The sequence below is a fragment of the Candoia aspera genome, chromosome 4, assembly GCF_035149785.1.
Source record: "Candoia aspera isolate rCanAsp1 chromosome 4, rCanAsp1.hap2, whole genome shotgun sequence".
NCBI classification, from domain to species: Eukaryota; Metazoa; Chordata; class Lepidosauria; order Squamata; family Boidae; genus Candoia; species Candoia aspera.
In genome coordinates, this window is record NC_086156.1 from 79,085,874 (window position 1) to 79,228,508 (window position 142,635).

General features: G+C 39.7%; 4 protein-coding genes across 5 annotated transcripts; 2 read left to right on the forward strand and 2 right to left on the reverse strand.

Annotated features, from left to right (window-relative positions):
* The first annotated feature begins 7,564 nt into the window (after nucleotides 1-7,564).
* SMARCD2 (SWI/SNF related, matrix associated, actin dependent regulator of chromatin, subfamily d, member 2) lies at nucleotides 7,565-50,931 on the forward strand. Of its 2 annotated transcripts, XM_063300718.1 has the most exons (13): nucleotides 7,568-7,876; nucleotides 28,853-29,040; nucleotides 40,562-40,604; nucleotides 41,367-41,489; nucleotides 41,691-41,810; nucleotides 42,693-42,788; nucleotides 43,570-43,671; nucleotides 44,412-44,573; nucleotides 45,828-45,925; nucleotides 46,733-46,868; nucleotides 48,548-48,670; nucleotides 49,491-49,592; nucleotides 50,022-50,931. In XM_063300718.1, exons 1-13 carry the CDS (start codon nucleotides 7,694-7,696, stop codon nucleotides 50,073-50,075), a joined length of 1,530 nt encoding a protein of 509 aa, XP_063156788.1. In that variant the 5' UTR covers nucleotides 7,568-7,693; the 3' UTR covers nucleotides 50,076-50,931. The 2 variants fall into 2 exon arrangements, with proteins under 2 accessions (XP_063156789.1, XP_063156788.1); XM_063300719.1 differs by lacking the exon at nucleotides 42,693-42,788 and having other exon boundaries at nucleotides 7,565-7,876.
* A 1,785-nt stretch (nucleotides 50,932-52,716) lies between these two features.
* On the reverse strand, nucleotides 52,717-65,881 carry PSMC5 (proteasome 26S subunit, ATPase 5). The gene is made up of 12 exons (XM_063300720.1): nucleotides 65,814-65,881; nucleotides 60,877-60,948; nucleotides 60,170-60,239; nucleotides 59,273-59,370; nucleotides 58,181-58,237; nucleotides 57,802-58,032; nucleotides 56,793-56,919; nucleotides 55,693-55,883; nucleotides 55,085-55,183; nucleotides 54,844-54,954; nucleotides 54,222-54,308; nucleotides 52,717-52,799 (listed from the first exon to the last, which is right to left on the reverse strand). The coding sequence occupies exons 1-12, from the start codon at nucleotides 65,835-65,837 to the stop codon at nucleotides 52,746-52,748; spliced, it is 1,221 nt and encodes a 406-aa protein (XP_063156790.1). The 5' UTR covers nucleotides 65,838-65,881; the 3' UTR covers nucleotides 52,717-52,745.
* A 704-nt stretch (nucleotides 65,882-66,585) lies between these two features.
* Nucleotides 66,586-90,942, forward strand: FTSJ3 (FtsJ RNA 2'-O-methyltransferase 3). Its single transcript, XM_063300721.1, has 21 exons — nucleotides 66,586-66,858; nucleotides 68,240-68,345; nucleotides 70,496-70,542; nucleotides 71,691-71,770; nucleotides 72,208-72,307; nucleotides 76,448-76,642; nucleotides 77,160-77,275; nucleotides 77,518-77,622; nucleotides 77,801-77,901; nucleotides 79,072-79,152; nucleotides 79,502-79,660; nucleotides 80,866-81,001; nucleotides 82,094-82,296; nucleotides 83,119-83,236; nucleotides 83,539-83,632; nucleotides 84,951-85,104; nucleotides 87,005-87,087; nucleotides 87,203-87,305; nucleotides 88,539-88,722; nucleotides 89,074-89,168; nucleotides 90,450-90,942. The coding sequence occupies exons 1-21, from the start codon at nucleotides 66,792-66,794 to the stop codon at nucleotides 90,643-90,645; spliced, it is 2,523 nt and encodes an 840-aa protein (XP_063156791.1). The 5' UTR covers nucleotides 66,586-66,791; the 3' UTR covers nucleotides 90,646-90,942.
* A 4,117-nt stretch (nucleotides 90,943-95,059) lies between these two features.
* Nucleotides 95,060-108,483, reverse strand: LOC134496262 (1-acyl-sn-glycerol-3-phosphate acyltransferase alpha-like). The gene is made up of 6 exons (XM_063301998.1): nucleotides 108,308-108,483; nucleotides 103,709-103,842; nucleotides 102,000-102,175; nucleotides 99,425-99,520; nucleotides 98,047-98,119; nucleotides 95,060-95,389 (listed from the first exon to the last, which is right to left on the reverse strand). The coding sequence occupies exons 1-6, from the start codon at nucleotides 108,481-108,483 to the stop codon at nucleotides 95,226-95,228; spliced, it is 819 nt and encodes a 272-aa protein (XP_063158068.1). The 3' UTR covers nucleotides 95,060-95,225.
* Nucleotides 108,484-142,635: the final 34,152 nt, after the last annotated feature.

Below are 142,635 nucleotides of genomic sequence, written 5' to 3' on the forward strand. Positions count from 1 at the left end.
TGAATCATGACTATCGCTGCAGTGTGGTACGTTTTATCTTAGCATGTCGTAGGAACATGGCCACTGTGATTTGTTAACCATGGTTTATGGGTTAGAGTGTGATAATGCAGCCATTCTTTTTTAGCAGCTAAGTTTTCAGCCATGAAGGTAGTTGCCCTTTCCATCTCAATGTGACTGAAATTATGTCAGTTTAAAGAAGGCAAGGGCCTACAATACTCTGGTGTCCCAGCCAGACAGCTTTCCCAGGAAGGCCAAGGATTAAACCTGATACCTTTTCATAGATGTCTGCAGCAAGATAAGATTATATCAAAATAACATGCACACAGTGACTGATGTCATGATGCAAACCTTATCCTTATGCATTTATGTCCTGACATGTTTGATTTTATCTTTGGGGGGTGGGGGAATTAGTAATTTCTTCTTTCCAATTTCCCTCTGCATAGACCCCTTGCATTTGTATTAAAATGAAACGGTATTGGATGGAATGTTTCCTACATAACATAGCTTTTAATCTGTAAAATTTGAAATGTTAATGCTTTCAGGAAGCTTATTTATTATAATAAAGGGTAGCAAAGAAGGGAAAAGTCACTGTACAAGAAAGTAACTGAAACATAAAATAAATTGTAGGAACTATCTTGTAGGAAAAGAAGTCCACTTCAGGGAGAACAATTAATGAGATATCAGTTATATAACCAAAGCAATGTATAATAAAGATGCTACTAAATCTCTCAAATCTGGTACTGTATGTGGATATATTAAATATGAAGAAAGACAACTGTGTTTCTAAAAATACAGTCTTCTAACTAGGATTTATGTTTCCTTCAGAAATCTCTGCTATGAGAGCCTTCCACTTCTTACTGAATACAGTTGTGTGGTGCTTTGGATTCCCAAAGGGTGCTTTAGAGTATGTGGAGATGCAGATGCAACACCTTCCTGCAACTCCTTAAAGCAGCCCCACTTTTTCCCAAGATCATACTGCTGCTCCTCAATTTCTCAGGAGAGGACACCGCCCTTTTAAAGAGTTGCAAACAGGTGCTACCTTGGCAGTCCTACACCCCTCCCAACACACCTTTGGGGGATTGAATCCAAAGCACTGCACAGCCCTATTACTGAACCACTGCAGATATACTGTACATAAAAGCTTAATACTGTGATGGAATGTATATCCCAGTATCAATCTACTCGTGGTTTAAGAGTACAGCAGGTAACTCTTCTTTAAGCATCTTAAGAACATTATGTGGCAACAAGGGAGAAAGCTTTTTGACTGTAGCATTCCATTTCTGCATGCCTTCTCCTAATTATGATATACTACTGCAAAAGGGATTTTTTCAGCATTTGTTCATCCAGACATTTCAATTGGCTGATATATTTGCCTATACTGGATTAGCTGTTCTTGGTCTTTTTATGATAACCCCTATTGTCTTTTTTTTTACTGTACACTTTAGGACAATTTTTGATCATACAATTGTTTATTTTTTGTTGTTCATTAAGTTAAAGAATAGGTTTAGTCTATTTCAATAAATTTAATAAACTAATTTATTATTTTCAATTGTTACACCACTTCCTGTACAAACCCATTTTGATTTACAAAAAATAAAATACAATTATACAATCAATAAGTTAAAACAATGTAAAAGCATGCTCATTAAAAAGGCGAGGGAAAAGGAAAATAAAAATAAGTTATCCATTCCCCCAACATTCAGGCAGGAAAGGTCTGAGTGAAGAGAAATGGCGAGGGGAAGAGCAATTGCAGAGTTCTGACCTTACCACAGAGCAGGCCTATCTATCAGTAACCGCCAGATGGCACTGTGCTGTCCTTTCCACATGGAGCAAGGCTTCTTCTGCTGATCTCAAGGGATTGACCAGATCTATAATGGCAAAGGCAGTCTCACAGGTAACCTAGCCCCAATTGTTTAGAGCAGGTCCTAAGCGAGAGGCAGTTTGGTGTAGTGGTCGGTGAGTAGTGTAGTGGTTAAGGCATCAGGCTAGAAACCAGGAGACTGTGAGTTCTAGTCCTGCCTTAGGCACAAAGCCAGGTGGGGGACCTTGGGCTGGTCACTCACTCTCAGCCCTAGGGAGCAGGCAATGGCAAATCACTTCTGAAATCTTGCAGAGAAAACTGAAGGAACATGTCCAGGCAGTCGCCAGGAGTCAACACTGACTCAAAGGCACCAAAAAAAAAAAAAATCTTAAGCAGAACCATAAGCCTGGCTTGATAGCTAATTGGGAGGTAGTACAGTTGCGGGCAAGAATCCCTTAGAAGAAATGGAGTAGCCCTCAAAGTCAATAAAAGAGTGGGAAGAGCAGTACTGGGGTACAACCTCAAAAATGACAGAATGATCTGTTTGAATCCAAGGCAAACCATTCAACATCACAGTAATCCAAGTCTATGCCCCAACCACTGATGCCAAAGAAGCTGAAGTTGACCAGTTCTATGAGGATTTACAACACCTTCTAGAACTAACACCAAAAAAAGATATCCTTTTCATCACAGAGGATTGGAATGCTAAAGTAGGAAGTCAAGAAATAACCAGAATAACAGGCAAGTTTGGTCCTGGAGTACAAAATGAAGCAGGGCAAAGGCCAATAGAGTTTTGTCAAGAGAACATGCTGGTCATAGCAAACCCTCTCTTCCAACAACACAAGAGGCAGCTCTACACATGAACATCACCAGATGGTCAATACCGAAATCAGACTGATTATGTACTTTGCAGCCAAAGATGGAGAAGCTCTATACAATCAGTAAAAACAAGACCTGGAGCTGACTGTGGCTCAGATTATGAGCTTCTAATTGAAAAATTTAGGCTTAAATTGAAGAACGTAGGGAAAACCACTAGACCATTCAGGTATGACCTCAATCATATCCCTCATGAATATACAGTGGAGGTGATGAATAGATTTAAGGGATTAGATCTGGTAGACAGAGTGCCTGAAGAACTATGGATGGAGGTTCGTAACATTGTACAGAAGGCAGCAACTAAAACCATCCCAAAGAAAAAGAAATGCAAGAAAGCAAAGTGGCTGTCTGATGTGGCTTTACAAATAGCTGAGGAAAGAAGGAAAGAGAAAAGTAAGGGAGAAAGGGAAAGGTATAACCAACTGAATGCAGATTTCCAGAGAACAGCAAGGAGAGATAAAAAGACCTTCTTAAACGAACAGTGCAAAGAAATCAAAGAAATCAATAGAATGGGGAAGACTAGAGATCTCTTCAAGAAAATTGGAGATATCAAGGGAACATTTTGTGCAATGATGGGCATGATAAAGGACAAAAAAAGGCAGGGACCTAACAAAATCAGAAGATATTAAGGTGGCAAGAATACACAGAAGAACTATACAAGAAAGATTTTAATGTCCCTGATAACCACAACTGTGTGGTCACTGACCTTGAGCTGGACATCCTAGAGAGTGAAGTCAAGTGGGCCTTAGGAAGCATTACTAACAACAAAGCTAGCTGAGATGGCAGTATTCCAGCTGAGCTATTTAAAATCCTAAAAGATGATGCTGTTAAAGTGCTGCACTCAATATGCCGACAAATTTGGAAAACTGAGCAGTGGCCACAGGATTGGAAGAGGTCAGTTTACTTCCCAATTCCAAAGAAGGACAATGCCAAAGACTGTTCAAACTACCATACAATTGCGCTCATTTCACATGCTAGCAAGGTTATGCTCAAAATCCTACAAGCTAGGCTTCAGCAGTATGTGAACCGAGAACTACCAGAACTACAAGCTGGGTTTTGAAGAGGCAGAGGAACTAGAGATCAAATTGCCAACATTCGCTGGATCATGGAGAAAGCAATAGAGTTCCAGAAAAACATCTACTTCTGCTTCATTGACTATGCTAAAGTCTTTGATTGTGTGGATCACAACAAACTGTGGCAAATTCTTAAAGAGATGGGAGTACCAGACCACCTTACCTGTCTCCTGAGAAACTTGTATGCGGGTCAAGAAGCAGCAGTTAGAACCAGACATGGAACAACCGATTGGTTCAAAATTGGGAAAGGAGTACGACAAAGCTGTATATTGTCATCCTGCTTATTTAACTTATATGCAGAGTACATCATGAGAAATGCCAGGCTGGATGAATCACAAGCTGGAATTAAGATTGCCGGGAGAAATATCAACAACCTCAGATATGCAGATGATACCACCCTAATGGCAGAAAGTGAAGAGGAACTAAAGAGCCTCTTGATGAGGGTGAAAGAGGAGAGTGCAAAAGCTGGCTTGAAACTCAACATTAAAAGAACTAAGATCTGGTCCCATCACTTCCTGGCAAATAGAACGGGAAGAAATGGAAGCAGTGACAGATTTTCTTTTCTTGGGCTCCAAGATCACTGCAGATGGTGACTGCAGCCATGAAATTAAAAGGCGCTTGCTCCTTGGGAAGAAAGCTATGGCAAACCTAGACAGCATATTAAAAAGCAGAGACATCACCTTGCCGACAAAGGTCTGTATAATCAAAACTACAGTTTTCCCAGTAGTGATGTATGGCTGTGAGAGTGGGACCATAAGGAAGGCTGAGCGCCAAAGAATTGATGCTTTCGAACTGTGGTGCTGGAGAAGACTCTTAAGAGTCTCTTGGACTGCAAGGAGGTCAAATCAGTCAATCCTAAACGAAATCAACCGTGACTATTCATTGGAAGGACAGATACTGAAGCTGAAGCTGAAATACTTTGGCCACCTAATGTGAAGAGAGGACTCACTGGAAAAGACCCTGATGCTGGGAAAGACTGAAGGCAAAAGGAGAAGGGGACGGCAGAGAATAAGATGGTTAGATAGCATCACCGATGCAACAAACATGAATTTAAGTAAACTCCGGGAGACAGTGGAGGACAGGAAGGCCTGGCGCGCTATGGTCCAGGGGGTCATGAAGAGTAGGACACGACTTAACGACTGAACAACAACAATAGTTGCTTGAACAGAGGCAGAACTTATACAAGTTTAGGTGCTCTGGTCAGTAATCCGGAGTACCTCATGTAGTACCACCTGCAGTTTCCAGATTAAGTAGAAGGGTATCCCTACACAGAGTGCATTAAAGTCAGGTAACCACTGTGTGAACAATAATTAGGCTATCACTGTCTAAGAAAGGCACAGTTTGAATGTCAACCAAAGCTATTAACAGATACTTCTGGGCACAGAGGTCACCGTCACTTGTGCCCCTACTGACTGATAGCTGTAAGAGCACCCCCAGTATGCATCGGAAATAGAGGGTACAGTATTCAGAACCAAAGTGGGACACAGGGGCATTTACAGGAGCAGTCAAATGACATCGAAGTAATGGGCATGATCACACACTTGAAGTCCTGCTGCATATGTGTGTGCAATGTGTGGGATACACATTAAAAAATGACGAGCATTCAATTGTCCAGTTGCACCTACCATTTTGACATAGTTGACTTCTCTGCAGACATCCCTGGTGGGAAAGGTGTTTCAGATCTGGTGTGAGTGTGCTTGCTCTACCTGTCAGCAGTTCCTTAAAGAAGGTGCACCTTTTCTTTGGCTTGCACTAAGGCTGTGCAGTCCCAGGAAAATATGCTTTTGAGTTAAGGAGGTATTAAGAAGGTAGCCATGCAAGCTGTTCTGCCACTTGTCCAGGCAGTGATCAGGTGCCCAGACAATTGGTTCTTTTAGATCCAGAGACAATAAGCACACCAGTGAATAAAGAAATTTAAAGCTTTATTATTAACTTAAGCAAACAGATTTAAACAGAAACATAGTTTAGGCAGATTAAACAGAACCATAAACAGCTTAACATAAAGAAAAATCGTAACATACCAAGCAAGATGATACCCAATCTCCCATAGGCTGTCAGAAGCCCCTCAATAGCGACAGCAGAGATACCCCAGGGTAGCCCAATTTCCACAGCACCCAGAGCTCAGGTCTGTGCAGAAGCTCCCAAACTCAAAAGGCAATGCTAAGGTTTTTATCAAAGTCTGGCCCTAAAATCTCGTGACCCTGTTTCCATGGTACTGAGACTGCAGGATCTAACCTTGACTGGATAGTTCCCAGGGTCTGGCACCTGTTTATGACATGATCCAAGAGCCTGGGAAGCTATACAGATAAGCTAGTGCTAACATAAACAATTTTGGGGTTTTCTCTTCTCCCCCCTTTTCAAGCAAGAGTGAAAAACAAGCAGGTTAAACATAGCTCAGAATGAACTCTAAACTCTTATAATTTTCTTAATATGAAGGAAAAATTAAAAAATGTCACTTAAACTCCACAAAATACAATCATCTTCCACATTGCCACTACACAAGCCCAGGAAAAGGTTGTCGGTTTTTTAAAGATCCACCCATACTGGATCTTTAAATGCCTGATGGGTGACTTCTGAAGCAATTGTCCAGTCTTATATGAGGTTCTTCTATAGTTTTAAACATTAGTTTCATTGTAATTTCCTTGTTTTGATTGTTGTGAGCCACCCAGAGTCATTGGAAGTCAGGAGGCATACAAGTTTAATAAAATAATAATATACTTGGGTTTAGCAATCTTTTGAAGGAGGATGAGGGTAGGGAGAGAAAGAAAGCCAATTTGAACCTGGAAAAAGAGCTGGGTTCTGCCAGCCGTGTGTTACTGATTCTGTCCCCAATGAGACCATCACTGTTTTTTCTGCTGCTGCTGCTGAAAAGGGGTTTTATGTGGCCATATTTTATATGCTGGAAGGTGGTGCCATTCTGCCTACTCCAACTCAATTTTGCTGCTCCCCACAGGGTACTTTGGGGTGCTGCTGGTCACCATCACTTATCATCAGCACTGCTACCCCCAGCAGTATTAGCAGAGTATGAAGCTCCCTCATTATTGATGGCTCCCTCCTGGCCTCCAGCTCCGTGCATCAGAAAAGCTGTCCCTTGCTTCTTTCTCCTCCTGCAAAGACAACAGCGGGTCACAGGAGTGGAGCATCTCTGCCTCTGTGACAGGCTATCTGAACGGTAGAGAAACCCACTGTTCAAAGCACCACCTGCAATCCCTAAGGTGCATCCCACAGATGTTAATGAAAGCGACCGTTGCTGTTTTTTATGACGACAGGTGACACTCAATGGGAGCGGACACCATTCAGGGAATAACGCACCATTTTGCTTAACAAAAGTATGAAAAGCACAGAAGCAACACAGTCGCTGGCCTTGTTCCTGAAGCACAATAGGGCCCCGAGGCGCAAATACGCTGGGAAACTTTTACTAGCTCAAGAACTGGCATCCTGCGGCAGTGTAATACCGCCGCGCATTGATGCCTTATGTCAAAAATTGATTCCATATTTTTTCCAACCAGCCTCATCCAATTCCACGGAAAGAAAATACTTTTCACCCCCGCCCATGGGAGAAGAACAGTGCAGCGCAACCCTCCTGGCAAGGAGCTCACGCGCTCGGTGCGGGGCGAGGCGGCGGCGATCGCGCGTGCAGCCGCCCCTCGTGATCAGATCGCATGTCCGTTCCTGAGGCTGTTCTTCGGCGCTTCGGAGCGGCGGGGCTGGGCCGTCGCACCGCCCCGAGAGGCGCTGGTTTGTCTCCTCCTCCTCCTCCCCCCTTTCCCCGCCGCAGGGCCAGGCTGGGCTCAGGCAGTTGAGCGGGGCGGCCCCAGAGGAGGAGTCCGCGGCTTGTACTGAGCTGCCCTCTCCGTCTATCAGCCAGCGCTGCTTCCTTCTCTCGGACGCGCTTGAGGTACCTCAAGCCGTTGCCTCCAGCCAACAGCCTCCCTCAGCTCCCATGGCCGGACGCGGCGGGTTTCCCCTCACCCCGCCGCCCCCGGAGGGACTATCGCCGGCTGTCTCGGTGGCGGCGGGCGTCCCTTCGCCAGCAGTTCCGGGACCGGGAAGCGGGCTTTTGCGAGGACCCAGTCCGGCCGGGGCCGGATCGTATCGGCCCCTGGGCCACGGAGCTCAGTTCCAAGTAGGTGGGGAGGCGCGCACGTGTGCATGTGTTGTCAGTGCGGGGAAAGTGCGGAAGCAGTGGCACCGGAGACGTACTTGGTTCCTCGACCCCGACCTGGCGTCCTCTGAATTTATAGAGCTACAGTTCCCATCATCCGCGAACTGGGAACGATGAGAATTGTAGTCCAAGCTATGTGCTGGTCGGCAGATTGGGAGAGGTCTCTTTGGAGGCTGGCACAATGGAGAGCTGTCAGGGTTTGGGGGCCCGTGAAGAGATGAGGAGCTGTAGCAGGGGCGTCAATATCTAGTGCGGAGATTTTATGGACATTTTTGCAGAGAAGGGGTAAAGAAATGGAACATATGAGTGAGGGTAAGTGGCAGATGTTAGGTGGGATGAAGGAACAGTGTTTCCTTTTGGGGAAGCAGAGACGTCAGAGACAGCAGCATTAAGGCTTATTAGAAATTGCTGAAGGGTCGAAAAGGTGAAACAACTTACTTTGTGATGGCCAAAATCTGAGCGTACAAACTAACATTTTTAATATATTAGGTATTAAGCATTTTAGTAAGGCTATTATAATTTATACTGGTTTATTTTTAATTTTACCTTGATAAATATTGGTAATTTGTACTAATTTAATTACACATTTAATATTTCCTTACATTTTTCAAAGGAAACCTTAAGACCTGAATAATTAGATGTGTTCTAATAGGGGCATTGAAAGACAGTGAAATATTGGCTTGCATGTGCCATCTGGTCTGTCTTAGGCCTATGTGAAGGTTGTGGCAAGGGAAGGTGGAGTTTGCACTGCAAATTATAGGTCTGTTTGTGCAATACTGTGTATGTGTATTCAGGAGAAATTTCTACTATGTTTAGTAGTTTAGTAGTGTAACGTATTCCATCCTAATAAGTATATTTAGGGTTGCAACCTTACAGTGATTTTGTGGTGATGGAGGTCTGTGAGAGGTGAAAGGCTTTGCAATCTGAAAGCAAATTCTTGGTTTTTGAAGGTAGAACTAATATATACCCAAGGGGACTTTTGAAGATTTCTCCCCTCAGTCTTTTGTTGCCTGAATGTTATGGCTGAATGAGTACTTTGGTTTCCATTTCTCTTGAGCTTCATCTTTTTAATTAATATGCTGTTTAAATGTTTATTTTCAGTTTTGCTTGAATCAATTGTACTTCATTAAATACAATTGTACAGTATTGTACTTAATACTGTGCAAAAGTATTGTTCTGACATAGTGGCATAGATATTATGTAATATATTTTTATATCACTTGCTGTCAGCATGACTGCATCTTTGACTGGAGCCACATGGATGTTTCTTTATATAGTTTCTTAAGATGGATAGAAGAGAATATGAAAGGAAGCAACATTTTACTTAAAGAAGGATCTGAAATATTTTCCATGAAACTTGAATGTATACATTTTGACTTGTGGGTTTGACTGGAAAGGAATTTCTCCATTCTCTGGGACTCTTGATTATACAGATCTTTGTATATTAGAAGAGTTGACTCTTCAGCAGTATTTGAGTAGAGAGATAGTATTACACTTTCAGTTTGAATATAAGGAATGAAAGAAAATATTGCAATGATGTCGAAAGGACTTACAGACTACTGGTGACTTAAAACAATGTTAGTGTACTCCCTAAGGTGCTGCAATAAATATCCACAAAAAGATTGTGACACTTTAAGTGCTCACATTTTTCAGGCTCATAATTTATTGGGGGTATTATACATTCACCCATGAAATAAAAATGATATTGATTTGAAGAATAGCCATGGAATACCTTCTTTAAGCCATTAAAAAAACATCTCAGTAACCCCCCTGTTCTTTTGTCATAGCCATGCCAACTTTGGAAAGAGAGATTTTCTCCATGGTTTAAATATGTGATTTTCAAAAATGGGATTAATGTACATCAAGTGTGTATAGTTTCTGAACCACTAAACTAAATACAGACCAATAGTCATGTTTAGTATTTCCACAGAAACTTGAAAAATATCTGCTACATGACTTCAGCTGCAACACCTGGGTAGATGTGAGGAAGTGAGCTGCTTACCTGACTTAATACATGCCTGGTCTACATATATAGGGCTAATGGGCATGAATTGTGTAGACTCATAGTACAAGTCAGCTAAGAATACCTTGCAAGCAAAATGTAGATTTATTTAATTAATCGGCTTATATATTACAGTTGTGGAGTGATTTGGATTCAAAAGCAGAAGAGTTCTTTGGAGCACATGGAGAATGTAGCATCTGTCTGCCACTCCTTAAAGCAGCCATGTCTTTTCCCAGACTCAAGCTGTTATGGAATCTTAGGAAAAGGCACATCTGGCTTAAGGAGTTGCAGACAGGTGCTACATTTGTGCCTTGTGCACTCTGAAGCAGTGCCCTGCTCTCTTATATAGGACTATTTTCCATCAATTGGTCTCAACTCAAAAACTGTTAAAAATATAGTCAGTAGTGGGCAACCTAGTAAAATGCTGTATGAAATTGCATAATATTCTGCATAAAACTATTTAAGAGAACAGTGTTAATTGCATTAATTTAATCAGAGTTATGATGAAGTCTGTATGGTCCAGAAGGTCAGGAGTTGAGTTTGGTATGGGACATCTGATTGTGGGCTTTGCTGTTACCATGGACGTGCTTCCTGGCCTTGAGCAATGCTAATTTCATTCCCTTTCTCCAAATCAAAGTAAAAGAGAAGGAGATTTCTGGTTGCTGGGAGTAAACACAATAAAATTGCAGAAAATTTAGCAAATTATTTTTTTAAATTTATCAATATATGTATATCTGTAAATATACATTTTGTATGTTTTTTCTTTTTTCAGGTTTTCTTCTTTTATAATCTTGTGTATTTTTGTTTTTTTTGTATTTGGTTAACGATTTTTAAAATTTATTTTTATTTAAATTTAGAAAAATACAGATATAGTCAAACACCAAGATTAAAAAAAATTAAATTGAACAATCCTTAAACTTAGAAAAAAACCAGTGAAAGAAAAAGAAGGGACCCCCCCAAACTAAAAAACAAAAGCAACCTACCTTATATATTAAACTTATCAATAGTTGCTGGTTTACTAGTAAATACATATAGTACTATAATATAATCAAATACAAAACATTATTGTAAGATATCATAAAATCTCTGCCAAAGTAGTTCACTACATATTGCTTCATCCTTTGATTAGTGGAGAATACTGCCTCTTCCAGGGTGGATTACACATTTCCAAAAGCCATTATCTGGAATAATATACTTTTCTAATTTCTCAATATAATTCTTTTAGCCACCTGCCATGTACGATGCAACCTAATTCCTGATAAACAGTCAGATTCCAAAGCTTCAGTGTATAATTCAAAATCACATTAACATTTTTAACATTTTAAAATTTTCCTATTAATCTATTATATACATTAAAATGTCGTTCCAAAAAAAGTACCAAATGATGACAGGACCATATCATATGGATCAATGAATACCTTCAGCAAAGAAAATCTGGTATCTATCCTTTCAGATACATTCTTTGGGGAGTCCAATACATTCTAAATAAAAATTTTTGGTGAATCAACTTTGATATCAGATCCATTGATACCATCTTAACATTTTTAAAAACATAAAGCCATTGATGGGGCATTATTGGAGATTCCAGTTCTTTTGCCAGTGTTTAGAATATCCCAGAAATGTTCACTTTAAAGATATTCTTGAGCTTTCAAAAGAGATATGTTATGAGTTTTACTTCTGTCATAGATTCCATCAAGTTAGAGCATGTCTCAGGTGCCTTTGGAAATAGCCAAAGTGTTGGGCCCATATTGAGCCATTAAAACATGTTGAAGTTGAAAATACTGTTATAAACTAGGAAGACCAAATTCAATTTGAAGTCAGGATTAGCAAATTAAAATTTTAGTATAAATTAATATTTACCCTACCACATATTTGCCCATATTGTGTAAAGAACTTTCATGCATATGTTTGCACAATTTACCTCTCCTACATTTAGATGAATTTAGATTACTGAAAATATTACATCTTTCTAATCATGTGCAAGTGCCATAATTCCTACAATCTTTCTATCATAATTGATAGTGTCTTTGTTTCACTTCACCCAAGACACTGACTAGGCTGTATCTCTTTTAGAAAAGAACAACGGAATGGCGAGACTTTGATTTCCAGGACACTTAAGCCTATTTTTTTTAAGGACTATTGTACCTTATACATTAGTGTTAATTGCATAATGCTCCAAAGTGTGCTAGACACTCTTCCAAAGATGAACAGTTTTTGTTTAAAGCAAGTTTGAATTTAAAGAAAAATAAGGAATGGACAAAAGAAACAAAAATATGTCTGTATCATTGGTTTCAGTCACTCTTTTTTTTTAACTGTAAAAGCAAAATAATGCATCATTAACATAGGCCAAGTCATTCCAATATACCTTTGAGAAAGATCTTTATTTATTTATTTAATTTAATTTAATTTATCAAATTTTATTGCTGCCCATCTCCCCCCAAACTTACAATAAAAGATTATAGTAAATGCCTATAGGGTTCATCTGTCTTGGTAAACTTAGGGAAAGGAAGAGGATTTGAAAATTAGTTTATGGAAAAACGCTTATTTATTTTGGAATAAAGTTATACATTCATATGTATTCTTTGATATGTCAATATATGGATATGTCAATATATGGACACAAAAATGAAAACCACATTTGTAACTGCACAATTACATTAATATCTTTATTCCCTTCCAAATGTAAAAATAATTTTGTTACAGCTGTGCAAAGACCTGGATTCACTCTCTAATGTGGTTCAGAGCACATGTGGGCATTGCACATAGCATCCATTGGGAATGCCTTAAATCAAACATGTCTTTTCCCAAGATTGCATGGCAGCTGTGGAGGCAGTCACTAAGTCCTGGGAAAAGATGCAGCTCTTTAAGGTGTTCCTGACACTAAGTCCATGCCCACATACTCTCCAAAGTACCTTTTGGATTTGAATTTAGATTTCTGCACAACCCTAGATGTTATAAATTGCCAACTGCAATAAAAAGGATCACAATTATTTAAAAAGGAATAAATAATGTACAACTCTTTTCATAAGAAGATAAGAGTAGATAAAAAATTGAAAATTTTTAATGAAGAAGGATGTGAGAGTAAAAAAATATATTTAATAGAACAAGAATTCTTGGATCATATATAAAGGGAGGAGTCATACAATTGAACAAGTTCAAACTAAAACAGAATGAAATAAAATAATATTGGTGCTAAATTATGGAAGACTTGTAAAGCAGAATCATTATCTTAGAGCCCTAAAATTAAGAATTCTAGAAATTCATCTCATAATGACAAGCAAAAATGTAGAGAATACACTTTTTCTAACAGCAGGATTGTCTGTGATCAGTCATGCTAATAATGCTTATCATGCTTGATAATTTATCATGGTTTAAATGAGTGTAGACCCTTGCCAGGTTCGCCATTCCCCTCCCCCTTTTTTCTGTAGCAATTGGAAGAATTCAGAAACATCCCCTTCTGCTTTGACTAATCACAGCTTGCTGGGTTAATTGAAACTATTGAACTACTTTTTGTAAAATATGGTAAGATAAAACATAGGCTTGGTTCACATAATATGCAAACTGTAATGTAGTGGCTTGTTTGGTTTCGCATAGCATGTTGTGTGTACAATGTGATTTTTAATAAACAGTGATTAAACAAATCATAGTTTAATGTGAGATATGAAGCAGGTTAGTTTATGTTGATTGGATAACCTGGCAAGTTGTAGTTAATTAAAAGTAGTGGAAGGATATGTTTTTGAATTAGCAATCCTATTAGAGAGGGAAAGAGAAGTATGTCCAGCCAGTGGAAATTTAATTCACATCTTGATAAACCATGGTTTAAATGATACCCAAACACAGACTTTATAGATTTGATTTTTGAAACAGTGTGTTGTTAGAAGTGAAGTGATCTTTTCAAGGTCTCTTCTGTTTGATTTTGCTCTGTTTCAGTGTTGAAAAATCAGAGCATTGCAACAGGGTATGTACTATCTCAGGGCTTTTTCTGAAGCATCCTGTTGAGCTGAGAATTACATACTAGTGTGTATGCTGGGAATGCAGACAAATAACCAATCATAAATGGTTCTCACCTGCATCCTAGGATACAGATCTTTAAAAAATCTTTATCAGGAAAATGTAACAGTTTTCAGGATGCATAATCATTTAAAGAAGTCTTGCATTTTGGAAAACAGAGCAGGATATTTGAGAATCCAATTCTATTGTTGTTGATATGACTAGAGAAAAGCCTGGTGATAAAATCACCATGTTCTAGCATGTTTTCAGACCTTTTCTTCATGCTAATAGCATTGCAGAATAAATTTTTGTAGTATTGGTTTCATGGTATTTATTCTATGGAATATGCATGCGTTGTGAATGCTACATATCCCACATGTGAGGAGTGTTTGCTTTGTTTTGCAGATGAAGGAAGCTTGAATGTTTAGCAGTAAGAGAGGCTATACCCCTGCCAGTCCCTTCACTTCCCTTGGTTGTTCTGTGGCAAGGAAGCAGGAAACAGAAGCAGCAGAATGCAGCAGGTTTAGCAACGATGAACCTGTTGGGTGGTTTCACGCAAGCCTCTGATGTTAACTCTTAAATGTTTTGCATTTCAGTTAGAAAGCTGAGTTAATGTGGAACATTAAAATTTCTTGTCTTATTTTGTCAGAAATGTAAGATAAAAGATGTTGTGTTTGAACTCAAATAATAGATAAAACACACAGTTTGGTTCAGTGAATCAATGTCTGCTGCTTTAGGGGTATGGAAGCTTTCAGTCTGAAGGGCACTCAGCTAACATCTTCTCAGGCTGCTACCCAAGATTAAAAAAATGTTAGTTGATTGTATGAGTATAATAGATTAATGCATTGGTTGTATTTACTTATGACAAAAACAATACTGTTAGAATAAAAGGCACACTCTTTTTAGATAATACATATGGAGGAATGTCTCCTATTTGTAAAGTAGGAAAAAGTCCTGTTTAAATCCTGTTTAAGGAGATCTTCAGTATTTATAGATATTTGTATTAAAGCCAATTTCTAAGGAATCCTTGTCTAACTAATTGAGGTAACTGTAAAGTACATTACAGTTGTTTCATCATGTTTGGTAAAGGCTTGGTAAAATTTTGACTAACTTTGCCCAATATAAGCAGTTTAATTAACAGTCATATTAAAGTCAGCCATTTTGGCTATAATTTTGCTTTAATGACAGGTATACAGAATATTATGTTAATAGAATTTGGATTTTGCAGGAGAGGATAGCACTGTGTTAGGATGGGAGCCGGAGGTTATACAATATGTGTGGTAGGAGTATGGATTGTTTGAGGGTAGAGAATGGTATACAGAAGTTTCTGGAGCAACTAGCTTTAGTTTAGCAGAAGTTGTATGTCATTATAATGACTGTTAGAAACCTTTTTTTAATTAAAGCAGAAATCCTGCAATTCTAAGACTTGTTTTTATTAACATGTTATTAGAAGATGAACTGGTTCAGATGTATTAAGCTAGTAAGATAATATTGAGAAGTCGTAATCCTGAGCCAGATGTTTTATATCATATACAAATATTTTTGTCAGCGTATCTTCTCATAATCAGGTACTATATAGTACTTTATATCTGTTTGCTCTCCTTGGTTTTCTAGTTGTGATTCTGAATTGTGTAAAACCCTAAAGGGAAAATTGTTACTGGCAGTGGAATGCTGACTCACTTATGTTGTCACCAACCAAATGTTTCTGGTGTCAGTGGCTCAGGGAGATATTTGGCAATTACCAGAGAACTGCTTTGTTTGGTTGTTATTGAACCTGCCTTGCTTACCATACTGGCTCACCACAAAATTGGTATATTGTTGTTCTGAATACAAATTTTCCAAAGGATGCTAAGCATAAGTAGCCTTGTGTGGAGTTAGCATCTAATAACTTGTATGCTCTCCATTGTTTTATAAATAAAAATAGGGGTTGTATAAAATCTCTAACCTTGTATCAAGGGTCATATTCTGTGTGCAAACAGATACTGCTCTTTGCTTTCTCTTGATGTATTTACCAACTTGGTAGTCACTTGGTTGTATGTTTAATCTCTCAAATGCTGCAATTTAAGCATATTGAGTAGTGATTACGATTTTAGTAACTATTATGGGGATCAATAACACATTTCACTTCATGTGCACTAATAAAGATGCATGTACCCAATGTTTCTGAGTAAGCTTTGGCATCTACAGACGGGGCAGAAACTTAAACGATTCCATTTGGAAATCTTTAAAAGGCATCTCCAACAACCAAATTAAAGATAGTGACCTATCAATGTTAAATAATGACTGTCCAACAATAAATAGCAATACGTTATTTTTCTGGCTGCCCAGGTCTATTATCTTCTACTTTCCCTCTGGCCAGTATTTTGCAAATACAATAGCAGTTTCATCTGAAATGCTATATTTGATATGATATGATTGGGTCACACATGAATTTTACACAGGAATGGTGAAATATAGCTAACCTATAGCCCTATGATTCTGTGATGAAGAAGAGGCCAGAGAGGCCAGTAGAGGTAGTTGGAAGTTAGATCAGAGTCTGCTAATAGATTTGATTTGAAACAGATAAGCATTTCAGACTTCTGATAGTTTATCCATGGCAACAACAAAATAACCCTTTCCAAATTATATTGCTGAAAAGAAAAAAGCTAGACGTAGGGGGATAAATAGAAGTGGAATTTTGTGTGAAATTAAGATCAGCTAGTTCACAGACCTTAGGATTTGCAATTCTATGTCTGCATTCACTGGCTTAGTTTGTGGATCTTGACATTTTAGTTCGAAATCATTTAGATACCAAAAATCTGAAATCTGTCCTCCTGTGGCAGTACAATGAGTCAATAAGACTACAGGTGGTTTTGTAATGCCTTGGAGAAAAAATGTGGCAATTTAGATTTCTACTTGTCTGACATGAATATTCCTCTTGGGGCAAGAAATATATGCCGCAGGTGAGTATGTAACTTACACTGCCCTCAAGAGAAATGTGTGGATTTGAACAATAACAAGCAGTTAAACATAACTTTTGTTAGAAGTAGAATCATAGGGATAAGAGAATATTGCCTTCAACTTTCACAGCATAAGGTAAAACCCAATGTCTTGATAACAGCTCTTGCATTCCAAATCACAAGGAGAAAGAAAATGCTTTACAGATTATTCAACCAAATGAATTAAGCCACCCATTACAGGTAGTCCTCGACTTACGATGGCAGTTGGGACTGGAATTTCCATCGCTAAGCGATGCAGTCATAAAATGCGACTGCATCGCTTAGTGACAGCAATCCCTGCAGTCCCAGTTGCTGTTGTTAACTGACTCCCATAGTTCTTAGGCAAGGCAACTTCCTGTCAGCTTCCCACAACCAAAGTCTGTGGGGAAACTGACAGGAAGTTGCAGGACCCAGACCAGCAGGCAGGTAAGTGGCTGCTGCTGGGTGGGGGAGGGAATGAGGGGGTACGCAGAGGTGCGGGGGTGGCATGGGGAGGGTCAGGGAGGGTGCAGCAGGGGTTGGAGAGGGTGCAGCATGGGTCAGCAAGGGTATGCAGGGATGGAAGAGGTGCGCGAGAGGCACAGTACAGGTTAGGGAGAGTCCGTGAGGGTGCAGCGCAAGTTGGTGAGGGTGCAGTGTGAGTTGGGGAGTGTGTGCAGGGGTACAGTTGTTGGAAGTTTTGGCAAATCCAGCATGCCTCATTTGCATGTGAATTAACATGTAAATTAAGTTGCCCCACAATGCAACTCTGAGGAAGCTGTTTGTTGCTACTCCCACTTCTCTCTTCCTTCTCCTCCACCAGAAGCAAGCACACAGATGTGTGCTGCTCTCCTCCATTCTGGGTACCATGTTGTAGGCCTGGAATTCCCCTTCCACACAGCTCTTGGTAGTTGTAGGACTGAGAGTTTAGGCCAAAACTAAGAACTTAGAAAGAAAAGAACAAAGGAACTTCATCTTTTCCACCAAGATGGATGTAACAGAAGCAACAATAAAATCAGTAAGAAATTATTTTACTTCTTAACCTAATCTGACTAAGCATGTGATTCTTTATGCTTGGGAGGGCTGAATGTGTAAGAGCAATAACCTGTGTTTCTCTGGCATGCTCATTGAAGCTATCTAAGATAATTTTCTTTTTCTGTGCCAGCTTCTAAGCTGTGTTAAGCTCTGCTCCATTTTTGTGGTTCTAGCAGGCCACTAAATTGGCTTCAGCAGTGAGGGTGTGGCATGGGTCGGGGAGGGGGTGCAGGAGTGCACAAGTGGCCAGTGTGGTGTGAGCGCAGAGGGGCTGGGGGAGGGTGTGCAGGTGAGGGAGACTTATCCCAGCGACTTGCAACCTTCCCAGCTGACTTCCCCATTGACTTTCTGGGGAAGCTGGCAGGAAAGCTTGTAAATGGTGATCATGTGATTGCGGGGATGCTGGGATGGCCAGAACTCCAAGGACTGGTCATAACCACAATTCATTCAGCACCATCGTAACTTTGAATGGTTATGGTTATAGGTTGAGGACTACCTGTACTGGAGAAGAGGTATATATAGCCACACCCACATTCCCCTCTCTTCTTCTTTATCCTTATTTTACCAGTAGAAGCTTTTCTTCTAATTAAGGCCCATTGGTACTGCTTCTCAAACTTACAATGAAATTGTCTGATGTGGAGATTGAAGATATATGGCTCTTACCCTGGCCCTGTTTAAATGAGCCCTTAAACACTGGCTCTACACCCAGGCCCTGTGGGTAAAATGGGTGAAGGACTCCTTGTGTGGTGCTTTGGTCTTTTAATGGTTGTTGGCATTTTCCAGGACTTTTTGGCAAAGTCATTTCTTTGTTTTCAATTTTCTGTTTTTACTGTTGTATTTTGTAAGCCAGTCATGACAGATTAGGGCAGCCTGTAAATTCCATAAATAAATATATTTTGCAGAAAACACTCTTTGTATAAAAAATGAGAAACAATTCTTAAGTGTGCTACTAGTACAAAGAGTATCTACTCAAGACTGATCACTACAAATATTTCATTTGCATTTAATTATTATTAATGAGACCATTGTCAAGAATGGGTGATGAGTGATGCAAATTGCTTTACCGTTTGAAGAATTCTTAGGACAATTGCAGCTTATCCTTTTCCTCAGCCAAAGTCAACATTGACCCAGAGCATGTATCAGACAATTACAGAGAAAAGAAAGGATTGGGTAATAGAGAAGACTCTCATTAAAGAACACAACCATGGAAGTTCTTCAAGGATGACTATTTATAAATTACCTTGCTAGAGTTAAATAACTTGGTTTTTTTGGTATGATTACAAGAAATCAGTTTTATGACAGATAAGTATGCTAGAGTGGGCATGCTCTGTATCCCTTCTGTGAAGCCATGTCATCTGGTAAGACCCAGTAGATGTGTCTTCTCTGTTGTGGTGCCTGACCAATGGAACAGCATCTCCCCTGAGATTAACATGGCCCTGACCCTATTAATCTTCTGGAAGGCCTTGAAGACCTGGTTTTTCCCTCAGGTGCTGAGCTAGAATGTTAGTGGAGCCCATTATGTATCCTGATGAGATGTGATATGGTTATTAAGAGATTTGGTTGCTTTGTGTTAGTGTTTTATTTATATTGGAGGAAGGTTGTTGAGAAGGTGATCTTGCTGCTGCATCAGAGAGCCATGCAAGAAATGAATTATCTGGACTCTTTTCAGGGCTTGACACTCTCACCACTCTGCATACTGAAGATTGAAGGAAAGGATAGCTGAGATTAAAAGGGAGTAGCTTGTTACAGACTTGAATTCATTGCTAAAGTAGGGTTTGTGGTTCTTCCCCTATGACATCTTTTCAAAACTATTTAGTGTTTTTAATTGTTGCTTCTATACTTGCAGTAGGTGGTAGCACCTAGAAGCTTAGATGGATCTTCAAAAAAGCTAGGCAGGCAGGGCTGGATCTAGATAGTAATTGAATGGAAGACCACCAGGAATCCCTAGGGTTGTAGATTATATTGAGAATTTAGAAGAATCTTGGAATACGTCAGTGGCTAACCACTTTCATATTCCTGTCAAGAGAACTTCATGGACATGTCTATGTAGTCACCAATCAGTAGAATATCTATTACTTATGCTCCAGTATATTCATTTCCTTCAATTTTTTTGTATATGCCAGTTCTTCTGTCTTTTCTCGTGTTCATAACTCCTTTGATTTTTCTCTCCCTTTATAATTAAGTTCTCTGGGAAGTCATTTCTCTGTTGAACTTGTGTAGTGCTGCCTAACCCTTTTGCGTGTGTTCTGTGTGGGAGTGGCATCAGTCTAGAGACAGTGCCTGGGCCTGTTGGGGAAAGCTGAAATGTTGCCCTGCTGGCTTGGTTGCTTTGGCAGCTGTATCAGCTGTATCAACCACTTGGCAGCAAGAAGACCTTTTAGATCATACAGGGCGAGACACTGGAAATGTCTTTCAAAGCAGATTCAAGGAGGTAGGCATGTGTGTGCACATACTCCAACAAGTGGCTCTTAAGGATTTCATAAATCACCACTGTACATAAATGAATTGAACTGGAAGTGGAGTGGAAAATGTCAGCACTACTCAGCCAGTTCTCTATTCAAAATAGCAGTAGCTGGATGATCCAGTTCAGTCATGGATATATCTTCTAACAATTTATACATAGAGAAAAAATGTTGGCAGGGCAATCTCTCTTCATGAAGGATTCTAATAGTGGCAGAAAATTCTCCCTTCTGAGGACTCTGTGTGTGTGTGTGTGCGTGTGCATGTGTATATATATGCCTTGTTTTGTAATCATACTGAGGACACTGCACCTATTTCTTAGAGAATTAACTCCTTGGCTCATAGATATGAAAGAATAGACTGTGGAAGAAAGAAATAGGATATCCTGTATACTGTACAGTATATGCAAAGACCAGCATTTTGTTTCTGATTCTGCTACAAAGCTCAGAAAACGATAACTGCAAACTCAAAATTAGGTATAGCATGTGGATATGGAAGTCATAAATCTTCCCTTCGCACTACCTTTTTGTATATTTGAAGATCCTTCTGAGGCTGTAGAGATGAAAGAAGATGGTGAGTGTACTTTCGAGATTAGCAGCGCTCTGCAGCGAGACTATTATATGCACAAAGGTGGAAAGATTCGGCTTTACCCACAATGGAAGAATGGATGATGAAGATGATGGAACTTGCTGAGATGACCAAATTGACAGCTTTAATTAGAGATAACACATTGTCTAAGTTCGGTGCTGATTGAAAACCCCTTACTGACTTTTTGCATGAAACTGAAAAAAATGAAATTATGATGTATGGATTTGATGATTAGAAAAAAATACATTATAGAAAAAACTGTAAGCAATGTTGTAACCATAAAGTAAGAGGTTTATTTACATTTATACTTATAACTGCTATAACTGCTATAACTGCTATAAAAGAAAATCTGAAGTCATTTCTTTTTTTTCTCTTTGTTTTCTGCACTTTTGTCTTTGTTCTTATTTCCTTCTTTTGACATTTCTCTTTATTCTAAATATTAGTTCTTGTTAGTTTTTAATTTTTGTTTTAAAATTTTAATAAATAAAGTATGTGTGTGAATGTATGTACAGTATATGTATATGCATATGCATATATTTATATGGGGGAGAGAGAGAATTAGGAGCACTTATGAGATCCCTAAATGTTGCCCACAGAACCCAAATAAAATTTAAAAATAACTTTTTTATAGTGGCTGAAATCCTGTGAGATCACAGTATTTTCACATGCAGTCCTTCAAGATCTCAGAAGTGGATCACTAAAATCCTGGGAGATTTGATAAAGTTGCAACATTTTAAAAAATGATGCTCATATATGATGATATCTCCATATGAAAAGGTTACTTAACTTCTGATGTAGTAGGCATGATGTCTAGACTTGTCCAAACTGAGTCCTAGACTGAGTCTCTGAAAACTGTAGATTATTCTAGTAGAAATTGACTGGCCGTGGCTCTAGGACTAATGTTTTTGAGGCTTTCACTCAGAAGTTTAACCCAGCAGAATTCACAATTATGGGATGGGAGTACGTTTCAGCATAAGCAAGTATAATGTTATTTACAGTGGAACAGAATATATCCTGATAAGACGTGAGGTAGCATTGACTGATCAGTAGGGCGAGAATTTCTATGACCTAAAAAAGTTAGAAATATGCAAGCGTTTATGACCTTAAAACCATTTAAATATGACCAATTAAACCAAAAATATGACTTTACAATTTTTCTGATATTAGCACCCAATTTTTAAAAATCTGTGCTTACATACACACACACAGACACGCACACAAATTAAAAGGTTTATTCTTCTTCCCTTCCAGTGCAGAAGTGCTAGTATTGAAGGAATCAAATGAACATTTTGAGAGTAAAATGGTCATCCCTGGATTAGTTTTCATTAACAGCAGAATTGCACTGGATGACCATGTGCATCTTGAGGTTATCAGACTCAAAACTCCTTATGTTGTCCACCAGTATGTTCTTGTATCTGGAGAAACTTCGACATCACAAGAGGTTATAGGAACAAATTTGAAAAAAAACAAACTCATCTGGAGAAAATTCTGGCTCAAAGTCTTCAAATTTTGCTTCAAGTCCATTTAGAACGTTACTTATTTTGCAAAGTGTTGAATAACCCAGATTAGATTGCAGCACTCTTTGCAGTTTATCACTAATTTTTTCAGCCACTTCCCCCTTTGCTTGCTTCAAATCACTCTGTTTGTTTTACAATGTTCAGTGCATCACTAAGTTCCATTCCTACAGTTTCAAGCCGGGTGATTGCTCTTGATAATCCACTGAAGTTAGATCCTATATATATGCTATATATGCTAAGTTTCCAGCCAAGGTTTCAGAAAAGGAATTTTGCACAATCTTGATGGAGGAAGATTCACAACAGTCAAATTCTTTAACTATCTGCTGCAAAGAAGCTTAATTTGTGAAATAATACATAGCCGCATCCAGCCAAGTCCCCCAACGTGTCACGACAGGTTGGGGGGGAGAGCCAAAGTAGGAGCAATTTCTTTGAACTTTTGTACTTGAAGTGGAGCTTTAATGAACATTTTTTCCCCATTTGAAATTATCTTATCTACATCAGGATAGTTGCTTTGAATCTCTTCGGCCACTCTGTGTAAACCATGTGCAAGGCATGTGAAATGGATCATTTTTGGATAAAGAAGCTTAAGTCCCTTGGCTGCTTTAGTCATGTATGGAGCGGCACCTGTTACAAAGAGAAGATATTTCCCCTTTTTACACCATCCGGCCAGAGTAGTTTGATAGAATTATCAAAGAGCATAGCAATAGTGGAATTGTTTACTTTTTGTAGAGCTTGACATGCTAGAAGAAATACTTCACCAGGCTTGCCACATTTCAGAGTGCCAATAATAACATTGGCTACATATCTTCTGTTTGCATCACTTGTTTCGTCTATTGAAAGCCGTATCTTATTCCTGTCAACAGAAGATCTTATCTTTTCTAACACATCTTCATAGCAGGCAGAGATGTAATTTTTCCTTACAGTTGATTCATTTGGAATCAGGTGACTGGTGTACTTCTCCAAAAAATGCCTGAGGCTACCACTACCTAATTTCCTTAAGGGAATATTAGAAGTAACCATCATTGTACAGAGATCCTTACAAAATTCTGTCTATTTGATGAACCTGCAGTTAAAGAAGCTCTCTTGAAAAGGAGATGTTGCCTGTTCTCAGTGAAGGTAAATCTTGCTAAACAACTCTTGTGTTTCACGGTGTCACAATGTTGTTGAATATTAAAATGCTTTTGGGCCGATACCTTAACTTCACACAATTTACAAAACAAAATATCACCATTGCTACTGAAAATCTGCTCCCCAAATTCTTGAACAAGATGCCGTAATTTCACACTTGCTGAACATCTACTTTTAGGCATGTTGAAACCAGATTGCAGCTCTCACGTGACTCCACCACCTCAAACACACACACACACACACACCTGAATTGGGGAGCATATGAGAAAAAGAAAAAAAAAAAGGTAAATTCTCACTCTTTTTTTCAGGCCTGGTCAGGGGAGAAGCCTTTTCCCTTTCCCTCCTTCCCTCACACCACCCCTGAGTTGGGGAGCAAATAAGAAAAAGAAAACAAAACAGGCAAATTCTCACCTTTTTTTTTCAGGCCTGGTCATGGGAGAAGCCTTTGTTCCCACCTCTCTCTCTCTCTCTCTCTCTCTCTCTCTCACACACACACACACACACACACACACACACCCCTCCCTGAGTTGGGGAGTGAATAAGAAAAAGGAAAAAAAAACAGGCAAATTCTCACTTTCTTTGCTGGCTCAAACTTGCTGGCTTATCAGGAGGGTTGCCAGTGACCAAAATATGATCAAAATATGACATTTGTTACAAAATTAAGCAGAAATATGACATACCGCCTTTAAAAAGTCAAAATATGACTTTTCAGGCAAAATAAAAAGCATCTAATCCTCACCAGATTACTCTAAAATATGTTTTAACTTACTTATAAATTCAAATAAAGGTTCCAGAAAAAATATGACATGTCATAGAAATCCTCGCCCTACTGATCAGGAAAGTTATCTTTTCAGTCTGCCTATGACTGCAGCTGTTTGGAAAAAGGCAACTACAGTACCTACCATGAGGAAAGGAATCATAGATACATTTTGCCAATATAATAAAGCTGTTATACAAGTTATCATGTGACCAGACTTGGAATAAGTACACATGAGGAAGGATATTGCAAAACTCACAAGTACTTAGAGAAGCTGAACAAAAATGAACAGAAGCAGAAACAACTCCACTGTGGAGAAAGTTTACAAGATTTAAGGTTTTGATGTGAGAAAAATAGTAAATTGGAGAGTAGGACAAGAATATATGATGAAGAAATGCATTAAATTATATATGATATTAATAAAGTGGCTGGGGAGAAGCTTTTCATTCTCATAATATTACCATCTGTGATCCAATTGAATGGTGGAAGTTTCAAGATAGATCAAAAGAACAACTTCATTCAGCACATACTTAAACTGTGGCATTCATTGTCCTAAGACCTAGTGATGGCTTTAAAGAAGGATTAAATGAATTAATAGAGGAGAAAGTTATCAAGACTACTAGTCAAACTGGTTATATTATTTCCAGTATCAGAGATGATAAGCCTCTCAGTAACAGCTGGTGGAAAACATTAATAGAGAACTATTAGTACTTTTATGTTATGCCTAAACTTCTGGATTAGATCATTACGTTATATTACATTAGATCAGCCTCTCCTTCAATTGATTTAGTAGTGTTATCTATTCATGTTCTTTGTGTCATATTATAAATGGGCAGATTACCTATTGACTTTACAGGTGGTGAGTTTTAATATAGTATAATTTTTTTATTTGATATGTGCTTATATCTAAATGCAGTATAGCATTTGAATTGGAGCTTTTCTGCTTCATAGCTCACACTCTTGGTGACCAGCAGCATGTGTCTTTTTTTTAAGAGCAGCTAGGCAGCTGAAACCTTTAAAGTCTCTGCAGATGGATCTCTATTGTGCAAATACAACTATTTTATTTTAAAATAGGGTGAGGGTGTGCCTGTGGTCTTCTTGCTTTGGTTTCAGTTCCATATTCTTGTCCTCGGGGTAATGGAAAGTGCACACACATGTGTTTGAAGCAGGGAGGAAGGCTGTCTTTGGAACAGTTCAAGAAAATAAAATATGCTCTGTGTTTTCTTGCCATGAAATTGGATGGGGGAACTTTATTTTCATAATTACCTACCCATATCATCCATTGTAAAGCATAACTTTTGCTTTTATTTAATCAAAGCAAGCTAAAGAGTCTTTATAGTGAGTTAGCAACCTCAGATTATGCATTATATTGATGCATTGATAGGTTTTATACCTAATGCCTCTGAGTATAAATACACTTAACTGGAGGGTTAGGCTGGCCCTTCCAGATAGAGCAGCCTTCCCCAAACCTGGTGATCACCTGGTGTACTAGTTGTAATTCTCATTCCTAGATAGCCTGACAATTTACTGTGGTGGCTCAAAATTAAAAGAGCTGTAGTTTAACATGACTGACACGCGGTTGAGGAAAGCAGGGTAATAGGGTCATCTTTGCTTCATTGTCCACATGGACTGTTTAATCATACTGGCAGTCAAGTTAAATAAAAAGTAATCTTTCCTATGCTCAGGAAAAAGATGTAATCAAAAGTAAAACTCCAGACAAGTTATTATTTAGCTCAGAATTGGGTTGTTATGATTCTTCTCCAAAGTTGTAATAAGTATAAGTCTTCTGGCGTAACAGTGATGTCTTATCTCCTAAATATTAACACCTCTGCACTTTTTAATGACATGTAGTACATGTGGCTACCTTTGGCAGCAGTACCTAAGAAGGTACATTATAACACTTTATCACTAGTTGTGGGTCGTCTTCGGCCTAAGGCCCAAGTGACACGTGCCTACAGAATAGTTAGCTGAGAGCTAGGAGAGCACCATCTCCAGTTCACTTTTTGATAAATGCGTATTTGGTGGCCAGCTAGACCCACACTGGCAGCTATTTTATGAACTGCCAAGCTTCCTCATGTCAGCAGCTTTGAAAGAAATCTTGTAATATATTCTCAAAATCTGAAATAAACTCTAGAGGAAAAAAAGTCCATTCCTGCCATCTCTGTTGTTCATTCTAGGCACAACTATATAACTGTCTGAAACTTGTTTAGCTGTCACAGCTACTTCAGGATTATAGTTTTATAAAGATGCTGTGGATTTCATTAGGGACCTATATTCTTCATATTTTCTTTGGAAAAGCATTAGAAGCTTGAGGTTTTAATGTGCATTCAATTGTTATCTTTGGCCTTGCCATGGGAAGCAGAGTAACCAAGCAAGGTTGCTTCCAATGACCTTTCCCCCCCTTTTTATTATACTGTTATAAATCTTGATATGTTGTATTGTTTCAATACAGTGATGTTTATATGATGATTAGAAATTATTAACATGTTATTATTTAAATAGCTTAAGGTAATGAAATCTCTCCTTTGCCTGACCCTTTTCCCCTGCTATCGCGATCGTATTGCTTTCATTGCGGGGGGGAGGGTCAGGCAAAGGAGGGATTGCCTACAGAAATTGCTTGCTGTTTTTTCTTCCCCGCCTCACAGAGTGGAGAGATTGGAGAGAAAGAGATTTCAAAAGAGTACCATAAGCTGTTTGCATAGTGCACCCACGGCCCCCAGCATGATTACATTGCTTTTGATCTGCAGAAGAGCAAACAGCTTATTATCTTGAAATCCCTCTCCAGTCTCTCTGCGGGGGTGGGAGGAAGGAAGGTTAGGCAAATGAGAGATTGCCCACAGAAATCACTTGCTCCCCCCCCCCCATGTGGAGAGATTGGGAGAGATTTCAAGAGAGTAAGCTGTTTACTCTTCTACTCATCAAGAGCAATGCGATTGCAATGGCAGCAGGAAAGGGTTAGGCATTCCCCCTCCCCCCCACACTTTCGCAGGGCAGAGAGACTGGAGAGAAAGAGATTTCAAGAGAGTAGTGTAAGCTGTTTGCATAGCGTGCTTGCGGCTCCCAGCCCTGGGCTGCTGGCGCGATTGCATTGCTTTTGATGTGTAGAAGAGCAAACAGCTTACTTTCTTGCAATCCCTTTCTCTCCAGTCTCTTTGCTCTGCAAGGGGAGGGGGAAGAAAAAAACCACAAGTCAGGCACTGGACAATGCGTACTGACTATAATAGCAATCACGCGACTGAGGGACGTTGTGAAGGTAATAAATGGGCTGTAAAGTTATTTTTTCACCACCATTGTAACTTTGAATGGTTGCTGAACAGTAAGTGAGGACTACCTGTATACTGTTAGTTTTGCCATTGCTGTGTGTTCTCCATGTTTACATTCCCAGTCAGATATTGTCAGGATTATGTCTTTCTTCCAGTGTTTATTCTCTCTGCTGTAAGCATATATTTTTAAAATTATTATATTTCTTGTTGATGTTTTCTGAGATTATACCTAGTAGGAAAAGTTGTGGTTTCATTTGAAATTTAAATTCCAAGATTTTCTGCATTATATTACATATGTCTTTCCAGTACTTTTGAGTTCTTTTACATGTCCACCACATGTGGTAAAAAGTTCCTTCAGTTTCATGGCATTCCAACATTTATTACTATATTACTATACCTATACTATTATATATCATATAATATTAAATATATTAATATATATTTATAATATAATAATATAATATAGTATAATATAACATAATATAATATAATATAATACTATATTACTATACTTTCTTTTGGGTCAGTTTGGTGTAGTGGTTAAGGTGCTAGCTTAGAAAGACAGAGTTCTAGGCCTCCCTTAGGCATGAAAGCCAGCTGGGTGACATTGGGCCTGTCGCCTCTCTCAGCCCAATCTACCTCACAGGGTTGTTGTTGTGGGGAAAACAGGAGGCAGGAGTGTTAAGTATGTTTGCCGCCAAGAGAGAGAGAGAGAGAGAGTTCCCATTGTTGTGTTGTAACTGTTTCTTGGAAATTTTGCATCCATTTTGTCATACAGTTGTTTGTTATGTTTCTATATCATATCTAAGTAACAGTTTGTATACGTACCTTAATAGGTGGCGTTGATTTTGGATGAGTGTTTCAAATTGTTTTTTTTTTCCCTTAATGTCCCTCCTTCCTTCTTGAGATCTGATTTTATCTTTCTGGCTATTTGTAAATACATCAACCATGGTATATTCCAGCCTTCACTAAGTAGCTCTTTCTGTGTATTTAATTGGTTTGTAGAATCTGAGTAAACTATATCTACGTATGTTATGGTGTTCTTGCTGTAATTATCTCCAACATGAAAAGCATTTGAGGGAGAGGCTAGCGGTGAACTTGTTGGGCTTATTATTCTCTTTGTAGCATTCCATACTTTTATCAAACTTTGCCTGATAATATATCCTTTTAAGCTTTCAATGAATTCTTGATGGCTGCAGGGCCATGTTTTCTAAAATGCCGATTTTTTCTTTCTTACCAGCGCCCTGGAATGCTGCCTGGTGGAAGGATGCCTATGGCGGGATTACAAGTGGGATCCACTTCAGGGCCTCTGTATGGTACAGCCTCTCCACTGAGATCTGGAATGCCACAATCCATGATGGATCCCTTCCGAAAGCGCCTACTTGCTCCTCAGGCACAGCCACCTCCGGCACTTACACAAAGGCGAGGGTAAGAACTTGAGATAGATGGAATGTTTGTTGTACAGGTGGTCCTCGGTTAACAACCATTCATTCAGTGACCATTTGAACTTACAGTGGCACTGAACGAGTAATACTACTGGTCCTCAAAGTTCTGGCTGTCGCAGTTCCCCCATAGTCACATGATTGTGATTTGAGTGCTCAGCAACTGGCCTGGATTTCAGACAATCGCAGTGTCTCATGGTCACATGATGGCTATTTGCGATCTTCCCTGCCAGCTTCCCACAAGCAAAGTCAATGGGGAAGCCAGCAGGAAGTCAGAAGTCACGGTCACGTGAAGTACTCACTTAACGACACGTGGTGACTTGCTTCATGACAGTATCTGGGGACTGCCAGAACAGCTGTTGCTAAGTGGCGGGGTCACGTGACGTCACGCTTTACAACCACATCCCTTAGTGACAGAAATTCTGGTCCCAATTTCCGTCATTAAACAAGGACTACCTCTATGCTCTGTATTCTGTTTGTTGTTGTGATGTGTTCTGTTTATTAGTGTGAGCTGCCAAGAGTCTTTTATGATTGTGATGAGATAAACAAACAGGCATTTTGGGTGGGTGAATAGAACAGTGGAAAAGACAGCCATATATTTTTTTTACTTTTTAATACTCTGTATATGAAATTGGTCTTGAAATGTGCATTCTTTATATATGTGGAAAAGCTTTTAGCTTCTATTCCTTCCCCTCCACCCCCGCATCTTAAATTTCTCCCTTGCTTCATTCATACATACTGATGAAGTACTGTAACCTATTCCCACTCTTACTGAATTACTTCCAAGTTCTCTATTGATAACGTTCAAGGACTATAGTATTACCCTACCATGTCCTTAACAAATGCTTTGGAACTTTATATTTGGAATTTATATTCTAGAAAATAAATGTGGTTTTTCTTATGTGCCCTTGTTCATATTAATAGCTCCCTCAGTCAGTTTTGAATTGGTTTTACTCTTGGACACTTCTGTTTCCTGTAGAAGTGAGGTCTAAAAATACTGAGAAATTCCATTAGGTAAACTTTTATGTGAGATGGGAGGCTATATAAATATGATAAATAAATAAAAATAAATAACTCTTATTTCAAATTTAATCAAAATTAAGTTTGTTCTACAAAATAAAGTACTTTTATGATATACAGATTTGGGATACTTCTGAAATTAACAGCCACTTAGGCATATTTATTCAGTAAGATGTACCCTGTTGAATTGTATTCATGAAACACCTCAAAAGTATACCTTAAATGCAGTGCTTACACGTACTTACTCAAAAAATAAGTTAAATTAGGCCTGTTAAATTAGGTGGAATTTAGAAGAACTTTTTTATATGCATGCCCAACCCTCTATTCCCTTTCAGGTTAAGCAGTGTTATGCAGGGCAGAGAAAGGGATTAAGAAATATTAAGACAAATTAAATACATAAGATTAGAGAAAAAAATATATAGGTAAAACTAGTTTATACCAGTACAGTTCATTATATCCCCTCCATAATTTTCTGTCCTTACTAACTAGCCTTCCTTTCATTGTGCCCATAATTGCTCCATTCATTGCCTTTTGCTCTTTAAGTATCTCACCATTTTCTTTTTGAGGATCTAATCAACTCCAGCCAACCATGAATTTTTCTTCTTGGTCTGTTTACTTTTCCCTCATGTTTTGTGCTTCAGCCTTCATTCATTCAGTGTGTGTGATCAAACTACTTTAGTACTACTTTTGGGCTAGGCATTCACTTTAGTATTCAATCCATGTTTATTCAGTACCCATTTATTATTACCATACGTCTTCCTGTTTTATTACACATATGTACAACTTGTTAAGTATTTCATTCACTCTGCATTCAATTTTAATTTCAGGTTTCTCCTGAAATACCCAATTCTCACTTCTATGCAACAAAGGGAACAGAAACATACTGTTATACACAGCTGTTTTCCCTTTTTTTGGCATTTATTCCTCACAACAGATTACTGTACATACTTCCCACTACCATTCTACCAGCATTTGCAGTTTTTAAAACACTTCCATCCATTTCCCTATATTTAGTTAAAAGTTTACCCACACAAATTCATGTACTTGCTCTTTAATTTTGTCATTTAGGTATATCTAACTTACTGTTTTTCCCTCTGTTTTACCTGTCAAAGCACTACTTTAGTTTTTGATACATTAATTTTCAGATCCATACTTATTGTGACATACAATCTGTCATTTGCTGCAAATCATTTGGGTTCTCAACCAACATTGCATAGCCACTACATAAGGAAATCAAATCCATATTTTAACATTTACATCTGCTACACTCTTTCCATTTTTCAATATTCTCACAGCCTCTTTACTTACTTTTTATGCTTATTTAACTGACATTTGGGAGTAATGGACACTCCCTTAATGGTCTTATTTAATTGTGGTTTTACTGTATTTTATCTTCACTGCAGTTAAGACCAAATATCAAAATAATCTGAATGTCATATCAGCTCTGAGATTTTCTCTAACAAATTTGATTTCAAGACATTGATCAAATAAGCTGTTATATGCAAGCACCCCATTCAGGCAATGTATTAAAAATAAATAAAATTAAAGCAATCTTTATTTCAACCTTACCTCTCACTTTCCTTTTTTAAAAAGAAACATTCATAACTGTTACTCAGTTTAGAAAACTTTCTTTGTTGGTTGTTTTGAAAGCTTTGAAATACTCCTCTAGAAAATACCGAGTTGGAAATGGCTGCTTTATACAACTTCTTTATTTCCAGGTAATTTGATAAAGCCTACTATATTACACCAATGATCTATGTGGTTGGTAAGAGTTGATACTGACTGGATAGCACATAATCAATAATCAATATTAGAGCAAGCATTTATTCAGAAAATTGAGATTCATGCTTTGCTGTATAGCTTTATTCATTACAAGCAATAATTGGGGGCTGGAAATTAAGTTTCCAGGACTTACATGAGGGGACAATGCTCAGTTTTCCCATTTGATTTTTTTTTTTTTGGTGGATTTTGATTTATCAGCCAATGACACTTGAGAAAGGTGTGTTGTTATTAAAAAAAAAAGTCAATACTAGATTGAATATGGGAGTTTGTTACACTAGATTATAGAGTATTTTACTTGAAATAATTCTAGTGGACAATAATGAGAATTGCTATGATGATGGGAAAGAATGTACGGTATTCCCTTTTCACTACCATAGAAAACTAACTGAGCAGACTCTAATGTTGAGCAGAAGGAGGTGGCTATTTCAGGATAAATGAAGGGGCAGAAAAATGATTGATCGATTGATTGATTGATTGGACCATGGATGAGGAAAGGCTTTTTTGGCTCATGTGCCCAATTAACTTTGCTGGCTCAGTGTATTATGCACCTTAACCTAGCTGAAAATAAGGGACCCATTTTCTGCATGCCTTAATGACAAAATATCTTGGGCCAACCCTTATCCCTAATGTGGGTTCTAGGTAGTGTCCTGTCTTAGGCTTTGGCTGCCTTCCACGTTTCTGCTGTATTGTCCCAGATGCTGCTTTGCCAGCACATGCTGGAAGAACATTGTATGCTGTAGCCAGTGGAAAAGGGAGTACATGCAAATGATTGCCTTTGACATCCCGGGCTGCTCTATTCTAGAGAATAGAGAACAGACTCACTAGCAGTACTAAAACAAAGAATCACAAAACCCATTCTGTAGACATTGTAGGAGGAGAGCCATATTAGTCTATGTTGCCCCCCAAAAAAGGAATCTGCTAGCACCTTTTCTAACTAATTTTATTAAAGAGCATAAGCTTTCATGAGCTGTAGCTCACTTTGTAACCTATAGGATCTGTTAGATCCTATGACTGGATCAACCAGGTACTTAACCCCCTTGCTGGGATAAGAAACCACTGAATGACTGAATTTTGTCAGAGGTTTTTTTAAATTATTGTTGAGTAACTTTTTAAATTACTTCCCCATAAAATATTCAGTTTGTTAATGGAAATATTAACAGTTCATGAGCATATTGCTGCTAAGCAGTTTAAGAATCACTTTCCTATTGTAACTAATACTTTCTGCGTTTCTGACTATAACTACTACATTAAGATAGTACATCTACTTGTTCTAGAATTTCAAACCACAAATAGTTTCAAGCCTAGTGTTTTCTGTCTTGTGACTAAGTTTTAAAATGGAGGGAGATTTATTATATTGCTGTCTATATGAAGGAATATCTACTTGCTTCCTGAAGGTAAAGTAGCCCACTTAGATTTACTACTACAGTGAGAACTAGACCTTAATGGATTTTCTAATATCAAGAGACCTTTTTTTTTTGCTCATGATAGATAAATTAGTTGAGGTATGCTACAAGATTTAGAATTGTTCTATGGCATTTTGTAAAAATTATTTGTCTCTCTGGAAGCATAACTTTCCTCAGAATGCTTTGTTTAGCTGCAAATTCCCAGCACAACAGGGAGGGGCTGTTGGAGATCTTGTTGATGTGGTAGTCCAAAGGGACTGAATCCATTCAAGTTCTGTTTTCACTTAGCTGGAATCAAAAATATTTGCCAGGCTTTCTCAGCCTCTTAATTTGGTGGAAATGGAATGATTCATAGTAATTAATCTATTAATTACTATTTAATTAGTTAATCATGCTGCCTTCTTTGATGATTCAAAGATCTGATCATTCTCTGTTGAACCCTTAACAAAACTTAAAAGATCCACTTCCCCAAACAGCCCAACTTCTCTAATAATATAAAAGAACTGCCCAGCTAGATAGCAGTACCTAACTGACCTTGACTGATCTAGAAAGTAAAACTTGATTGGCTTGGTTAGTACTTAAATGCAGGACTGTCTAACACTTACTGAGAAGAATAGAAAATATTGTTGAAAACAAGGAAATGGGTGGAGGTGCAAATAGCCGCACACAGCACTGCTGCTTGGGAGGGGCTGCTTGCCTGGTGAATGTAAACCTTTTGTGATGCCTATATGAAGCTTCTCTCTCTTTTAGGACATTAGAATAGCTCTGTAAAACCAGGCCAAGTCCACTTTGATCCAACATCTTGTTTCTCACAGTAGCCAGGAAGATGCTTCTGGAATATTCAAAAGCAGGAGATGGAGACTTAGCACTACAATTGGTATTTGGAGGCATGTTGCCACTAATCCAGGGGTTTCTTTCAAGATAATGGATAATTTTAAGATAATGGATTCTTCAAGATTAAAGGCTCTTCCTTCTAGCTGTGCATTCTTCCAGTCTTCGTGAGCAAAAAAGCGTGCTGACATAATTTGCACTGCTTCAGTGTCTTAGCTCTAATCTCCCTCAGTAACTAGATTTACAAGTAGTCCTGTCTTTAAAGCTTTAATGTGGGACAATTTAAGGGTAGGAATTTGTGAATTCCCCTAGGTTCATTTCCCTTTCTGCCAACTGTCAAGGTTAAACACCACCAATTGCTATTCTTAAAGTGTAATAAAGTGGACTTGGTCAAGTATAGGTGGATCCCTAGGATGAAGGGTTTAGCTTTCAAGTTGCCTAATGACTGGTGCTCCGTGCTGGTAATATGTCACTTTGGCTATTTCTGAATACAGGTTTACTGGTCTTCTGTGTTTCTAACCAATTGCCCTCTCCACCCTCCTTTGAAGAATATTCTCTGTACAAGAATATGTGGGTCCATTACTCAAGGATTGGGTATTTCTACAGGAACATCTCCCTCATCCTTGAAAATATGTCATACCTGATCTTCCCGAGAAAGAGATGAAGCTGGCACATCCTGGAAGATTTTGTCTGCATACTCTCAGCCTCTCTAAACATACCCAACTCAGCTGTCTTAATTTCAAGATAATGGACTTAGACCTTGACAGCCAAGAGCTCATTGTGCCAAGCACATACTATATTTACTCAACAAGTAGATAATTGTACATTTGACAACCTATGCAATAATCTAGAAAGCATCCTCCCACCTGCTGGCTTTCTATCTTCATATTAGTTACTGTTAATAAATTTGAATTCATCTAAAATGTAGCTTCTATGTTGTTCTTTTACAGAGCTGGAACCTTGGTTTCTTAAGTAGGCCCTAAGCTGAACTTGATGCTTAGTTGATAGAAGTGGGAGGTCAGTGTGTTTGGCTCTACTGAATTCCTTCACAAAACTCCCTTATTTTTGTTTATCCTCCTGTTCTTAGTTTACAAGCACTGAACTGCCTCTCTTTTTAAGAGTGCAAGCTATGATGGAGCTGTTTCTTGAGGGAATGCAACTGCCACCCAGCAACTATTCACTTGATCAGTGAGTCAGCTGAAACTGTAAGCTCCTCTCACTCAGACTACGTGATCAGCAGGCAAGCAAACTTTCCTTGGCCAGCGACTTCCCTCATCTCATCTCCATCCAGTTTTGTTCCTCTTTTCTTCCTCTACCAATGAGATACCTCTTTTTCTTAATTCTTCTGCTCTGCCTCTGTTGTTGTTTTTTTCTTCCCAGAGAAAGGGGAATGTGTGTGTGTCTGGAGTGTACTTTTATGTATGAGAGCATGATTTGTATATGAGAGAATGGTTGAGAACATGTTTTTGTTTTGTTCCTGTACTATTTTGGAGAGTAGCTTCTGACAGGTGTTTTCATCTGCATATACAGGTGTGTTGTATACACACATTAGTTGGAAGAGTTTGGGAAGCTGGTCATTGCAAATAATGTGATTGTGCTACTAATTTCTTCTAATCTATATTTCTTTCTGGAGAGGATTGTCTTAAATTCAAGGATGCCCCCTTTTCCAGGTAAATCAGATATATTTTTTTTCAATTTCTAAAAATCTTAGGGTAGATAGATAAAACTTCATTATAGTCACAAACCAAAATATAAGGGAGGAATCAAACATCACCCATAATATACAATAAACTATTAGAGGAAACTTTAATAAGTAAGATGAGCTCAGCTATATTCTCTCTGGCCACAAATTGTCACCTGGTCTTACTGGCTAAGTTGCAAAGCTTAGCAACTAGGAATGTGGTATTTAGGCCTTACTTTGGCCACATAATGAGAAGACAGGACACCCTGGAGAAGATGCTGATGCTAGGGAAAGTGGAAGGCAAAAGGAAGAGAGGCCAACCAAGGGCAAGATGGATGGATGATATTCTAGAGGTGACGGACTCGTCCCTGGGGGAGCTGGGGGTGTTGATGACCGACAGGAAGCTCTGGCGTGGGCTGGTCCATGAAGTCACGAAGAGTCGGAAGCGACTAAATGAATAAACAACAACAACAAATCCAGAATGTACCTAATATAACATTCATCACAGTATCCTGAAATATTCCTAATCAAATAAAATAAGTTTATTCTTATAAAGTGTAAATGCTATGTAGAATTTGAGAGGAAAAGATTTCAAGATACTTTGCTGCCTTAGAGTTAAAAGTATAGTTGCTGGCTACAATACCAAATGTTGTCCTATTGTTAAAAATATACTACTTTGTGCTTTAATACAACCTTTGTTTGATCATGCCCAATTGGACAGTAGGGGAGAAAACCCAAATTGAAGCATTTTTATCTTTACTGTAGGATTCCTTTATCACAGTTTTAGCGTGTTTCATACAACATTAAGGTGAAGTAGCTCATTCTTCCTCACCTTCATTTTAGTATAGATTGCTACCTCCTTTCAGTTACTCCTTTAGAGTTCACTCCTTACTCTAATTATGTAAGCTATTTCTAGAGAATTCAACTGTAGGCTGTTGTTCTCTCATGAATATTTCTGGCCCATCACAGACTCTGCTTGGCCTCATTTTACCAACTGTTTTTAAAAACAAATGGTTTGCAAATGACATTCAGTTTCTTGGCAATTTCTTCTTATCCAGCTTGATCCAAGGAGATGTTACACAGAGAACCAAGCAGCTGTAAACATCTGGCATCGAGGTTTCAGAGGCCAAATTCTGCACAGTGAAAGTAAAGGCATAAATCAGTAGAAGGCTGTTGGCTTACTAGTTCTGAATTTCAGATGTTGGAAACCATTATTTGATTTAACTTCTGTTGCTATATTTTTTTTCCTTCTGTAATAAGTCTGAGATGAAATTGTTCTGTTTTAGGCAGAATTTCATTTCCTACTCTATAGATCGAAAGCATATTCTTTTTTGTCCCTTTTTTTAAACTTTTATTATTCCAGATAGATAAATAAATGCTATGCAATGATTTATATAATACATATATTAAATAATTTGATTTATAACATCTCATTAAAATATTCAGAATAGTTATTGGACCTACAGAGCAACTTGCTTTCTTCCATTGCTCCAATTAACATCAAGTATTAGTCTTTCTTTGAATCTTTGCATACATAAAAGAATTTTTTTAATCTGTTCAGTCATGTCTGATTCTCTGAGACTGCCTGGACTAGACCCTTCAGTTTTCTTGGCAAGGTTTTTCAGAAGTGGTTTGCCATTGCCTCCTTCCTAGGGCTGAGAGAGAGGGACTGGCCCAAGGTCATTCAGCTGGCTTTGTGCCTAAGGCAGAACTGGAACTCACAGTCTCCTGCTTTCTAGCCTGTGCCTTAACCCCTAAACCAAACTGGTTCTACATAAAAGAGTATATGAATCTAAATTTATTGGACAGAACCCTTTTATCTTCTATATATGTGAATGTATTTAAGTAAATAAAAGATCTGATGTGTTCCCAGATTATTCTGAACTCAAATTTGTTGGATATTTTTTTCCCCATATTTCAGAAAAAGAAGTTTAGGGTTCCCCCCCCCCCATTGTTTAGCTACTGCTATATTGCTGCTCTAAATCTATTACATTTTTGTGGCAGACCATCGTGCTCATTAGGTACAGGAATACATTTTAACTTAAGATAATCTCTGGAAGCTAAGGTTCTATGGATCAGAATGTCTAGGGAATATGGAATACTGGTCTCTGTGATTGAATCTGATAGCTCTTTGAAATTCCTCTATAACTAAGGACGATCAATGGGGTTTATGCTTAGAAGTATTTGGGAATTCTGAAACAATCAGTTCAGCACTTTACTTCAGTTCCTTGACTTTCTGCCACTCCATCTAGTGTCCTTGTTACTTATCTGGTGCTTTGAACCTGTTTTGTTAGATCACTGTCCATTGGCTGTATGTTATGCTAAATGTGTCTTCACATTTCCTTAAAGATCTAATCCGGATTGGAACTATAATGGTGGAATAGAAGTTAATCCTTTCCTCCTATACATATTTTTTTCCTACTTGGCACATGTAACATCTCTGCTTCGGGAGCTGCATTGGTTGCCAGTGTGTTTCCGGGTGCAATTCAAGGTGCTGGTTGGCACCTTTAAAGTGCTTCATGGCTTGGGACCGAGTTTCCTTAGGGACCAGTTGTTTCTACCTGTCCAATCCGGTCTGGCAGGATGGACGTGGTCCAGGTCCCGTCAGCCAAGGAATGTTGGCTGGCGGGGACCAGGAAACGTGCCTTTTCTGCTGTGGCGCCTGCCCTCTGGAACATCCTCCCTCCTGATATTAGGATGGCCCTGACCCTTTTGGCTTTTTAGAAGGCCTTGAAGACCTGACTTTGTCCCTGGGCCTGGGGCCCCGTGTGTGTGAAGAGCCCTGTTTCATGGTTGTGCTTACACCAATGGCTTTTAAGATCTCTCGGCTGTATTTATATTTGTATTTAATTTTTTGGTATTGTTTTTATTGTTTGACTGTTTTTTTATGATTGTTAGCCACCCAGAGTCACTTGTTTGAGAAGGGTAGCTGTATTAATTGATTAAATAAATAAATCATGAATATATGGACCAAATGTTTCAACGTTCACTGGCATATTTGGACACTTCTGAAACTTTGAACAACCTCAGTTTAAAACTGTGGAAAGACCACTACAAATATTATAAAGCATTATTATGCCATAAAAGCATTTGCAGAAAACAAATGAGGCTTTGGAAATGTCAAATGGAAGGTGAAATAACTAACTTTTCATCTCTTCCAGTGTTTTCAGAACTTACTGAAAATGAAGGTTATTAAATAACATTGTAAAAAGAGTATGAAGAACAAATAGTACTTCACCAGGATTACTTTTATCTGCTGTTTTATAAACAGTTATTTTGGCAACCCCATTCATAAATTAGTATACAGGTTGTCCTCACTTACTGACTGCCTCATTTAGCGACTGTTCGAAGTTACAATGTGTAAAAAAATAGCTTTGCAATCAATCCTTGCATTTACGACCATCCTGTGGTCATGTCCTGCAGTCACTTGATCACCATTTTGGTGCTTTGCAACTGGCTTGTGACAAGCAGAGTTAACAGAGAATGTTGTCAGGGCAGCCCAAGAACAATGCCGAGTCAGTGTATTCCAAACTCCAGTTCTTTATTGCTTTTACCATACAGACAGAATCTTGCCAGACTAAAGCTAACTGACCTAAGGGTAAATAACCTGGGAGACTCTAGGGTGGAGCTACCTTGAACCTCTTAACTTTCCCAGCAACAGTCTCTGGACTGTGAATCCTCTTATCTGCCTGAAATGCACTCCCTTCTTCCTGGGAATCAACAGCAGCGCCGAAATCCACATCAACCCCTCCTTCAGGAACACATTCCCTCACAAATGTGGAAGTAAAATTGTAAGTCGCAGTCACGTGATGTTTCGCTTAACAACTGAATGGGATGTAAAGTTGTAAGCCCATTGTGGTCACGTGATTTTCCACATAGTGGCGGTGGCGCTTAGTGGCTGAGTTGCTGGTCACAATTGTGGTTGCTAAGCAAGGACTACCTGTACAATCCAGTTATTGTTGATCTTGGTTCACTGCCAAACTTAATGTATGAACAATCAGTTGGTAAAAAACATTATTTATCATGGAAGATAATGTTGAAAATTCAAGCTTGGAGGAATTTTCAACAAAATATTTTCCAATTTACTTGAAAGTTGAAGTGACATATTCTTCTGTTTTCTTCCATTTACCTCTGTGAAAAAAGGGTTTATATTTTTATTAACAATAAAAAAACAAAGGACTCAACTGGATGTCAAAGAACATCTGCATTATTTACTTCTGTCTTTCAAACCTAGAATTTCCCAACTTGTAAATAAAATACAGCAGCATCCTTCACATTAAATTTGATTTATTCCTGCCATTTTTTAATGTTAAATTATGTTTTTATCTAATTTTTTTTGTTTTAAAAGAAACTATTTGCTTATTTTTAATTAAAAATAAAATGTTTATTCAATTTATGTGGTTATTTTTTAATTATGAATTGAAATTTTTGTTAAAAGGGCTTAAGTGAGAGGTGAGTGGGTGGGATACTGAAAAATCTGGAAATCCTTAATTTAGATAAATGGTGATGAATCTGAGGCCCTTCAGTGTTTGTTGAACTACATACCATAATATCTAATTATTGACTAAACTGCTAAGAGTTATATTTCAGCAACTTCGGAAAGTTATAGGTTGCCCATCTTGACTTAAAAGTTGGGGAGAAAATTTGTTGTTATATTACTCTCTGTGACAGATAAAGAGATTGTAGGCAATTCATTCCACTGTAGAGTTGGGCTTTACAATTATATTCATGAAAATGAATCTTTTCCACAGGGGTCTATAATTTATTATTTTTATGTACAATTCTTGCAGATTGAAAAGGCGGAAGATGGCTGACAAAATCCTGCCACAGAGGGTACGTACTTCTTGGAAGAGTTATTGGCATTCAAGATGGAAAGGCAGGATAGTGAGCACATTTGAAATAAGTGAGGAGAAATATTGCAGGGTTTGAGCATCAATCACTGCTGATTGTATTCCCCCCCCCTTTAATCGTGTCTGATACTCAGAGACTGCCTGGACGAGTCCCTGAAGTTTTCTTGGCAAAGTTTTTTTCAGAAGTGGTTTGCCATTGCCTTCTTTCTAGAGTTGAGAGAAAGTGATCGGCCCAAGGTCACCCAGCTGGCTGTGTGCCTAAGGTGGGACTAGAATTCACAGTCTCCCGGTTTCTAGCCTGATGCCTTTAACCACTACACCAAACTGGTTTAAAAACTGATTGTCTTTAATAGAAAGTAAATGCTTTGCTTACCTTTTGGCAAATCTTCCTATGTGGATTATAGTTAGTTATATACAGCTTTGCACGTGTTCCAATTTTTCCTATTGACTAGCTTTGCAAACTGTTAAATCAATTTTAATTTACAAAGAGATTTCTGTGCTGCTCATATTCACAATCACCTTCTAGGTTGAAGGACATCTACTCTTTTCTAAACTAGGACAAAGTTATTTTGCCTTTTCCCGGTAACAGAAAGAGTAGGGAGAGCCCTGTCTGTATGCTGTGGATCCCAGTCCTGGACGATGATGCTAATTGAAATTCACCTTATGTATATCGTTTTTTCAAACCACCAGAAAATGTGGTAACATTTGCTAGAAAGCTTTCTAATAAACCAACCTTTTTCTACAGATTCGTGAGCTAGTCCCTGAATCTCAAGCCTACATGGACTTACTGGCCTTTGAACGCAAGCTGGACCAGACAATTGCTCGCAAAAGAATGGAAATCCAAGAGGCCATCAAGAAACCTTTGACGGTATAAGGGCATGCTAGAGATGAGATCAGCTAAACCCATTAGAGACAATCTGAATCTACAATTCTGACTTGTTTCGCTGATTTAAGTTATCCCCGGGGGAAAGGTCAAGTCTGTGACATAAAACTGATTTGTGGAGTTGTGATATGCATATATGATGATTCCATTGCTGTTCGCACTGAGTGTTTCTCTCCAAATTTTCAGCAAAAGCGGAAGCTGCGCATCTACATCTCTAATACTTTTACTCCTGGCAAAGAGGAGTCAGAGGGTGGCGAACGTATAGCCTCATGGGAACTTCGTGTGGAAGGCAAACTTCTTGATGATGTAAGAATCAAATATCGTTGCTAAGAAGTAGCTTTATGGCATATAGAAGATGGCAAATGTGTGTTTCCTCTGGATAACTGCCCTGCTTCCCATCCACATTAACCAGCTCTTGCATCAGGCAGCTAACCTGATCACCTTGACTAATCCTTTCTAAATTTGCATGAGCCAAATGCATTACCTGTGTTTGTCCTCTTTGAGCAATACTTTATCTTAAAGAGTGTCGCTGAATCAGACAAAGGTTAGTCTAGTTCAGTGTTCTGCTTACTGCAATGTCCAGTTAAATTAATTACTTAGAACTCTCAGGATCTGGCTTGATAAATCTAATGTTAAATGCCCAAATGATCTCTCATCCTTGAAGAACATGGCAGAAGGCTATCCTTTTAGATTAAACAACAATAAGAACTATTCTTTATTTTTCCATTTGCAATCTTACCCAAAATACATATATTTGTGCTTTTGAGCCATTATTGACTCCTGGTGAGTGGCTGGATAAGTCCATGCACTTGGCAAGATTTTTGGAAGTGGTTTGCCATAGCCTTTGTCCTAGAGCTGAGAGAAAGTGACTGGCCCAAAGTCACCCAGCTGGCTTCCATGCCTAAGACAGGATTAGAATTTGAATTTACTTACTCCTAGTCCAGTTCCTTAACCATTAGATCAAACTGTTCCTTGATTTACTGCTTTATATTTTAAACTGCCCAGAGTATCCATGGGTAGCGGCGGTTGACAAATATTGTATAATTAATACAGTATAATACAGTACAAATAATAAAGGTGGCATCATTTACTTATCTCTCACTTTGTAAAGTGCTTTTGGCAAGTGTATTTTCTAATGTGATTGTGAGAATGGTAAAGCTCAGTGCCTGATTAGTCTTTCTATCTCAGCCAAGTAAACAGAAGAGAAAATTCTCATCCTTTTTCAAGAGCCTGGTTATTGAACTAGACAAAGAATTATATGGACCAGACAATCATCTGGTGGAGGTAAGTATCTTGGTATATATACTGCAAAATAGACAGCTCAGAGCATTTCAACACTGCATGTTGAACTAAGACCTATGCCTAAGAAATTGACATACAGGACCTTGCTTCTGTTAGAACCAATGTAATTTTACTTCAAAATTTCCCTGACTTTCACACAGTTAGGTCAAAGGTTTTGAATTTATAATTTCCACCCACGTTTTTTTCTTTTTTATTGCTGTACTTGTTGAATTTAAAGTTGTGTTGATTAATTTTGTTGCATGTATTTGTCTTTTTTTCTTTTTTTGGTAAGTTTAGCATAAAAGATTGAAAGAAATTAGCTTCATAGTTAATTCAAGCTGATTCTAAAAATTGCTTAATCAAGATGTAGTAGTCAACACTGTAGGCTAAATAGAATTAGGATTCCTTCCATGTTGACTGGCATCTTCATGACCCCACCAACTGTTCGTTGTGCAGTTTTCAGTGTGCCACTTGAAGTCCAGGTGTAGCCCTTGCCCCCCCACCAAATGGTGCACCCACCAGAAGTTGACAGATACAAGGTATAGAGAAGAATTTGTGGAGAAGATTATTACCTGAATATATTATCAAGTAATTAGGAATATTTATTCTTAATTATTTCAGAAAATTCAAATTTCTAACCCACCCACCATAAAACTAAGCAGTGAAGCAGTAATCTGAAAACTGACTATTACCATGTAGGATACTGTATAAGAGACTGAGTAGTTTTCACTCCACACTTGCTTTGCACTAAAGAGATCTATTGCTTATGCCTTTTTTCCCTTAGTGGCACCGGATGTCAACAACCCAAGAGACAGATGGCTTTCAAGTCAAGCGCCCAGGTGATGTGAATGTGAAATGCACTCTGCTTCTCATGCTGGATCATCAGGTAAGAAGGCAGATCTTGAGAGTAGACCAATTGTAATGCTCTAATTCAGGGTTTCCCAAACCGTGAGGTATACCTTCCTTGGGGAGGTGCAGACAGAGTCCAGAGGAGGTGTGAAGAACCTTTTTGGTACATTGTTACAATAAATTTACCTTTCTCAACCTTTCATTGTATTGTTTTCTTTGTTCATTGTGCTTATTTTGGTGTTTGGATTTTTAGGGGAGGTGTGTATATTAAGATTACACTAAAAGGAGGTGTGATAGCAAAAGTTTAGGAACCCCTGCTCTAAGTTATTGATCTTCTAATCACTTTACTGGGGAGGAAAGAAGTAAACAGGTTCTGGCCCACAGACAGCTTTTTCCATAGTTCATTATCTGAAACTCAGTTTCTCTAACTGGAGCAATGCTGTACAACCTGAGTTTTCAAGGCTATACTTGCCTCCAAGTTAACAGTGTTCTTTTTAAAGCTGCTCCCCGGTTGTACATTGTAGCTTGTTTGGTGGAGATAATTATGAAATACATGGGAGTAAACGTTACTTGCATTTATTTTACTTTTAATGAAGCTTGAATTTAAATTAAATGTAATGCTAGACTGCATGCTCTCTTGCTCTCTGTGTAATCCATCAGAGATCTCATGCCTTATTTCATTTTTTTGGAGAAAATAGAATTCAGAACTGAAAGGGGCTGGGGTTGCAAAATTGATGGGACAGGCTCTATGTTAATTAGGCAATGTTGTCCTTTCAGCCTCCTCAGTACAAGCTAGATCCCCGTCTGGCTCGCCTGCTTGGTGTCCATACACAGACTCGTGCCAGCATAATGCAGGCCCTGTGGCTCTATATCAAATACAACAAACTTCAGGACTGTCATGAGAAGGAATACATCAATTGTAACCGCTACTTTCGCCAGGTCAGTAAGTCTCTGCTGCTCAGGATTTTTTTTAAATGACTTTTTTCACAAACCACCTTAATTTACCTTTTCTCCTTGTCAGTCCTAACTATGGGCTTGTCAATAGTCTGTAATCCCTCTTGGTGGAGAGTATGTATTGTACTAATTGAAGAGAATATTTGTAGCTCAGGGTTGAACTGTGGAGTCCTTGGTGCTCTCTGAGCCTTGCTGCTTTCTTGCAGATATTTCATTGCCAGACTAGGCAACATCTTCAGTGTGAAAAGGGAGTGGGCCTTGCTCTCAGTTTATATACCGTACAGTAGTTTGTCCAGTTTGTGTTGGTGGAGGTGTTGTTCTCTCCTTAGGAGTTCCTTGATTGTGCTGTTGTTTACTGCTTGGTTGACTGACTGAATTAATAGTTCCTTGATTAAGGTATAATGTACTGTTTGATGGTTCATCTGGTGTTAATCCTAGTGTTAATCTTTGCACATCTGGGTGTTGATTGCTGGCGAGGAGGTGTACTGGTCTTTTGGCTTTTCTCTTGTCTCTTTTGAATGGCATGTAATGTTGTTTATCTCTGTGTGTCTGTTGATGGCTGCTTTGTCTGAGTGCCAAGCTTCCAGGAATTCTCTAGTGTTTTTGGATTTGGCTTAGTTTAGGATGCTCACCGTTTCCCAGTTGAAAGTATGGTTGAGTCTGTCCATGTGTTGTGAGATTAAGGAGTTATCATTGTGTCTTCTGAATGACAATCAAAACAAAGGAATTACAATAAAACCAATTAAAAGGTAGAAAAAATATAAAAAATATAAAATACAAAATGGCAAGAATGACAGACTGGGTGGAAACGAAGCAAGGGATCTCACTGTCCCTTGGTAAAGGCCTGGGTGAAGAGCCAGGTCTTCATGGCTCTTCTAAACAACAGCAGAATGGATGCCGTCCAGATCTTGGGGGAACCTCATTCCAGAGGATAGGCACTGCTACAGAGAAGGCACACTTCAGGATCCTGAAAGATGACATTGTTTAATTGAAGGAACCCAGTGCACCCACCCTTCAAGATCAAACCGGCCAGGCAGATTGTGACACAATAACAAATAACTCACTGTGAGTAGATAACACATGGCTGTCTAGATGACCAAAAAATCAGTACAGTGTTTATCACAGTATAGATCTGATCCTGACAATTAGAAAATCCCATGGGTTTTCTTTGAGTCCACCAATTCCTCAAGATGTTACTCCTTTGAAATTACTGAAGTTTATCTTCTGGATCCATTTTAGATCTTTGGCTGCAACCGTATGAGATTTTCTGAGATCCCCATGAAACTGGCAGGACTCTTACAACATCCAGATCCCATTGTTATCAATCATGTGATCAGGTAAGATTGATATTACAAGAGATGTTACTAGGGAGCAAACTAATTACACCTCTGTTGATGCCTAAATGTATCCACATACATTTCCACATGTGTTCATTAAAAATTGTATTTGGAGATCTTTCTGGAATCCTACCTCTGTACCGGGTCTTTGACAAGCTATGTGCTTTCTGAGTTCTCATTTGTGAATTGGAAATAGTGTTGGCATGCTTCATAGAAAAGTCTATGAGGATAAACAAAAACACTTCATAAATTGAGTATCAAAATACAGAAGGTGTTTCATTGGGACAATTAGAGTAATATATCACAGTTTATCTAGGAAACATTTCTTACCTCTGGAGAAATTCATCCCTATTTATGTTGAGTTAATTATTCCATTTATGAGCTTTTGAACTTCAGGGTCTCTTTAATTCAGATGATTTTAAAAGAACATTGTGAGAAGTTGTTTCATGTTTTATTTTATTATTATTATGAAATTCTGTTGTCTATTGTCCACTTTAATGTTTTATAATCCTTTTGCATTTGTAAGCTCCCCTGAGCCCAGGAAAGGCAATATTTACATATTTTAAACACATTTTGTGGTACAGTACATGCTAAAGGCATATCCGACATTAGAATCCCTGGAATAAGTAGGGAGTATTTACATTTCAGATTAGTATGGCTCATATCTCTGCTCTCTAGAAGGCCACTGAGGCAGTGGAAGAGAGAATCTAACTTTACCCTAATCTGTGTGAACGGGTGGTAAAGACACAGCTCCAAGAAAGGATGTTTCGCACCTCTTAAGGTACCCTCCTGTCTCAATTTCTCTAGTGTGGACCCTAATGATCAAAAGAAAACGGCCTGCTATGACATTGATGTGGAAGTGGATGACCCCTTGAAAGCCCAAATGAGCAACTTCTTGGCCTCCACCACTAACCAGCAGGAAATTGCCTCCCTGGATATCAAGGTAGAACATTGTCAACTGTGGGGTAGGAAAAAGACTAAAACATGTTACCTTTCATAGCTTGGGGGATAATGTAGTGTGCATGATGCTGTATTTGCACTCATCCCCTTTAAGAGGATCTGGCTTATTCCAGTACTGGTCATCAATCATGCTTGTCATGGCAAACTTTCTCACATGGTGTTCTTTCTAGCTATGTTTGAGAATGAAAAACCAAACTGCCTATTAAGGTCTCCCAGGAACAGCAGGTGGATACCTAGGTGATTTTAAGCTAGAGCAGGGAAGAGGTGAGCGAATGGTCCCATTTTTGCAGTCCAAGAAGCACCACAAAATCTCATTGCCACTATTTAGTGGCAGATTTTTTGATGGTGCAATATTACTGTTTTTTAAAAAAATTTATTTCTGCAATTTATATGCTATTCAATTACAAAAGAAGTTATAAGCAGCTTGCAATAATTTAAAAGTAAAATGGAGGAATTAAAAGAAAAAAAATAACCAAAACACAAAAGTAATAATTACCTACTGCAGGGAAGGGATGCACTATACCATCAATTCCTAGAGGCTTCCTGGGGAGCAATGATATCAGAGGTCCCCTCCCTACAGTAGGCAATTGTTGTTTTGCAGTTTTCATTTAATTCTATTTTACTTTTGCATTATTTTAAGTTACTTAGAACCTTTTTTTGGAATTCAGTAGCAGAAATAAATAAAAGAAATATAAAAACTTTAAAACTAATATTATATTAAATTTTGTACATGTTTATATATAATACATTGTATTATATTAAAGAATATAAGGATTAAAGTGTGTGTGTTAAATCTCCACTAGACATAATGTACTTGTCTTAACCCACATTTCCAGGTCCACAAAACTCCAAGCCCCATCCGCCATGGCAATGTCATCACAATTCTTACGTCTCCTGCAGAATTCTAAAATAATGGTTAAAGTTTGGCCTCTAACCAGAAGAATGTTGCTTTCCATTTAACTTGATTTTGGCAGACTAGAATGTGCTAAAAGAAGTCTGTATTTTATACCTTTAATTATAAAGGTCCAGACAAAGGAAGTGTATGACTTTAGTGCCCGATTTACATTGCATGCCATGTATCTTCATTTCCTGTTCAAATGGATTTTTGTAACTTGAAATTCTGTGTACCTTCTTGTTGCTTGAAATTAGAAAAGCATCAGTACAAAAGTGGACAGGTTCTGTGCCTGACCTGACAATTAAAAAGTATGGCAGTACAAAGAAAGCAAGGGAAAAATCAAAATTGAAAACTAGAATTAAAAATACTTTGTATCTTTCTCTTTAACCTTTCTTCCCCACCGTTGTCTGAGGACAATAAGTTACTGCTTTACACGAATGTTCTCATGTCTTCCATTCACCTTGCTCAGTATTGTATTTATATTTCTACTACTTTTTTCCTTGTTTCCTGCTCCAGAATCTTTAATAAGTTTATTGATTTAACTTAAAATAGCAGCTGCTGCTGTACAGTGTTGCCATCTTTGAAGACTACTGGTTGATGGCCATTACTGTGTTGTAGGCAGTGTAGGTATCCCTCCAGATCTTTGGTTTTGGGGCCCCACTTTAATAGCCCCACCTTTGAGAGTGTCAGATTCATGTTTCCAGGCTTACTCAATCTTGGGAATTTCTCTCTACCTTCATAAGACACTTTTTTGTCTTTTTATATAGATCCATGAAACAATTGAATCTATCAATCAGTTGAAGACTCAGCGAGATTTTATGCTGAGTTTTAGTAATAATCCACAGGACTTTATTCAGGAGTGGATCAGATCTCAACAGAGGGACTTGAAGGTAAATATTTAGATGACCATGGAGGATTTATGCAGGAGTATGTAAAGCTAACAGTATAGCCCCATGCCTGTATACTCAGAAATAAGCAATATTGAATTCTATCAGGCTTGTTATCAAACTTTGTATCACATTTTAGCATAAATGTCTATGTGGAATTACTAGAACTCTTACATAATTTGGCTTTTACTGCCCTGTATCTGGCAGCTCCTATGAATCTGAATTAGAATTTGAATGTTCCTTTAAGACTAACAACCAAAATTGTGCAGGTTAACCTGTCAGCTACCCATACATTTTGAAATTCAGGCTATACTTTGGATAGAACTTAGTTGTCTTTACAAGTTGCATATACACACTCATTGATCCTGCTCTTACATGAGTTTAGAAGTAATCTTCCATCCTTTCCTTTTGTTGTTGCTCAAAAATCCCTGAGTTCTTTCAGATCTTCAAGATAGGAAAAGTGTGCAAAGTAGATCTATGCACGTTTATTCTACTGAATGGGAGAGATGCATTTTTAAATAGGGAGGGAGAAATAAGATAGGGATATCATGTTTCTGTATTCTTCAAATGCATCTGACTGACCAATATATGCACATTACTGGGTTACATTTATCTGGTGCAGCATAATCTTATGTATTTTATATTGCCTTCCTTTGTCCTTTTTTTTTTTGCAGTCTTGTTGCAGCCCGAGTTAGATTGAAATCTAACCATATTTATAATATTCATTACTAGTTTCAGTATGACCAAGTCTCAGTGGAGTTGTTTTGGATCATAGCAATAAATGTCCCACAATTCACTATTCCATGTCTCCATTTTGCCTTAGATCATCACAGATGTGGTTGGGAACCCAGAAGAAGAGAGACGGGCTGAATTCTATCAGCAACCATGGATGCAAGAGGCTGTTGGACGACACATCTTTGCAAAGGTAGGAGAGCATGGTTCAGTGCAACTTTTAAAGAAGTTATCTAGCATCTTTTCTTCCTAACTTAGACGTGCAGGTAGAGTGGATGCAGAACTGTATTTTTAGTGTAGCACCCCTTTCAGTGCAGTCTTCACAGCTGATTAAGGAAGGTGCCTTCCCTTCTTACATTTAGCTTGTGTTCTTTTCCCTCCCATGGATTCCTTATACAGGAGCATAACAACTTCTCCCAGCAATTATTGATAAACTCACAACTGTGTTTTCTGTCCAATGTTATAACCATATTTGGTGAGGTTGCGATAATGTATCACGAAACAGGAATAAGAGCAGTTAAGGGTTCTCTACACTGCTTCTATCAGGAAGGGACCAAACAAGTACCTGGTGCTTCTGCTGTGTGGCTCTTGTCTATCTCTAAGCTGGTTTTCTGTCTTTCAGGTTCAACAGCGCAGACAAGAACTGGAACAAGTGCTTGGTGTTCGCCTTACTTAGTGCTGCCTTCTTTCTCAGTTCTTCCCCATGTTCTGGTACTTTGGAGCAGACCGATAGGCAGGCAGTCTTCTCCTTTCCCCTTGGAAGGTGGGGAAAAATCTGCTGCCACTGCATGTTCTCTGTGTTCAGTACTCCCTAGGGACTTGTACAAGGCCTCCTTTAGCAGAGAGGAGGGAGTTCTTCTCCCTCACCAGAACCTGCCCTTCATGTGTGCTTTGCCTCTGGGACACTGGGAATTTTTGTTTTGAGTTGCCTTCTACCTCTTAGCTGAGCCTTAGCAGTCTCTTGCAATGCAGGAACCTGCTGCTCACTTTTAACCAAAGCTTGTCCATTCCTGCCAGTTTTGCTGGCATTTAATCTTTGCACTATCTCTTTTTTGTGGGGCTGGGGAGCAAAGCTTTGTTTCCTGTACAAAGGTTAATGTATGCTTGGTGGTGGTTTCTCTTCCACCCTATGCAACTGATGTTCCACAATGTCAAAAGGGAGGGGCTTTGCTCAGATGTTGCCCTACTGTTAATGACAATCAGTTCCCCTTAGTAATGTATGTAAGAACTAGGACAGTAGAGAATATGTTTTATGGCAAGGTTACAGTGCCAGAAGAAATATTCCTGGGGCTGCCAGCCAAAGGATAAGTAGTAATTTCCTCAAACTTCTCAGGCCTCCTTCAAGTGCCTTCACTCTCCAAGCTTTTGGGCCCTTAGCACTTAAATATCTCATAGATTATCTCCCCGCTTTCTGGCCTGCCCCTTGATATAGTTTGGCCAAGTAGAAGCTGATGGGATGTTTACTCATAAACAAGGATGTTACCAGTTTCTATGTTTGTTTTTTTTAAAATAAAAATACATTTAAGCAGCAACTGGTGTTAAAAGTCTTGATTTGTCTTCAGTTCCTTAGGAGGATGTTTTTGGGGACATTGATTAAACATTTAACAAAGAAAACCATGTGGTAGACTGGCTAGTGTTACATGGGAAGATGCAGATTTAAATCACCATTTAATCATGGAGCTATTGAGAGAATAAAATAAGAGAAAAACCCATGCAGGTTTTCTCAGGTTTCTGAGAAAAACAACACAGAAATATATAAAAGATGAGTATACTATAAATTAGGAAGACATAATCATACATTACACTGCATATTTCTTGAGCAACACTGTGTTCTATGTAGACTGTAAAAATTATTTTTCACATGCAGAATCTGCAAAAGGAAACAATTCCAACTGTATTGAGTCCATGAGATCATCTGGTTTTGTGAATGATCACCATAGCTATTCAGTCTGTTCTGTAGGGTAATGACAAGGCTACTTTGGTCTTGTTAGAAAGATCAGCGGTTCCAAAGTATTGTTCAGTAACACATTAGGAACTCACCAGCATTTGCAATGGCAAATACATGAAGCTTTCATTATTAGTATTTTTACTACATCATTCAAGAGTGCCTTGAGAAACCCCCTACCCGAAAGCTTAGTTTTTGCTCTGAGTCCCACTGAAACTGTAGGTCTTAGGCTCCAAATAGTTGCATGCTTCTGATTTACTGCACACAGTGATGTGAAATTTTTAATGAACAGTCCTATAAATAGTTCCTACTGCTTAGTTTATCAGGGGTGGGGGTACAGAAGCAGGCTTCCTGTCTCAAATTAGTAGGTTTAAATGGCAGGATTCCTCCCAATGATTTAGGAATTATGTAGTTAAATTTTATTATGGTATGATTTTTCCCTTGATAAAGCAAAGGAACATACTTAGTTAAATGTTTCTATTCATGATTCCACTTCCTGCTGAAGACATCAAAATAAGCTAGCCTTGAGTCGGGATCCTTAATAAAACATGAATGCTTTTAATATCACTAATTGTAATAAGTATGTTTTTCAAGTCATTATCCCTAAGCAGTCCCCCCCCCCTTACCCTGCAACCTGACCATGGCAATTTGAATATATTTACTGGCATTTGATAGGTGTGTAAATATCTCCAATCATGTCCGATTTTCGGAGATTGCCTAGCTAAGTCCCTGCAGTTTTCTTGGCAAGGTTTTTCAGAAGTGATTTGCCATTGCCTCCTTGCTAGGGCTCAGGGAGAGTGACTGGCCCAAGGTCACCCAGCTGGCTTTGTGCCTAAGGCGGGACTAGAACTCAAGTCTCCTGGTTTCTAGCTTAATGCCTTAACCATTACACCAAACTGGCTCTCTAGAAAGATATTAGGGATGTGCAAAATTTGCCAACCTAGGAACAGACTCTTTTGTTGTATTCAACACCAGTCAACCACATCTGGCTTGGAAGACTTACTTCCAGAATTGCCCTGGAGTACTATGGCCCACAGTGATATGGAAAATTTTGTTCTGGATCAAATTTTGTACATATCTAAAAGATACAAAACCCTACCTTTCCAAACTTAGCTACAAATTAGAGCAGAAGAAAGAAAGTTTGAAAACAGAACTGAAAAGGATGTTTCAAAGACAGCTATAATTATGGACTTAACCAGACTTTTAGGAAGGCCTCATCAGTGAGAAAACACATAATTCATTTGGTTTTAAGAACTAATTTTCATTCCTGAAAAATAGAACAATTTCATAAAAGAAACCTTTTCCCTCCTCTATTTAAGATAATTGATATTGTTTTATTACAGGAAAAAGAGATAAATGACATAGTAGGAAATAACTTGATCAAACAGCAGCAACTTTTTATTACTTCCAGAGCTTCTTGATAGACATATTCTTCTCACTGTCTTTTTGCATCACCTGCCAAGGGAGGAAAACATTAGAAACAAAGTAGAAGGGCAACACATATAAACTGCAGTTTCTTAAAAGCTTTCTGCTGCCATTAGGCTGTCTGCCTAAATCCATACATTTTATTATTTCTTCATGACAAAAACTCTCAACTTACTAATTCCATGATAAATTGTACCTTTAACCTTCACTTTTCTATCTCAGTAAAAATTCAGGATTTTTTGATGTGTGTCTGCCATGACACACGTCCAGTTAAATGTTAGACTTCAAATTGTTCAACTTTTGGGAACCCCAACATTACATCCCGGTCTCTACAGCTTCTCTAGAGAAAGGCAGCTCCCTTTTACTCACTCCTGACCGTGAGTGGTATCCTCTTACAGTTTGAACTACTACTTACAGGTAGTCCTCGACCTACGACCATTCGTTCAGCGATGGTTCAAAGTTACGAAGGCACTGAATGGTGGTTACAACTGGAGTTCCGGCTGTCCCAGCACTCCCACGGTCATGTGATCGCAATCTGGGTACTTGGCAACCGGCTCGCACTTATGACTGGTTGCAGTGCCCCACTATCACATGATTGCCATTTGCAACTTTCCCTGCTGGCTTCCCCAGAAATTCAATGGGGAAGCCAACGGGGAAGGTCACAAGTCACTGCGGTAAGTCTCCCTCACCTGTGCACCCTCCTCCAGCCCCTCCGCGCTTGTGCTGTGCCAGCCACTCAAGCAACCCGTGCCTCCCATGCTCCCCCTGCTTGTGCACCCTCCCCAATGCATGTGCACCACTTACGGACCTCACACCCTTGACCCACTGTGCCTCTCACACCCCTGTGCGTCTGTCCTGCTCCACCTTTCACACTCCCTTGTACCCTCCCTGACCCGCACCTCTTGTGCACCCCCTCATGCTTTCCCTGGCCTGTATCTCTCGCACATCCCCACACCCTCGACCTGTGTTGTGCCTCGCACCCCCATGCACCCTCCCTGAACCATGCTAAGCCTCTCACACATACCCTCACACACCTTCCCCGACCCTCCCTCACATCTTCCCACATCCCCTTGTTCCCTCCCCCCACCTGGCAGCAGCCACTTACCTGCCTGCCGGCCTGTGACTTGCAACTTCCTGCCAGCTTCCCCACTGACTTTGGTTGTGAGAAACCAGCAGGAAGTTGCCTCACCTAACAACCTCATGATTTAGTTAACAATGGCAACTGGGACTGCTGTTGCTAAGCAATGTGATCACGCTTTATGACCGCAATGGAAATTCCAATCCCAATTGCGGTTTTAAGTTGAGGACTATCTGTATCACGCGGTTAGCATGGCCAATGGACATTCTGAATCAAAATGAGAAGCATTACAGTATAACAATAAAAACTGGTTAGGGAAGTAAGCTGTACATATTAATATTTCCTTTGTCCCTTATATCAACCACCAACAGTACCTTTGCTACAGCCATTTCGAAGTCTTCTTGAGTGACGTGTACCCTCCTCTCCCTCAATGCATACATTCCAGCCTCTGTACACACACCCTGCAACACAAATTTGTAAGAAGCCCATATGACCTATTCCATTCGATTACCAAGAAACCATACAGCTCAGCCATGCCATCTTTTGCCCCATCCAAAAATAATGCAATTGTTCCTAATGCTGAAAGTAGAGAGGTTTTTAGCCACATGCACATATAAAGTGCTAATTTTGATTCGTGCGGTAATTCTTGATAATACTTTTGAAACATTCAGCAATTGTGTGCTTTCCCACCAACATTCATTTTCAGCTGTCATAAAAAAGAACCATGCAGATAATGCTGTCTCTAGTGTTGAAAAACAATTAGTTTAGCACAGCAGAGTGCCAAAGTAACATTTTAATGAGTGATATAAAAAATCAGGAAAAGATTTGCCTAAATCCCTTCTATTCATGGGTGCAAAACTAAGTTTAAAAGCTATCCAAATATTTCTAATAGTCCATGATTTTTTTAAAGAAAACAATCACTTTAGAGGGTACAGTAGTTGGTCTGATCCTGCCATCTAGGTCTGGCATCCCTTGAAGCCTCAATTTCCTCATTACCTTGACCTCAGCCCCGGAAGCCCCCGGCATTAGTTCTGCAATCTTCCGCAGATTGATCCCTCTTGTCAGATTCATCTTACGAGAGTGAATCTTCAGGATGTCTAGTCGAGCCTATTGGAATTGGAAAGGAGAGCCAAAACCATATTGAAATTACAATACAGCTGATGGACCATCTCTCTCCAACATCTTATTGGAGAAAGCCTACTACAAGAGGCAATGAAAAGCTGCCCAACTCTATTACCTCTTCATTTGGAGGTGGGAATTCAATTTTTCTATCAATGCGGCCAGGACGAAGCAGGGCTGAATCCAAGATGTCTATGCGATTGGTTGCCATAATTACCTGCAAATGGATACAGTTACAATCAATATTCTAGTTAATATCTACATGTATTTTTTACATTCATACCATCCCACTGCCAAGCCTGAAAAGTGTCTCTTGAGCTGTCCATTGCCAGTCTCTCCTACACAACTAACCTCCATCCAAATTCTTTTTATCTATCCTCCCTCTTTCCTAGTGCACATTTCATTGGTGGCATAACCTCATAGCCATAAATACAATTGTCTAAGATTCAAAATGTTTCTGCCCCCAAGGAAAAAACCAAATCATGCCAAGAAAAACATTTTTTTTTAAAAAAAACTAATCCCCCCACCCCCTGTAGCCTGTATAGATTATACAAACCTATTACATACTTTCGTTTTGGCTTACTATGATTTATAAAATCTTTCAAAAGTCTGGACTGCACAACTGAGGTCACAACGGCCTGTCCATGTAAGCATTATTTTTAAAATTTTAGCTTAGCAGGGCCTGTGAACCCAAGTTTATAGGATATCACTCTTCCCTCAACATACCTTGATGTTCTTAGTGGCCTCAAAACCATCAAGCTGGTTGAGCAATTCCAACATTGTGCGCTGTACCTCACTGTCCCCACCAGATCCGCCTTCCAAGCGAGAAGAACCAATGGAGTCAATCTCATCCATGAAGATGATGGAAGGAGCATGCTCCCGTGCCATGACAAAAAGCTCACGCACCATTCGTGCACCTGCCATCATAAATCAAGCATATTAACTCCTTTAGTCCTGGGAAATGACTACAATAGGCCCCCAGTTGGAAAAACAAATTCCATCAATCCTTCCACAAACTTATGGATTCTTTTAAATATATTGCCCCAGTTCTGATTTTAATTCCATTTTCTACCCCTGAACTCCATTCCAGGGCATCTTTTCAACTCTGAGCGAGCTGCACATGGATACTATACTACATTGCTCAAGTGCATCTCCTAGAAAATACTGCTTAATTACTGCTATGCACTCTATATGGCACTAGCTTGAAGACCACCCGGAAGCTTCAACTGGTCCAGAATGCAGCATTGCGGGCAGCGATGGGCGTGCCTCCGTATGCCCTAGTGACAACTCTGCTCCATGAGCTGTGCTGGTTACCAGTCTGCTTCTGGGTGTGATTCAAGGTGCTGGTTATGGCCTGTAAAGCCCTACATGGCACAGCCCCAGTTATTTGAAAAACTGTCTGTCTCCCATGATGTCTCCCCAGCTGATGTGAACCAACAAGCCTGGCACACTTCAGGTCCCTTCAATTAAACAGTGTCATCTTTCAAGACCCAGGACATACACCTTCTCTGTCATGGTGCTTGCCCTCTGGAATGTTGCTCCCCTTGCAATCTGGGTTGCTCCCACCCTGACAGTTTTCTGGAGGGCCTTGAATGCCTGGATCTTCTCCCAGCCCTTGGGTGTTTGGAATCTCTTGGTTTGTGCTGGTCAGATTCACCATCTTGTTTTTTATCTGCTTCTTGTATTGTTTGCATTATTGCATTTTACCTTTTTGTCACATTGTGAGCTGCCCAGAGTTATTTGGAGCTGGGCGATGCATAAATCAAATCAATTAAATTTAACTTAAATTAAAATTCCAAACCACATAATCCCTCCCCAAAAGTTACCTTCTCCAATGAATTTCTGCACAAGCTCAGAGCCAGAGACACGGATGAAGGTACAGTCAGTATGATGAGCCACTGCCCGGGCCAGCAAAGTTTTTCCAGTACCAGGGGGTCCATACAATAGCACACCCTGTATGAGAGTACTTAAGATTAGTGGGGGACATAAAATAATTCAAAGAGTGAAGCAGGGATTCTATACAGTGCTCTGGCAACCCACTCTGCAGGCAGCTTCCATTCTCCTTATTCAGTAATGAAACAAGGGGCAGACACATAGGCACGGAGCGATGGCTATGAGTTTGACATGTTGTTCTGCAGGAATAGAGGTATGCCTCATTGACAGTTAACTTCAGTATCCATTTAGCAATCAGCAACTCAATCCCTAAAGTGCCTATATAATTGCAATATACATTTCTCAGGTGAATTAAGCCAGAAGTTTATGAATGGGGAGATTCAAGTTCAAGCTCCCACTCACCCATGGCAGCTTATTGTGCAACTCTCAACTAGTTATTCTCTCTCAGCTTATTTCATTTCACAAGGTCATATTGGAAGAAGACTGAAGAAGCAAGTGCTATGTATGACACCTATGGAGGAAAGGGAGGTCTAAATCTAACAACCGAACCCTAACCCATATATCAAGAGGAAAACACCCACTGAAGAAGTCACTTCCAGGTAGGTTTGCCTTGAAACCCACTATTTTATGAATTATCACAGTGCCTACCTACTGCTTTTCACAGAACATTGCATTTGGAGAACCTCAACTGACCTAGCTCTTTAATGTATACTGAACCACAGTGGTTCTCCAAGTATCAAGCACATTATTTCCCAGGTCTAGGTACTGAGATTCCAGACTATATACACTAAGGGTTGAAGTTGAACTTCTGAAACAAAACATGTGCTATCGCTCCTCTTAACATCTGCCATTCCCTCTTACTGAAGCCCTTTTCAAAGGTAGTCTAACATCTGCTGCTAATTTCTCAAGGTTATGTGCCCTTTTGAAACACTTCTCACTTGCCTTTGGTTGAGCAATGCCCAAAGCTTCAAAAAGCTCTGGATGTTTGACTGGAAGCTCAATCACTTCCTTAATCTCTTTGATCTGCTTGTCAAGGCCACCAATCATCTCATAAGTGGAATCTGGGACTTTCTCCACCATCATCAATGAAACCAGAGGGTCAACTTTGTTTGGTAATATCTTGTGGAGTGTGTAGCTATCATTTCTCAGAGCAACACGACAGTTTGGTGTCACCTGGATAGTAAAAAGGAAAACAAGTTGTAAGTAATGGAGGCAGGTCTATGTTTCTAATGGGCGGTGGGGTGGAATCACAAATCCAACAGATCTAGGGAAGAATATAATGCTTTTCTCATCTCTGGAAAGCCAGAAACAGCTCACTCACATCATTGATGTCTATGTTTTTATCCACATCAACCACAAACTTGCCTTCTGGGTGAACCTGAAACACAGAGTGGCTAATTAACTCTACTGGATAAGAACACTTCTTGTATCAACAGTAAACAATCTAAGTTCAATAAGTCAATAAGCAATACTGTTATTAAGAATATAGCTGGCCCATAGCTTATACTGTAAAGCAAATGAAACCACCGAGAGGACAAAACACTATTTCAGAATAGTCTGTGTTGCAAGGCATGCCAAAATTGGATTCACTCAACATTCACTATTAAGCCATATTTGCTGCTCCTGTCCTGAAACACTGTGGCAAACTACTTAAGAGGCTGAAATGTGAACTGGGTAGCCTTTGACTTAAATATCACAGCTACTACAATAATAGTCTAAATGAATTTGGGCTAGTACTGTCTTTCAATTTTATTCCCATACTCCAAATACAACAGAGATGCTACCGATTTGCCTCACAGAGCTGTTCTAAGGATTACGAAGATGTATATAAAGTTTATTACATTAATGCTCTAAGTTCAAAGTAGCACACATGCAACTCTTCTCTTCTCCCCCTCCCCCCACAGCAATTTTATCTTAACAACTTTGACTGAGTGAAGATTTGAGCCCAAGTCTTTCTAGTCCTATACACTTTACGCTATAAACCAGGGTTTCTCAGGCAGGGGTCCGTTGCACCCTAGGGTTCCGTGAGAGGTCACTAGGGGTTCCATGGGAGATCATGATTTATTTAAAAATTATTTCGAATTTGGGCAACTTCACATTGAAGAGGTAAGTTCCATTATTTTTAGTTTAAGAACACTATGAATGGATATATAAGGCCTACACAGAAAACGAGTATAATAATTTTGTAACTTCTGGCCTATATTTGAGCCTGAATGTGTAGGGGTTCCCCAAGGCCTGAAAAACATTTCAAGGGCTTCTCCAAGGTCAAAAGGTTGAGAAAGGCTGCTATAAACATTCAAAAATACTATACACTATTAACCTTAGACTGTGCTTCTAGCCTATTTCAAGTCTATTTCCAATTGAAGGAACAAGTATCTGAGATAGAGATAGATATGTGCAAGGAATCCCATACCTTGACTAGCACCTTTTTTTTGTCCATAGCCCTCACAACTTCACCCACATAGGAACCCTGTTCCTGCAGAAGCTGCAACTCCTCACGAAGCAGGCGTACTAGAATAAGCAAATATTTAAACAGTAAATAAAGCATCAGCACGGGGTGATGGGATAGATGGCAGAAGAGCAAAATTTAAGGTCAATGCAGTGTGAAATGCAGTGGTACCCAAATTGGGAATGTCTTGAACATCTCTAGTAGATAATTTCCTACATCAACTAGGATACTCTCTTCATCTACCCCTGCTTAGAGAAATAGCATTTCTATAAACTTAACGTTCATATATATAGAAATTTGGGGACCTCAAAGATAACTTTTTAAAAAAACTAAAACTTACTTTATTTAAATAGTGAAACATTATGTGTTAAATATAGTAAGCAGAACAGCTTTATGTAACTTTAAAAGTATACATAATTATGTATGAATCATATGTAGAGTTACCAACACCATTGTACTCTACAGTACTTAACTTGGTTTTTGGTATTTAGGAGATGTAATAAAAAACAAATGTAGCTATGTCAATGTAAACAAAAATATTATTCGGGCTTAGAAATATTAGCATTATCAAGAAATTACACAAAATCTGTGTATCCCCATGAACCTATTTCAAGCATCACTTTTCAAGTTTGTTTCCAATTCTTTTATTTAAAAAATAATGTCTGTCATTTGTAGCCTATAAGAATAATTTTATCTGTATGTGTCAATAGTGCCAAGCCATCATAATTATCTAGATGGTCTTACATCAGTCTTGTTTGAAATACCATATTCAATTCCCAAAATATTTACACAGTTTCAGTTATTCAGATCTTCATTCCTTGGTCACAAAAACAATCCTACAAAAAGCTATTTCCAACTTACCCTTGGCATTAAGTTCATTCCGCTGGGCCTGCAGACGTCTGAGATTCTGGCTCTTATCATTAACTATCAACTTCAAGGAAAAGGAGAAAGGCAATACCTCATGTCAAACCAGGACAGAAATCAAGTACTGTTGCTTAAAGGTCAGAATAATAAAATAATAAAAAGCACATTTGTCCTGCTGTAGGCAGTACATAATCTGGAGTAGGAGGGTTTGCAAAGCATTTGTACCACGTCAAGCTATTAAGACAATAGGCAGCTGCACTATTTGTATTCTAGCCTGGTACAAACTAGATAGATACAAATACTAATAACTGAGTTTTTTTAGCTCTCCTATTGGTAAGGAGAGATCATCCCCAATGTACTTCATTTTAGGACTGTATATACCATGCCAAAGATTCATATCAAAAACACAGTAAACTTATGTCAAAAACCCATTTCTCCTACATGTTATAATATAGGCCTGTCTTTATTCATAATTATGGGCCCCAAAACAGAATCTACATCTTATTGCTTCCTTTTTGAACCATTAATGCAAATGCTACGTAGATAAATCATAATGAAGATACAGTTGGAAGTTATCCAGAAATCACATTTTAAATCAACTACATCCCAAACATTACCAAAGCTTAATCAACTCATCATTAGAAAATGTCTATCTGCAAAGAAAACAACACGACTTAACTTTTCAGGAAATCAGTAACTCATACCTGCAGCTCCTCAATCTTGGACAGGTAATACTGGCGCAGCCCTGTCCCACCCTTGCCCTCATCCAGGTCCATCTGTCAAGGAAAAGGAGAACAGGGTAACACAACCTCTCTTTTAAGCTATAACCCTTCACTCAGAGCATGTCCTAACAACCAGGAAACACACTGAGACAATGAACTGGTCTCTAATATTTATTGCTAGTACTTAACAGGAATCCTAACAAACTGAAGAAGCGTGGGGAAAACCCAGCCATATAACCCCCAAGGGTTAAGGCGGTCCCGATCTGTGTCTCTTTGAATGGCTGAACAATTCATCAGTGCTACGCATGCGCTTGACAGTCTGGATGGGAGCCCCCTGCTCGCCATCCTTACTCATGACAGAGCACAAATAATTCCTGGCACCAGCTTGCAACGGCCATTTTATACCACCCGCCTGTCAGTCTGTCATACTGTGGTGGCTTGCATGTTGCTACGATGCTGGAAGCTCTGCCACCAGTAGTTCTACTACCAAAAGGCTCACCCATGGTGGACAGGTTTCAGCAGGGCTTCCAGACAAAGGACTAGGGAGAAAGGCCTGGCAATCTACTCCCAAAAACGTGCCAATGAAAACCCTATGGATACAACAGAACGTTTTGTGATATAGTGCTGGAAGATGAGCCCCTCAGGTTGGAAGGCACTCAATATGGTACTGGGGAAGAGCCGCGTACTCAAAGTAGAGCTGACTTTAATGACGCAGATGGAGGAAAGCCTCCAGGACCTTCATTTGCTGATGTGGCACGACTCAAAATGAGAACAGCTACAAACATCCATTAATACTTGGGACATGGAATGTACAAAGTATGAATCAAGGAAAATTGGAAGTTGTCAAGAATGAAATGGAACACCTAAAGATCAACATCTTAGGCATTAGTGAGCTGATGTGGACTGGCATTGGTCACTTTGGATCTGACAATCATATGGTATACTATGCTGGGAATGAAAAATCGAAGAGGAACGGCATGGCATTCATCATTAAGAATATTTCAAGATCAAGTCTAAAGTACAACGCCACCAGTGATAGACTAATATCTATATGCCTACAAGGAAGACCAGTTAATACTATTATTCAGATTTATGCACCAACCACGAATGCTGAAGATGAAGAAACTGAAAACTTTTAGGAAACGCTGCAATCTGAAATTGAATGAACATGTAATCAAGATACTTTGTTAAGTTTTGGCGACTGGAATGCAAAAGTTGGAAACAAAGAAGAAGAATCAGTAGCTGGAAAATATGGCCTTCATGACAGAAATGACGCTGGAGATCATGATAGAATTCTGTAAGACCAGTGATTTATTTATGTGCAATACTTTTTTCCAACAACACAGTCAACAACTATATACATGGACCTCGCCAGATGGATTACACAGAAGTCACACTGATTATGTCTGTGGAAGGAGAAGATGGAGAAGCTCAACACTATCAGTTAAGACAAAACCAGAAGCTGACTGCGGGACAGATCATCAATTGCTCATGTACAAGTTCAAGCTGAAGCTGAAGAAAATTAAAGCAAGTCCAAGAGTGCCAAAGTATGATCTAGAAAACATCCCGCCTGAATTTAGAGATCACTTCAAAAATAGATTTGATGCACTAAACACTGGTGACCTAAGACCAGAAGAGTTGTGGGAAGATGTTAAGAACATAATATGTGAAGAAAGTGAAAGATTATTAAAAAGGCAGGAGAGAAGGAAAAGATCCAAATGGATGTCAGATGAGACTCTGGAACTTGCTGTTAAACACCGAGTAGCTAAAGCTAATGGAAGAAAGAATGAAGTAAGAGAGCTACATAGAGAATTTCAAAGGACAGCTCGAAAGATAAGGAAAAATATTATGATGAAATATGCAAAGACCTAGTGCTAGAAAATCAAAGAGGAAGAACACGATCAGCATTTCTCAAGCTGAAAGAGCTGAAGAGAAAATTCAAGCCCCGAGTTGCTATCCTTAAAGATTCTATGGGCAATACATTAAATGACGTGGGTAGTATTAAGAGATGATGGAAGGAATATACAGAATCACTGTATAAAAAAGAATTATTTACTTACTTTATATATTTATCAAATTTTTATCACCACCCATCTCCCCGACACGGGGGACCCTGGGCGGTTCACAATAAAAACAATTAAAATTTCAATAAAATCATAAATACAATCATTAATCAGTCAGCATAAAATGCAATAAAATCCAAGCCATGGCAGATCTAATTCAAACCATAAGGGTATAAAACTGGTCCCACAGAACTAGGGAATCAACCAGCCCCAAGAATTGCTCTTCCCCTCCCTATTGTAGGCAAGGGGACAAAACCAGGTCTTCAGCTGTCTTCTGAAGTCCAGGAGGGAGGGGGCCAACCTCACTTCTGGGGGAAGGATGTTCCAAAGGGTGGGAGCTGTTGCAGAGAAGGCCTGCCTTCTGGACCCCACCAGATGGAATTCTCTTACAGATGGGGTCCACAACATGCCTTCTCTGCATGATTGGGTGTGACTAGTCAGTTAGTCAATGTTCAGCTATTTCAGGAGGTAGAATATGATCAAGAATCATTGGTACTGAAGGAAGAAGTTCAAGCTGCACTGAAGGCACCGGTGAAAAACAAGGTTCCAGGAACTGATGGATTACCAATTGAGATATTTCAACAATCAAATGCAGCAGCGGAAGCACTTAAACTTCTATGTCAAGAAGTTTGGAAGACAACTACTGGCCAACTGACTGGAGAGCTGTATTCATGTCCATTCCAATGAAAGGAGATCAAACAGAATGTGGAAATTATTGAACTATTTCACTGATGTCACATGCTAGCAAAATTTTGCTGAAAATAATTCAACAGCATTTGCAGCCTTACATCGATAGAGAACTACCAGAAGTCCACGCTGGATTTAGAAGAGGACGCGGTACGAGAGATATCATTGCTGATGTCAGATGGATCTTGGCTGAATGTAAAGAATACCAGAAAGATGTTTACCTCTGTTTCATTGATTACGCGAAAGCGTTTGACTGTGTGGACCATAACAAGTTATGGCTAATATTACGAGAACGGGAATTCCAGAGCACTTAATTGAACTCATGCAGAACCTGTACACGGATCAAGAGGCAGTCGTTAGAACAGAAAATGGTGACACTGAGTGGTTCAAAATTGGAAAAGGTGTGCGGCAAGGTTGTATACTTTCACCCTTATTCAATATGTATGCTGAACAAATAATTCGAGAAGCAGGAATGTACAAAGAAGAACGGGATATCACAATTGGTGGAAGACTCATTAACAACCTGCGATATGCAGATGATACAACTTTGCTTGCTAGAAATGAACAAGACTTGAAGTACTTGCTGATGAAGATCAAAGACTGTAGTCAGCAATACGGACTACAACTGAATGTGAAGAAGACGAAGGTTCTCACAAATGGACCAATAAACAATGTCACAATAAATGAAGGGGAAATTGAAGTCATCAACGATTTCATTCTACTCGGATCAATGATCAATGCCAAAGGAAGTAGTAATCAAGAAATCAAACAATGTATCGCACTGGGAAAATCTGCCATCTAAGGTTTTGAGAAGTAAAGATGTCAGTTTAAAAACAAAGGTGCATCTGACTCACGCCACGGTCTTCTCAATTGCCACATATGCCTGTGAAAGTTGGACATTAAAAAAGGAAGACAGAAGAAGAATTGATGCATTTGAATTGTGGTGTTGGCAAAGATTATTGAAAATACCATGGACTGCCAGAAGAACAAACAAATCCGTTTTAGAAGAAATACAACCAGAATGTTCCCTAGAGGCGAAGATAATTAGGCTTAGACTCTCATACTTTGGGCACATCGTCAGGAAAGACCAATCACTTGAAAAGGACATCATGTTTGGTAAAGTCGAGGGCCAGCGGAAAAGAGGAAGACCTTCAATGAGATGGATTCATACAGTTACAGCCACAATGGATGCAAACATTGGAACAGTCAGGCATATGGCGCAAGACTGAACAGCATTTCGTTCTGTTATACATAGGGTCGCCATGAGTCGTAAACGACTCGAAAGCAACTAACAACAATCCCTAATCCACCCCTTTCCTTTCTTTAGAAATTATTAAAGTCCAAAACAGAAACTCCATCTCCAGTTCCCCTGAAAAGCCCTCTTGAGCAATAATCTAAATTTGCAACAACATGAAAATTCAAAGCACTTGGGTATTTTACATTTTAATACATTCATTCTCCCCACCTATCAATTCACTACCCTCTCTCTGTGTGTGTATATATCCTCATTACAAGCATTTACATTGCACTTGGTGGCTCATAAATGCTTCGGGGAAATACAGTACCTGCTAGACCAGGTGTGCAAAACGCATGGCCTACTATCACTCCTTTTGTGGTTCCAAGGGGCCCCCCCACCTCGGCAGAGGCCAAAAACGTAGATCATTTTTGCAGTTTTGGGGGAGGTTCATAGCAAAATGCAAAGTTAAAGACCTCCCTTAAAACTCCTAAATCTCATTTCCAGAGACTTTCCCGCCACTCCTTTATGCGCTGAGAATATCCTCGACCCTCCACTCAACTCCTGAAGTGGCTTTCGAGCCAGTACGCATCCCATGCTAGTGTCACCTCCACAAGGGTAAACACATATAGAGACATTTCCCTACTTCCCCCTCCCCCAGTTACAATTACTGCCCTTCTTGTAACGCCACCAGCAACAAATGCCCTTCCAGACTGAAGCGCCATCCTCAGCCAGTCCACACCTCCTTCCTATTGCCCTGCCCGGATACAATGAGAGGCCATTTATTTCCGAGATTAAGTCCCTTCGTCCTCTGTCCCCCTCGCAGTACAAAAGAATAGCCGCTGCCAACAGCCACTCTCCTCCCAACACAGCTTTCTCCTGCATAAGAGGGAGCAGCTGCTGATGTGACTCAGCAATCCGCGAGATTCGCCTACCTGCTCCGGCCCCTCCACCGCCATTTTCCCCTCGCCGGTATCGACACTGGCCAGATATGCGCGTGCGCTGAGCGAAGGCAGAAATAGCACGAAGCTCCTCCTTTCCCCGGTTCTTGCCCCTTAACAAACTGGGATGCCACTGCTTCTCCCTTGGAGAAGTTGGTCCCGGAAATAGAGCCTCATGGCTGAGTAGGCAGCTGGTGCCTTCTATCACAGGTTATGCAGCCATCACAGGTAGTGGTCGAGGATGATGGCAGATGTAGTTCGAAGAACCCATCAGATTACATTTTACCGTCGCTACAATAAAGTTACCAGCAATGGCCTGTAAACATCCAAGCGACCATAAAGGGGACAACAAAAATTTAAGAGTTTGCTGTATCTCTGTGTTATCATCTAGTGATCGTTAGGGCTTTTTGTAGCTCAGAGTTGGTAGTTTACCTGCATATTTTGCGTTTATGTTGCACGGCCATCCCTTTTGACCCACAGAGGATACCGTAGGGAGTTGGAAATGCCGTTCTTACTGAACTTTTAAAAAGACATCTCTCAGTTTTCCTTTTAAGAAGAATCTACCGCGTGTTTGTAGATGTGCGGAAGCTCAAGCCAGACCGGTTGGCAGTCTCTTGATACCAAATCTGGAGGATTCCTAACTTTTTTACATTGCAAAAAAAAAAAAAAAAAGTCTGGAAGAAGACCAACGCACTTTCGATTTTTCTGCGACCTGGTGACGAGAGAAACATGAGTGGGCATTTTATGTATTCACGTATTTCCTTCCAGTTCCTTTGGAAGAGGAAAGGAAAAGGGCTACTGCCACACTCAAGATGGCCGGAAAGCTGCTGACCGACGTCTGGCACGAAACAAGGAAGAGGAAGAACTACGAGGTGGGAGAAGAGTCATAGCAGATTCTGCGCACGTGTGAGTCTCGCGGCGGAGCCACGATTTCCGGGTAGAAGTTGCTGTGGCTGCTGATTCTTGGTCAAGATGGGCAAGAAGGGGAAAGTAGGAAAGAGCCGAAGAGACAAGTTTTATCATCTAGCCAAAGAGACCGGTGAGATAATGGGGCGTTTAATGCATTTTGTTCTTTCTCGTTTTATTGTTCTTCGCATCAGCTTTAGAGAGTTTTGTCGCCGGAAGGAGACGGAAATATATTTCTCTGCTGATATAAAGTTATTGAATATTGTTACTCAAGAGAAAGGAATAGTCTCTCTGAGTTCTCTCTTGGCGTCACAGAGGTGATCTTCTATGTAAGAGAGTCTGTGGCACCGTGTTTTAGTTTTTAAAGTTGATTAAATGAGTTAAAAAATGGTACCAGCCAAAACCCTCCAAAACTGATGGCTGGTTATATACAAACATCTGCCAGAGCAAAACAATAACATTTGCATAAGTATTTGCAAAAATGAGCAGGTATTCTCTTTGCTTTAGAGCATGGTTCCCCAATGTGGTCAGTATCGACCCCCAAGGGTCAATGGGACTGTCCAAAGGGTCTATAAATGTCTGGGGGTTAAAAGGGGGTCAGTAAATATCTGAAGGTCAATAGGTGGTCAATAAATGACCAATTGGGGTAAGTTAATCTTTTGGGATCTCTGTAGAGATCCATCCATCCCTAGTCCTGAGGATGAGGTGTCTAGTGGCGAGACAGTGTTACCCAGGGTTGGATGGTCAGCTGCCAGTGAGAGTGGCCTTGAGTTGTTGTTGTTATTCATAGTCCTATTAAAGTAGGATTCATGAAATTATTTTCATATAATGTTTGGGGGTCAATGAACAATCTGAAACTTCATGAAGGAGTCAATGAGCTGAAGAGTTTTGGGACCCATGCTTTAGAGGTATCCCATTTAATATAACTGCCTAGTATTGATACTGCCTCCCAAATTAATTCATATAAGCACTTTGCCTGGTCAGTTTTAAGCAGTTTTTTGGATCATTGGGATGGTGATCTGAATTGTGGAATTATTATGTGTTCTTTCTTTCCTTGGGGTGCTGTCACTACTTACTTACTTATTTATTTCATTGTTATCCCGCCTTTCATTTTGGAGCTCAAGGCAGCATATGTAGAGCTTCCTCTTCCCATTCTTTCCCCAGCAACAACCCTGTGAGGTGGGTTGGGTTGAAAGAGAGAGAGTGTGGCCCCAAATGACCCAGTGAACCCCTGTGACTGAGGGTAGACTAGAATCTGAGTTTTCCTGTTCATAGGCTAACTATGAACAGTTTAACTACTATACCACTACTATGAGATCAGTGCTGGGCAGGACCTTTCAACAGGCAAGCATTGGCTTGTGTTTCTAACATGATGAATTAATTTTGAAATTCTATTTTGAACCCCTTAAAGCTCACACACAGCACACAGTGTTCAAATTGCTGGGGTAGAGTTAGAGGCTCATGGCTATAGTTGGAACTGTGCCTGAGGCTGCTGATCCATCTTCCTTTTCCAGGGTTCCGCTCCCGTTCTTCTTTTAAGTTGATCCAGTTGAACCGCAAATTCCAATTCCTCCCAAGGTCACGGGCCCTGCTGGATCTGTGTGCTGCTCCTGGAGGATGGTTAGTGTCCAGTTCAAGTGTGTGTGTCTGTATTTTTGTACAGGATTATAGCACTCCTACTCTTGATGCACATAGACTACAGGCATACCTCGGAGATACTGCAGTTCAGTTCCAGACTGCTGCAATAAAGCAAATATTGCAATAAAGCGAGTCACACGAATTGGTTTCCCAGTGCATATAAAAATTATGTTTACACTGTACTGTAGTCTATTAAGTGTGCAATAGCATTATGTCTAAAAAAATGTACATACCTTAATTAAAAAAAACATTATTGCTAAAAAAATGCGAATCTGTTGGAAAAATGGCACCAATAGACTTGCTTGATGCAGGGTTGCCAGAAACCTTCAATTTGTAAAAAAATACAATATCTGTGAAGCTGAATAAAGCAAAGAGCAATAAAATGAGGTATGCCTGTATATGTTTTTGTCAAAACCTTAAACAGCCCTCTTGTTAATACATTCTCCTTAGCCAATGAAGAGTTAAGCACATCGTGAAAATTTCGCCATCTGCAGGAACAGATTCTGCATAGACCAGGGCAATATTATTGCAGATTTTTTTTCCTTAAGTGCTCCAAATGCTTTGGAAATGGATCCACAGGATTGAGTCAGGCTTAATAGATAGCCCAAATGTATGCTCCCAGTATGGTGAAATAGCCAGATCATACCCTGGCTACTCCCAGGAGCATGCTCATGATACCTGGGAACAGGAATCTCCTGTCTTCCTTTACCATTTTGACTAGGAAAACTGAGGCTGAGGGCTTGTCCCTGTTTTGTTGAATCCCCAAAGGCAATAAGAAGTCTCACTGCTTTGAGAGAGAAAAAAAAACTATTTTACAGTAGTAACTAACTAACATAACTGTTAGTTAATTGCTAACATATCTTACACAAATACAGAGAGAGAGGGAAAGTTGGTTCCAGATTTCGTCTTCTTTAGAATACAGCTACTGAAATCAGTAAGGCATAAATTAATCATGATAAAAGAAACGTTGATTCCAGTGGAGGTACAGTACTATAAATATGATTAAATCTAGATCCAATAGTTGAGGGGGGGAAGGAACCCCTCTTTTGGCAGGAGATGGGCAGTAACAAAATTTGAAAAATAAATAATAAACCCTTCAAACATATATGATTAACACTTTGGGAAGATTTCCATGATTTTAGGTGATTAAATATTAGGGCTCTGGTTAATTTTTCATGTTTTAAGAATATGTGAGGTGTTAGGCTAGATAAGACCAAACTTAAATTTAGCCTGTCTTTGTAAAGCTGCCAGCGGGTGCTTTTGGGAAGCCAGCATGAGCCCAGTGACACTTTCCGCTCTTGCTGCTGCAGCTGGCATTCAGGGACATAGGGCCCCTGATTCTGGAGGCAGCACATAACCTTTAATAGCTTTATGCTCCTCCATGGGTTTTTCTAATGCCTTTTCCAAACATTCTTGAGTTGGTGCCCATTATTGCCTTTTGTGGTCATCATTTCCGTATTGTAACTAAGTGCTATAGGAAAAAAAAGCATTTATTTTCGTTAGCTGATCCTGGATGCTCCTAGTATGAGAGAGGAAAAAAATTCTTCCTTTGCATTTTATCCACACCATAATGAGTTTTGATTAGAAAACTATTTCCTTTCTTTGTAAGTGAATTCTAATTTGGTATAATCTCCACTGTGTTCTGATTATCTCCAGGTTTTAGTGTTTCGTTGGGTGAGGCTCTATGCTTCATTGAAAAGAAAGGTTCAGTTTTTCTCTGATTCTGCCCTTTCAATATAAAACATTAATTTGCCTGTGACCTCTGGTTTGCAAAGATTTTTAAGGTGTTCTTACAAAAAAATCTATAAAATAGGCCAGAATTTAAATTTCTATACAGTATTACCAATGTGGAGATGGGGTAGTGTAGCGTAATTTGTCTGATAACACGTGCAGTGAGATTTGAACTAAGAACTTCATAGACCACAGCTCATTTACTTAAAGCAGTAGTTGCACATTCTTCTGTTAACATTTAAAGAATCTGTTCTGGTATGAGACTAGAGGATTCTGGATTACATATGATAAAAATCTGTTCTTACTTAGAACAAGTGGTAAATTCATTCTCACTTTTCCAATATCATTGTTGACTAATAGATGCTCAGAGCTGCATCTGATTCTGTTTGTTCTATCTACAGGCTGCAGGTTGCCTCAAAATTTATGCCAGTGTCCAGTCTTATTATTGGTGAGTAACCTGGATGGAGGAGTGATCCAGGGGAAAACATAAAAGAACCAATAGGATTCAGCTTCAGGTTTTGTGTTTTATGCCATGATCCACCAGAATGAAGACATGAGCCCTCTCCCAGTGCCAGTGCCTATGAGTCAATTTAGACTGGCATGCTATCTAGCAAAAGTGCAGCAAAAGGAAGAGGAAGAATGTCATGATTATGTGCAAAGAAGGATAATGATGAAGCATTTTAGAACAGTCAGGACACTGAGGGTGGGCAAACCTGTAGTTGAAGGATCCATATGGAAAATGTAATTTGATTGCTGAGGCCACAGGGAGTGTAGTGCAATGTGGTGACATCCCCAGAGGGGCGAGACTGAAACATTCCATCCATTTTTGTGGGAAGAGTTAGGATGTGGGGGAAAGGTCAACTTAAAATGGCTGCATTAAGCCTAGCAGTAATTTAATGCACTTGTTATAAGGCTCTGTGTGTGTGTGTGTGTGTGTGTGTGTTAAAGTTATTGCCAAAAATCAGTGATGACTGCCAAATTTTAGCAAGACAACCTTGAGGGAGTCCAGAATGTGGGGGTTGCATGGGGTCTGTGGGACATGGGTTGTTGTCTCTGATGTTCAGTATCTCTTGTGTACAGCCTCTTAACATAATAATAGCCAGGAAATCTGGAGAATATTTGCTGGCTTAACTCTCTTCTGAACAAGCCAGAACAGGAGCAGGAATTATGTGTTTATACTGAGTAGACAAAAATAAAACACCAAAAGCAGGATAGTATTTTGTGGACAGTAATGTAAATAAAGTACAGCTCGGTGCTTGCTTAAAGTTTCAGGAAGCAGAGTTAGAAAGAGTTTGGCATGAATCCTGAGAACCACTGCCAGCCATAGTAAACAGCAGAGATCTGGATTCACTGATGGTCTTATTATTATTGCTATTATTTAGATTTATAAGGCCTCCAAATTAAAAAACAACAACAAAACAAAGCTGAAGGTACTGTATAACATTTAAAATATCACAAGAACATGTGATCAAATAAAAAGTAGCAGGGTGGATTTCAGGAAGAGGTCAGGAAAAACTGCCTGGAATGACAGCTTTGGTGGTTAGGTTTTGTCTTATTTGCTTCTTTATCTCTGTTCTCCCTTCTTCTCATCTTTAGGGGTTGATCTGGTTCCCATCAAGCCCATCCCTAATGTGGTAACGATGCAGGAAGACATCACCACTGAGAAGTGTCGCCAGGTAATTATTTTGTTCGGTTCCCAGATGCAGTTGCCTAGACAGCTGCTAGTTTTGGCTTCTGCTTCCCCTACACTTGCCAGCTTTATTTACAGGTTTTCATCAACAAGCATTGTCATGGGAAAATCTATCTGTGTGGTTGCTAGGAGTCAAAAACGACTTGATGGCACGTAATCAATCAAAGGAAAAAAAAATCCTAGTAGACCTTATGTTGTTAAAATATTGGTACTGTAAAAACTGTATAATTAATCTAAGACCTCAGAAGGAAATATTAAATATTAATTTTAAAAGCAGGCTAAAAGATCTCCTCTTTCCCTTGCATTGTCTTCTCCTGCCACCAGGTGGCATTGGTTTACCATGAACATATCAGAGGTCTCTTAGTACAGAGCTGCAGGATTGACTCACTCCTATGAGGTTATCTGAGCTGTCTTTCTCCCCAGGCCTTGCGCAAGGAGCTGAAGACGTGGAAAGTGGATGTTGTGCTGAACGATGGGGCTCCCAATGTGGGTGCCAGTTGGGTACATGATGCCTTTGCTCAAGGTATGGGGCCCTCTTCTGGTGGTGATGGAGAATAGAGGAGAAAGAGAAGAAAACAGCTTCCTTACCACTCTTTTGGGGCTTTGTAATGCAGAATAGAGACTGATCACCAGTCTGAACTTTATTCTGTGTTTTACAGTGGACTATCTTGTGCACCCAATCCAGTGTTTGACACAAGAGCAATACCAAGTTGCATGTAGACACAATATGCCTGATAGCCCAGTATTTATGTTGGTAGCATGCTACCTACAAGCTACATTTAGCTCCCCGTTGCTCAGACATCTTGCTGTTGAAATTTGGCATTGTGACTTCAGTTTTCTGCCAGTTTGCTTAGGAATTTAAAAGATGGAAATGAATGAGCAGTTTTTCTACCCTTAAACCTCCCCCCACAAAAATTAGCTGAGTTGACCATGCCCCTTTTAGTGGCTTCACCTGGCAGCTTCCTGTGCTCCTCAAGAGGATTGGGAGGCTTTGTTGCAATTTCAGGCCAAGCCCGGCCAAAGCAGTGTCACTGTTACAACCTATTCAAGTAACCCTCTACAATCTGCACCAAAGAAGGGGATATGCAGACATAGCCTTAAGTCATACAATGTATTTTATACATAGTGAAGGTGCTTCTTTGCTCCTTGGTTGCAACTCTGAGGAGTTTCATACAATTTGGTGATACCATAGAACAGCAGTTCTCAAACTTTTTGGTCTCAGGACTTCTTCATACTCATAAAAACTACTGAGGACCCCAAAGAGATTTTGTTTATGAAGGTTATATCTATCGATATTTATCCTAGAAATTAAAACAGATATTCTTAAAATATTTATTAGTTCATTTAAAAATAATAATAAACCCATTACATTATAACATAAATGACACATTTTTGTGAAAAATAACCATGTTTTCCAAAACAAAAATGAGAAGAATGGCAGTATTTTACGTTTTTGCAAATCTCTTTAATGTCTGGCTTAATAGTTGATCATTGAATTCTCATATGTGTTTCTGCATTCTATCTGTTGCCATATATTGTTTTGGTTGAGGAATATGATGAAAATTAGGTCACACAGTTATATATAATATTTGGAAAAGGGAGGAATATTTTAACAGTCTTTCCACATAATTGTGGATATTCTTCTTTGGTATTACACCAGAACTTGAAAAGTGGTGGTTTCTTAAAGGTTAGCTGCAATGTGGAATGTGAGTTCATGTTAGTGAACTTTTTGTACTCTGTTGCATTAAAATCCATTGGCCTCTCTTGCACTTTGATTTTTTTTTTTCCCATGCATGGTTTTGTAACATCATGCATTGATCATTTGGAAAATATTGGTTCACTGAGTTATGCAGAACTTCCAAATGTACATTTTGTTATAAAATACAGGTGGTCCTTGCTTACCAATCACTTGTTCAGCGACTGTTCAGTGCTGAAAAAATAACTTTATGACCAATTTACGACCGTTTACAACCTTCCCAGTGTCCCTCAGTCACATGATCGCCATTACAGTTAGTACATGTCCTGTGCCTGGCCTGTGGTTTTTTTCTTTTTTTCCCCCTTGTAGAGCAGAGAGATTGGAGAGGAAGGAATTGCAAGAAAGTAAGCTGTTTGTTCTTCTACACATTGAAAGCAACGCAATTGAGCCAGCAGCCCAGGGCTGGGAGCCGCAGGCATGCTATGCAGATAGCTTACAGATCTCCCTTGAAATCTCTTCCTCATCAATCTCTCCGCTCTGTGGGGTAGGGGGGAGGAAAAAAAGCAAGCAATTTCTGTAGGCAGTCTCTCCTTCCCCTCCCCCCCTGCAGAACAGAGAGATTGGAGAGGAAGGGATTTCAAGAGAGCAGGCTGTTGGCTCTTCTACACATCAAAAGCACCATGATTGTGCAGGCAGTGGGAAAGGAGAGCTTTCCTACAGAAATCCCTTGCTTTTTTCTCACAACCCCCACCCCCCCAGAGCGGAGAGATTGAAAGAGAATCTCTCAAGAGAGTAAGCTGTTTGCATAGTGCGTGGTGCAATCACATTGCTTTCAATGCGTACAAGACAGTAAGCAGGCACTCGAGCATTCCAAAGGGCAGGAGTGGTTAGGAGGCAAACAAAAGCTGAAGATGTGGAATTGAGTAGTCTTGTAGCTTTCCAGCCAGAAAGCACAGTAACAGTCACATGATTTCCCACTTAGCGACTGCTTTGCTTAGCAGTGGGGTTGCCAGTCCCAATTAGGGCTGTTAAGCAAGGCTACTTGTATCAAAAAAATTGCATTTGTTAATATCACCACCAATCTCATCAGTGGAGTTTTTAAGTATTGGGAAACTGTCAGGCTCACAGTGGTGAATACAAGTTTTCCAAAATTACAATTTTAGCTTGAAAGCTTGAATTTTATTATTGGCAACACATACTGTCAGTTGTTTTCCTTGAAGTGACAGGCTTACTTCATTCATTTTCAAGAAAATGTTTGCCAGATACCCAAGTCTGAATAACCATAATTTGTCTGTCAATTGTTCTTTCAAGTAAAAATGGTGTTCTATGAAAAAAGTTTAGCTTGCAACTCAAACAATCAAACAAGTGCTTTTGCTCAAGACACCAATTGTACTTCAGTAGGCAGAAGAAGTGCTTTATGTATAGTTCTTATTTCATCACACAGAATATTAAGAAGATGTGCACTCAAGATTTAATAAAATTAATAATTTTTATTGCTTTATCAAGGACATTCTTTAGTGAAACTGCCTTTTTTTTTTTACTGTGAGTGCATGGTGGTGAAGAATACAGTGACTGTTAGTGCATTTTGGTGCTGCTGCCTTGATTTGTGCTAAGGCCCCAGCAGTTTTACATCACTGTACACTCATGAAAAAATGAGAGTGAAAAAAACCAAATAACGTCTTAGTATTATTATGAAAATTGTTTTGATCTCATGGACCCCCTGAAAGGGTCTCAAGGACAAAGACAAATTTCCTAAAGTATTTTGTATAACTAGTGTTACATAAACAAAGCTAATGTGCATGTGCAAAGGCAAAATTACTTAAACAAATATGCCAGTAGGGCCAACCAAGCTGGGCTAAATTGAGTATGCAGCATAGTCTAAAATAATGATTTCAGCTTGAGCTGATCACTATAGCCCAGCTAGGTGGCAGCACCTAAATGTCTTTGGCTGATCTCAAAAAGCTAAGTAGAGTGACACCTGGTTTGTGCTTGGATGGGAGACCCTCAGGAAAATACCATGGCTGTGGACTAGACTAGGAAGTTGAAAAAATGCCCTGGAAAAAGACAGTAGTAGCAAATTAATTCCAGGTAGTTTAAAAGTTACTAGGAGTCAAACCCAACTCAAAGGAGATTTTTCTTTTTGGCACACCATATGGGCCAAGATTGAAGCTTGCAAAGTAATGAGCAATTTTGGCTAAAAGATTTAGAACATTTTTCCTAAGTCTGGGTTCTTCTCTAAATGCAAATTAATTGTTAGCTGAACAACATCATTTAACAGCCTTGATTTAATGGACTTTGCTGAACAAATAGGGATGATGGGGGTGCCCTGCAGCAGAACCGCAAGGCAGCAGCCAAGTCTGGAGGTCTCTGTCTCCCCATGGTGGCCAGCTGCCACTCAACAACGTGGTCTGCCTCCTCAACAGTTCCGGCAGTGGTGCCGCCACTTTCTCCCTTGATCTCCCTTCTTGATTGCCCTGATAGCAACAAGAAACATAAAGCCTGGGGTTAGTGTTTAATGGACATAATAGTCCATTAAATTGATTTTGCTTCCTCATTCCTAGTAAGTTAATTGAACCCCCAAATCTTAGCCAACCTCCTGATTCTAATTCTGAAGAACAAAGAGTGAGTTGTTGATCACCAGAGTTACTGGAAAACCAAGAGGATTAGATCATTTTCCTTCTCTTGATCCTAATCATGTAGAGAAAGCGGAGTGGGTTTCTTTCCTCTGTTGAGGCTCTTTAGGAAAAGTGGGGTATAAACTGCACCAGACAAGCATCTTGCCATCCTTATCACCATTCTGTAAAATGGTAGGTGAGTTTTATTATCTCCATCCTGAGATGATGGCATTGGAATGGGTGTACAACTGATGGCATCTTGGTATGAATTGCAAGTTCAGAGGCTCGTCTAACTTTTCCTTGACTTTATTCCCTTCCTTTCCTCTCCTCTCTGCTTCACCTCTCCTGCCAGCCAGCCTTACACTGTCAGCCCTGAAACTGGCCTGCGATTTCTTGTCCAAGGGTGGCTGGTTCATCACCAAGGTCTTCCGTTCCCGGGATTACCAGCCCCTTCTGTGGATCTTCCAGCAGCTCTTCCATAAAGTGCAAGCCACCAAGCCACAAGCCTCACGTAACGAGTCGGCTGAGATCTTTGTGGTCTGCCAGGGTGAGTGCTAGAGTTGGGGGAAAGGGAATGGGTTGCCAGCCAGGTGCCAAGTGAGCATGGTTGAAGGGAGTCTGAGCGGGCAGTTACTAGCTTTTGGCAAACCCAGCATGATACAGCATTTGGGATTTGCTTTGTTATCTGCAAGTAGTGCTGCAGATTATACAAAGGCTGCTAATGGACAGGGGATCTTCCACTGCCACTGTGTGGCCAAAACATCTGCAGCCTGAAGAAGGGTGTGACAAGTCACCATTTCTGACCATTGCAGTATGCAAGAACTGTCCTATAAATAATTCTGCTAATTCATTTCCCAAATTCTCCAAACATGGCTTGAAGGCATGTGATGTCACCCCTGTAGAAACAAAGTGGGTTTTGGTTAGGTCAGTGCCTGGTTGGGAGGCTGCTTAGGGTCTCCACACATGTTACCTTGAGCCTCAGGATGAGAAAAAAAATGATCATTTTTATCAACAGTGGCTTGCTTGGTTATGAATGTCTTTTCTTTACTCTCATCTCTCTTTAGGTTACTTGGCTCCAGATAAAATTGACAATAAATTTTTTGACCCCAAATTTGCCTTCAAAGAAGTGGAGGTGCAGGCCAAGTCAGTGAGTGAACTGGTGTCCCAGAAGAAGCCAAAGGTCAGTGTGGAGGACATTGCTTTTTCTCCAACAGTAGCTATGAGGGAGCTCCTGATGATAGAAGGTGGTCTTAGCCGGTTAGTCTGAGAAGGGTATTCATTATAGGTGGGAATGATGATTGAAGGTGGGAAGGTTTGGTGCTTAGATTATAGAGGGTTAGGTAGAAGGACATGGCTTTTACTTGAGACCACATTTTATACACCTGTTTTCCTCTTTGTTTTACTTATGTTTCTTTCAAACAGGCAGAAGGATATGAAGATGGAGCCACAGTTCTTTATAACCGCTGCACTCTGGCAGACTTTCTAAAAGCTTCCAACCCAGTGGACTTCCTGGCCAAGGCCAGTGAGGTAAGGATTGAGCAGCAGAAGTGGAAATTTTTAGATTGTGGGATGGAAGGGCTGGACTTTGGAAGTTGTTGGGTTATCAAGATGTCAACAGTGCTAGGAAACAGAGAACTCTGGTTAAGGAAAGGACCAGTGAGAGAGACCCTCCCATTGTTTTCCTGCTCTCTGCCTTGTGTCTTAGATTGTCTTTGACAATGAAGAGTTGGAACACCATAGTGCAACCACTGAGGAAGTGCGCCATTGTTGTCAAGACATCCGTGTTCTTGGACGTAAGGAGCTCCGGTACGGCAGTTGACTTAAATTACAAGAATGGGATGTAGGAAGCTAAGGGGGAATAAGGTCCATCTTTGTGTCCTAGCTATAATCATCTAGGTAGCTCAATACATGCTAGTTCATGCCAGTCATTCCCCAATCCACCAGGAACCAATTACAGGTAGTCCTTGACTTATAACCATTTGTTCAGTGACCATTCAAAGTTATGGCGGTGCTGAAAAAAAGGGACTTACAACCGGTCCCAGAAATTATGACTGTTGCAGCACTCCTATGGTCACGTGATCAAAATTTGGGTGTTGGCAGCCCGCCTGCACTTAAGACTGCAGGGGCTCTTCAACTCCCCCCGCCCACCTATTTCCCCCCCCATCTATGCCCTTTTGGCCCCCTGCACTCTGCAGCCCCTGCCACCCTAGCTGACCTTCACCATCTTCTTGTTCCCGCAGTTGACCAAGCATGCCCAGCCTGGCCCTTCGTGAGGCAGCTTCTGCCCGCACAAGGCTTTCTTCCCAAGATTGAACACGGTGGTTTCCTTGCGAGACCTGGGGAAGATGGCCTCACGTGGCCAGCAGCTGCCTTGCAAAGGGCCAGGGTGGGCATGCCTCATCAGCAGTGGGAGCAAGAAGATGGCGAGGGTCAGTTGGGGCGCTCCGCTGGGGCGGCAGGGGCCTTGGCATGCAGGGTGGCAAGGCAAAAGTGGCTGGGACTGAGTGGGGCGGCTGGGGCTTCCCAGCGTGGCTGCAGCTTCACACTGTGGCTCGGGCACCAAGAAGCCCCTGAGCTGCTGCATGGCAAGAAGCCCCACAGCCACGTGGTTCTGGGGCTGTTTGCCCCCCACAAGGCAGGGTACAGGGCAGCCAAAAGGGCAGGGATGGGGGAGTGGAATAGGCAGTTGTGGGGAGTTGAAGGGGAGGCAGTCCCTTACCTTGGAAGAACTGAGGCTTGGGGCTGGGAGAGACCAAGCCTGGAATGACTTGGCTTAGGGTGGTGCCAGGATTTCCATTGCTAAGTGATGCAGTCATGTGACGTCACACTTTACGACCACTTCACTTAGCAATGGAAATTCCAGTCCCAGTTGTGGTTGTAAGTTGAGGACTACCTGTAAGTATCTTGCTTGTGAAGTTTCTCTGAGACACCAGAATGATCGGTGTAGAGTCTCACTGCCACCTTCCCCTTGCTTAGGGCCCTGCTGAATTGGAGAACAAAACTGAGGTGGTTTCTTGTGAAGAAGTTGAAAGAACAAGTTAAGGACATAGATATAAGGTAAGTGAACTGGACCCAGTCGTGGGAGTTTAGCTTGCAGTTTACTGGCTGCAAAACAGGAGAACCATCTTGATTTGATGGGTCTTCTTGCCTGGCTGCAGCTATTCCACCAGCCTGTGGCTGAGGGAGAGATAGCAGGCAGAGCCATTTTATTCAGTTTGCTGAGACATAGTTCCACTGGTTTCTTTCCTCTTCAGCTAGTTTTCTGTTTGTTTGTTCCTTGTCTTATTTTGACTGTAATCTCAGCACAGGGACTGCTTTGCTTTTACTGAGGTAAGTGTCCACTCAGTAAAGCATTTTCCGTATTATTATTCTGTAATAAAGATGTTGTCTTTTTCGCCCTTTCCAGTTTAAGTTCTGGTGAGGAAGAAGAAGAAGAGGAGAAGGAAGAAGTGCAGCCCAAACAGGCAGCTCCAGAAATTCAAGGGGGAGAAGAAGAAAAAGAGGCTGAAGAATTGGAGTTACAACTTGCTCAGCTCAAAGCCCAGGAGATGGCTGAACTAAAGAGGTGAGTTTGAAGAAAGCAGCGTATGTATTTTGTAATTACCATTTCATAAATGGCTGCAATAAGGAATCAAGCTTCATATAAGGATATCAGAGGATGCTTGGCAAATATGATAATTGCATGTTTAAAGTTGTTTAGGTACTATAGCTTGACCCAGAACTCAGGCCAATTTTCTCAGTTTAGAAACTCTCATATGTTGGATTACAAATCTAGTCATCCCAGTTGGGGAAAGATAGTATTAAATATTTCTGGCTTTATGGGGATGTCAAGAATGCTTGCCTCTTATAGCCCCATATTGGAGATCTGAGTCTGGATCAACATGTTTGTAAAGCTATCCCAAGCAAGGGTTATGGGGTGGAAATTATAGGCATTATCACAGTAGTTTGAGAACTAGAATCTTGAAAAGTCTTTTTTTTTTGGTCCTTTCATTTTCCTTGTCTTTAGTACGGAGATGTGAAAAACACCAGGAAATGGTGGGGAAAAGTTTTGTTGCGCTTTGAAGTGTTGTCCCACTCCTCCAACCTAATTTTTCCAAGAGTTGACATTTTGGAGAACTCTGGAAATCCTGTGAAATATGCCAATTCACATGCCTTGCTCAAATCAAGATGAGTTATATATGAAAAGGGCAGGATAAAGTTTAATTATCATCATCATCATCTAGAGCAAGGGTGGTGGAACTCAAGATAGAGTTGGTAGGATCTCCCAATCTGGTTTACAATCTCCTTTTCTCACAGCTTCTTTCCCAGTGTAGCAGTTAGGCTGTTTTCATATTCTAGGTCACTGTTTCTTCTTTAAGATTTATAGAATTTGGAAAGATGAAGGAATTTGGGCTGGGTGGGTGCTGGGGAGTCAGTCCTTCCTCTCTCTTTCTCTCCTTTTCATGATCACGTACCTAGCATATATGCACCCCATATATTTTCCTACTTTCTGGTGTTCTGTGACCATTCATAGTATTGAGAATTCTGTGCAGATTTAGTGCAGAATGGAGCTATTTAGATCCATCTTTGAGGATAACACTTTCTCCAGAGCTCTGATGGTTTGCCTTGAGCATCAATTTCCAAACCTCAAGGTTCTCTTAATATTATTTCTCCCCCGCCCTCCTCCCTTTGTTTCTGGCCACACTTTAAGCTCAGATCAGATTCTAATGCAGAGTAGACTCATGTAATGCACTATAAGTTGTTAAAACCTTTTTCCTTCATCATCACCAGGAAAAAACGTAAAATTCTGCGTGAGCGCAGGCGCCAACAAGAACGTGTTGAACTGAAGATGGATCTTCCTGGTGTTTCTGTTGCAGATGATGGGGACACAGGGATGTTCTCTCTACGGGCAGTTGGCAAAAACCAGGTAATAGAGAAGATCTGAGAACATGCCAGTTGTGTAGGAGGTGACACTGGGTCAATGTAAATCAGGTTGAATGACCTGCAGCTGTATGTCTCACTCATAATCACTCAGTCTTTCTTTCACCACCTGTTGAGGCACACCTAACCAGCTCTCTCAACTTGTTATGCTCCACAGCTCACGAGTGGCAAGGAACTGGCATTTTGAGAGTTTTGGAGATTGAGCCTTGATCAATGGTTGGGGGTTTATGTGGGAAACACACTCCATTCAGTGAGAAGATAGCCAGCAAGGAATTGGGAATGAGTGAGTAATCTACACTAAATGTCAAGGCAGCACACAAAGAATCTGTTGTTAACACTGTAGCTCTTTCAGCACAGTATAGCTAACTTTTGCTTAAGCACTTTCATCCACACGCACACCTTTCCTCCTCCACTATAGCAGACTGAAACCATCCACGAAGGGAGGAATGAAACCAGTGTAAAATATGACCCCAGTGCCCAAACTCCATGGGTGATTCAGTAAGATACCATGATTAATGGTATCAGAGCCACCAGGAGGTCTAAAAGAACCAGGAGAGGTGCACTACCCCTATCCAGGCCTTAACGCAGGTCATGCAGGAGAATGAGCAATGCTATCTCAATTAAGTTGCAAACATTTCTGCTCTTTTATATATTTTCATTTAAAGGCAGATATGCTTACATCCAAGTGTTTTAATTAGGCATGAAGCTTTTCAGTGTCTGCGTAACACCGAGCCTGGTTTTGGCAAAAACAAAAAACCTTTAACCTTAAGAGCATAACGTCATCCCATTTCCATCAGGGCAGCTCACCTTGCCATACAAACACAAGTGTGTACTCTATCAGCTTTTAGCAGAATTAAACAAAAATTCTTACCACCAGCCCCCAAATGGTTAGAAAAAGTCCTTGCCCACATGCTCAGCATAGCCTCACCTACCTGCAACATCAACCAACCCACTATGGCTCTTGGTATCTAAAAAGTATCTCATTTGTCTCCACCAACTCTTCATGTAAATCATCACAGAAGGATTGATCTGTATGATCATACCTGCCACCTGCACCCCCACCCTTCTCTGCTTGCAGTTACTGCATGAGTTGGTCCAGGGTGACATGGCAGCTGCAGATGCTTTTGTGGCATCATCTGGCAATGCTGACAGTGACCTATCTCTCTCGGAAGAAGGAGGCTCTGATGATGATGTCTCCTTGGCCAGTGAGTTGGATGATGAGGAGATGGCAGAGGTTGAGGAGCGGGCCAGGCAACTGAAGCAGGCCTGCGTCCCAGAAAGGTAAGTGAAGGTGCCAGAGAATTGGTTCTGGTGTGGAGGCTGATTTCTGGGGGAGCTTGGCTCTGTGCAAGTGGCCTCTTTCTGGAAATGATGTTAACACCTTTCCCACACAGAAGAATTGGAAGTCAATCCTAGCATATCATGTAACTGACACTGGGAAGCAATTGTGGATTCACTCTGTGCATGCACACATAATGATTCATAGGAACTCACCCCACCCATTTCCTCAAATTAGCTGGGAAGGTCTAATTGCCTTAACTATGGTGCTGTTTCATGGGAATTTGTTTGATTGTTGATTGTTTTCATTGTTCTTGCATACCACTCTGGACTCTTGGCAGAGGAAGACTGTATCATCATCATCATCATCATCATCATCTAGTAGTAGTAGTAGTAGTGTAGTAGTAGCAGCAGCAATCGTGTTATTTAAAAAGCCTGGGCTTTCTTTTTTTCTGCCCCCCTCCCCGCCCCATCACTGTAGTATTACCGGAATTTTGAAAGGCTCAGGTGAAGAGAATATTGGTCTGTTTGCTGACGGGTGTGATTCACAGTATCTCTCCAAGTTTTCAAGCATGGATCTCTTCCATTTCTACTTGGAGATGGTGGGGATTGAACCAAGGACTTGCTGCGTGCAGGTTAGATGAGTGTAAGAGGAGCAGAGACTAATCCAGTTATTCCTCAATAAGTGATTAAGGTGGGATTTCATTGATTAAGAGCAGTTAGTTCCTGGATTTTGCTGGCAGTGACTGAAATATGTCTCCATGACCATGTAGTCAGGTTGGAGTGTGTCTGTGCTTCCCTGGAGCTCTGTTTTATCTGTTTCAGAGTTCCCTCTGAAGAAGAGATGGAGGAAGAGAATGCTGAAGGAGGAAACCCTCTGTTGGTGCCCCTGGAGGACAAGGACGAGCGTGAGCAACATCAGATGAGCTTATGGTTTGGTAAAGTGAGTATCTTTGTTCAAGAATCTAACGCACCCTTCCCCAGTATAGTCATTGCTAAGAATTCTGGAAGTGGAAAGCCACACAGGTAGAGAGCACTCAAGTTGGGAAAAGTTGGACAATACCACTCTGGCAATTCCATGAGGTACCTCTTTCCCCCAGTGGTCTGAAATGCCATTCTTTTGGCATTACCTGAGACTCTTGCTTTAAAACAACTGAGGTGCCAGGGGTTCACAAAGTGACATTTTGAGTAGGAAGCGGTGTTCCCAGAGATGAGCTAAACTAGTTTTGTGTTTCCTTGGTTCAGGAGGCTTTTGCTGGAATTGATGATGATGCTGACGAAGCACTAGAGATTGGGCAGGCACAAGTCCTATCCCAGAACCGGGCAGAACTTCCACCAGGTAAAACCACATTTGACTCGGTAGGACTAAGTTGGATGATAAAAGAAAATGTGGGATTGGGGTGGACTGGAAATCCACCCAGCACTTCTTTCAGGTAACTTGGATGAAACTGGAGCCTTTGGGGCTATCTCTAGAAACCACTTGTCCCATATATTTCTTCCCTGGTAATAAACAGGACCGTGTAATGCATGTGAATTGGCTGCAAGTCAAAGTAGTCTCCAAAGCCAAACTGAAATTAGGTAGGGAAGTTTGAACTGCAAAAATGAATGTCCTGCAGTGGCTAAATGTTAAGAGAAAAAGGATGTAAGACTGCTTCTTCATTTGCTTCTGTTTCTGTACGTGCAATTTTACAGACTTTATTGCTTCACATGCCTTCTAGGCTCTCTGGGTGTTGCTTCATAACATGCTTTGCACATCATTAGCGTTAAATGTGATAGCAGTAGTAAGTTTCTGTGGTGTTAAATTCCAGGTCACCTAAAGTAAATATCTTGGAGAGAGGATCGCTGCCTACATTGCATTTTTAAAGGAAAAGAACAGAAGCAACTTAGCAGCTCAGCAGAGAATGGATCTTGCCTTGACTTTACAGTATTGAGGGCTATTTATTTAACTTACTACTTTCAGAAAGTTCAGAATGTGATAAGATATTCTCCTTCAACCTGGTGCCCTCCTGTCATGTTGGATCTTGCACATATTGGACATTGTCCCGTACTATCTGGGCATGATGAGAGTTTGTTTTGTTTATTGCAAATCCTACTCTTCTTTTCATACAGAGTAATCACCAGAGCAGGGCACTGTTAACCCAAACCAGTAAAACCACACAAAATTCCAAAGATTAAAATCCTAACTCAGAACCATGAAAACCTAGGTTCAGTCTAAATCTTGGACCAACAGGCAGATCTTTCTTGATCCTTGAAGCTAACTATCCTTGGCACCAACTGTAATGAGAGAGAGAGAGAAGTCTATAATCAGGGTATTTATTTTAGGACACATCAGGATGGCATCTTGGTGGAGAAGGTGTAAAGGTATATCTTTATTTGTCCAGAATAGTGTAGCAAGCTAGGACCATGGCCAGGTATGTTACCTTCTAATTCAAAAAGTAGTGCATCGCTGGCTCAGGCAGCTGGGGTTTTTTTCTTTGTTGTCCTGCCACCTTCTTCTTTAACAGTAGTTAACATTTTATGCCTGCCATCCATGTTTCTGTGAATTTTGATGTTGTACCTTGGTTCATCTCCTTCATAAATCTTAGGGGCCAAGGAATCTGGGGTAATGAGTGGAAGGAAAGGATTTCACTGATTTAAATGTTTTAAATCCTTTTAAGTCTCGAAGAGTGCCAGGAGGCAAAAGAAGCTGCTACAACATGGAACGGTGCCTGAATCCATGAGCAGGGAAGGTCTTGAACCTGAAGGAACGAAAGATTCATCTGAAGGGGAGACCTCTGAGGGAGAGGAGAGTGACAGCAGCAATGAAGACTGGTAAAGTCATCAGAGACTGGTTACATAAGTTGCACTAAACTGTCATTTGTTGTTGTTGTTATTATTATTTTGACTTAGTGTCTTGAGTAAATCTTTCCACTCTGGTATATAAATTATGGTTTATGGCTTGGTCAGTGCATGAACTCCTCTGGGTATAGATTGTTCAGCAAACTATGGCTAAAGCCATTGCTAAGTACAGTGCATAACCCAGGGTTGATCGATATTGCATTTTGGGAGGCCCTTCTATCCTTTCCCCTTTAGAATTCTCTTCAAAGTAGAATGAGAAACACAACTTTTATCTGTGTAGTTTGCCTTAGGCAGAAAGTGAATAAACAACCTTTGAAAAATAGGAAACACTAACTTGCTTCTGTACAACAAAACCAGTTCCCAGCGTTCTGTGAATTTTTAGCACAGGGATGGGCAGTGTCCAGCCACCAACTCTGAGCCAGTAGGGCCAATCATATCTGCAGCTGTAGGGGGTTCCTTATGGGACGCGGTGGCGCTGTGGGTTAAACCGCTGAGCTGCCGATCGGAAGGTCGGCGGTTTGAAACCGCGCGGCGGGGTGAGCTCCCGTTGCTAGTCCCAGCTCCTGCTCACCTAGCAGTTCGAAAACATGCAAATGTGAGTAGATTAATAGGTACCGCTTCGGCGGGAAGGTAACGGCGTTCCGAGTCGTCATGCTGGCCACATGACCCGGAAGTGTCTACGGACAACGCCGGCTCTAAGGCTTAGAAACGGAGATGAGCACCGCCCCCTAGAGTCGGACACGACTGGACTTTACGTCAAGGGAAACCTTTACCTTTACCTAGGGGGTTCCTTGCTTTAATTCAGGGAGGAGCTATGGCTTTTCTTCCTGTGCTGCAGTCCTAAACATCTCCCCCCGCCTCCCGCTTTTCTCACAAATGCAACCCACAGGAAAGCTGTCACAACAAGAATGTAACTGGCAGCAGGAGGTCTTTTTGTCTCCATCATGGAGTTTGGGGGAAAGAATTACCCTTCCTTTGTCACACAATACAGTTCTCACCCTGGTCTCATCTCCTTTCTCCCCAGTCCCTGGGCTTCTTTCATTTTTAGAAGAAAGAAACCAGCACCTAATTTGATCTAGGGTAAAATTTCCTCCAAACGTGGGAACCCATCTGTTCTGAGCGCAATCAAGGATGAACACTAAATCTGTTGCTAAAAATAATACACGCATTTGTAATATTTTGCTGATAAGGTAGAGATCTGGTTTTTCCACATTACAAAATATTTGCCCCCGTTTTAAAGAAAGTCATGGCATTTGTCTAGGAAGGCGTTCTGACACTGGTTTCGCTGAATGTCCCAACTGTCTTTATTATGCAGTAAATTAGTTTCGTTAAACAAATGGTTTGCCATTTATAAGCTAAACATATAACAATAAGCTTGCTCTGAAGGGAGAAAAAAACTATCAGATTTGCTTTGGTTTTAGGGACAAATGAATTTATATAAGGAAATGTTTATTGATTTTTTGAAGCTTCTTTTAATGTTTGACATAAATTTGGTCTGTACTTTCCCCAATGGCCTCATTTCAATATACTACTAAAAACTAGAAATTTAAGCCGGTCATCATAGGATTTTTCATGTTGGCATCAAATTAAATTGCCAGCAATTCATTTTTTTTAATACTAGCAGCATATGAATGATGAATGTCAATTTTTTTAGTATCTGTATTTTCAGATCTGTACTTTTATAAGCAGATTTTATCTGTGTATGGACAGCAGTGAATAAATCTATATTTGGAATGCAAATTTCAACTTCTATGACACCTCAGCAAATTTTGAGGGGTGGGTAATGTATCTGAAGTGGCTTTCCTCTTTTCACCTAATGGGATGTAGGAGAGGAGATGGTTGTTCAACTCTACCATGTGTTTCTGTATTTCAGTTTGCTGTCAGCCTCACGGGCAGGCATAAAGCGTCCCCAAGAGAGCCAAAGTGGTATTGAGGTGGTTCCCATTATAGATCCAGGTAAGCAGCAAAAGGAGGAATGGAGAGCAATTGCATCACATCTGTTTCTGCTTTGCTAAGAATAGAGCTGGGATGCTGGTCCAGAATCCTGACTGCAACTTTTGTCTCTCTCCAGTGAAGCGAGCTCGGGTTCTGGACCCTGAAGGACTGGCATTAGGAACAGTCATTGCCACCTCCCGCAAGGCCAAGAGAGACTTGATTGATGGCTCTTTCAACAGGTGATTTGAAAGTACAGGAGCACTAGCAAACACAGCTGGAAAAAAGACCGTTGAGTACAGGAAGGGGATAGGCCACAGATGACTGAGGTGTGCTGAAAAAGTTTGCTGAATCCCAGTTAGTCCTATGTAGCAAAGAGCAGTTGCTTTATGGGGGTTTCCTGCACAGTGAAATCAGGAAGTTGAAAAGTTCTGATGTTCTCCAAGTCTGGGAAGGGTGAACAGCTTTGTGCTGTCCCCTGAAATACATTTGGCCCTTCAGATATTCCTTCTTGATACTTGAAAACCCTTGAAACATTTTCCTGTTGTTCAGAATGAATATTTGATAGGTTCAGTTCTCTCCACCATCTGATGGAGAAAATTCTTTGGTTGGGTTTTCACACTAAGGTCTAAACTTGGTTTAACAAAATACAGGTCCTGTGTTCACGTGACCGGCTGTGCCCATATTAATGGCTGAAAGTGATGGCTGTGTATAGGCAGGATGCTAAGTGACTAGGCTGGACTACCAGTCCCATTTTAGCCATGCCCAGCATGTTGTGCAGTCACCGCCAATCTGGGGAAGGGAATGATAAAAAGTGACAGAGGAAATTAGGGATCAGAGGAGTGAGGTGGCTCACTGCAGGCTGGGCCTGCAAGAACCTGAGTTGAGGACTGAATGGCGGATCACCCCAATTAAAATTCTGGATACTCCAGCTTTCGTAAAAGTTATTGGTATGAGGCATTATAAAAAAGTTATTGGTATGAGACATAGCAAAAAAGGAATGTGTTTGGGAACTGGTGCAGGAACACAGCACTTCAAATTTTACAGTGCAGTCAGCATTAAAGAAGGGAAGGAACAGCTACATGTGCCCTTCATTTTGAGGCAGGAAACGCACATAAAGTGGTGTATCTTCCTAAAATAGGGTTAATACAATTTAAAATGGGTGGTGGTGGTGACCTCAGCCTTTCTAGAAAAAGAAATCAGGAGAGAGGAAAATTCTGGCCCAGTCAACACAGAGAATGTGGCTCCATCTACTGTATGATTGCCTGATTGCCCTGTGGCCCTTGCCCTCCACCCAGTCAGAAGACAAGCATGGATCTTCACCAAATTCAAAAAGCAAGCCCCATTTTCTTTTTTCATCTGTACAAAAGTAAAATGGGCACGCCTTTTTTTACTAAATGGAGAGAGAGCAGCTTTGGCTACCTGATGTTTGGGGAGGGCTGCTCTGACTGGTCCCCTTGTCATTCTCTTCCCAGGTACACTTTCAATGAGGAGGAAGGGGAGCTGCCTGAGTGGTTTGTGCAGGAGGAGCAGCAGCACCGGCGCAAACCACTGCCTGTGGACCGTCAGACCGTGGAGGAGTACCGCCAGCGTTGGCATGAAATTAATGCTCGGCCCATCAAGAAAATAGCAGAAGCCAAGGCCCGCAAGAAACGGCGGGTAAGCAGGCCGTGCTCCCTTGTAACCAACCAGATAATACTAAACTAGAATTTTAGCCATAGTTATTGACCACATTGCACTTTGTCATCATGGCTAAGTTCACAGAAGGCCAGAAGCAACCCAGCCACTTCCTTGCTTAGCGTTTTGTATACACCAGACGTCTTTGTTCATCTTGATAAGTAGGGTTTTGTGGGGCTTTGAGGAAAGATTTTCTCCCATCTCTGCTGTGTGAGTCTTTGAATTAAATTTACAAAGGATTGAGCAGGTACAGACTCCTACCTGCACCCACACACAGACCCCTCCATGCTTTGGAGTCCTTTCCTGTGATGACTATTCTCTCCTTCCCCTCAGATGTTGAAGAAACTAGAGCAAATGAAGAAGAAAGCAGAATCTGTGGTGAATATTGTAGACATCTCAGAGCGTGAAAAGGCTGCCCAGCTACGCAGGTGGGTTTTCACCTTTCTCAATAAGGTCCCCACCCACCCACCCATGAACTCAGTGACTCCTAGGTGCAGCACCCTTTCTCTTTAGTTTAAGGTTTTTGTTACCAGATAGCCTAAGGCTCCCTGAATTATATATTATGATTTCCCTCCTCTTTATGAAAGTAGACATAGAATACACTAGATTTCAGATGGTGCAGAAGAAGCTTGGTTGATTTAATTCAAAGAATTGTATTTCACTGAAAAGGGAAATAATGCCTTGTTAATCAGTACTAGAGCAATCCTTTTGTTGGTCAGTTCAAAAGGCCACAAAATAGTGCATGGGTTTCTGAGACACAGGAATCCATCCGTCAAGATGATAAACAAAGCAAGATCACAGGAGGATAGAATGAGGCTGCATTTAGTTTTAGATGGAATGTGGCAGTAGGTTGTCAACACTCAAGTTAGACTTTTATCTTATGTTGAGATAGTTACAGGTTTCTCCAGGACAAGTATGCAGCAGTCAATCTTCCTTTTTAAAAAAAAGAAGTTCAACCACTAAAGGGCACTGTTTCCATCCCTAAGCAGAACTTACAGGTTCCTTGGTAGGTGTATAACGAAGTTAATTTGAGCTACTTGGCTCAAGTAGCTTGAACCGAGGATTCTTCTGCCCTAGTTCAACGTTGTAACTGCTATACTACATTGACCTCTAAACCATTTCTGTGAATTTACACACAAATTAGAATCTGGTCAGATTTAGGCCTGCTAGACTTCAGAAGAAAAGGAATGAAAAAAATAAGAAATAACACTTCTTTGAACCATTTCCTGGATCCCTGATAAGTTGGCCAACTACCTTTTGTGGAGTTAACTGTCACATGGTTTCCAGTTTTGGATAGAGACAGGGCTTTGTTAACAGGGGTGGGCAATGGGTCAAGCCAGTCTCCTGATCTTCTGGAGAAGTCTCCAGGAGAAGCAGCCACAGCAGCAGCAAAAAGAAAGTATTTTTTCTTTGTTTCCTGTGGGGTGACGGGTAAAAAGGAGAGCAGTTTGACACACAGAAGTTTCCTAATCCCCTGACTGTCCTTGTTTAAAGCAGGGTGAATCATGCTTCTGAAATTTGGCCTTTTTGTCACCAAATTATATGGTAGCCCAATCTAGGGAGGCACATAGATGGCCAGAAGCAGTGTCAAAAGAGAATGAGAGGAAAGTGCAAATCAAGGGCCCTAAAATCTGGGGGAATAGTTTTTCAGTTTGATGAGAGGTTCTGAAGAGAAGAGTTTTACCCAATCTCTTTTTCTCCTCTGACAGCATCTACAAGAAAGCAGGTTTGGGGAAAGAGAAAAGGCAGGTGACTTACGTTGTCGCCAAGAAAGGCGCAGGCCGGAAGGTTCGACGCCCTGCTGGAGTCAAGGGCCATTTCAAAGTGGTGGACAGACGTCTCAAGAAGGACACGAGAGCACAGAAACACAAGGAGCAGAAACCAAGACGCAAGAGGCAAAAGTAAACTTGTCACAACCTAATATTTTTGTGACTAGGGTGGGCTCTTTTGACTTCTTGAATACTTCTGGATCTCAGTGGAACATTCTGGGACATATAACCACATAACCTTGAGCTCAGTCCTTGTTCTGTGAACTGCTTTTGTTCCATTCAGCCACTGATAATGTAAGCTATGTAAAGATCAGACAAGTGACACTGGGATTTATCACCTAGACCACTTATGTCCTTGAGGGCTGTCTTTTCTCCAAGGTTTTGTACTTACAGTATTGTGTTTTATTAAACATTCTTTTTCCTGCAGAAGTTATTTTTCAGGCTGTTTTAAATTTTCTTGCCAAGAAAGAAAATTGATTTTGCTATAACTGAAGGTCTCCCAGAAATGTTTGAGATAGTCAAGTGTTATCCAAGTTCAAGAGGAGGCGAATAAATGCAGAAAGCCTTACTAGGTGTAGAATGCAGCATTACCTCTGCCTTAGTTTAATTCTTAATTGCTTTGACCACTTTTATCTGTGTTCTTGTTTTCAGAGGACATTAAACTTTACCAAACAGGTAATTTAACAAAGGTGTATCTTGCATACTGTAAGACAATCTTATCATGGTCCTCAGTAGCCGATTTCTCAGGAATGTATAGATAGGCCCAACCTGCCTTCAAATTCTTTTACAGGTCTTATGTTAGCAGAAAACAGTAGAAATGTTTTTTTAAGTGAATATTTATTTTCTTTGATCAAAAGATGCATAACTACATGCTGCATCAGCAAGCCCCAGAAGGTCTCAGATTTTTTTTGTTCTGGGTTTGGCTTCCCTCTTGGCCTGGCTGAGTGCTTAATGCTAAATGAGACCATGTCAAGCAGAAGTCTTTCTGCAAGTTCTGTTCCTGAGACCTCTTGAGAATGAAAAATGCCCTTCTTCAGATATGGGTGATAATGCTGTGGCTAAATAGAGATTTTACATTAAGTGTTTTTTTAAGCTGGGGAACTTCTGTTCTGCACAGTGCCTCCAAGTGTCCTCAACTAATGCTACCCAGATGGGCTGGATTTCAGTACCCATGCTGGCTGGCTGGGGTGCTGATGGGAATTTTTATGACGACTAAGTTTTACTATCAGAAAGCACCAAGCCCATCAGATTTTATTTATTTATTTGATATTTTTCAAATGTGCAAATAGCCTCGAAATAGAACTTCGGGTTGTTCCTATAATCCTTTCAATTGTTCTTATAATACAGCTTTAAAAGATTACTACACAAGTATCTAAAGCTTAGCTTTTGCTTCTTGCATCTCCACCAACATGAAATACTCTTTTCTGTTTTTACACATGTACACACTGTCTCACATAACACACACTTTCTATATGCAGATCTATGGTGACAGAATTATTTAAGGGGTGGAGAAAGCTCATTTTTCGCTTCAGTTGTTCCTAACATGAGTGTCCACAGCTAAAATATAATAAATGTCTGAAATGAGGATTCACAAGACTGATATAAAATCAGCACAGGAGTCTAAAAGCTTAATAGTTTTAAAGGATTATAAAAGGCCTAGATGAAACAATCCATCACAGTCAGTTTGTTTACATAGCACATTGTTCTCTATCACAAATAAAATATAATAAAGTACCACAAAATACTGATCAACAATTAACTTCAAATATATCAAAATTTTAAAGGTGAAAAGGGGGTCAGTTTTTCTTTTTCATATTTTTTATATCTTTAAACTGGACTTGGCCTGGACAGCACAACAGAAGAGCCCTTAAATAGTCTTTCAGACAGGATTTTCCTCTGTGAATTAAGAAATATGTTCACTCTAAAATAATGTCACCATCTCTGTATTAAACCATTCATTTAGCACAGCAGAGGGCAACTTCCTGAAGCTGCTAAACCATTCTTTTTTGCCCTCAGAGCCACTTCTAACTCACTTGTAAAAAATGGGCAAAAAATGTTTTCCTGCCATTTTAAGGTGTGAAAAATACACAGTTGTTCTAAAAGAAACAAGTACTATTGTATGGACAGTGCCTTGTACAGGGAGGGTATTCTGGGGCCAGCACCATAATCCCAGGGGTCCAGGCTGGGTTTTTAAGCACTACCCTTTCTTTCGTGGGGATACGATCTCCTGCATCAGCCTGGCATTCTACTGAATTTCTTATTAAACTGGTATTCCACGGTTCCCTGACATGAGACTATGAATTGTAATTTTCAAATTATTACAGGAAGAATCAGAAGGGTATGTTTTTCCTTTCATATAATTTTAATGAAACTACATCAACTCCCGTTTTCCTCCATACCCCACCTACTTTTTAAAGCGTAGCCTGTACCACCTCACTTGAAAGTCAGATTGGCCCAGAACCCAACCTGCACATTTCTGCTCCGTTTCAAAAGCTGTTCATGCCAAGGCTGTTCTAAAGGGAGAGCTTAAGAAGGGAGAGCAGGACCCTGAAGTTGCCCATCAACAGTATCTGGATAAGATGTGCAAACCATGCAAATCTGGCAGGATTTCTTGCTTGAAATTTGAAAAGCTGGATATAATGTGTGTATGGAGCCTTGACAGAAAGAACCTAGCGCACTTGGTCCCAACCTGTACAATCTGTAGATCATAAGGTCAGACACAGCAGGTTTGGATCTGCAAGCTAAGAATTCTGTGTATTTAAAAACAAGAAAACTTCAATTCCTAAACAGTCTAGATTGGTGAAGTTTTCGAAATGAGAAGCATTTGCTCTGTACCAGTAAAATGTTTTTCCTTTACTCAAACCCAAACTCTATGATCTGCAGTGTTTTGAAGTGGGCTGGACGCAATACAGTATGAGTAGCTGCCCTGCAATGCTAATTGGAGTGATGTTTCTTTAACACAATTTCTGAATATAGCAGGAAACTTCACCTTTGCCTGCAGTTTCATATCAGATACAGCTCTAACTGCCAGCTCCATCTTGCAATTATTGTATCAATACAGCTAGTCCAAGACCTGCTTTTTGAGGAGAACTTGTCACATGCGACATTGGGCAATATCCTGCTGTTACAAGGAAGAAAACTCCATACTTCGGGTTCGTATCTAGGCACTTCCACAGATAAGAGATCTTCTGATAATAAACACAAGAGTCTTAATTGCTGGGTTGGCCTTTTAGAAATGGTTCTTCTATACTATGTACTGTCACCACAGATCACTTCTAGCCTCAGCACCAGAACAGCGTTTGGGGCATAAGAGATCTCACGCAGGCTGTATTCCATGTTGGCTTGGCTTTCCTTAATATTTCCAAAGGCCTTGCTTAGTGTTAGAGTTACAAATAAGAAACCTCCAAGGCTAAAATTGTTTAAGGGGAGAGCCAAACCTCCAAAGACTTCACATTAGAGTAGAATCTTTTAGGAATTTCGGAGTTGGGTGTCTACATTCAAAGTGTGGGAAACTCTAACCTTTCTTTTGTGGCTTTATAGAAATTGTCCATTCAAAAGTTAGAGCTGCAGCCAGCTTACAAGTCTGCTTAGGGCTCCCATCACTCTTTCACCTCAAAAACCTGAGAATAATGCACCCTGCACATAATCAGAATATATTTATATGCCTTTACTTGTACTGTTTGGCCTGCCCAAAGCATTTGAAGTGAAGAATAAAATATGATCCAGCATAGTAATTCTATAAATCTAAATACACAGAGTACAAGGTTAATCAAGTAGCAGCCAGTTAAAACAAGCTACATACAGTTAGGTGCATTCATAGAATATGGTGATAGGAAAAACATTCCATCTTGGCATGTTCCAACCAAATGGCAAGTCTGAATATTGCTAGAACTCAGATTGCTTGGAACAGCCTGTTGGAGGCTATACCACTTCCCAGATACTTGGAATGGCCTGTATTGATGTCAGAAGAATCTGAAACAGGAATTTTTCTACCCCCTTAACAAAATAGCTACCATGGTGGGCATGTCCAGCTACAGGACACCCATTTTTTTCCAGGAGGTGAATTAACTTCCCAGGTTGATTTACTGTCCTAGTGAAATCTTTGCATGGTCTATAGACATTGCTGCAATGTGATAGTACAGACTGGTGCTTTGTTTTGAAATGTGTAATATTCTTGTTATTTATAAGAAAAGGGTAGGGCAGGGAGTGTGGAAGATCAAGGCTTGGGAGCACACCTCCCCATGTCATTGTGTTGCCTAACCCTGCTTTGCTGAGTGACTCAGCTCGAGTTTTTTCCCATTATGACTTCCTGGCTCCAAAGTAGATTCAAATGTTTTGTTTCTGGAGCCCTAAGGCACCTCTTTCTCTAAGCTTTACCACTTATGTGAATTCATTTATCTTTACTAGTAAAGTACATGTTATAACCAAAGCCTGGATGGCAGGTATATGATCAGATAGGCCATATTTAGTGATGGCCAGACAAGAAAGATTTAAATGGAACATAGAAGTCCTCCTCTTATTCTACTCACCCTCTCTAAAATAGATTCTTCAGAAGAGATCAAGAAGAGATTGTATGTAGTATTTTTTATAGTTAGGTAACCAGGTAGTGCTAGTCTTTTTCCACTCAGGGTAAAATTGATTCCTGGCCTTGTTTGGGAGAGAAATGTTCTTGTCTTGCTTCCATCCTGACCAGTGTTTCTTCTGAGGCTTCCATGATCAGGAGCACTCATTGCTCTCATCCTTGTCTCCACACATCTTCCCAGAAATGTCATTAAAAGTGTCTTGCATCATTCTGCGAGTGCTCTCAACCAATGCAGAAATATCCTGTAAGTCAAGGCCTTGTGTTTCTATCTTGGGCAAAATCCGGATGATTATATTACCTATTGGAGACCAAAGAGAGGCAGAAAAGGGAAAGATGACTTATCTTATGTAGACATTTGGAACAATTCCAGAAAGGATTGTATTGCTCGAGAAGGAGATAGGAAAGGCGTACCAAATGCAAGTATGTTCTTGCAGCAGCTGATGCTAGGGGCACATGCAGATGACTCTGTTAAATTAGAGAATGTTTTCCAGGAAATGGCTTGGAATTATGTCACATAGGCAATTCTTTGGAAGAATTTGAATGGTTATTAATATGGGCATAGCACTGCAGCCTCAAAATAAAATTGCTTTAATTCTGGAATGAGCATAGTTTAGTCTAGACAAAAAAGCTCATTATGTGCTAAAACTGTATCTGGATGCTATCACTTTGGAATGCAAACAAGGGTAATTTGAATACTTTACTACAGAGCCTAAAACTTACATGAAGAAATAGCATTCATCTTTTTGAAAGAAAAGGCTAGAATTCTATTTATCTAGTACTCCCTCCAAGGTTTGTTTTTATTTTACTGAAGCTTATTTAACTTGGTCTACCTGGAAATAGGTTTATCATCTTATCTGCTCTTTGTATAGAAAAGAACCTTTTGTATATCAAGAGTAGACATAAGTAGATGAGGATCAACTAGTAGATCTCTGGATGAGACCTCCAACTTCTAAATGTTCAGCAACAGAAACATTTAGATCTACTGTAATTTAGTTAGAATCTTGGCTATATACAAACATACAGATCTATATTTGTGTATGCAGGTCATCCACGGATGTGCTTCCTAGGGTGAACAGGAGACTGTTCTTTTTCTCCAGGCCACCATTTTGCATCTGGGTCAATGGAGCCTGGTGTCCTGACAAAGTAGATCCTGTAAGCTTAGAAGTGCCCCATCCCTGTGCGACACAATCACTGCCAATTCCATTACTATAGCAACAGAACAATAGAGGAGACACTAACCCTCAAGCTGGATAGGGTAGTATTCTCTAATGGGAACCAGTAATGACAAAAAGGGTTATTAATCTGGAATGTGAAAATATGTTTTTCTGGAGGGACAGCTGTATTAGTATTTGTAGGAAGAATAAGGATCTTGTAGCACCTTAAAGACTAATGTCTTGATTATCCTGTAAGGTTTCAAACATCCCAGACCTCGTCATCAGATGCATTCAGATATAATTCTGAGAGAGGAAAAGTTCATAAAAGCTTACAACTTTTAAAACAATTTATAAAGTTCATGAAATATTATGTGATACTAAATTTGTAGTCTTAAAATGCTACAAGACTTTTTGGAAAATAATTTCTTGTGTGTGTGAGAGGAAGCTGTAGTTTCAGAGACAGAGAGGTAACTAAAAATATCACGGCATTTGTGAGCTTCTCCAAAAGGCACCTTCCCCAGCATGGTGCCTTTCAGAAGCATTGGACTACCATTTCCACTGTCATTCAACCATCATGCCCATTTAGGTTGGGGAAGGTTACTCAAGAGAGTGAATGTGAACTGACAAACCTAGGGCAGGTGTTGTATTACACTGAATTGTATTGTCATGTTTATTACAGCCAAAAGACCCAAATCCTGGGCCTGGTAGAAATAAATATTGCTGCCAGAAATGCTCTACTTACATTTTTTAATAAAAAATTATACTAATTATAATTAGTATATACTAATATACTAATTATACCTAGTAATCACCATAAGATTCTAGAGTCTTTTCCAAAGGAGGCCAAATCCAGTAAGTATTGCCCTTTGAATTTGCAGCATATAGTAACATGTACAGTATGTATAAGGTTGGAAAAATATTATGTATTCTGAGAATGTAAGTGTCTGCTTGTTTGCTTTCAGGCACTGCACATGGGTTCACTAAAATTTGAAAGAACATTTTATGTTAATAGTTCAGGTATGTGTGTGTGATATAGTGTGTGTGTGTATGTGTGTGTGTATATATATATATATATAGAGAGAGAGAAATATTCTGGGATAGGTAACAGGACAGAGACAGAAGAAGTGAGCTGGATCTTGGGAATTAGCAGTACATTGGGGGCAGGGAGATATGATGGCTATCAGTTTTCAGGCAGGAGACCCTACGTTACTTGCCTTTGTTTTCTATATGTTGCATGACTGTAGCTAACCCAAATTTCACAAACATTGTCATTGCCACTACTATTTAAACTATAAGCAAAAGTTTCTAAATTTGCACCTAAATGTGTAAAATACAGGGTGGAAATATCATACAAACCTCTCTCCTTTTGGGGCAGTAGACAGAACTATTCATCTATCAAACTTGTATACCACCATAATCAAAATGGGTGGGTAGATGGATGGATGGGGATAGGGTCATGTACTGAAAAACCTTCCGTATGTTTTGGACTTCAGTCCTTTGGCACTGTGATTATGTTGGACGGGACTGATGAGGATTGAAATCCAGAACAATGAAGGGCATCAGGCTGTCTCCTTCCATCTAAGTCATATGCACACATGAGAGTAAGCCCCACTGAAAATAGCAGGATTTATACCTAAATAAACAGGACTTTACATGGAAAGTGCTGTAGAAAGACGTTTCTCTCACAAATTCCTATCTCTTAACCTTCTTTCTAGGTAAGACAGAGCAAACTGATGGCTATTACTGTAAAAAGAAAAAGTTGGGCAACTCATAGGCATGGCTTTCTGCCATTTAGACTTACCTGGCTTGAATCTCTTATCCTTGAAACTGTAACTGTCCCTATAAGAAGATATCACAATGGGGACAATGGGGACCTATAGGATAAAAGACAGTTGAAAGGTAGAATCTTGAAGAAATACATCATGAGTTTTTTCCTCCCTTGTGACAGTCCTCTACAGCCACAGTTTTTACAACAACTCCCACTAATCTAGGTATTTCTAGATGTGTGGACTTCCAGAATTCCTCCACCAATGTAGCCATTGCTGACACTTCTAGATGTTGGAGCCCATACATCTGGCAAATGTCCAGGGAGGGAACGGTTAGTTTAAGCCTTCTCTGAACAGGAATTGAAAGCTTTTAGACAGAACTTGTAACTGGTTAGGAATAGACATTTCAGGATCAGTAAGTCAATCATTCTCCTGATTTCCCCATTTTCTGTGGAAATTAATTCTACTTCATGTATTAGGTGATGTGGGTGCTAGTCCATGAAACTTACACTGAGTGACAGCTTTCCCCAAACCACTGCTCTTCTAATGGTTTGAACTACAAGCCCCATAACTCCCAGTCAGTATGGCAATGTTGAGAGGGAATTATGAGAGGCCACATCTGGAGGTCACAAGGCTGGGGAAGCAAGCATAAGAAATGCATTGGCTGTTGGAGTGCCACAAGACTTTTTCATAACACATTTCTATCTACTGAATTTTCAGTTTTTATATAGGTTGCCATGTATATCTGGGCTGAGCATGCTCCAAAAATGATTAGGAAAAAATTCTTCAGACCTCACCCAAACATGGCACCTCTCTGCTATTCCTAAAATAGCCCATATGAACCTGAAAAAGGGTGCTACTTTAATGAAGAGAGATGCTATCCTTGTGCAAGTTCCAAAGCACTTCTTCCAAATAATCTTTGAAGTGTGTACAGTTTTAATATACACAGTATGCCTCAGCAGCACCTGGATGACCATGCCTAGGCTTGAAAGCTAAGCATGGTAGTTCAGGTTAGTAGTTGAAAGGGAGACCACTAAGAAGTCCCAGGACTGTAAGCTAGGCTAGGAAGTAAAAAAAAAACACCTCAGGAGAAGGCAAGGTTAAGCCAGTCTTGAACTGTTGCAAGAAAGCTGCAAGATGTGTCCATAAAGTCATCAGGAGTTAAGCTCCACTGAAGGACATCTTTGCCTTTATTTCTGTTTTTATCCCTACTTTGGATATGGATAAAGGAAAAGGAGGAGAGAATGGAAACAAAGCAATCTACAGCCATTTCATTTTACTCATACAGACTCACGATTTCTTAGAGATATTTTACTAATCATTCATAAATCTGGACAGTAGGGAGCCCTTAACATCTGAGTCAGAACTTCCCCCTTCCACAAAGCATCAACTTCATCATTGGGAACTTTTTACCTGAGCCTTTACAGCCAAGTGAAAGGCCCCCCTCTTGAAGGGAAGCATGGTGTCCACTTGGTTCCTGGTGCCTTCTGGGTAAACCCAGATCCTCAGCTGGGCCAGTGGACAGGAAGAGAAAACAAAAAGACCACCCATTACAATTTGAATAGTGCAGCCTATCTTCTGAAACATTCTAGCCCTTATTCAGCTATTTTGTCTAAAGCAGTGTTTCTCAACCTCAGCAACCTTAAGCTGTGTGGACTTCAACTCCCAGAATTCCCCAGCCTGCAACTCCCCAGGGAGTTGAAGTCCACACAGCTTAAGGTTGCTGGGGTTGAGAAACACTGGTCTAAAGAGTGCGCCCTACTACACAGAAAAGGAGTGCGATACATGGCCTGGCCCATCTCTCAAACTGCTGTTTCCCACCCCAACTGCCCCAGGTTGAATGGGAAATGGTGGAGGGAAGGAGCAAAGAAAGGGTTGGAGTTCCAAGGAGGATCCTTTGAATGTCTGGGTCCCGATAAAACATGGCTCTTGAAGACATCTGCCTTTTAAGCATAGCCAAATAGAGGCTCTCTGCTGTCCTTCCAGCTAAATTCAGAAAGGTCAGGATGTCTGGGAAAAGGCTGCCATGTTACTCATCTTTAATGTTTCCCAAAAGTAGCTGGAGTTCCTCCGTTTTCTCCTCTCCAGGAATAAGCAATATGCTGCCTATGAATAAACCACTCTCATACCTCAACTGGTGACAGCCAGCCTCCCCACCCCACCTTATTTCTTAAAGATTCTTTCAAAATAAGACATTAAATAGAAACACATGTGTTGCAAAGGACCCACAAGGATACTAGAAATCATCTGGGGTTGGAAGAGGAGGGAAGTAACTCCTTCACCTTGTAAATGTCAACAGGTGTTTAGTGATTGATCATGGCAAGAGTGGCAGCCATTTTGTGAATAGGCCAGTCTGTCAGAGGAGCCATTTTGTGATGCCCCCACCTCTCCTACCCATCTCTAAGTTCTAAATGAGTGCCAGGTCCAAGGATCTTATTCTAATTTTTTCCTCCTAGGAGCAGATCTGTGGCTCCAGAAAGGGCACAGTTCCACAGCAGTATGCTTGGAGTGTCATTGCCTTCCCTGCATCTGTTAAAGGCCTGGAATATTAGCAGGAGGTGTGGGGAAAGGGAAAATCTCTTCCAGGTTTCAGGATACCCAGGTGCTTGGATGCTTTCCTACCTCCATACTAGCAACCTGCAGCACTGCCCATTTGACCCTCTGAAGTAAACCTTCCCATGCATCCATTTCTACTCTACTCTTCCTAAAGCATCACAAATCACTTCTCTGCCCTGTCAGTCTTTTATTCAAACAGAGAGAAAGTTTCTTTAGAGCCAAAACTGAGACAATAATGGCAGAATTGTCTCCTTCAAGCTGAGCTCAGCTTCTGGTAACTACATGGACATACTCATGTTATTTCCTTGACAGCAGGGCATAGAAATGGTTTGCCAGCACCTTTTTCTGGGATATTTTTCTAATTTTGCAGTCTAGTCAACCCTGGGATTTCCTGGCAGTCTCACATCCAAGTACTAACTGGACATAATCCTGCTTAGCTTTTTTGACATCCACTCAGGTTGGCAAGGGGTTATATTTAAAGGCATACCAAAATGAAGGTCACAGAAGCACTATTCAAATATATTGAGATGCACTGGTTTCTGCCACGTGTGATCATTGGGATGTAATATATTCAATGACTAATTGTTTAAGGGTCACATATAAAAGAAGGGTAGGGGATTGATTTTTAAAGCAAGATGGTAACACAAATTAGCTTCCCTTCACCATTCTCACCATTAACAGCATTGGAACTAGGCTGAGAATAATAGTAAAGAAGAAAAATGGAGGGAGGCCATCATATCCACTCATCCCTAAAATCTTCAACATCCCTTCATCACCTTGAAGTGAAGCAAGCCAGGTAGGCTCAAGCAGCTAATGGCCCTTTAAAAAAGCTATCCCCCACCCCTCTTGGCACATAAGAGCAATCCTGATCTCAGGGCTCCTTCCTCTGCAGACAAAAGAGGATTAAGGTAATTTGGGCTCTCAGGAGTCTGTTTTATTCCATATGGAATGCAGGTTTTTAAAATTATTGTCCTAAGACTGCCTTCCCCAAGCAGGTGCCATCCAGGTGTGTTGGACCTCAAATAACCATAATTCCCAACTAGCAGGGCTAGTGGCCATCCTGACGGGATTATAAGGGACTGAAGTCCAATATCACCCATTGAAGGAGGGTGGGAAGGCCACTTGGAGAAGAGGAAGCTGCCATATACCAGGTCTGATTATTTGTCTATCTAGCCAAGGCCAGTCTTCTCTGGCTAGCAATGACCCCTCAAGATCTCAGTCAGAAATTGGCTTCTCACATGCTCCTTCTAATTGGAAATACTAGGAATTGAATTTGAGATCTTCTGCATGCAAAATATATGGCTCTCCCCTTGAAGAACAGTCCCTACCAACAGCTGCTGCAGCAGTTCTCCAACAGTATTTGGACCCCTCCCATTATTCATGCTTTTCCCAGAGTTAAACCATATTCCCACATTTCTCTCTCGGTGCTCACATCCTCATGCTGCATCCTCTCTGCAAGGTGCTCTATGGTGTCCCTGGCTTGGTGCTTCTTCTTGCGGTCAATGAAAACTAAGTCGCATAACCAGCAACACAAGCCCAGAGGCCCCCAGTACAGCAGCTCTTTTTTGGCAATTGGTACACAGCGCTCTGGCAGGATCTCCGCCATTGCTTGAAAGAAAGAAACAGAGTAATTAGAACTTCATGGCTCATACAGAACCTGAACAACCCAGATGTGCTATTCCTATGCATATCTCCCAAGTCAACCTTCTGCCTCACCATTCTGGGCAATTAGGGGGCTGGGCAGAGAGGAGAGGAAGACAAAATCATACTTAGTCTGGGCTTGCAAACTGTATTCTGCCGTAATGTGATTTGTTTTGTTTGTGTGAACCCAGTCATTGTACTTTATGAAATAAACACTAAAACAAGCAAAAATGAATGGGCAAGTGGTGCAAAAGGCAGTGCTGAAAAACTGGATGACTTTGGAGATTGGCAGTTGCTTGGGGAGACAGTTTGCCTGGTGAATTTAATTCTTTTTGTAATGCCTAAATAAAACTTTTCTCTTTTCTTTTTTCCTGTTGAGTTGCTTGTTTTATCTCCATCTAGATTTTCCCCTTTCCCTTTTCTTTTCTTTCCTTCCCTTCCTTCTATTCCCATCCTGCTTTTTGGCTGTTATCTATTAAAAGGAGGGAGGACAATATAAATGTGTAATGGTGTGTTTCTGAGTGCAAGACAATGGTTCCTATATGCAGATGGGGGATCAATTAATATTATTAAATGGGATACCTTATTTTTAGGTAATTTTTAATCAGTCGTTTTTCAGTGTTTTTTTTTTTCCATGGCCTTGTCTTGAAAAGTGTGTAGCTTCTGGTAGATATATACATGCAGAGTGTGATACATGCACACATTTATGGGGGTGGGGTGGGGATCTCCAGGAATTGCTTCAGCTGGAGTTGCTAATCATAGGCTGACAAGGTGAGGGACATTGCACATGGTCTTTGCCTGTCCTTACCATTTCTTTTCTGTCTACTCTTTCTTTGGAGATGATCTTAAATTCAGGGTTGTCTTCCTTTTCAATATAGTATTAAGTTTACCAGCAGCAACTAAAGTATTATACAATGCTGAAAAGCAACAGAAACATCTAAAGGTATGTATTTATATAGGAAAATTTGGAAATTAGCATTGCTTGTTATTTTGTTTAGAGGTCAACAGGATTCCAGTAGAAAGTTAGTATGTAATAGTAATTATTTACAAGCTTTAGATTGTTAAATTTATGATAGCATCCCACCATATGTATTTTCTATCTTGTGTTATATTGCATAAATTGCAAAGTTATATGTTTTCTGAGACAAACAGATCAAACAAGAGTGGCAGACCTTTTGTCATTTGTTTCCTCCGAATCATTCAGAAATTTGGGGGTAGGAGGGAAAAAAACTTTTGCAATTTTATCTAGATTCATCAAAATGTGGCAAAGCTCAGATTTAGGAATGTTGTATTTTAGTTGGAAAAACATCTTTGACTCTTTGAAACTGCAAGCTTCTATCTCCTTCGATTCATCCTGTGCTTTATCTTGCCTTCTCCCCATTTTGGGAATGGAGATTGGGAGGAGAATAGAAATAAATGTGACTAATAGCATTCAAATCATTTGGAATCAAATTCAAAACATTCATACAATGTTCCAGATGTGATAGGCTAGCCACATACCAAGAAGATCAAAATTTGTCTGATGGTTGCAAACAATCACATATGGCTGCTTGATATTCAAATTCTCAGAGCCCTGCACAGTGAATGTGACATTGTAGATATATTTGAGTGGACGAATGAAGGCACAGAGCAACCTGTGAAGAGCAGAACACAAACATGTGGTTTAGGGCAAGGTTCCCCAGAGTGGTCAATATCAATATGGGACTATCAATGGTTGTTGTTGTTATTAATTGTAGTTAAAGTAGTATTTATTACATTATTTTCCTATAATAAATTTTTGCGGGTCAATGAACAATATGAAACTTAATGAAGGGGTTGATTAGCTGAAGAGTTTGGAGACTCCTGGTTTACGGGAACAAAGAGCCCACTGCAATTCTTCCTTTCCCTTTCCTTCTTGTATCCACTGCAGCTTGCTTAATCAATTGCATAGAGTAGCTAGACTGTTGTAGGATTGAAACTGGGGCGAGGTATTAGTGGAAGGGAAGGGAGGGGAAGATAGGTTGGTTATGCACATGAAGGTTACATGTGAGACAGATTACAATTACTTTATCCTTTAACAATTGCAACATGTTAAAAACCAATTGTGTTTGTTGAGACCTTCTGAGATTGCTTGAACACTTTTGATGTTCCTTCAACAATTTCTTGCTCAATGATGTTGTTAAAGTCCTACTTTTCCAAAAAAATCACCTTAAGGTTTGCTATGGGGTGTGCTGGAAGGTTGAGATGCTCTGATTTTACTTTGTCCTTGTTTTGAGTCCTGATGTCAAACTTGTGTCCATTAATTACTTTTGCATAATATTTGTCCCATTTACTCTATGTAAAATCCAGAGGGCATTGTTGGCAGATGATGACATATATCACACTGGAGGAACAGTGTAGGCACCTCTAATCTTGTATGTGTATCTGTCGGGGCTGTAATGGTGCTATTCATGTAGATGTGGTGGCAAAATAGATATCTGCTTGCAGGGTCTAGTTGCCACGTTGGCATCATTATCTTGTTGTTGCTTGTGAAAAAATGCTTCAGGTTGGGTGTTTGTATGCAAGTATGGGCCTGCCACCCAGGGCCTGAGAAAGTGCAATGTCATTGTTCAGCATGGACTGTGACTTATGATGCATTTGAATGATTTGAGCTGTGAGCTGTAGGCAACCTGTAGTGTTCTGTTTCTGTGGTTTGCCTTTTAATAGGTCCTCCCTGAGAATTGATCTGGCTCTATTGATTTGTCCATTGATCTTGTTGGTGGGTAGTTCAGATCAGTCTGACCCCAGTTTAAAACCTACATCAGTTGAACCACTTTATGTATCTGATGAAGTGAGCTTATGCCTCTTAATAACATTATTCAGAAAAAGTGCTACCAGAATCCTGATTTTTTGCCACCCTAGGCTAACATGGCTCTCCTCCTCTAATGTCTACTAATGTTATGGAAATGTTATATTCCTATATCTTTTCTCTGTTATTTTTTTTATGCCACTATAGAAGAAAAGCCTCTTCTCACTCCCTTGTTTTATTTATGCCCATCTTCGGTTTTAGAAAAAGACAAGTATGCATCCATATTTTCTTCCTACCGGTTCTTCTATCCTTGAGTTCCCCTCCCTGATTTTCCATTATTATTCCGATGCCTCCTCAGCATCGCTGCATCTTTCTCCCACTGCTGAAGAGATTAAATCTCCCCTATGGAGCTCAACTAAGATTGACCTTTATCCAACCACAAGCATACAATCTTTAAAATTCTTCTTATTTACACTCTTCAAGACTTTTATGCCTATATCACAATTAGTACTGTGTCTAGCACTCTTTTCAATCAGTGTTAATAGCTCAACCTCCTGACCACTAAATCCCATCAGGATGTTCTTTCTATCATTATTTCAATGATTTCCTCTCCTTTGTATTGTCCTATTGATTTAAAGTCTATCTGTGTGCAAGAAATGTATAAAAAACTTCAGTGTGGAGTGGTAGGGATGTAGCAAGTTAAAGAGGGAGATGCCTTTGCTATGCTCCTTCCAATTCTTGCATTTAAAATAAAATATCATTGCCTTTTGCCCTGCCAGCAAATTTCCTTAACACTAACCAACCCATGGAAGCAGATTACAATAAGGTTTAAATAGAGGAAGAACAGAACACTAAGGAAGATTATAACAGTTTTGCCAAAAATATTTTGTTGATGAGGCTGGAGCTGGACAGCAGATATCACAAAGTACAGTGCACCCAGGACTGTTCAAGTTATTTTGGCACCTGAGACCAAAGATCCCATTAAAGACTTTTCCTGCCTGACAGTAAAATTACATCAGTGCTGTTTTCACATAACATGCAATCCATCACACTCCGACCACCTGTCAACCTACTGTGTTATGCGAATGCAGTTTGTGTAGTTAGCTTTTCTGTCTTATGTGCACCCAGAAAAATGACTAATTCTAAAGTTAAGCAGGGTCTAGTGTACTGCACAAACATAATCACAGATTCTTCAGTGGAGAGTAAAAGCAGTTGGATAAGGAAATGTACAAATGACAGAAACAACAGGCCCAAATGAAGAGGTAACTATTAAAAAGCTTCCCTCCCCACCTGCCTTCCTCCAAGTCAGACTGCAGGCTCTTGCTTGCCTTCAAAACATGAAAAGAAACAAGTGGAGGAATGTCAGGGAATTCTGCTTTCATTCCTCAAGGTCATCTACTTTCTAGGGCTCCAACTGAGCCAGGAAGAGTTCAGTGATCCTTTGTTATTCCCTTTAGGGCATGCAATGCATTTTCTGTGTATAATCCTATCTGCTGTTATCAAATGTATTTTAGGTATGGATATTCCTGAACTTGCTTATCACTTATCAGAGAATTCAAAGGACTGGAGATGGGAAATGTATTCTTCTGAGATAATTAAGTTTAACTGTAAACTGCCCAGAGTTGCTTGCCAAGATGGGTGGTGAAGATATGTGATGAATATATAAACAAACAAACAAACGAACAAATAAGTTTGGTATTGGGGAAACACACATTTTATTTGCCCCCGTTGAATTTCAGTGTCCTACTCTAGCTCTGAGTGAAGTGGGGGGTGGGAGAGACTTTCCATAAGGAAAATTCTGACATTGTCTTTCTGAGAGAACCCAGCAAAAAGAGTGGAAAGAATTTAGGGGGTGGTTGATGTTTGTCAGTGGTGGGGGACCATTTTTCTCCAAGGGGCTGCATGCCAACAGTTAGGAGAGCCAAAGCACATCCACCTGCATTGCACAAACATATAATGTCTCATGTACATCCATTTCTATATTACTACAACCCAACCAAAATCATTGGCATCCTACACTCTCCCTGTGTTTTCCTTTTTCTGCACACTCTTCTACTGACATTCCTCTTTAGTATCCTTAACAACATCAGCCCCACAATATCCAATCTGTTCATCAGTTCATCTTCCAATTTGTCTAATTATCAAAAGTGCATTTCTCAGGGCCTTTTTAAGATGTTAAAAGGCCCAGGAACAGAATGTTTATTTGAGCAAAAAGCCCTTTCTCCTTCCTGCCCCCCTTTTTTCTCCCTATATCCTTTTGTTCAAAGTAAGTTTTATTCCTTGTTTTTTGTCCACTGACATCAATATCCCAGTAAGGAACGTTGTAGGCCAACCTAAGTACTGAAACAAATCTTTGTATTATATGTGAATTGATAGTTCTCCCCACTTTAAAAAAGGCCTTGACCTTTCTACATTCAACAAAAAGATCAACCTATGTCAAAGAATAACACATTTGCCATCAGAAAGACACTATTCAGAAATCAATGGGAATATGTTTCAGGTGTCATCTGTTATTGAATTTAAAGTGGCCATCACAATATAAATTAAATGAAAACACTGAAGTAGAATAGCATCTGCAAAGGATTTTTATTCTACTCCTGGTGTTAATCAGCTTAATAATAGGAGGTTTGTATTTTTATCAACACTGCTTTGTGAATGGGCACTGTAAAGATTTTAAATATCTTCATTTAAATGTTAAAGTAATGGCATTGCCTATATGCTTTATATTTCGTTTTCCTTTAACATTGCTGCTTGCAGTTCCCCTTCTCCTATCATGTCTGTATACATGCACAAATATTTCTGGTTATCTAGGGAAACACTTCAGACACCTGGTGAAATGGACTGTAACCATGAGTTCATACCATAAATAATTTGTTAATCTTTTCAGTGCCACTGGATTGTTGAAAGGAAAGACTCATGAAAAATGGGTGTTGATTAGGTCAAAGGCAATGTGAAAAGTAGTTACGCACTCTTTGCAAGAGTTATTTTCACTTCTCTGCTTTTTCCCTTGTCCAACCAATCTTGAATAAATCACTTACAAATGGATACAAATCAAGCCAAAAAAAAAAAAAAGATGCTCCCAACAGCAAGCTCCATCATTCTCTTTCACTGCACTTCTAGTTTCTTGAAGGAAGGAAAGGCAACTATCTCCTTGAGCTGAAGGGTGGGGTTACCTGGTTCTCATGCTGCTTTGCAGGTAACCCTGTGGCCCCCAGGCTGAAGAAGTTGGCCATCACTGGCCTATTTTTCAGAAAAACCTGGTGCCAAGACTTACCTTGTTCTCACCATTGTGACCATCCCCCAAACTGAAGCTAGAATCAACATCTACTCACTTCATGTTTTCCGCTCTTTGTCCAATGAATACAGCTACCAAAGGGGATACTGAGACAGACAGGAATAAAACCCAGGCACTGAGGAAGGCCAACTTGCAGAGGAATTTGAAGGTCATGCTCCATTGGTAAAGTAGAAAGATCACAATAAGTATGAAGGTAGGTAAGAGAAGATCCATTGTTGTTGGGATAAAGGTGCAGATAAATATGGAGGAACAAATAATAATAGGGAAGATGGCCAGATATTCCAGGGTGGAGAAAGGGGATGGCCCTTCTACAGAGATTGCAAGCTATCAATTGGTGTTGCCTGTGGGAAGGACAGAGGAGTGACATTGACACAGAAATATGTCAGAGAGTGTGGGAAGGAATGCTCTAGAACTGCATGTGCTATATATTCTGGAACATGAGAAGTAGTGTAGGTGTAGTAGAAGTAGGATGAACCACAACAGAATTAATCATTCTGAGTTTATATTATGTCATTTTGGGGGAGCGGGGTCAGGCAGTCTCTTGCTGATAAAAACCAGGGCTGTGATTTCAATATTGGGCTGTGTGTTTTTTTAGCCTGGATACTTATCCAACATTTTGACAAGGGGAATTCTAGACACTGAAGTTTGGAATGAGAGAGGAACAGGGAGTGGTACTCTATTGGGTGGATATCTTTTGGTGAAATATTTAAAAAAACCTATTAGGCACCCTTCTGAACTGAGTGGCTTGTTTTTGATGTCCATTTCTAATAGCTGGAAGGATCCAGAGCTAAGGACAGGAGGAGTCAGCAACTTTTCAGGAGATGTGCACTAATATATGTTCTTATGCAATGTTATTGATGACCACAAATAGAAATTAATAAAAATATTACTCAAACACCTTCATTTGCTACTAGCTGTGCACAAAATATTATATTGGACATCTAAAGCCACTGTTGTTAAAGAGATTCAGTACAGCAAGTTTTGTGAGAGGAGTCTTCTCCAGCCACTAAGTAAAACTATGCGGTTTAACTTAATTGACTTAAGGTAGCCATTGTTACACAAAGATTTTGATATTCTTAAGTTTCTGTTCTGCCAAATGCATGGGAACATTGGCCAGGGTGTGAAGCTCATTTTACTGCTTAACCAAGTGACCTGTTAAGAACCAACCTGGCACAGGATTTTAGTTCAATTGTTTTGTGGCCATTTCCATCCTGTTACCCCCATGCCAAGCCAGTGGAAGTTCTACATCTCATAGCGTTGGAAGCCCCATATAATATGGAAAAGGATCCCTAGTTTTTCTTAACACTTTCTTCAGAAGGACAACATTTGGTTGACATAATAGACACCTCTGCACACTCTACCCTCTCTTCAAATATAAAATTTAAAAACCTTGTAGACAGGAAACTGACATTCTGCTCCAAAGATTCTAGGTGGTAACATCCGGATTACTATTTTTTACTACTACTACTTACTACTACTACTTATTATTAGGGATTTCAAAGTTCAGATTTATAGGTACTTTGGTACATTATGTTCTAAGTGCCCTATTGTTTATAGAATTATTATTTTTATAAAATAATGTTTATAACATTATTGTTATAAAAAAGAAAGTGTGGTTCACTGGTATGGCAAGACCTGGAGAAAATAATAAAAAATAAATTGTCATACCAATTGGAATTGGGCCTGTTGGTGCAATAGCAGAAAGATTCACCAAATATTTAGACATTTTAAATTTTTACTGGACTAGAAACCACTAATTTTGCAAAAGAGTCCCAGCTTACTTGGAATAATCAGTTGATTAGATTGTGATATTCATTTGGATGAATAGAGTTAAACAACAACAATATAATAAAAAGCTGAAAATAATCAAATGTAAATAGATGTTAAAAACAATCTTGGCACTGTTGTAAAATTCTTTAAAAAGCCCGGGCCTTGTAGCTCTGGGAAGAGACAGGAGTAGTGGATCCCTCCCTATGGATCTCTAGGTGTAGCATGTTCTACACAAATGTAAAGGCTATTAAGATGTCTCTGCTGGGTCCATCTCCCTTTAACCTGCCAAGCAGGGATAACCCAGAGCGTACCCGTCTAGGATGATCAAACAGAGTGGATAGCTTATCTCTGGAGTAGGCTGTTCTGCAGATAAAAGAAGAAGAATGGCAATCAGAACCACTTTGCAGGATCAGGTCAGGATTCTCCTGTTTGCAGCCAGGTTCCTGGATGTATTTGTAGATGCTCTGTTTCCAAATAATTTCGATATCCCCTACATTTCAGATGAGATCCCTATTCACTGTTCAGGATAAAATCAAAGGAAGCAGCTTCTTATCAATGTGTTGCGTCCAGTAATCTTGACTGTGTCATAACCTGTCTTTACAGTGTCATTGTAAACATATATTGGTAACCATTCATTATCGCAACCCAGGCATGACCTCTGATAAAATACTGCAGGGTATATACTTCCTCCCGCAAGAGGACTCCTGTTTTGCAGGAACTCAAACAAGGCCAGAACTGAAACCATGCATCCTTGTCTAACTTTGAACACAAAAAGGGACAAATATGTGACTGACTCTTTGTCACTGTCCTCCCTCCTCCACCCCCACCTCTACTAAAACATGGCAGTCACTGCAATAGTCTTTGGTTAAGACTGGAAAGTAGCAGCTAGGCCTGATATAAGGCCATTTTCTATGTTTTTAGGGGACAAGAGAACACAGGTTTAATACCCATAGTAATGTTGTAGCTGTAGAGCAGTAGGGATGTAGAAGAGATGTTTCTGCTGGTGAGAGGCAAGGGGGAATTCTCCAACACCCTCTCTCCCCTCTGCTAAACTAGCATATACTGTATGGGGAAAAGAAATGGTTAAGTAGACCAAAATAGTTCTGCGCCTGAAAGCTCCTTACCATAGCAAATAGGAGATCCAGGGATGGGGGCAACTCTCAGCTCTTGTGGGAATGCACACCTGCATGTACACACAAGAGGTGACTGCACTGATACTGTACATCAGTGTATACTGAACAAAGGCTGTGTTTTCATGAATTACTATTGTTGCCTAGTTTTGATAATACAATTTATGGATGAGCCCCATCACCACCTTTTACACAGACACACACGCACATAATGTGACACACATTAAATTGATAAGTCAACTGTTGTACAGGCTTGAATTATACAGCCCACCTCCAGAACACAGCTATTTAGTTTATGTTGTTCAGAGGATGGGGGAAAAAAAAGTAGTTATTATCTCACAAGGAACCCAGCTGTCTGAACTGCACAACAGACTTGCTCATACCTGTAATTAATGACTGTGAGGTGGTAAGTGCAGCATTCTGCATTGCATTAAGAATCCATTACATGCGGTTAATAATACAGTTGGGTATCATCCAAGAGATAAGAACAGAAAAGTTCCCTAAACTTTCCACAGTGTCACAGATTTGTGCTAAGGAATTCCATTTTTGCAAATATAACATCCTCTATCGAAATGGCTAAAATTAGCTTTGCAAAAATACTTTAATTGTGTGTAAATTTGGGCATGTGTGGCTTCCACTAATATATTTGCCATGATGGCTATTGTATTGCTTTCCAGTAGACTTAATTCTTCAGCAAAGGATCGTTACCTTGTCATGGTGCTGGAGCTTGAGCACCTCAATGATGCCATGAGCTAAACCGTGAAGGGCCACCCAAGATGGGAAGGTCATGACAGAGAGGTCAGACTAAATGCGATCCCTGGGGAAGGTAATGGCAACCCACCCCAGTATTCTTGCCGTGAAAACTAAATGGATCAGTACAACCAGAGTTATGTCAGTATACCAACGGAAGATGAGACCCCCAGGTTGGAAGATGGTCAAAATGCTACTGGGGAGGAACAGAGGATGAGTTCAACTAGCCCCAGACGTGATGATGCAGCTAGCTCAAAGCCGAAAGGACAGCTAGCAGCTGACGGTGCTGGTGGTGAACGGCGAATCCAATGTTCTAAGGATCAACACACCATTGGAACCTGGAATGTAAGATGTACGAGGCAGGGCAAATTGGATGTGGTTATTGGTGAGATGCCAAGATTAAAGATAGACATTTGGGGCATCAGTGAACTGAAATGGACTGGAATGGGCCACTTCACATCAGATGACCACCAGATCTACTACTGTGGACAAGAGGACCACAGAAGAAATGGAGTAGCCTTCATAATTAATCGTCAAGTGGCTAAAGCAGTGCCTGGATACAATCCAAAAAACGATAGAATGATCTCAATTCAAATTCAGGGCAAGCCATCTAACATCACAGTGATCCAAATATACACCCCAACCACAGATGCTGAAGCAGCTGAAGTAGAGCAGTTCTATGAGGATCTGCAGCACCTACTGGACAACACGCCTAAAATAGATGTTATTTTCATCACAGGAGACTGGAATGCTAAGGTGGGCAGTCAAATGACACCTGGAATTATAGGTAAGCATGGCCTGGGAGAACAAAACGAAGCAGGACATAGGCTGATAGAATTTTGCCAAGACAACTCACTCTGCATAACAAACACTCTCTTCCAACCTAAGAGATGGCTTTATACATGGACTTCACCAGATGGACAACATCGAAATCAGATTGACTACATCCTTTGCAGCCAAAGGTGGCAGACATCTATACAGTCGGTAAAAACAAGACTTGGAGCTGACTGTAGTTCCAATCACGAACTTCTTATAGCACAATTTAGGATCAGACTAAAGAGATTAGGGAAGACCCACAGATCAGCTAGATATGAGCTCACTAATATTCCTAAGGAATATGCAGTGGAGGTGAAGAATAGATTTAAGGGACTGGACTTAGTAGATAGGGTCCCGGAAGAACTCTGGACAGAAGTTGGCAGCATTGTTCAGGAGGCGGCAACAAAATACATCCCAAAGAAAGAGAAAACCAAGAAGGCAAAATGGCTGTCTGCTGAGACACTAGAAGTAGCCCAAGAAAGAAGGAAAGCAAAAGGCAACAGTGATAGGGGGATTAATTAAATGCAAAATTAAATGCAAAATTAAATGCAATTAAATGCAAAATTCCAGAGGTTAGCCAGAAGAGATAAGGAATTATTTTTAAACAAGCATTGCGCGGAAGTGGAAGAAGACAATGGAATAGGAAGGACAAGAGACCTCTTCCAGAAAATTAGAAACATTGGAGGTAAATTCCAGGCAAAAATGGGTATGATCAAAAACAAAGATGGCAAGGACCTAACAGAAGAAGAAGAGATCAAGAAAAGGTGGCAAGAATATACAGAAGACCTGTATAGGAAGGATAACAATATTGGGGATAGCTTTGACGGTGTGGTCAGTGAGCTAAAGCCAGACATCCTGAAGAGTGAGGTTGAATGGACCTTAAGAAGCATTGCTAATAACAAGGCAGCAGGAGACAACGGTATCCCAGCTGAACTGTTTTAAAATCTTGTGAGATGATGCTGTCAAGGTGATGCATGCCATATGCCAGCTAATTTGGAAAACACAAGAATGGCCATCAGATTGGAAAAAATCAACTTATATCCCCATACCAAAAAAAGGGAAACACTAAAGAATGTTCAAACTATCAAACAGTGGCACTCATCTCACATGCCAGTAAGGTAAAGCTCAAGATCCTGCAAGGTAGACTTCAGCAATTCATGGAACGAGAATTGCCAGATGTACAAGCTGGGTTTAGAAAAGGCAGAGGAACTCGGGACCAAATTGCCAATATCCGCTGGATAATGGAAAAAGCCAGGGAGTTTCAGAAAAACATCTATTTCTGTTTTATTGACTATTCTAAAGCCTTTGACTGTGTGGACCACAATAAATTGTGGCAAGTTCTTAGTGGTATGGGGATACCAAGTCATCTTGTCTGCCTCCTGAAGAATCTGTATAACAACCAAGTAGCAACAGTAAGAACAGACCACGGAACAATGGACTGGTTTAAGATTGGGAAAGGAATATGGCAGGGCTGTATACTCTCACCCTACCTATTCAACTTGTATGCAGAACACATCATGCGACAAGCTGGGCTTGAGGAATCCAAGGCTGGAGTTAAAATCGCTGGAAGAAACATTAACAATCTCAGATATGCAGATGATACCACTTTGATGGCTGAAAGCGAAGAGGAACTGAGGAGCCTTATGATGAAGGTGAAAGAAGAAAGTGCAAAAGCTGGCTTGCAGCTAAACCTCAAAAAAAACCAAGATTATGGAACCAGCTTGATTGATAACTGGCAATAGAGGGAGAAAATGTAGAAGCAGTGAAAGACTTTGTATTTCTAGGTGCAAAGATTACTGCAGATGCTGACTGCAGTCAGGAAATCAGAAGACGCTTAATCCTTGGGAGAAGAGCAGTGACAAATCTCGATAAAATAGTTAAGAGCAGAGACATCACACTGACAACAAAGGTCCACATAGTTAAAGCAATGGTGTTCCCTGTAGTAACATATGGCTGCGAGAGCTGGATCATAGGGAAGGCTGAGAGAAGGAAGATCAATGCTTTGGAACTGTGGTGTTGGAGGAAAATTCTGAGAGTGCCTTGGACTGCAAGAAGATCAAACCAGTCCATACTCCAGGAAATAAAACCAGACTGCTCACTTGAGGGAATGATATTAAAGGCAAAACTGAAATACTTTGGCCACATAATGAGAAGACAGGACACCCTGGAGAAGATGCTGATGCTAGGGAGAGTGGAAGGCAAAAGGAAGAAGGGCCGACCAAGGGCAAGATGGATGGATGACATTCTAGAGGTGACGGACTTGTCCCTGGGGGAGCTGGGGGTGTTGACGACCGACAGGAAGCTCTGGCGTGGGCTGGTCCATGAAGTCACGAAGAGTTGGAAGCGACTAAACGAATAAACAACAACAGACTGAATTAGTCAGTATTTGTTCTATTTCTGAAATGTGTGGGCAAAGCCTAGAGCTTCGGGGTGGGTGGGGATATGTTGATAGTGTTATGTGTGTAAATAAGTATTGTATACAACTTTTGTAGGCAAGAGTGGCCCCAAATTACCGGTAGGTAGGTAGGTAGACACACATACACACAAGCAAAAGAGATAAGGAGGCAAGAGGTAATAACTTATACAAACAAGAATGGATGGGTTTCTATGTTTCTGAATAATGAGACAAAATATTTGAATCAGAGCATTGGTTATTGAATGTATGAGTCACCTTATTTTCTATTAGTCCAAATTGATGTACAAACGAAATCATAAACAAAGACAAACTAAGCTATAACATAATATGATAGAATCAAATGCCATAAAAAGCAACAACAAAATATACTTTAGAAAGTGGGGATTCCATTAAAGAGAACTGAGCCCTGGAGCAATGAGGAATGGACTCTGTGGCGATTTTGCTGCTGCACCTCCAGTCTTATCTGGAGTATTTAATCAGGCAGAGAGGTAGGAATGCTCAACAATACTGATCCTCAAAGTCCAACATTCCTCTGGCACTTCATCAAACATGGTATCTGGTTGCAGGATGAATTCAAAGCTATACTGGCCTTATTCCTAGACTCAGGTTTGATGAGGACCTTCAGAGCCAGCACTTGAGCAGCACCATAGAGCAGGATATCGCAGCAGCTCTGGAGGGATGGGCTGCCACACACTCTGCAACAGACCCATTCAAAATGTAAAAGGAATGGGTTGCCATTTCTTCTGGGGAAGAAATGGCAAACTGAAGATGGCTATGCTAAAAGCGGAACCAATGACTGTGGCAGAATGAAGAGCCAGCAAGTAGATGAACTCTTTGTAATTCATCTCTAGATACGGAGAGGACTTGTGATTGTCCTCAAGTGCTCCAGACAGTTGGTCCTTACAAAGACACTGCAAGACAATGGTCTCTGGTGGGTTTAGAGCTCTGGGAGACAAGGGAATAACCATCTTGCTCAAACTGCAGCCCGCACCTTTGAAAGGACATTAAGTTCACATACTTCTTTTTCTAACCCTTTTGGAAATTGCTTGTTAACTGCTTTTCAGCTATTAGGAGCCTTTAGATTGACAGGTTTTATAGCACCAGTTGAGTTTCCTTCAATCCTTAGTGAAAGAAATTTTAAATATAAGTTTAAGGACTTAATTTTTTTTCCTGGAATAAAAAGCAAAAAGGTGATTAAAACTTCGATTTTAGAAAGATACAAATGGACTAAGGGTCCAGATAAATTTGAAGTAAGATCTCTAAAGTTGCATCATGGCTCTCTTCTTTCTATAATCTATCCTGTCTAATCATCTCTTTTTTCATTTTTATGCAAAAAGTCCATAAGGGGTTGCCAGTCACCAATCTCATTAATTTTGCTATTTTCAGAAGCACTTTTGTAATAATATATACAGTATGTATTCTTCTGGTTTCTAAAATTACTGTCCCCTTTATCCATTTAAAACTTCCTTGAATCACAATCTTGTTAAGGTTTTTGCTTTTAAATTAAAATCCTTTAAGATAGCTATTTTTTTCTCTTCTTAATTCCCAGAAAGGAGAATGGACTTTTAATTAATTAATTAACCCTTAATGGACTTTTGCTGATCAGGTCTGAAATGACAAGGTTTTTAAGGATTTGTTTATAGATAAGAGATGGGATATGGGAACAAGAGATCATTTGTTATACAGTATTTTAAGAGAAGGTGGTAAGTTACTAAAATTGTTTATACTTGTTGTGATGAAGGGGGAAGTCATTTCATTTTCTTTTTCTTTACTGTATTCTTATTTTTTCTTTCCTATTTTTTTTCTGCACCTTCTATTTTTTTATTTTTTTTAGTTTGCATTAGTTTTATTGTTGTAGTTGTATAATTACTATTAAAAAAACAAAATGTAAAAGGAGGCTAACTTCTTCCAGACAATGGAGGATCATGAGGGGTGCACCAATGTCGTCCCTCCTAGGTAGACCAAATCAGGAAATCAACTCCAGAGGATTTTATTGAGATTTGCTTTAATACAGAATCTTGCAAGGCTGACTGTGCTGTACCTTCCCTACTCCCCAGTTTTTATACCCCAGTGAATCAGGGAGGCATCGTCCTCAGCTGCTTCTGCATATTACCTTGTTTCCCAGGGCTTAAGAATTTTTCAGCCCCCTTTGCCTAGTCAATGGTTCTTGCACATTTCTGTCATCTTCCTTACTCTCTACAACCAACTGGTTGTTTAGTTGACAGGACATTTAGCCCCTTTCTCTCCTTCTGACATGACCTGATCAGGTCAGTGAAGGCATCACATGCTGCTCTTCCTTCTGGGATATGCTGCTGATTTTATGAGCACAGTGTCTTCCCTGAGAGTATATTCCAGTGAATGGCATGCTTTCATCATTCAAAGGTATACCGTATTCCTTTCCCACACAGATATTGTGTGATACTGCACACATGACTATGGTGCACACCATATTTTTGTCAGTCATGGGTGACAGGGCACCTTCAGATATTTTTTTAGTTCAGCTTCACAGTGTTCCTGAATCCATTGAAGGCTGGTTGTAGGCAGCTTCTCTTCAAAGTTTATGCACCGTCACCCAGGATAATTAGCAGGATGTTTATGCCACCATGTATGAGTGTGGGGTCATGGGCAAAAACTGAATGGTGCTGAGTTCTGGAGCACAAAGGTGTTATGGTGTATGCTTCTGTATGACACTGCATTGAATGGCACCTGTTCACCACTCCAGCACACTGCAGGAAGGAAGCCCATGCCTCCAAGGCCATCCATGATCTCCAAGAATAGAAAATGTGCAAACTAAAACTTAGGGGAAGCTATTGTTTAATAGCACTGTGTTTTTTTGGATTGAGATTCCAGAACTGCATTGGGTACACATATTTTGAGTGAGGGCAATCAAGTCACTTGGCCCCTAACAGTTCTTGTCCTATGATAGAATATCCAGGCATATCTTATGATGCGGATAAGATGTGGAAAAAGCAAATTAAAGTTTTTCAAGCAAAAGCGTTCAATCTCAAGGCAAGTTCCATCATGATGCTCCCCTCAATTGTTCTTCCTCAGCTGAACTGATGCACAGTTTCACTGTGGGGAGCTTGAAACAGCAAGCCACCTCACTGTAATTGTCACTCTCTCCTTCACCAGGATCAGCTGTTGTATTGTTATGCCTTGAGGTGAAGATGGGCAGTGAATAAATTTATAAATAAATAAAAATAAATTTAAAATTCCTTGTTTCTGCAGATGCTGCCATAGTATGCTGAGCTCAATAGGGTGGTTCTGTTCATGCAATGGTTCATAAGTCATTGCTCATCATCCAAAATGATTGAGTAGAAGCTGGGAACATCACCATATACATGTGGGGTTAACCCACCTTCAGTGATGCCTTCAAACCATCTTGTTCCACTGAACAAAAGCCTTCTGAAGATTTGTCCATGAAATGCTGTGAAATGAATTGCCTACTGTGCCAAGTACCATGATGAGATCTCCTTAGCTCAGTGGGTTCTTAAACTGTTTGACTGAATTACCCTTTTCCCAGTCTGAAATAATGTTGTTACTCCCCCAACCCCCAAAAAACCTGCTGTTTTTACACAAGCATCTTGGCAGCTGCTGTCCAAAACTGGATTCTCGACTCACAAGCAAGCCATAACAAATTGCTCCATTGTCCCAATATATGCCCCAAATACCCCCAGTTTAAGAACACTATCTTAGCTTCATCTAATTTATTATGCTGGGCAATTGATGTTGCCAATACAGTACTGCTGCCATTTGTCAGCAAGGCATTACTAAATCTATATTGAAACTATATTGCAATGTATTTGAATCTATGGATTAGCCTACATTCTCCATGCGTCTTCCTGCTGTCACTGACTCTCTCCAGTGTTGGCTGACCACAGGGGCAACTTCAGTGATTCAATCACAAGATAGTGATGTCAGAGTGCTAAAACATTATGACACAGCAACAGAAATGACATCAGAGTGCTAAAGCAGTATGGTAGAGCAGTTGAAGCAATGCCAGAGTATCATTTACAAGCCTAATCTCATGACATCTGCTTGGTCCCATCTTGAGCATAGCAGCCTCAAAAGATTGTTTAGTGATAAAGCAAAGCAATATAAATATTTTTGCACCATTGCTCACTTGCACTATTGGCCACTTCATTTTTAATTATATACTGCTATTTAGCACTTTTAAATCAGCATCAGTAGCAGCACAATCAAACAACAGTGATTGATTGATACCACAACTGCCCTGTGAGATAGATCGTATTGCAAGAATTTGGCTGGCTTCACATTGCACAATAATCTACCATATCTTCATTGTCATGTTTTATGTATGTGTGTTGTGTGATCCCAGTGATTTTACTGTTGAACAAAACATGTATTTGTGGTTTAATGGGGCAGAGATGGTAAATTTGGCTCAATTTGGCTCAAACAGGTTGGCTTAATCCTGACTGAATGATCCCTCAAACTGCAAAAATGCACTCAAATGACCTAAATGAAACCTCCTAGAAAATATGCAACACTTCTCTCCAGCCTGACCCACTGCATTTTTTTTACTTAAAAAGTCAATGGGTGCTCCTCATTTTCTTGCAATTCCTGGTTGCGGATCAGAAATTGAGCAGCATTGACAGCAATATTTGGTTTAATCTGTAACCTTGGGAAGAAAATGGTTCTTGGGATACATTGTGCATTGAAGTTCAGCATCATGCAAATTTCTCAGAGAAAAAAGATTCAACACCTCTTCCCCTTTGCAGGCACAGTATTGCATCCCAATTTCCAGTTTATTGTGCAGATATTTGCACACAAAATGTTAGGAACTCTTGGTCAAATTGTTTGTTTCAATGACCCATTTTAATCTCCAACCTTGCATTTGCTTGGGGTTACCTAAAAGAGATTTCCTGGAAGATCAGTGTCCTAGAAATTAAATCCATCTCTTCTACTTAAAAAGGAAACAGTGGAAAAGTTAAAAAAAACAAAAACCTCTTAACTTTTAAAAAACTAAATGAAAGATATAGTCAACAAGAGGCATTGCTATGGGATTCTATGAAAACATATAGTAGAGGAATAGAGATTAGCCAAGTGAGTTATCCCCAAACCCCAAAAGCACATGAATTAAAACCCTAACACAAGAGATAATTTATTTAGAAAAATTACATTAAAAAAGTGGAAATGTTAAAATCTATGAATTCTAAAAGAGAACTCCACAGCATAGATCTGGGCAAAATAGCATCTGATCTACAATATTTTAAACAAACATTTTATGAATTTAGTGTCAGGAATTCTAAATTTCTTTCAAACTAGTTTAAAAAAAAAAAGATTATTAGAAGTCGTATCTCTCAAATTAAATGTACAATGGAAAATTCATAACTGTACAATTCCAAAGAATATTTGTCTAGGTTAAAATATATGAATTCTGAAAATCTATTTTCTAGGATAATTCAGAATCTATATCAGAATCAAAATACTATGACAGTGTTAGAGTTAATGGTTAAATGCCCCCAAATTTTTCATGGAAAGGGGTATTAAACAAGAATGCCTACATTTCCCATATTATTTGCTATCTCTAGAACCCGTAGCATAGGAAATAAGACAATATTTGAATATATAAGCATTAGAAATTAATGATGCATATTATAAAATAAATCTTTTTGCTGATGATAATGCACAGATTGTATCAAACTTCCTTAAGTTATTCTCTAAAATTATGAGCATTTTCCCAAATTTTGGCAAGTTAGCAAATTTAAGAAATTATTTTTCTAAGTTACATTTTCTAACTACTAACCCTATGACAATAAAAATATATATTAAGTGAATCATTAGGAATAAAAATCTGTAAACACTCTTTTAAATATCTAGAAGTTCATGTTTCTAAAAAAGGTGGATAAATTGTTTCAATTGAACTTGAAACCATTAATTAATTATTCAGTTAGGAAAGAGTGGTCAGAATTAAAATTATCATGACTTGGTGAAATACCGATAGACAGACAGACAGACAGACAGACAGACAGACAGACAGACAGATAATTATTATCAGCAAATGGCAGAAAATGATTACTAAATTTATACATAGTTGCAAAAAGCAAGAATAAATTAAAAGTTTCTGTATAAAAATACCAGTGAAGAAGGCCTTGGAATCCCAAACAATAAGTATTATTATTATGCAAACCACGTCAATAACTTTTTTACCTTGATAAAGTCAGAAAAATTAACATCTTGATTAAAAATGGAACGTATAAATAGTGAAAATCAGAGCACTTTCTGTTGCCAAAAGTATTTATAAAGAACTGAAACATATTTAAAAACCATTTCTTCTGAATAAGTTCACAATTTGGAAAAGATGGGCCCCTAAACTAACTCCACACCAACCAGTTCTTCAGCCTTTTATATTTCATCATGCCTTTTATGATGATGATAATAAAATTGAACAGTATCTGGGTTGGGAAATGAAAAGGTTTTATGATTTAAAAATTATTATGATGGCAATATTCCTAAAACAGCGGAACAGTTAGAAGTAACTTTAGAAAATTTGGCTCCTTCATGATTTCAAATTCATCACATTTTGTGCTTCATTGCAAACTCAACAGTTAAGCCAAGTGAAAAGAGCCATGATGAAATTTGAAATGAGGTTAAATTCATCACCTAGTAGGCAGAAAGGGAGTACTTCAAAAAAGTACAACATTCTGTTAAAAGAGAAGACAAACTATTGAAACTGATTTTGGCAAAATTAGGGAAAAGTCATGAAAGTATTTTATAGGAAATTTAACATGATAAATTTGAATATAAATCCAATATGCTGGAGAAAATGTAAAGAAATTGATACGAGTTAACCTATCTGGGGGTCTTGTAAAGTTGTTCAACTGTTTCAGACTGATTTTAAAATTCTGATAGGATAAATTCAACTCAGGCTATTATATTAGACCCTGCACTGGCCTAATTAAGGTTTTTTGATAACCCTTAATTAGGGTTTTTGATAACCCTTAATTAATTAGTTGTAATTAATCAACCCTGATAATTACAACTCGGTGTAAAGACTTGATAGCTTTTTGGTTGGTTGCAGCCAGTCAGATAGTGGCACGAACTTGAAAGAATAGGAAAGGATTTGAATATTTCAATGTGGTGGCAAATATGTTGGAAAATACTTTCATTGAAAAGTTGACCTCTCCCCCAAAGGCATCAAAATTATAATGAAGAAGATGAATTTTACCCTACCTGGTTTAACCTTACTAATTAAGTACAATAAACGCATAATGTCCACTACCCAGGTTCCTACATAATTTAATTCATAAGTAGTTTGCTTTTATATTTTCTGCACTGTATTGTCACTTCGATCACCTCAATTGACCAGACTGTTGCTGGACAGAGTCCTGCTGGTCACAACTCACTTTCCATTCATCTCGATTCCTGGCTTTTCTTCTCCAGGTTCGGCCAAAGTCCTTGACTACTGGATCTTCCCATCTCTTTGGAGGTCAGCTGATGGGTCTTTTTACTTCTCTTGGATACCATTCGGCAACTGCTGTTGTCCAACGGCCATCCGACATGCATGCAAAGTGTCCTGCCCAGCATAGCTTCCGTTTTCGATATTCGATGACAACATCATTTATTCCACTTCATGTTCTAATCTGGCTGCTTGGGATGTGGTCTCGGAGAGAAACTTTCAGCATGGATCTTTCCATAGCCCTTACTGCTCTTGAAGGCTCTTCCTCTTCTGCCTTTGTTAACAACCATGTTTCACTTCCATATAGCACCGCTGATAGGACAGTCAAATTTAAAAGATTAGCATGCATTTTTTCATCGATCTTCTAATTCTGTAAGACTTCTCTAATGGAGTTGTATCTAGCCCATCCAGCTTTCTTTCTTCTATCCAGTTCTTTTCTTTGATCATTGTTCATTTTGATTAGCTGTTCCAGGTAGACATAGTGGTCAACCTCTTCAATAAGTTCATTTTGAAGCCTCATTTGGAATTTTGGAAGGTTCCCTGTCTGCATATATTTTGTTTTAGTGTGATTCATCTTTAGACCCACCTTTCTGCTTTTGGTGTCAAGTTGTTGAAGTATTTTTTGCAGCTTTCAGGCATCCTTTGTGATTAGTACAACATTGTCTGCAAATCTGAGATGGTTTATCTTCTCTCCATTTATATCAACTCTGTCTTCTCAGTTCATTTTGTGCATATTTTCCAAGCAAGCGTTGAAAAGTTTAAGTTTAAACTTAAACTTTAAAAGTTTAAACTTTTCAACCTTTCAACACTGTATTGTATATAAAATAAACAATTACTATTATTTTTAAGTTGTAGTTATGTTATCCTCTAAGCTGCAGGTTTCTCAATTAATAAAGAATTAATAAATAATGTGTTGATTTTCTGTAACTCTGAAAGAGGGTAAGGCTTGATGATTCAAGGCCTTTGTCAGCAGCTGGCAGAGATTACTGACTTGGCCAGTGGCCTAGTTTTAAATATGTTTGATTTATGAGTCACCCTGGATCCAAAACTCTTAGGGCAATATAAATACATTCAAGTATTAGGCACAATAACATCCAGGGCATACAATAAAACAAAAGCTAGCCGCAACAGCAATTTAAAAGATTGAAGACTAAGTATGTATCATAAAATAACAAGTAATGAGAATATTTTTTTTAAAAAAATCTAAGATACTGTAGTGAATTCTTCTTCAAGAGGTCCTATAAGGATTTAAGGAAAGTTAGCTATCTGTGCATCCAGGAAATGGGTGGAGACAACAACAGAAGCCCAAGAAAACTAAATTTAGAGGAGCCAATCAGGAAAGTGGGTTTTACCTTCTCAGGTCGGCTTTTAAAAAGAGGGGTGGGTAGCCTCCATTTTTGTCACTATCTTTTGGGGTTTGTGTTTTCTCCCCTAAGGCTGGCTGAAAGTCCCCTCATCCAAATGACAGCAGCAGGGCTGAATCTAGTAATTTGGACAGCAAGGTGTGTGAAGTCTCTTTTGTTTTATAGGCTGAGATCTGGGCTATGTGACTTTATGTGTGTGCATGAGAGATCCTGTAGCTACCAGAACATCTAGTCCCTGAGTTGATAGTGACTGACATCAACCTCTTCAGAAAACTATTCATTGCTCCTCCACTCTTCATTTCTTTTTTTCAAGAAACTTTATTAAAGATTATAATTACAACAGTAAAAATAATACAAACTTAAAGAAAGAAAAATAGAAAGAAAGAGTAAAAGGTGCAAAGAAAAAAATAGGAAAGACAAAGAATAGAAAGAAAAAAAAGAAAGAAAAGAATATAGTCAAGAAAATGAAAAGACATATATAAAGAAATGACTCCCAACCTTCATCACAACAAGTATAAACAATTTTAGTAACTTTTCACCTCTTAAATTACAACAAATAATCATTTCTTCCCATATCTCATCTCTTATCTATAAACAAATCCATAAAGCATCATCATTTCAGTCCAGGTATCAGCAAAAGTCCATTAAGTCCATTCTGTTACCAGAAATAACATATCTATTTTAACCTTGATCAAATAGGCCAACTTTATATTCCTTCCTTTTACTTCTAACAATCTTAATCTTTAGTCAATTCAAATAATGTCATAGAACTTGATTTCTTTTCATTTCTTCTTTGTCCCTTCTCACAAGATTCTTCAAAACTTTAACAAGTCTCTTTTGTAAGTCCAATATAGAAAAATTATCGAGGTCACTGTCTTTGTTTACTGTTTGTATGTCCCTTTTAATTATTAAAACATCAGCTGGCTTCTTTTGTATGTCCAGTGTAACATCTTTTTCCATGTCATTCTTGTAACCTGACATTTGTAAGTCCACTTTCAACTCAGTCTCTGTCTTGTTAGGTAAAACCCGTTCCTCTTCCATAACATCCTTTAGTCACAGTCTATCCACAGGGGCAGATATCGCTGTTGATGTTGTTAATATTAATTTATCTGGACCCTTAATCCATTTATAACTTTCTAAAATCAAAGTTTTAATTAGCTCTTTGCTGTTTATTTTATTTTTTAAAAAAGTTCTTAAGCTTGTAGTTAAATTTTTCCTCCATTAAGGATTGAAGACAGACTCACCTGGTATTTTCAGACTTGTTAATCCAAAGGTTTCTGATAGCTGAAAAGTAGTTAATAAGAAATTTCCAAATGTGATGAGAAAAGGAAGTATGTGAACTTAGTGTCCTTTTAAAGGTGCCGACCACGGTTTGAGCAAGGTGGCTATTCCCTTGTTTCCAAGCAAGAAGCACTTGTGGGTGATCTCACTTCCTCTCTTTGTTCAGAGAGCTTTGACAAGCCAGTCTACTCACGGCTCTTGGTTTTTTGCTGTGGCCATCACCTCTGCTTTTTGTGGAGCTCTCTTCGGTCTGTCATTTCTTCCTCTGGAAGTCCACTCCTCTCCTCTTGATTTCTGACTTGAATACATATAATAAAATATTTACATTCTAATGAACCAGTGCTGCTTACTCTGGGAAACATACATGTTGCCACTTGCTTCCCCCTGGGTAAAATGCCAGCAGAAAGGATTTCTTTGGAGTTAAATGTCCAAAGGAAGAGGGTTTGGAGACCCCTCATAGGAATCAGCAGGGGCCTGAAACACCACACACCATGCATGCATGCTGCCTCATTTCTGGCACAGATTTAAAGCTAACTTTTCTGGGGAAGACCATTTCCAGCTGTAGGACTATTTGTGTGATGATGCTGGGGTTTCTTCTGTAGTCAGATCCCCAGCCTGTTGCTGTGAGTGGTGAGCTTAGTCATGGTTTCCAGGGATGCTAGGAATGTGTCTGCCATTCTGAAGACTCGTTTGACTCTTCTGTATCATGGGTTAGCCTCCTATTGGATACAGTAACTCTCCTACCAGTTTAATGCAGTATATTTCTTCCCATTGTTGCTCTAGCATATTTGGTGCACACTGTTGTGTCAGAGTCAAAATCTGAGCAACTCCCTGAAAGGGACTAATAAGGCTCTGATTTACTGGGGAGGGATGGTGATCCTTTATGCATTTTCCCAGCCTGAGGACTTAGCCCTGCCTCTCTCTAAGACTTAAATAAGATTATCAGCCCTGCCAGTCTTCTTAAGGCCTGACTTTGCCCTAGAACAAAGTCTAGACAAAAACTGAATGCACCCAACCTACTAGGCTGAAACATTGGCTGTTCTGTGGCTTAGTGTATTGTGTGATCCTAGCCAATATGATCACTTTATGGTTCAGTATTTGTATGCACCCAAAATTTGGATTAATTCAGTGAATCAGGAATTAATTATAAGCAAGTTGTACAGGCACAAATTTCTTTTTGTAAGAGTAGGCAATTTTGCATTATTCTCTCCAGGTTGAGATGTTTTTGTTTGTTTCACCAGAATATTTTTATAACTTTGCTTTTGTGGATACTTAAGATACAGCTGATTTCCTTGAGGGTCTGAACCAGGTTAAGCCGCACAGCTTATCAGATAACCTTACACTTCCATCTTTTATATGTATTACACTGAAGATACCAGATAAATGTTAAAATAGGATGATCCCAAGGATATCTTCACTTACTTATTTTCAGCAAACTCATGAGAATCAGTTTGATGTAGTGGTTAAGGACACCAGGTTAGAAACCAGGAGACTGACTTCTAGGCCTCTGGCCTTAAGCACAAGCCAAATGGGTAACCTTAGGCCAGTCACTCTCTCTCAGCCCTAGGAAGAAGCAACTAATGGCAAACCACTTCTGAAAAACCTTGCCAAGAAAACCGCAGGGACCTGTCCAGCAGTTGCCAGGAGTCAAGACTGACTCAATGACCTAAAGTGAGAGATCGTGTGTGTGTGCATGTGTGTGAGACAAAGAACTCTAAAATTGCAACTGTATGTTATAATCCTTAAATTATGCCTGCTGGATGTAAAAGGATTATTGCAAAATATTCAAAACTCCTGTAGCTTTGGCACCACATCAGAGTTGTTGAAGTTAATGCAGTAATAGAATGTGTTATGGGTAATTTTTATAACGGCTGATAGAAGCTGGGAAGGACAAAATTAAGATTGGGTTTTGGGAGCAGGATGACCTTTTTGTCTCATCACCTAGTTGTCATTTGTGCCCTCTTCCAGAGGGAAACTTACAAGTGTTATAGATATATGTAAGATCCCATAAAAGAATATGATTGTCTTATTTATCATCAAGTCAATATGCAACTGATAGAGGTTCCGCTGAGTATAGCTCGATACATGAACATGTCTAGATACTTTTCTCGGCAATAGTACAGAAGTGGTTTGCAATTGCTATCTTCTAATATGCTTTCTCAACTTCTCAGTTTAGTCTGGACCTGGAATATTTTGGTGGTCCCCATCCAAGTGCTATCCAGATCTAACCCTACTTAGGTTTTTCAAGCTAATGGATGATCAGTCACAGGTGACTAGGTGTTACTAACCCCTATAACACATAACCAAGCATAGCAGCCTTAATCTTAGAAATATACTTCTACCTATCTTGCCTTCCCTCCCCTTTTTCCAATTAGATGCCTTGCATTTACTTTTCTACTTTGGATATGTAACTCCTGTCCCGTGGCCCCCAACAGTTGTGAATTGTTTATCTATGTTACTTCAGTGATGGAGAGAAATCCAGCTTGTCAGTATTTACCAATTCAAACTGGGACTGAAACTGTACCAGTTAAGAGACACTCCAGAAATTATAACTGGCAATCATATTTGAGTGTCTAGTTCCCCTCAACAGCAGTGAGGAGCAAATTTGGGCAATAGAATTATTGATGCATGGTATATGATAGCCCAGTTGTTCCACATATTTAAAGTAATGATACTGCAGCCTAAATACATGCTGGCTTGGACAACAATTAGTAGCACTTAATGGCTGAATAATTCAAAGCAAAGGGCACATACTTCACCAGGGCTATGCCTTTGTATGATTCACAGAGCCTCCTATTTCATCCCAGCCCTTGAACTTGCATTTTACAGACAAAAAAGAATTGATTTTCATTTAATTTTAGCAACTAATGAGAGTTTTCACTCAGTGATTACAGCTTGTGTTTTACATGTAGAAGCTTTCTGGCTCAGTCCATTGCATTTTCATGTGGAGTGGCAAGTACATCCTCTGAGCAGTTGGAGGGCACAGTTTCGGCCTCCTGACCAAGTTATGTAGGGATGTCTTTGGAATGGGCAGGACTGAAAACTTTCTCAATTCTTTCCAGGTTTTATAGAGTGGGAATGGGAATGGGAAGCCTCTGAGAGTCATTTTCCCACAAAAAAAATGCCAGAATGACAATTTGGGGGCATTTTTCAAGGCTTGGGAAGTTTTAATAGGGGACACAAATAGTTTGCCTTTTAGAGGCCCTCAATCATAATCATAATCGTAATATCAAAATTTGTCTATCTTGTTGCCAAAATCTGGCAGCTCACTCATGTAATCCTCAGACTGTCTCCTCCTCATGCAGAGCTAGGAAAGCCTTTCACCTAAAATGCTGGAGAACTGTTCTAGTTATGGAGGGCTAGGAGTGGACAAGCAGTAGTCCTGGGGCAGACTCAGGGGCATCTGCCACGGGTGAGGGAATTTTAAAAAGTCAAGATGGTGGCCACAACTGAATAATCGACTGTGTCATTTTATACCCTATGTAAAAAAGGGAGCTAGGCTTCAGTTTTGTGGTCACAGCTGCCTTCTTGTCTTCTTTGACACGTACCCCCTTCCTTGCAGATGCCCCTGGCCGGATGTACCCAATAGTGGATGTCTGTCCCTAAAGAGATACCATTCCTTCTTCTCAACAGTCAGGGACTGAGGGAGGATCTGAGGAAAAAGAGGAGGACAGTTGGGACTGTGGGTTGTAGAAGGAAGTTGGAAGGGCTGCTGCAGAGGAAAGTGCAATTGGTTTTGGTTTGTGAGGAAGAATGGTTTTCAGTTAAAGGTGCAGTCAGGGACAGTAATTAGGTAATTGCATTAAATTGTTATTGCGAGTTATGTCAGTTCAAGGTTGTTTTCTTAGCGCCCTGTTATCTGCCACTAAAATCTTATTCTCTCTGTGTTGTCAAAACTGAGGGTTGGTCTGTTGAATAAGTATACACTGGTAGCCTGCCCAAACCCAACAGGGCTCTATACTAGGTAAAAGGGCATCCTATGTTACTGTAGAAGGACATCCCTGGGGTATTTTGGTTGGCACCTGGCCAGAGAAAGACTTGGGTAGTCAAAACTGGGGGTGGGAAGGAGTCACAAGTTGAGGGCTTCTTACATTACACTTCCCACAAAGTTTCTAGAACCTTTCCAAAATTGTTCCTGAATTATATTGGATAGGACAGAAGAGGAAAGATATGGAAAACAATCAGTACGTTTTAATTATTTTAATTTAATTTCATCACATTGAGCTTTTCCCTGACCATACCCACTTCTTTCTCCTGACCCTATTTTTATTTTATTTTGCAGGCAGTTCCTGGCATGCCACTTAGAGGTCAAATGCAGCCCTCAACTGGGAAAGGTTTGTACAGCTCTGGTGCAGACCAATCTTCCCAAACTGTCTGTCCTTCAGGTGTGAGAGACTACAGTTCCTAGTATCCCCAGCCAGGATAGCCAATGGGGTAACATTCATGGGCTAGGTGGACCAGTGATCTGGTTCCTACATTTGAAGAATATGGCTTTGTAAAGCTGGGAACCAAAGGAAAAGAATGGCAGAGGCAAGGGAATGCTTGATTTCCCCCCTCCCCCTCCACTGTTTGCTACAAAAGAGTTGGTTAAGGTTTTCCTAACGTGGTGGAAAAGAAGGAAACCCCATACACATCCACTATATTAATGAACAAAATCTGCATTGTTGGCTATTGTTAGTATTTTTAATGAAAAACATGTGTTTTCATTAAAAATACTTTTTTAATGCAAAACACATGTATTGTTCATTGAACAAAACATGCAACATTTCAATAATAAATGAATTGTCATCACACAAGTCCAAAATAATGGTCAGTTAGCACATAGCTATGCCATCTATTTGATTGTGGTACTCAACTCCATAGTGCAAAATTGTGGTGTTTACAAAGTAGGCATCTAGTTCAGACATTTATTATGAGATCACCATTACTGTATAGTTGTGGAGGTAATAGAGATCCCATAGCCTTACCATCCATTTGTTTGTAGTAGAGTTTCTGAACCTCAGCAACTTTAAGATATGTGGGCTTCAACTCCCAGAATTCATGGCTGGCTGGCTGGCTGGCTGGCTGGGGAATTCTGGGAGTTGAAGTCCAATATCTTAAAGTTGCTGAGATTGAGAAACGTTGGTTTATAGCATTCATTGGCATGCTGGAAAATTGTGGCATTCACATAATAGTTCTTAATTCAGAGATTTATTTTGGGATTCCAGTGACTGCAGGTACAACATGTTTATGGATGACCTAGAAAAAAGGGCTTTAGCAATAGCCACAAACAAGTCAAGCAGGTGTTGATGAGATGTTTGTGCTTTGGGATCACAACAAACACGATGGAGAAGAGTTCCTGCAGCATTTGAATCAAGAAAATCCAGCAATAAAATTCACAATGAAAAAAGAACAAAACAATGCCCTTTCCTAGATGTCCTCACAAAAAACAGCAATGACTAATCACACATGTCTACAAAAAGCCAACTCACCCTGATCAATACCTCAATTACCACTCAAATCACCCTGAAAGGACCATAATTTGGACAACAAGGGGCACAAAGCAAAGATCAAATAATATGTAACTGGATGGAAAATAGGGGAGAGGAGAATTAAAATATAAAGGAATGCTTCAGGAAACATAACTATCCCTCAGGGTTAATTTGACAGGGAATGAAAACAGCAGAACCCAAACAAAACAATGATACTTTGTGACAGCCATTGCATAGTGGGAGGCACATAGACATACATCCACGGATACCCATACACACAAGGTGGAATAATATACACATAAAAGATGAGGAGAATTGGTCCAGCGTGCAATATCAGCCTAGTAGCCATGAGTCAAGATAGAATATGAAAATACCTGAATAAAGCCAATAGCCAAAGGGACTCCATCAACCTACGATGTACCAATCGAAGCGACTATCGATCTATCGATGTATCATATGCCCAGGTCACCCTGCAAGAAAGTATGTATTAAAAGCCAAGAAATGCAAAAGGCTGTTCTGATAAGCCGTGGAAATGGAAATAGCCAGCCCCTAAAATTTTGGACTGCTGAATTTGGAAAGGTGTGGAATGCAGAATTCCTTAGACTCACGGCCCAATTATGTGACCTGTCTACAGTTAAGTGACTAATCTTTTGTACATTTTTTTAATCTGTTCCATTGTGTCTGATTCTCAGAGACTGCCTGGACCAGTCCCTGCAGTTTTCTTGGCAAGGTTTTTCGGAAGTGGTTTGCCACTGCCTCCTTCCCAGGGCTGAGACAGAGTGACTGGCCCAGGGTCACCCAGCTGGCTTTGGGCCTAAGGCGGGACTAGAACTCAGTCTTCCTGTTTCTAACCTGATGCCTTAATCACTACACTACACTGGCTCTCAGTTTGTACTTACCTGAGGACAAAAATTATAGCTGAACTGTTGCATTTTGTATAAAATACTTACGTTGTTCATTAAAAATGGATTTTATGTGACCAGATAGATTCAGATAATATATCCACTATCCCTATTTACCCAGTGTAGTCTCTGTTTCCTAACTGAACTCTCTAAAAATCATAGCTTGTATTTTTGTTTTGGGGGATCCTATGTTAAAATTATTGTGAGTTGGTAATAGCTTAAAGCCAGTACTGTAATTCTTTCTAGGAACTAAATTACAAAACAGAGGCTACTTGTCTTTAAATGTATAGTGCTGCTATAGAATGTAAGGCACTATTCTCACTCTAAATGTAAGAAAGTTACAATTGTGGTTGTGTTTGTATTTTTTTTTACAAGTTGTGAAGAAAAACAGCTGAGGGGATTTGGAGCAGGTGGTGGGAGGAAGAAAGAACTAAGCAGTTTCTCCTTTCCATTGTTCATTTATTTCCAAAGTTACTTCATTTTAAAAAAATGCAGAGGAATAAAGATGTTGGAATTTAGTCATGTATGCTTTACCGGGAAGATTTTTAAAAATGTACGAAGAACTGAACTGCTTAGAGGAAGGGCAAGATAAAAATATAATAATTAACATGAATATGCTTCAGTTGGGGTAAAAAGAGTAGAAATAGAAAGTATTATGCAAAATAAGGAAATATATGTAGACATGGTCAGTTTGCAGCAGGTATACTAGTAGCATAACTGAGCTTTTATCAAGGAGGATTTTACTTACCCACAAGAAATATTTGCATTATTGTAAATGTGCCTAAATAAGTTTCCTGTGTAAAGGGCTGTTATAACACTTCTTTTAAAGTTAAACAGATCTGGGACAATGCTTGGTTGGAGTCTGGGAAATTTTGTGATGGAGCTGTGATAGATGAACATACAATTTATTAAGAGCTTCGAAAAATTAAGAGGCCTCGCTCCCAGTGTTCCTCTTCCTGCAGGACACCTTGGCATATGGTTCCTTCAAAATGTGAGCTTTAATCTTCATTTACACATAGACGCAAAGATGCTGCACGTTGTATGTTGGAGGTGGACCTTGAACACGCAACGTCCCACCCAGACACGCACAATTTGGATAGGTACACATTGCATTCATATGCAGCTCTCAGATCTGGGCTGCAGAAATCTGGAGGGCACTAGATGGCAGAAATGGTTTTCTGTACCTCCTTTGTGCCATCTAGTAGGTATCAGTATTTGTGCAATCTAGATCTCATAATTGTATGTCCATTTTTCTCAGCTTCTTAATTTATATATTTATATATATTATATGCTGCCCATTCTGTTAGTGGCTCTGGGCAGATCACAAGCTAAAGTAAAGACATTTAAAGTCCTGGGGAAAATAGAAGTTTTGAGCCCTCTCCTAATCTTTAGGAAGGAAAGGGCTTGCTTCCATTCCAGAGGCAATTTACATCATACCTTTACAGCACTCAGAAAGCTGTACTTGTATCAGGGTAGAACCCCAAAAAGTGTCTTATTGATTACTGAAGAGTGCAGTGGAAGGACTTCCGGTGAGGACCTGGTGGACTGAACAGCTGTGCCTGTGGGCTCAGTGGGCAGAACTGACAAAAACTGACGCGGCAGTTTTTTCGGGCTCAGGCAGGTTTTTCCAGAAGCCCAGGAGTGTTTCTCTGGAAAAAAGAAAACACCTGGAATCACCTCATCTGTCCTCTGGATGGCTGCTTGCAGCCAGAAGATTGCAAACAGTGTTTTGCATTCGACTGGTAAGAGCTAGCTGGGAGGCGGGGATGTCACCATTTTCCAAGCCGCACTGTAGCCTTAAAGGGACACTAAGACCAGCCACCCCATTTCTAAATCACTCAATTTATATTTCTTTTAAGTATGGGTACCCTAAGAGAGGCTTTCTAAGCAAGGAGAAGTGGTCTGTCTTGGTGCTTATTGTTATTTTTGGGATTAATTTTTTAAAAAATTCTTTTTAAGTTTTGGACTTTGTTTTCTATCCAAATATTAAGGAGGATTGAGAGTAAATAATTGTCTCCCTGTTATTATATTTGTACTAAATTTGAAGATGTTAGCATTTTCCTGCACATTGAATCAGCTGTTTTGAACCTTCAGTTTTCTGCTTCTACTTTCCTTGGGGAACTGTCTGCATATCTCACTTTCACTTGTGTAAACACGTTCTGGAATACTTTCATATCTTCAACTTTCACTGGTTAAGCTCCTGGGGGCACCATAATGTGAGATGGAGGATTTTAAACAGACTTTCTCTGACTTCCACCAAGATTTTAAATGGATTCTTTCTGATATCTACCAAGTTTTTATGCAAGGCGTTCAGGACATTGTGGAAAATATGAGGTCCAAAATGTGTCATCTGGTTGGGGATGTCATGGATGAAACTGAGGAATTTAACAGTGACAGAAATGTCTCTCCTAAGAGTGAGATTGGGATTTCTGTTAAAAAGCTGGACGAAGATCAGATAGTTGAGTTTGAGAAATTTAAGGGAGTGAGCAAGTTGCAAGCCACACGTGAAATTGATCTTCTGGTGGAGTGCCATGGAAAAGAAGGGGTCATTATGTATGGGAGGTCTCCTGAAGAGAAGTTGGAGTTTTTGAGGGGGGCAGTTGGGCTGCTCGATTTTTTAAAGAAAAAAGCTCTGTGCGCCTTGTGGGGATATGTAAGTGCTATGATTTATTTTGAAGTGGGATAAGGGTTTAAGAATATTTATCTGGATTGCTTTTAGGGTTTGGCTGATTTCATTTATCTTTAATGATTTGGATTAAGATTATTAAGGTATAATTAAAATTAATGTCTATTTGGATGGTTTTGGGTTTAATATGATTAAGATTATTAAAACTGTTGTATTATCAAGTACAATGGAAGACAATTTATATGTTTTTAGTCTAATCTTTATTATAGTAGACAGGAATGTATAGAATAGTGGTAGGAACGAAATAATTAAATAAATGTTATCTTTGGGGAGGAGGTTGTTTAGGAGGTTTATATAATTTTTTTCTTTTTTTCTTTTAATATAAAGGAGGAAGTAACTATATTTAGTGATTTTTACAATGTACTAATGGAATGATTTATAGAAATAATGTGATTTTGGTTTAATATAGAGTAAGGGATTGATTATGGAAAGTTTTATATATCCTTGCTGTTAAAAGTCGGAAGTCACCTCTTTTTGTAACTTTGAAATTTTTTTCTCTTGTGTTTCTACGCTTTTAAAAAGTTTTTTTCTCTTTCTTTCTTTGTAGTCTTTTGTTTTTCTGTAGCTTTTATCTTTGCTTGAAACTTAATAAAATTGTTATTAAAAAAAAAAAGTGCAGGGGAAGACACAGTAAATAGATGCCACAGAGATGCACAGCTCCTGCCCCAAACTGCCTCAAGTGCTCAGTTAAAGGGCTTGGTGGTCTTTTCCACTTAGTGCTCGTCCAAAAAATTTTGCTGCCCAAAATGTATCCCCAAATGCAGCTCTCTCTTAGGTCCAACAGTTTACAAAACATACAAAACACAACTATCACAATCCCCCTCATGCCCAAAAGCTGCATGATACTAGTGTTTTCACTTTGCTGGAAAGTGGAAAGCCTACTCTGTTTCCATCCAGCAGTAATACAATGAGATCAATACTGAGTACTATGTTAGAGTGGAACAAATTTCCCTACCCTACCTACATGGGCCTGAGCTAGTGGTAAACTGGAGTATCAAAATGGATTTCAATCAGTTTGTGGAAAAATGGTTTTCAAACCCAGAGAACCTCGCAAGCCAGATTTGGCTTAATGTGCATTTCACCTTGTTATTCTAGAACCCCTTTGCAGGCAAGCACTGCAACATGGGGATTTCTCCAGTGTAGGAGATCTAGCCCAGAGGAGAAGACTGCAATAGAAAGAAACAAAGCTATATTTTTTGTTCATAATGGGAATATGAGCCTGATCTTGATCCCAAATTCTGATGTCCCTGATTAAAAGATTATTCAAACTGTTAAAGGGATTAGCTCTGTATTCACTATTACCCTCCCAGCTATTTTGCTCATCCTAGAAGCTTTCTCCTATTGACTCTGAGCTAGGAAGTTACTTCATCTCTCTCTCCATCCAAATCTCTTTAGGCTTTTCTAGTTGAGAGAACAGTTCAATGAATATCTTATCTATCCATCCTCTGCAATATATGAAGTGACCTCCCATAATAATAAACAGAAAGATGGTGGTAGAGACTGGTTCTCCTACTACGGAGTTGAATAAAAGATGGATTGGAATCTATGGTAGATCTCTTGATTTACTACAGTTGGCAAGAATTCTGACTTTCAATTATTTAACAAACAAAATAAAATTATTTCCTTCCCTCATATCAATATATGAAATAAAATGAAGAAACCTTAGGATAACTTTAACCTGAAATGGACTTTTGTGTTGGAAGACTGTTCAGCTTTGGTACCAGAGCAAATCCTTGGATTCAGAATTCTGTTATTTATTTATTTAATTATTCCAATTTCTATCACTGCCCATCTCCCCCTGAAAGGGGGAATTTAAGCTGATGTCTGTGGATCTTCTGCATGTCTGTAGTCTGATCATCACTTATCAAATGTTTAAATTTTTCTTTCAGATGAGTGTTTATTTTCCTCTGATAGAGTGTTTCATTAGTATTTACCCTCATTCTCTTGTGGATTTTGTGGGGAACACATACAGATCCACAAAATAAACTGTGAATAGTGACAGATATAACAGAAGGGAAAATCATAATGAATCATATTGGCCTATGAATGTTAAGGGATGTGGGTTGAAGTGGTGATTAAAATCTAAGTTGAGTCAAGTATTGATTAGACAATTCAGGTGAGTCACTTAAGGAGGCAGAGTGGATTAGGCTGGATGAAATCCAGGATTAAGAAATTGAAGTCCAGGATTATTTGATAATAACTGATAAATTCTAATTGTTCCTGAAATAACCACTGTTCTTATAAGGAACACCTGATATACCTACAAAAGGCTGTTATTAAGACTGTGAGACAAGAATTAAAAGTGTACCCGTTAAATAAACAGGAAACAAAATAGACAGCAGGTAAAGAGTAATACTAGTATCTGATACAGAATTAGAGCATGTTCTGGCTATGCTGGGTAACTAAAGCATACCGTGCCCAGTGAACACCTTTGGTGGTGACAATCTCCAAGCTAAGTCAGTGGTATATGTATGTAGTTAGGGAGAGTGGAGGTTGGCCTTTGATACTAGATTATCAAAATTCTGGGTTATTTGGTGGATGGATTGGTTTAACATTGTCCACCACTGTCCTTAATTTGATATGTCATCTTCTCAGAAAGATAGTATCTCAACAGTTTGCTATCTTCAAAGTATTTAAGAAGGACAAAAGGAATTCTGATTTTTCATGAACTCTAGCATATCAGTTATCAGTAAACCTCTCAAGAATGCAGATGTTGTCATGGGTATCATCCACTAATGGCAGCATGAAATAGTGCCATAGTATCACCAATCATAACTAACATCAGGAGCCAATTTTTCTTAACTGGCAGATTTTCAAGATAGCCTCAGAAAATTTGTGCAATGCAATTTAACTCACTGGTATCCCAATCAAGTTTGCCTCCCAAGCCATTATTCTGTCAGTTCAATGCTTTTATCTCAGCTTAATTATAAGTGATTTTTCAGTTGTGATATATAGCAATACATACACATGTATGCATACTGATGGAAAAAAATTCCTTAGTTCACTCTTGTCCCTGCTCAGTCACCTAAGTGACAAGGTTCCGGTCTGTCCCTCTACTCCAGTGTTTCTCAACTTTGGTGATGTTAAGATGTGTGGACTTCAACTCCCAGAATTTCCCCAGCTAGCATGGCTGGCTGGGGAATTCTGGGAGTTGAAGTCCACACATCTTAACATCGCCAAGGTTGAAAAACACTGCTCTACTCAGGATACCATTTGTGAAGTCATTAAGAATTATTAAGAATCTGCAGATTTTGGTCAAGCACACACAGAACATAACTGGCAGTGTTTCTTTGGCCAAGACCCCAAGCACATGGTCAGGCAAGTTCAGATACAGAGAAAAAAGTACATTGGCAAGTATTGAATCAATTTCATCCATTCCTGTGCTACTGAGAAACCAGGAATTTTTCTATTTGCTGTTATGGCAGTCAGTGCTTAGCTTTGGAGGAATTCTTCCATCCACCATGTAGTGACTAGTGCTGGTCTCTGTGTTCGGCACATCCTGGCCCTGCAGGAGTACCTTAACCTTCTGCCTGTGAGCAGGTGACTTCCTCATTTACAGAAAAAATGGAGTTAGAATAGCTAAGTAGACTTCTATCCCAAGTTTAATCCCATGTATCCATCTTCCACGATATATGTATATGGATCTGAATGTGTGTTCATATTCCAAATGTGTCAAGTAAAAATTTCCTTTCTTCTAGTTTAGAGAGAAAAAAAGAAAAGAAAAAGTAGATTAACAAAGACAGAAAGATGAAAAAAACCTTGGGGGGCAGGCTGGGCAAGCTGAGTATTCAAGATACCTGGACCTTACCCCAGTTATTCAAGTTCACCTTAGACCACAATTATTCTTATATACCATCCTCCAGTCAGATGCAAGTTGCACTCCTAAGCGTTTTCCATTTAATAGTGTAACAGGCCATTTCACTGAGATTAACTTTGCATTTTGTTGGACAGAACATGGATATCCAGCGTGTCTGGCATAAACAATAATTATAAATATACATTTCGAAGAATTGTATTTTATGCTAAGAGGGTGAGGAATTCAAATCAAGGTCAATGAGAGCATTTCTAACTAATGCCATCACCCATAAAGTAGCAAAGTTCTGTATAACTGCTGGGAATGTGGGCAAACAACTGACTACCACACATGACTGATGCCCTCATACCTGATTCACTTATCTTATGGCAATATAGATGGTTGGTTTGTTCTCTCATTGCTGGATTTAGTTTATATATGTTCTGTTTTCTGTTATGTGTTCCTAATTCTCTCTCTCTCTCTTTCTCATCTGTCGCTAGAAAAAGGTAGCTATTGTTCTATTAAAAGCTGGACCAAAGTATATCATGATTCCACACAACCGCCTTCGAAGACTTTTTCAGCTATTCAATAATACCGTCAGAGCCACTTGTCTAGGAAAAATATTTTTATGAAGTTTCAGCTGCAAAATTTATAGGGAAAATGCTGGTCACTTTTACTATTTCAATGTGGTTTTTTAAAGTGCATAACTGCTGTTTTGATTATATTTTTAATTATTGTTTTATTTCCCACTTTATGTATTATTTGTGTTTCAGAGCTAGCATGTAAATTCAGTAAATGAATAGATTTGTAGCGGGTTTTTTGTGAATGATCTTTAGGGCTGTATGAATATTACCTTTTAGTAATAGGATAACATAATGTTGTCCAGTTACTTAGGATATGAGAAATATTTTTATCAGTACATGAAAACACTAATTTTGGTCCAAGGGAGGACTAGATGGCTTTACTATCTTAAATATTGTAGCATCAAGATTATATCAACAGGCCAAACCCTGTATTCTATACGTTCACGATAGTCAGAAATATATTTTGATATTAATGTCCTTCTTTCCATTGGAAGAATATAAGAAATCATGGCACAGAATCTTTCACAATTCAGCAAGATTAAGGGTTTTTTTTTCCTACCACTATACAGAAAGAAACCACGTGGTATAAACAGATGCCGACTGAACATACCATATGTGTCTGTAATTGCATGTGATAAATTGGTGTGCTTCAGTATAATTATCCATCATGTGATTTCAGTTGCATTTCCATCCTTGCTATCTTATTAATCAGATGAATAATTAGAGGATGATATTGGGAGCACCGTGAATTATTTTAAATTCTCATTTAGAATCTTCTCTCAATTTCCTGTGTGTAGGACCAGTTGGTTATATAATCTGCCATTACCAAGTTTAACATTCTTTATCAAGTTTAAACCAGCAGAGATTTGTTTCAAACAGATTTTTTTTTAAAAATCCCATTTTCATTTGATCCAAAACAAATGAAAAATCAGGGACATCCGTGGGGGTGGGTGGGCGTGGGTGGGTGGGGATGTAAATGGGGTGAGGCTACAAATGCCCAGTCATGCCCACCATCTTGACTTTTTTGATTCCCCTGTAGATACCCACAAAGATGAATATATGAGCATGGAAGGGATTGTATTCGTTATCCGATTGTTTCCATTGGTTACTAATTCTTAAGGACAGCTTAGCTTTTTACAGCACAGGAGATTCTTTTGCTGCCTTCTTCCTTGTATTTTTAGAATGCCCTGAGATGAGAGGTAGAAGCTACAACAAACCAAGTCAGAGTGTCATCATTTGTGAAAACTGCCTTTATTATTTTGCAGAATTTCCCCAGGATAGTCTCATCCCAAGACATTTTGAAGTTACCTCTGTGGCCACTACACAAAGGGGGATGGCAGTGAGAAGTGGCTGGGAGGGAAGAAAATGTTAGAGCACTCCCACACTCTCACTATTTCCACTTTGCAATCTCTCAAAAGGCATTCAAAAGTAGCCCGTGCTTGTCTTAACTTCTGTGTAAGAGCAAAATAATTGGCTTGCCTTGGGCTGCACAGGATCTGGAATGACAAAAATCTCTTCATCTCCACTCCAAAGCAATGAGAAACAAATAAAAAACCTAAATAGCTTGGTGCTTTACGTGCTGGCTCATCTCCTGCTAAAAAATAGGTGAAAATTGAAGAACTTGAGATGTCATCCCTTCTCACTCAGCCTAAGGAGCTGCAATGCATACAATTGTCTTATCTCTATAAAGGCAATGGCCTTACTCTCTTAAAGGCCATGGGCTTTAAAGGGGTAAGGTAACTTGTCTGCATTGCAGCTCCTTAAGCTGAGTGAGAAGGGGTGACATCATCTCAAGTTCTTCACTTCCCTCTGAGGAAGTGAATACTAGCTTCACTGCAGTTTCAATTACAGTGCAACTGAGCCAGAATAAATTAACTCTGCTCTCCAGCACTGCCAATGCAAAAGACTGTGATTGCTTTTGGATTGGTGCAGAATCCTCAAATGGAAGTGCCCTGAGGGTGTCTGCAAAAGCTCTTGACTCCATTTCTCTGTATAACCCTGGCCACTACAGGAATATCTGTATGGCTTGCCACAATAAAATATGGTTAGTCAGTTCAAAACTGTTTCTGATTCTTGCTTTATAGTATCAAAATGGCTGAATTTTTCATGAAGATATTTTTATTCCCAAATATCCAGAGATTTATTTGTGAAATGGCCTTTGGCTGGTAATGTGGACACCACTCTAGCATGAAAGGCCACATTCAGAGTAGTTAGCAGTAGCAGCATTTTTTATTTAGTGCACTGGTTCTAAAACTGGGGGTAATTACCCCCAAAGGTTAGGGGTTAGGGTAATTTGGGCATATCCTGGGGCTAATGGACCAATTTGTAATGGCTTCTTTGTGAGCTAAGGATCCAGTTTAGGATAGACATTTGGGTAAACAACTTGTCTGGTTATTTTTTTGTGGGGGTAATATTATTTGAGACTGGGAAAAGGGGTAATTGGGTCAAACAGTTGCAGAACTACTGATTGAGTGAATAACTACATCTAACGGCAGGTCAGATAATGCAATGAAAAATAATATAATATAAAGCATATCATCAAGAAAGGAATGTAATAATTTAACTCTTGTAATTGGTCCTTCCTGAATACTTCTGGTCCCTGAAACAAGTGCAACAGTGGCAGCAGGAGGGGTTGCACTGTCAGCTTCTCCACCATCTCTGATAACTTTTCATGAATTCTCAAACTTGGGGAAAGAATCACAGTTGCCCTGCCTTCCATATTGCCTTGTATGGAATATCTTGCTATGATCCTCATGTATTTTTCCCTGGTTATCTATATCTATTTCTCCTGCCCTTTCCCAGTATCATCAAATACAGGGGAGAATCAATGACAAGAAGTTCTTATTTACATAATGCATAATTAAACTATGGAATTCACTGCCACTGGATGCTATGATGGATACAAATTTACCTGTTGCTTAAATCCAGTTATATTATCAATATTGTTGTTTTACCTCTGGAATCAAAAGCAGCAGGATCTACATACAAATTGCTGGGTAGCATGTCATGTTCACCATTTCAATGTTCTGTTAACATCGTAACATTTCACATGTCAAGCTGTCAATCCGTGTCTTACATGCTTGCACGTTTCCTGGTATTTTCCATTATTGCTGTGTTCTTTATTTTGCTACTTTGGAATGTATGTTTGGGTTTCCTACTCTATTCAAGGTTACTTTCCCAGGCCGATGTAACGGTTGCTAGCACCTGGGAGGGGGTGGTTGCTAATGAGCGCTCGGGGCGGGACTGGGTTGGAAGCAAGGCTTTTAAGTTTGTATTTGGCGCGCTTTTGCTCATTCTCAGCTTTCTCTGTATTTGCATACTATTCCTTTAATAAATCAGTTATCTTTAAGCCCGAGCTTGTGAGACTGAGTATTTGGGATTAGGCAACCATTACAGAGCAACAGTGGAAAAAGCTATTATCCATATGTCCTGCCTGTGAGATTCCTAATGTTGATGCTGTAGCAGCTTGGCTGAGCTGTTCAGGTGAAAGATGGAAGATCTTAACATCCTCTGCCAGAGATCCACTGGATCTACACTCCCTACATTCTCCTCCTGTCTTGCTGTAGAAACTTGGTAGTTACTGCTTCCACCATCCCTTTCTGGGGGAATATCTTTGCCCAATGGCCTCTTCCCAAACTCCAGTGCATGAGGCAGAGAGCGCCCACAGACTTTGCTCCTTCCTGGCAAATTAAAAGAAAGAGATGAAAGAGGAATACATTCTATAGTGCTTTGTACGTTGAGGCAAGTGACTAGGGCAGTGTTTCTCAACCCTGCCAACTTTCAGATGTGTGGACTTCAACTCCCAGAATGCTTGCTGGCTGTGGAATTCTGTAAAGCCATTCGTGGACAGCTAGGACCACTGAGTGGAGCAGAGCTTAACACAGCAGAGAAGCTGTGCACAGAAAAAGAATATTATCTAAAATAGCTTTAATGAGCACATTAGAGATATATAGGTTATTGATCTTACACACTTAGCCCACCC

What these genes read in the sequence shown, in the direction of transcription:
- FTSJ3 (XM_063300721.1), top strand. Translation starts at nt 66,792, where the DNA reads ATGGGCAAGAAGGGGAAAGTAGGAAAGAGCCGAAGAGACAAGTTTTAT. An exon ending in AGTGTCCAGTCTTATTATTG is followed by an intron (nt 70,543 to 71,690) that starts GTGAGTAACCTG and finishes TCTCATCTTTAG; the next exon opens with GGGTTGATCTGGTTCCCATC. An exon ending in CTTGGACGTAAGGAGCTCCG is followed by an intron (nt 77,902 to 79,071) that starts GTACGGCAGTTG and finishes CCCCTTGCTTAG; the next exon opens with GGCCCTGCTGAATTGGAGAA.
- SMARCD2 (XM_063300718.1), top strand. Translation starts at nt 7,694, where the DNA reads ATGGCCGGACGCGGCGGGTTTCCCCTCACCCCGCCGCCCCCGGAGGGA. An exon ending in TTCTCATGCTGGATCATCAG is followed by an intron (nt 43,672 to 44,411) that starts GTAAGAAGGCAG and finishes TTGTCCTTTCAG; the next exon opens with CCTCCTCAGTACAAGCTAGA. An exon ending in GTAACCGCTACTTTCGCCAG is followed by an intron (nt 44,574 to 45,827) that starts GTCAGTAAGTCT and finishes GATCCATTTTAG; the next exon opens with ATCTTTGGCTGCAACCGTAT.
- PSMC5 (XM_063300720.1), bottom strand. Translation starts at nt 65,837, where the DNA reads ATGGCGGTGGAGGGGCCGGAGCAG. An exon ending in AAAAAAAGGTGCTAGTCAAG is followed by an intron (nt 58,238 to 59,272) that starts GTATGGGATTCC and finishes TCTGTGTTTCAG; the next exon opens with GTTCACCCAGAAGGCAAGTT. An exon ending in GCAGAAATTCATTGGAGAAG is followed by an intron (nt 55,884 to 56,792) that starts GTAACTTTTGGG and finishes TTATGATGGCAG; the next exon opens with GTGCACGAATGGTGCGTGAG.
- LOC134496262 (XM_063301998.1), bottom strand. Translation starts at nt 108,483, where the DNA reads ATGGATCTTCTCTTACCTACCTTCATACTTATTGTGATCTTTCTACTT. An exon ending in GACAAATTTTGATCTTCTTG is followed by an intron (nt 102,176 to 103,708) that starts GTATGTGGCTAG and finishes CTTTCTTTCAAG; the next exon opens with CAATGGCGGAGATCCTGCCA. An exon ending in ACTTGGCTGTAAAGGCTCAG is followed by an intron (nt 98,120 to 99,424) that starts GTAAAAAGTTCC and finishes TTTATCCTATAG; the next exon opens with GTCCCCATTGTCCCCATTGT.